The following is a 144,179-nucleotide window of genomic DNA, read 5'->3' as shown; positions in this document are numbered from 1 at the left end:
CAGTGGTTCCATTTTCACTCAGTCAGAAGGTCTGTGTCAGAACAGACTAAGAGGAAAAGGGGAGGTCTGTGTTAGATTGGGCTAGGATGTGGCAGTAGAGGAGATGGACAATGAGTTGGAAGGTGAAAGCAAAAGGGGTATTTGTTCCAGTGGGATAAAGGACTGCCTCTTTCTTCTGGATAGAAGAAAGAAAGATGTGGCACATAAGAAGATGGTTTATAAAGGTAAAGGGGAGAGACTTTTGTTACTATAAGATGTCTAATTTTAATTGGACATGTTAATTAGATGAACCAAAGGGGGCATTTGATTGATGGGCCTTGGTTGTCAGCATCAGGAGGATGAAGTATCCAAATAAGGGAATAGAGCTGAGTGGCTAGCGTTAGGTAATGTAATCTAATGGTTTTCAGCAAGGCAGAGGGAACAGGGAGTTATGCAAGTTATGCAAGAACCACATGCTTGAGTGGGCAAGTATCTCATAGGGATGGAGGTGGCAAAGAATTCCAGGGTGGCCTGGGATTGGTGAGCTTTATCTGGACAGACCTTAGGAAAACTCAGGGATTGGAATGATTTTGTGGTGTGATCTTAGAGCAACTTCAGAGATTGGTGGGATTCTGTACTTGGTCTTGGGCCTCTTTTTTCTGTAGTGTGGCCACCTATTTCTTGTGGGGCTGAAAATAGCAGTTATGGCAATTAGGGTAGTCTGGGATTGGAGCCTGAACACTTGGGCTTCAAGAGGCTAACATTCCCAATTTTTGTTTACTATTGATAAAAAATCAGGGGTCAGGACAGCAATGTTATCATTAGTCAACTTTTTGTTGACTAGGGCATTGAAATCCTTGGGGCATACTTGATCTTTGCCATTAGGATATCATCAGCAGTTGTAGAACTCTGGCTCCATACATAGGGGCTGGTAATCCTATAATAACAACTGATTAAAAGTCTTGTAAGAAATCTTTTAGAGGGAGCTGGAGAGATGGCTCAGCAGTTAGGAGAACTAACTGTTCTTCCAGAGGTCCTGAGTTCAATTCCCAGCAACCACATGGTGGCTCACACCATCTATAATGAGATCTGGTTCCCTCTTCAGGCCTGCAGGCATACATGCAGGCAGAATACTGTATACATAATAAATAAATCTTCACAAAAAGTTTTAAAGATTTAAAGTTTAAAATAAAAGAAATCTTTTGAATCTGTTGTTAAAGAAATCTACAAAACAAGAATATAAGGTTTATAAGTGAATACTTTGTAACTAGTAGGATTAAGAAAAGAAGTGTGCTTAAGAAGGATAGTATTCAGTTGCATATTGAACTGTCAGTCATTTACTGGCCAGATGAATAGAGCTGTTTCTTACATGTTTGGAGATCTATCTGGAGATAAAAGATTGTATTTTTAACTATAACTCACAGGTTGACATAAAAGCAACATTCCTCCCTGAGAAAGATACAAAGACTATCTCTCTTGCTGTTAATAAACCTAATCTTTGCCTATTTTGTAGTAGCATGGAGGCCAGCAAGTCTATTTGGCCCTGAAGGGTGAGAATGATCTGAACCACCTGTTAAAGATCTTGGATAAACTGAGAAGAAAACTGATAATAGATAGAGAAGTAGTCAGTCTTACTGTTCCAGTGACAATGCCAGCAATTATTTCCAGGGCTGCAAGAAGTGGTCTTGTAGCTGAAAGTTTTTCTGGTCCTGCCCAGCTCCTGTGGCCCTGCAGTTCACAGCCACTCAGACCCAAGTAAACACACAGATGCTTATATTAATTAAAACTACTTGGCCATTAGCTCAGGCCTACCATTGACTAGCTCTTACATTTAAACTCAACCCATTTCTGTTAATCTATATGTTGCCGTGTGTTGCGTGGCTTTACCTGTGTGTCATTACATGCTGCTTCCTGGATGGCAGGCTGGCATCTACTGACTCAGCCTTCTTCTTCCCAAAATTCTCTTTGTCTGCTTATCCTGCCTGTACCTCCTGCCTGGCTACTGGCCTATCAGCATTATATTTATCAACGTTTACAGCATACAAAGCACCATCACCCATCAGGGTCTTGTTGTTGGTTGTTTTCACCATTTTGGGTCTTTGAGGGTCCTTTGCTCTTGGGAGTCCACCACTCACCTCTCCCAAGGAAACAATACACACACAGAGGCTTATTCTTATAAATGCCTGGTTATCACTTGGCTTGTTTCTAGCCAGCTTTTCTTAACTTAAATGATCCCATTTACTTTTTGCCCCTGGGCTTTGACCTTTATTTTACTTCTTTAAATCTTATTTTCACTCTTATGCCATGATTGGCTGGGTGGCTGGCCCCTAGCATTCTTCTTTCCTTGTTCTCTTGCTCTTTTTTCTGTCCCTAGATTTCTTTTTCTATTTATTCTAAGTATATGCCAGCTCACCTATTCTTATCTTCTGTCACAATATTAGCCATTCAGCCCTTTATTAGATCATTGGGTATTTTAGACAGGCACAGTAACACAGCTTCATGGAGTTTAACAAATGCAACATAAAATAATGCAACACATCTTTGTATCATTAAACAAATGTTCCACAGCACAAACAAATGTAGTATACCTTGAAATAATATTCTACAAGAGGGACTTTTAGTGACTGTTTAAATGCTTAATTTTTCATTTGACTTCCTATACTGTGCCTTTGTCAGAATCCTGATTGATTTTTATTTGATTAATGATATCTGCATTTTTTTTGGCCTGGCACTGTGATGAATGTAGAGGCTTCTGAGTCTCCACCTTCAAGGAACTCATTATCAGTAGAGAAAAAATTAGTTTTAAAAGAAAATTAGATTTCAGCACTGTAATTGGAAAAAAAAATCCCACATGCTCAAGTCATGATTTAGAAAAACCTGTAGTAGTCCTTAGTTATCCAGAGTATTGTGTTCAAATAAGACATCCTGCAACTTGAACATGTAGGTCTTGAAATTAATACCATATGTGGACCTAGGTGAGCTGCACTCTTCTTCTGTCCCAGGGACTGACCGACTGCACAAATCAACCATTGTCTAATTACACAGAACCTGGTGCAGTTGTCATGTTCCCAAATGACTTAGTCATTCCCTGATAGTTGAAAAACCATCATACAGTCATTTAGTAACCTTTTCTTTCCTTATAACACTGTAGTTGGGACCAAAAGTCCCTTTACTTTTTGTTTTGTTTTGTTTTGTTTTGTTTTGTTTTGTTTTGTTTTTCAAGACAGGGTTTCTATGTGTAGCTTTGTGCCTTTCCTGGAACTCACTCTGTAGCCCAGGCTGGCCTCAAACTCACAGAGATGCACCTACCTCTGCCTCCAGAGTGCTGGGATTAAAGGTGTGTGCCACCATCGCTCGGCTTAGAAAGTCCCTTTAGAACACAAAAAATGGCTGATACTATAAATATACTTATAGGATGTGCCAAGCCCATGAGTAGCAATGATTTCATATTTGAAGAGCAAAGTAGATTATTTGCCACATACATTAAAGTGATGACAAATCTTAAACAGTTATAAGTTTGGCTTTACTACAAGCATGATTAAGGTATTTCATCATTGATATTGTGTTCTAGCTTTTTAAATTTATTCATCTAGATTTCATCAAAGAGGCAGTATAACTTCTTATGCACACATATAAATACTGAACAGGGTTCACCAAGCATCCCCCTGTGGCACCAGTGACCACTGAAGCCATGTTCCACTCCTGCATCAATTGGGAAAAGAAGTGAGGCCCTGACCTCCTGGCTGGAGAGCCCATTTCTCTAGCCCCTGGGCTCCAAAAGTACATTCCATGCCCCTCCTCACAGTAACCAGAGCCCCAGAGACTGGGCAGCAGTCTCCTCCCCTGACCCCTAACAACCATTACCTGAGGCACCCAAAATAACAGAAGGCACAGGCCCCATATGTACCAATTGGAAGAAGAGTTACCTGGAGCTCAAACTGTATGGGTTGAAGGAATTAATAGGTAGAAGGCAATGTAAGAACACATTTAACAACATAAAAAGCAATATGGCACCACCAGAACTAGTAATCCTTCATCAGTAAGATCTGAGCATCCCAACGCAGATGACCCAGAAGAAAATGACCTTAAAAATAACTTTATGAAGATGTTAGAGACCCTTAAGGAGGAAATGAAAATTTCCCATAAAGAAATGGAGAAAAAGACCAACAAAAAATTGGAATAAATCGATAAATCCCTTAAAGAAAGCTAAGGAAACCAAAATAAAATAATCAAATAGGTGAAAGAAATAGTTCAGAACTTGAAAATTGAAATAGAGGCAATAAAGAAAACACAAACTGAAGTAATTCTGGAAAAAGAAAATCTGAATAAAAAAACAAAAACTACAGATGCAAGCAAAACCAACAGAATGCAGGAGAAGAGAGACTCTCAGGCATTGAGAATACCATAGAGGAAATAGATTAATCAGTAAAAGAAAATGTTAAATCCAGCAAATATTTAACACAAAATATCCATAAAATCTGTGACACAATGTAAAGACTAAACCTAAGAATAATAGAGATAAAAGAAGGAGAAGAATTCCAGATAAAAATCACAGAAAATATATTCAACAAAATCATTGAAGAAAACATTCCCAACCTAAAGAAAGACATGCCTATGAAGGTACAAGAAGCTAAAAGAACCTTAGTAGACTAGACCAAAAAAAACTTCCCTTGCCACATAATAATCAAAACACAAAACATATAAAGGCAAATCTGTCAGAATTACACCTAACTTCTCAATAAAAAACTGTAAAAGCCAGAAGGTCTTAGATAGAACCTGTAGATACTAAGAAACCATGGATGCTAGTCCACACTTCACCCAAGGTTGTACCTGATAACCAGAATCCAGGTATATCATCCACTTCAGATAACCAGACACAATCCTAGTACCCCATGATGCCTACTGGATGGTACATAAGCAGAGTCCAAGAACAATGTTCTGCTCTGTAGATGTGTAAAGACAATACCTTAATCAGTCCTGTGGCTAGAGCATTGCTGCCAAGATCCTGACTCTTGAATCAGAGACTTCTGTTAGAGACTGGACCAGAACTTCAGCTAAGATACACTGCACAGGTGAGCAGAATTGGCAATGTAGGCTTAAGACCATAGTTGGGTGTAGCTTGAGTTTTCCTGCCTGGCCCACAGTCAGGACAAATCTCTCTCACCTGCCAGTCCCACAGCCTCTCAGACCCAACAAAGTAAACACAGAGACTTATATTGGTTTCAAACTGTATGGCCGTGGCAGGCTTCTTGCTAACTGTTCTTACAGCTTAAATTAATCCATTTCTATTAATCTATACCTTGCCACATGGCTCGTGGCTTACCGGCATCTTCACATGCTGCTTGTCATCCTGGCGGCTGGCAGTGTCTCTCTCCCTCAGCCTTCCACTTCCCAGCTTTATTCTCCTCCTTGTCCCGCCTACACTTCCTGCCTAGCCAATGGCCAATCAGTGTTTTATTTATTGACTAATCAGCAACACATTTGCCAAACAGAACATCCCACAACACTTCCCCCTTTTTTTTTCCAAAAAGGAAGGTTTTAACCTTAACAAAGTAAAATTACATATAATTTGGGAATTTGGGCGTAGCTTCTCTTACTACTTCCTGCTGGAGGGGGGTGCTGTATCTTATGGGGATACAAAGAAAATTTTAGAATTATAGAATAGTCCATGAGGGTGTATCATCTGAGCCAGTTGCCTTCAAATCATTCTGGATGTTGGATCATCTGGGCCATGGTGTCATCAGAGACCTTTCAGGGGGTCTTGGCTGGTCAAACCTGATGTATCTTAATCTTGAACAAATCCATAGCCTCTGGCTTTCTGTGGAAACAAAAGAGACTCTTTTCCAAAGCAACACATCCTTATATCCAAATTTTGAAGTCAAGGTATCTTTAAAATATACATTTTGGCATAACTCAACAGCTTTTACAATCAAATGTTTTTCTGCAGTTAAAAATCCCAAAGACAACACAATCCAGATTCTCTCTGTAATATTCATCTTTACGTGGCTTATTTTTTATATTTATTTTACTGTCTCTTTAAAGACTTTATTTTTTAAAACTACGTATTTGTTTATATAACTGTATATATCACCTTTTTTGTCTCTTTCAAGCCTACGTATTTTTTACATACATTGTAAACTATTACATCTGAATCTGTCTTATTGTGAATCTATTGATTAAACTGCAGTAGCTGTGGCTGCTGGCTCCGCCCACCTCAGCTTCCCAACATGGCTACGTTTACCACCAGCTCTGGGAGCTATCATGGGTCTTTGCTTTTATCCAAGCAGTGTGTAGTCCAGAAACTTTTTTTTTGTTTTATACTAGCAAAGTCTAAATCCACCATGCAGTTTAATGTGCCACTTGCAGAGGCCTCATTCCTGCCATACTGCAGGTCGAGCGCACACGCTAGGAACCCACAAGTAGCTCAAACTGGCAGCTGCCACTCATTTGAGAGAGACAATTAGGAACTGTTTTTAGCTCCGTTTTAGAATCTTTTCTCAGGTTTTAGGTGGAAACTCTTGCCACCACGTTGGACGCCATTTGTTGCTTGAGTTTTCCTGCCTGGCCCACAGTCAGGACAAATCTCTCTCACCTGCCAGTCCCACAGCCTCTCAGACCCAACCAAGTAAACACAGAGACTTATATTGGTTTCAAACTGTATGGCCGTGGCAGGCTTCTTGCTAACTGTTCTTACAGCTTAAATTAATCCATTTCTATTAATCTATACCTTGCCACATGGCTCGTGGCTTACCAGCAACTTCACATGCTGCTTGTCATCCTGGCGGCTGGCAGTGTCTCTCTCCCTCAGCCTTCCACTTCCCAGCTTTATTCTCCTCCTTGTCCCGCCTACACTTCCTGCCTAGCCAATGGCCAATCAGTGTTTTATTTATTGACTAATCAGCAACACATTTGCCAAACAGAACATCCCACAGCAGTTGGGAATTTAGAGTGGGAACCTTATGTGATGACCATCAGCATAATAAAATACAACTTTTCTATACTAACTCTGCTATTACATCTACCTCTTGTTCAAAAAAGTTAGGATCACTTTCTTATAATTGATGATCAGATGTAAGTCTATATCCAAGTACAGAAAGGAAAACTTTTCTAAACCAAACCCAAGATAACAGATTTTTTAAAGAAACAATGTATGATTTGTATTACACACTTAAAGCAACTTGTTTTGTTCTAATTGCTTTATAAGTCACAAGAACATATGAAAACAAATTTATCACCATTTTTATGAGTACATTTGTATGTTCAAGAGAATGTCTTCCAAGTGTGTATAGGTGACAAACAAGAAAAGAGGCTATCATATATGGTGATATTTTATTTGTATTAAAATGTTATTTGTATATAAATAAATAAAGTTGCCCGGGGGTCAGAGCTATTAGCAAGCCATAGGAAAGCAGGGCAGTGGTAGCATACGCTTGTAATTCCAGCACTTAGTAGGCAGAGCTGGGTAAGTCTCTGTGTGTTCAGGGATACAGCCATTATTGGATACACATGCCTTTAATCTTAATACCAATCATGGAAAACCTGGAGGCCTATACAGACAGGCTGTGAGGAGGCGGTCATGTGGTTGGGTTTACAACCAATGAGAAGGCAGGACAGGAACTCTATATAAAGACTTTAACACAGGGGTAGCTCTGGTTCGGAGAGGTAGGACCACTGCAGGAGGAAGGGTAAGGTTTTGGCTCTTGGCTCTGACCTCTTGGCTTTCTTCTTTGCATTGGTTCTGTGTTTATTGTTTGATGGGAAGGTTGGATACATCTACATTTGGCGCCCAACGTGACAAGAATTCATTAAAAACCGATTGGCTTGGCTTGGCGGCAGGTCTGGTTTCCAGCCTGGGCGGCCCGGCTGCCTAGCTTGGGCCCAGGCCTGACTGACCCGCAGCTGGAACTGCTACAAACAACTCAGACCTGCCCCACTGAACAGGGCCCCTGCCTGTAAAGCCAAGGCTTGACTCGGCTCAAGCGGCTACACTTTCTCTCTCTCTCTCTCTCTCTCTCTCTCTCTCTCTCTCTCTCTCTCGCTGGATTCACACCTTGAACACCAGGTGGCTGTGAAATTCCCTGGGATTCTACTGTTCTACCCAGACTTGGTAAGTCAATTAACATATCTATTTAAAAGAGAATTTTTTTCTACATTAAAAAAAAAAAAATGGGCTTTATGTGTACATTGGAAGAAAATTGGGCTTTGTTTGAAATTTTAGGCACTCTGACAATGGAACAACTATATGAAAAGATTAATATTGATCGAATTATTCAGTTTATTACTTTTCTTATCCTCATTTTACTATTTAAAAAGATTGTCAACTTAAGTGCCAGGATAACAGTCTTAGAAAAACTTGTTAAACCGGTAAAAATGAATTATAGAGAAATTCAAATTCAGACAGAAGAAATAAATAGTGAAGTTGTTTCAAAATTGGATCATAAGGTTACAGAAAGAAAGCCAGTTTTCACACAATCACCCTTAATTTATCCAGTAGCCGTACAGCAGCTACCTGATGAAGAGAATGAACAAAATACTTGGGTTCCAGTTGAAATGTTAGACTTACGAAGATTTAAGGAGGCAATAGCATCTTATGGCATGCACTCCCCATATGTAAAGCAAATGTTAAACACCTGGTCAACTTGTAATAGGATTATACCAAAGGACTGGCGGGAATTGGCACAGGCTGTTCTTGAACCCGGACAAAATCTCCAGTGGAAAATGTGGTTCAGTAATGAGGCTAAAAATATAGAAAGACAATGGAGGGATAGCGGAATACAAGTCTGCCAGGATCAGCTTATTGGAGAAGGCCAATATGCTTCAGTACAAACACAATGTTCATATGATGTCCAAACCCTACTTCTATGTAAAACGGCAGCTTTGAATGCATGGGACAGAGTTGAAGAACCAGGAAAAAAAACTGAGTCATTTACAAAGGTTATACAGGGCCCCAAAGAATCTTTCACAGACTTCTTACAAAGATTGACTTCAGCAGTACAAAAAATGGTCCCGAATTCAGAGGCTAGTCAGATAATAATTGAATCTTTAGCCTTTGAGAATGCAAATGCAGCGTGCAAAAGAATAATTAGGCCATTAAAGGCAAGATCTGCACCTTTGGAAGATTGGATTAGAGATACAGTTAATGTAGAGGCTTATGACCATGATGATATGTGGGTAGGAAAAGCAATTTCAAAAGGTTTGAGCAATGTTAGATGTTTTGGATGTGGAAAGCAAGGACATTTGAAAAGGGATTGTAAACAGGTCATTCCTAGAAATAATGTTTCTTCAAGGAACACTGGCAACAGAATGCCCCTTCCTTCTGGAGTATGCAGAAGGTGTGGTAAGGGAAAACACTGGACCAACGAATGTAGATCAACAAGGGACAGACAGGGTAACCCTCTGCCTCGAGCTTCGGGAAACTCCCAGAGGGGCCTCAGGCAGGCCCCCACAGTAAATCCAGTTCAAACATTTCCTGCAGTTGTAGAGGAAACCCCTACTCAAAGCAACTAAATAACCAAATGTCTATTGGAATAAATCATGTTAGTCGAGATGATGAAACAGAGAAAATAGGAAATACAGGAAAAAACATAAAGAAAATTTTTTGGCAAACTTCTATTAATGAACAAAGACCAAAACTAACAATAAAAATAAATGGTGTTTTGTTGTCTGGTCTGGTAGACACAGGTGCTGACATTACCATAATTGCACCAGAATTTTGGCATTCAACTTGGCCTCTTCAGGAGGTAAACATTCAACTCTTAGGAATTGGGACATTATCTAGAGTGAAACAAAGTGTAAGATGGCTTGAATGTATAGGTCCAGAAGGACAGAAAGGAAAATTAAAACCATATATGGCTAACATAGCTATGAACCTGTGGGGTTGAGACTTGTTACAACAGTGGAATACTCAGATTAATATCCCTCCAATCTCAGAAACAAATCATAAATTAGTACATGTTTCTGAGAGAAATATTAAAAGATATTATTCTAATGAGTGCTCACCAGCCATCCATGTCATACAAGAACAGGGCACAACAACTGATAATCTTCCAAAAACATTAACAGCTCTACCTTTAAAATGGTCAACAGACAAGCCTGTATGGGTTCAGCAATGGCCTTTAACAACAGAGAAACTCCAGGCTTTACAAGAGCTGGTGGAAGAACAGTTAAATGCTCATCATATTGAAGAATCAACCAGCCCTTGGAATTCTCCTGTATTTGTTATAAAAAAAAAATCTGGTAAATGGAGAATGGTAACAGACCTTAGAGCAATTAACAAAGTAATTCAGCCAATGGGCTCTTTACAATCTGGAATTCCTTTACCTACTCTGTTACCAAAAGGCTGGCCTCTCATAGTTATTGATTTAAAAGACTGTTTCTTTTCAATACCCTTACAAGAAAAAGACAGAGAAAGATTTGCTTTCACAGTGCCTACTTATAATAATTCTCAACCGGTTAAAAGATTTCAATGGAGGGTTCTCCCACAGGGAATGTTGAATAGCCCAACTTTGTGCCAATATTTTGTAAAACAGCCATTAGAAGTGGTACGTAAAAAATTTCCTAAATCTATAATTTATCATTATATGGATGACATTTTATTAGCTGATTCAAATGCAGATACTTTAGAAAGAATGTTTGAAAAAGTAAAGAAAATTTTGCCTTGCTGGGGATTACAAATTGCTTTAGAAAAGGTACAAAGAGGAGATTCTATTAATTATTTAGGATATAAAATAGAACTTCAAAAAATTAGACCTCAAAAAGTGCAAATTAGGAGAGATCGACTACAGACTCTTAATGACTTTCAAAGATTATTTGGAGACATTTCTCATCTAAGAACTATTGTTGGGGTAAAAAATGATGAACTGAATAATTTGTTTAAAACCTTAGAAGGTGACAAGGACTTAAATAGTCCAAGAGAATTATCACCTGAAGCTGAGAAAGAATTGGCCTTGGTAGAAAAGAAAGTACATGAAGGGCACGTAGATCGTATTGATCCAAAGCTGGATTGCATTTTGGTTATTTTACCTTCTAGGCATTCCCCAACAGGAATATTAATGCAAAGGGAAGATATTATATTGGAATGGATATTTTTACCAAATAAACCAAATAAAAAATTAAAAACTTATGTGGAAAAAATCTCTGACTTGATTTGGAAAGGAAAATTGAGACTTCGTCAATTAGCAGGAATAGACCCAGCAGAAATTGTCATACCTTTAACTAAGGAGGACATTGAAAAATTATGGATAGAAAATGAAGCTTGGCAAAAAGCTTGTAGTAATTTTTTGGGAGAAATTAACAGCAAATATCCCAAAAGCAATAGAATTGATCTTATAAAGAGAGCTGATTGGATCTTGCCTCGAATTGTCAGTAAAAAACCCATATCTGGAGTTCGTACATTTTATACAGATGCCAACAAACAAGGAAAGGCAGGTTACAAATCAGAAGATTTAAGTAAAGTGGTTCAAAGTCCTTATAATTCAGTTCAAAAATCAGAATTGTATGCTATTCTGTTGGTATTAATGGATTTTTCAGAACCTCTCAATATAGTAACTGACTCTCAGTATGCTGAAAGAGTAGTATTACATATTGAGACTGCAGAATTTATCCACGATGCTTCAGAATTAACTTCATTATTTATTCAATTACAAGATACAATCAGAAAAAGGAGTCATCCTTTATATATAACTCACATCCGATCCCATACTGGTCTGCCAGGCCCTCTAGCACAAGGCAATGATGAGATTGATAAATTATTGATAGGAAATGTGCTGGAGGCCTCAGAATTTCATAAAAAACATCATGTAAATAGTAAAGGTTTAAAAAAGGATTTTTCCATAACCTGGCAACAAGCCAAAGAAATAGTAAAGAAATGTCCTACTTGTTCCTTCTACAATCAAACACCATTACCAGCAGGATGTAACCCAAAGGGTACTCAGAGGAATGAAATCTGGCAGATGGACGTGTTTCACTTTGCAGAATTTGGAAAACTGAAATATGTACACCACACTCTTGATACTTATTCAGGATTTCAATGGGCAACTGCTTTGAGTTCTGAAAAAGCTGATTCTGTAATCACTCATTTGCTAGAAGTTATGGCCATTATGGGTATACCTGCACAAATCAAAACTGATAATGCTCCATCATATGTCTCTGTTAAAATGAAACAGTTTTTTGCTTATTATAATATAAACCATGTTACAGGTATACCACATAATCCTACAGGTCAAGCAGTTATAGAAAGATCAAACAGAACTCTAAAGGATATGCTAAATAAACAAAAAGGAGTAACAAAAACCCCCAGAAATAGACTACATAATGCTCTATTAACTTTGAATTTTCTCAATGCCAATGAGAAAGGAACAACAGCTGCAGAGAGACATTGGATAATAGAAAAAACTACAGAATTAAATCAACCTATATACTTTAAGGATGTGCTGACCTCAGAATGGAAACCAGGGTATGTGTTACGTTGGGGACGAGGTTTTGCTTTTATTTCTACAGGAGAAGATAAGCTGTGGGTACCATCAAAATTGATAAAGGTTCGATTTGAACAAGAGAGACCTCTTAATTAGAGGAGGTGATAGTTCATCAACTATCGTAAACATCCAATTTAAACTAACTTACACCAGTAACACATGCCTTTTCATTTAATCAGATAACTTGTCAAAAAGGAACATCCCCAAAAAACCTTGGGGAAAGGTTTTTGTTTTTGTCTTTTAGGAGAATGAAGGTTAAGGAATTTGAAGAACACTGGACAAATGAGACAACTGAAGAAAAGGAACAAATCATCTATCCTAAGAAACAGAGTGAAATGGCGTATGGGTATGTTATCTAAAAAAAATTTTATGTCTTCCTAAATGTTTGTTTCTGCTTTTCTTTAAAGATTTAACACTATTTAACTTCTAATAGTCCCAGTTCAATTAAAATTTAAAGCTGACTTTGGAGTTGGAGAATGGCTCTCTCCTTCTTTAAACTCAAGCATGTTGTTAAAAGGAAAATGCAAACTCCCTGTATCATGCCAGAAGAAAAGAGCCATCTTCTGCTATGGGACAGGAGAAAAGCCAAATTAATTAAGGGACTATTCTATTACGAATCTCAACTTTTTTATTCTATTCTGATTCTTTAAACTTTTCTTAAAGTATGAATTTTATATCAAAATTTACAAGATCAATATATATAAATATATATACATTTTAAACTTTGTTAAGATATAAATGGTCATATAGAGTACTAACTAATTCTAAAAAGTTGCATATATAGTCTTTGTGTTCGAGTCTCTTATCAGTTTTTTGCAGGAAATCACGGTTTGGCCTAACATCAACTGAAGTCTCCAGGAAGAAGATGGGGCCCCACAACAACAACAATTCCACGTGGACAATAATAACATCACTAAGCTGACAAACATCATCTACAGATCAGCTTTGAACTACAAAGTGCTCAGAGCAATTTTGAGAAGAGCTAGCTGAGATGATCCAGTCTCAAAGACTACTTGAATAAGGATTTGAGATAAACCCTGAATTTTGGCATTATACACAGACTGGATAACGAAGGATATATTTACCTTTCCTAGAATTTGACAATTAACCTAAAATTTTTCTTTCAGGATAAAGATACCTTCGCCCATACCCAGCAGGAAGCAATTTCAAGAATACGACGCCCACATTCCCAAAGAGGTGGTGTGGGGCTGTTGGTTTTTTTGGTCTTTTAATGGGTTTTGGGTCTGGGATAATTTTCATTGATTAGGGGGGTTGGTTACAAGTTGTTGTCAAGGGTTAGGAAAAAGGCTAAGCAAAGGAGATTAGATTTAAGGTTCTTATTAATAAAAAAAAGAAAGAAAGAAAGAAAAGAAAAATGTAAATACTTTACATTGGATTGGATTGTTTTATATTGTATACAAAATATATATATTGAAATGATATTGTTAGAAAATGTTATATATATTTTTCTAATTGTACCGTTCATCTAACAATGTAATGCAATTTTCTGATCCTTGAATGTTATTACCAACAATTAGGATATAAAGAAATGAAAGTTAGTAGTTAGATATTATAATAGAACTTGTAGTTATATTAGGTATGTTTTCAAGATTGAGTAGATATATTTTAGATAGACAGGTTATCTTCAAACCCTTCAGAGATCTACAGAATATGGCATTTAAAATGTTTTAATAACTTAGAAAATTTTTCTTTTTTGTTATGACTATGAGACATGTCGGCTCCTGGCAGTACCAATCTACTTCAGAGAAAATATGGGCACTGAAGAAACTGCATATGGAGTTAATTTTCATTGTGGCAAAAGTTAGCCACTGGACAACAAAGTATCCTCGAATCAACAGGACAAAATGGACAGACAGGACATAAAACAAAGGATTACTGATTCTTGCCAAAACAAGTGTGGTTATGGCTTTATCAAAAGGCATCTTCAGAGGCCAGGACAATATGGCACCATCCCTGAAGTGGCCTTCGCAATTCGGAAAAGGTACAGTGCCCTTTTCTTCGAAGGCAGCTGAACAGGCAGTGGGCCGATGGCCTCTGATGTGCAATGGAACAGCAGCTGAAACAGTTATTCTTGAAGAGTAACTAAGCTCACGCCTCTCAATAGTAGACTGGCATTTGATAGAGGGATATGGAGAAGAATGGGATGCTTAGATGAAGCCATATATACACAGCCAAGAAGAATGGACAGCTGAATTAAAAAACCATCAACAATTTCCAGAATTTAAAATCCTGAATCATGACATGACACTAGTGGAATTCAGGTGTTTCTGGTACATGGACTACTCTCACTCAATGTGAGGTTGAACTGTTGACCTTGTGTACATCCTACTTCACAAATGAGTCTGTCAGATATGCTAAGCCTATAGGCTGAAGATGATGCCCCAGCACTTCGGAGAAACCTCAGGTGACTGTCCAGACAGCTGTCTGTTTCTGTCAACTCACAAATTTTTTGGAAGTTGCTTATGTGCACTTCCTGTTTTTATTTTTGTTAGCTAATATTATTTCCTTCTTGGGTCTCTGAGGGAGTTGAAGATTAGTTAGTTATAGTTGAAGGTTAGTTAGTTATAGTTGAAGATTAATTAGGATACATTTTGGACTTACCAAAATAGGATAGATAATGAAATTATTTTCTCTGAATTTGTCAAATACAAATGGACTAGACATTGTTTAGGTATTTATTACTTGTATATATTGTATATAGTTATTGTCCTTTTGTATATAGTTTTTCTTATATTAGTTATAAGCTTTTTCTTTTTTTTCCTTTTTATTAAAATAGAAAAGGGGAAATATGGTGATATTTTATTTGTATTAAAATGTTATTTGTATGTTAATAAATAAAGTTGCCCGGGGTCAGAGCTATTAGCAAGCCATAGGAAAGCAGGGCAGTGGTAGCGTACGCTTGTAATTCCAGCACTTAGTAGGCAGAGCTGGGTAAGTCTCTGTGTGTTCAGGGATACAGCCATTATTGGATACACATGCTTTTAATCTTAATACCAATCATGGAAAACCTGGAGGCCTATACAGACAGGCTGTGAGGAGGCGGTCATGTGGTTGGGTTTACAACCAATGAGAAGGCAGGACAGGAACTCTATATAAAGACTTTAACACAGGGGTAGCTCTGGTTCGGAGAGGTAGGACCACTGCAGGAGGAAGGGTAAGGTTTTGGCTCTTGGCTCTGACCTCTTGGCTTTCTTCTTTGCATTGGTTCTGTGTTTATTGTTTGATGGGAAGGTTGGATACATCTACAATCATATCCTCTGAACCTGAACCAGCAGGTACTTATGGGCCTACTAATTTGGGTGCTTCGATCTGAACTTAGGTGAGCCCCATGAAGGATATGTGTTGAGCAACCTGCCAAGCCTTCTTTATGATAGAGATCTCTGTAGCTTCCTGCCTTAAACTTCAGTCTGTGATCTAGGTATTGTCTAATCTGTTTCCCCCTGTAGTGTACAGTACACCATTCCTCCTCTTCTCTACTGAAGGGAGAAGACATGATCCACACATAAATCTTTTTTCCCTTACTGCAATGGACAGCACACTATGTGACTCCAACTGGTAACTGGAGAACTCTTTAGTGCTGCAGACCTGTAATCTGAGAATTTAGGGTGGTTAGTAAGGAGGATTGGAAGGCCAATGCCCTGCGGGGCTACAAACAGCCTTTCAAGTCCATGTCATTCAGTGTTGGAGACCTTGATTCAAAACTGCTTTTCAAAAAAATAGAGATGCAGTTCTTCTAGAATTAGTGTACCTTCATGGTACACCAGGACTTAATGTTGATTGTGACCCTTTAATGTTTCCTTGAGCAGCATTGAGAGGCTTATTTTTAATGGAGGAATGGTTCTTTCTGGTGGTTGTAAATCAAGGTGGTTGTAATCATTTGTTATGGGAATGTAGCTTTAAACCTGGTTAATCCTGAATAATGAACATTTCCATTTTATCATAAATTCTCTAACAGGCATGATTAGCATACTATTTACCTTGAAGTATTTGGGATGCAGCCCTCCCTTACCTAAATTTTACTCTGTGACTTAATGTCTCCTAAAAATGAGTAAATCCTTATCTGGTGAGTTCTATTATGATCAATTCTACTCTTCTACATCACAGTTTAATAGTGGAGTGCTATTTTAAACACAAAATATAATTTTCAAGCTCCACAAAATTAACTCTAGACAGATCCTAAATCTAAATGTTAAATGTTAGAACTGCAGAACTTCTGGGAGATACTAGAGAGAACAGGGCTCTCTGAGTTTGGCAAATCTGCCTTCCATATCGACAATCCAAGCACTACAGGCAACATCATTTCACAGTGATGTCAAAAACAAGGATATTTCTAAGCACAATCCTGATCCCATTGGTCTGCACAGACACAGCCAGCAAAATGAGGTTATTCAGAGGCTGCCACCCTGTCCCAGGGAGCTGCAAGGGCCACATAGGACCAGCAGGAACATGACAAACTCTTTGTCTAGCCACTAGCTCCCACTCAACCAGAGGAGGAACCACCATATCAGCTCCCTCAGCTCAGCTAGCCCACCTAGTTGGAAGACAGCAGCCCCTCACTCACCATGGCCAGCCACTCCTCCTGACATGGGGACAGTGATCCCTCACTCCCCAAGGCCAGTCCCACCTCCCTGTCTATGGAAAGCAGGTCTTCACTCACCATAGTGTAGCCAACAAGCTGACCTGCACTCTCCCCATAGTGGACGACAAGACACAACACACAAGACAATTTCTGACTTCCTCAGGAGATGAGCTGAGCCAGAAGCATGGCTCTTGGAAGTGCCCTCCCAGCTGACTGGTAGGTTTTCTGGAGGCTCTGATTGGGTAGTATGGCCTGAGTGGCAAGACCAGTGAGCTGAAGTCACAAATCAAAGTAGTTCCCAGCCCTGGTTTCTAATCTAAGGACAAACCTAGTACAGGTAGCTAGAGGTTTGTACCAAATTTAACAGCAAGTTACCTGTTAATGTAAACTAATGGGTTCAGTTTTCAAAGGAAGTATACAAATTCAGAAGGAGGCAAATCAGACAATGTTGTACAAGAGGAACACAGGATAACTCAAGGACATTATAAACAATGTCCACAATATCCTTGTGACAGATAATCAGCCCCATGTGTAGAAAGAGGTGGATTCTCATGTTCATAAGCCATCCCCCCACCCCAAAGATCCTGGCCTCAGACATTTACTAGCTCTACAAAGCATATTCCCTGTTTTAGAGAATGAGGCCTATTTCTTTTTCAATACATCAGGGTCTTTACAGAAATCTTCCAAGGCCTACACAGGTTGCCTAGCTCAAAGAGGCCTAGTATCTAGTGTTTTCTAGAAGTTCTGCACTTTGAATTTGCCATTTGCAGGATTCATTTGGAGTTAAATATTCATCTCATGTACTGGGTAACACTCTACTACTAAGTTGTGGTATATAAGGGTGGAAGTGGTGATAGAAAGGATTTAATAATGATTAGGAAATAGTCACACAATGTAGAATTTAGCTAAGGGCAGACTGCTACTAAAATAACTCAAATATAAGTAGTAGGTTAACCAGGGCTATAAAGATTAGGATGCTAATATGTAAATATTCATTCACCCTTTTTTGTATTCTGTTATCAATCACATGTCCATAACAAAACAGGTAACGGGATGCTCATCCATGGAGAAGATAGAGAGACCCTCTGTGGAAAGATCTTTCTGTCATAAGCTAGGGCATTATAGTTTAAAGAAGAATTTTTAGTTGTGTTGTACTGAAGGCTGTACACATTAATTCGATAATTTTTGGTTATGTATTTCTTTGTATTGCCAACATACACCCATTAAAAACCAAAAGCATGGTGATGCCATGTAGTATATGAAGACTGTCTTATGTTTTCTTTCAGGTTTAGTTTAACTGGTTGTACCTAGGTTATAGTAATTTATTTCATTATCTTAGACACAGTTTTTATTCAACTCTTTGATTTAATTCTTGATGCTCAGCACTATATTAAGACAAACAATATACACCTTCCTATGATCAGTTTTACCTGCTTAAGAGGATAGCCACCACCAGGTTTGCTGACCATTGATATTCCATCATAGAAGGAGCTCTTCTTTCCTTCAGGTATACAGCCTCTTTCCCAACCAACTGTGAGCAATTCAGCCATAATGACATGTGATCTTATAGTTTACAGGAGGAGCTAGAGTACATAGCCTGGGAAATACTAGAAAGAAGGTGGATTCTCTATTTGTATATATGACAAGGTCATCTTCAAAGTGGGTATTTACCTTGAGTGCTTTCAGGCTTATCTCCTTTCAACACTGAGAAATGTAATGTCATACTATAGTATATGGACAGTTGAACAGTAGAGAGAAGGTGGATAGCACATATTTAGCTATGGGAGAACCATTGTATATACTGAGTGAAGACATTCCAGTATGGTCACTTTTATTACTGTTAAGAAACACCATGACTACAGTAACTCTTATAAAGAAAAACATTTCATTGAGGATGCCTTACAGTTTTAGAAGGTTTAGTCCATTATCATCATGGCAGGAAGCATGGTAATGTGCAGGGAGACACGGTCCTGGAGAAAGAGCTGGGAGTTCTACATCCAGAACAGTAGGCAGTATGTAGTGAATGTGACACTCTTCCTCCAACAAGACCACACCTACTCAAACAAGGCCACATCTCCTAATATTGCCACTCTATATGGGACTATGGGGGCAATTTTTATTCAAACTACTTCAGTATTCAACTCCTTTAAGTATCTCTTCAACCATTGTTAAAGAACTCATTGATTTCCCAGGATGACATTCATGAAATTGCATTTGCATTGTCACTGGGACTTATGGAGATGATATAGACATTGCCTTGTCCCCCACCACTAGAGAGAAAATTCTCACAACAGATCATAAACATATTTGTTAATGTTCTTATGTCTCATGGGATTAGAAAAAGGAATTGGTACATTTAAAAAACATACATATTAGAAGAATGTAAACATAGAAATGGCCTCAGGAAAGGACTTACATATATTAAGATGATGGATGACTCCAGAATAAAGAAGACTAAAAAGGTTTTGCAAATTATGCAGATGTGAGAAAGTTGTTTAAGGCATATTCAAGATGATATTTGGAGGTCATATATTAAATTTGGCAAGGTCAAATATCAACTATTTCAGGGACTGGCTAAAAGCTATGTCAATCAAAAGTTTATTGAGTTGTATTTGGCTATTGAAATAATATACAGCAGTTAAATGTAGCAAAATGGTGTAATACTGATCTTTTGTGTCTTTCATAATCATTCTTGGAAGCTATTCTAATGTGGTTAGAGGGACTACAAGGGAAATATTTCTCCCCTTTCCTACAAGGTCAATCAGGTCCCTGGGAAAAAAGCCATTGATAACTTTTATTATTCCTAGAGATCATAGAGACATCATGTAATGAATTTGAAACATTGTCTAGTCTACAAAAAGAGGATCAATGTGGGAAAGATTTACTCAAGACTTCAAAGATGACACAGTACATAAAACAAAGCCTTTGACTTATCCTCACATTGATGGACAACTGATAAACGAAAGGCTAGAATAGTCTGAGATTCCTCTCAAACCCAAGTGACCCTTAAGACTACTTGTTCAACTGGTCTTGACAACACAGAAAGAAAAATTAATTTTGGCCATATGCATGGTCTTCAGTACTCAGCAGGAATGTTTAGTCAAAGACTAAGAGAATTGGCAACAACCCAAGGGATCTCACTCTACATGAGATATGATTTAGATAACCAATCTCACTGATATTATTTTCTTCATAAAAAGATGTTGCCCAGATGTGAGACATCAGATCTTGTCTCACTGAGCACCTGCACACAGCCTAGGAAGACAAGCCCATAATTGTTTTAACCCTCTAAATGATACTAAATACCTCTTCTCTCCCTATCCAGAAGCCACATGGAAAGGGCATCATGCTGACTTTTGGCAAATGAAACAGGAATGAAAGAGTGTGAAATATTATTGTGGTCTCATCATTCTGGAGACCAAGTATAGATGTCAAATTTAACATCTAATAGATGGGTGCTATTGTGAGCCCATCAAGAATGTCTTGTGGACTTTGAACATTTTAGGCCTTACCAGACACCAATAAAGGAATGTAAAGAATAGGAAATGGGTTGAGAATATAGAGATGCATATCATACCACCAGTGAGTAATTTCATCCAGAAAGGCTCCTCCTACTAGAAGTTTCACAAGCAATTGAAAGAAAGTCACCAAGGAGAAACACACATTTAAATACATCATCCTATTTGGTAGGTGTTCCATTCAATCAACTACATTCTGACCCTGGTAACTATAGACTCATGATCATCCAAGATTAAAATGCATTTAATCACTTCAATGATCCTTATAATCTGCAATAGCCCCTATACTGTTCAAATGTCCAAAGTCTCTTCTGACATTCTTGACAGTGACAGCTTTTAAAATCAGAAAATGAGTTACATCTTTCCAACATACAATGGCACAGAATACCATTCAAATTCCAATACAGAGAAATGGAGACCCAGTGAGGGAAGATTGAACTAAGGCAAGACTGAAGCACACCAGGACAAACATCCATTCATATATGCATGGTGCTTTAGTTTTAAAATGCTTAAATGGCCCTATCCCTGAAACTTCTCATACATCTCTTTCTTTGGTTACATCCACTCCCTATATGCAGCTAGCTTTCTTTGGAAGATGTCTCATAGCTTAGGTATCTCAACATTTTGTGGTCTTAAATTGAAACCCATGCTATTGTGGAATATCATTTTAAAATGTGTTATATTTGTCTATGCTGTGGAAGAATTATTTCAGTGATACAAAGAAATGTTGCATTCTTTCATGCTGCATTTGTTCAACTCTATGAAGCCTTGTTACTTTGCCTGTCTAAAACACCTGATCTGATGGTCTAATAAAAAGTAGACTAGCCAATATCTTGACAGGAAAGTACAGGCAGGGCTGGCAGGTAGAGAGAATAAATGGGAGGAGAAATCTGGGAGGAAAAAAGATAGAAGGAGCAAGAAAAGGAGAGGACACCAGAAACCAACCATCCAGCTGCACAGCAAGCCACAGAATAAGAAGTAAAGAAAGGTATGCAGTGTTAGTTATTTAGCAGCACTCTTACCCTGCGAGGAAATATCACGAAACACGACAGAATCCACTAACAAGAGTTTTATTAAGATGAAAGAGACAGACGAGTGCTCAGGCCTGAGGAGAGACATGTGTGTGGAGAAGAACAAGGAGAGATCCGGGAATATGGCGCTGACTTATAAAAGCTAGGTGGCACACGAGTACACAGATCAATGTAGCTACTCCACGCATGTGCAGATCACATGGTTGCGTTGCGCGCTCTTATGCAACCATGCAAAGCCATGGGGTCCTGGTCACGTGAGATGCCTTGACCCAGAAATGGCTATTTTGACCTGGAACTGGCTAGGCAGAAGTGTCTAGGTCCACCGGGCATGTGCAAACATGCCCAACCATGGGGGCGTGTTGTGAATCCATCATACAGAACAGAGAAAAATGAAAGCCCAGAGGCAAAAGGTAGATGGGATAATTTAAGAAAAACTGGCTAGAAATAAGCCAAGCTAATGCTGGGCATTTAAAATAAAAAATAAACCTTATTTATATTTGTATTTTATGTACATTGGTGTTTTGCCTGCATCTATGTCTGTGTGAGGGTGTTGGATCCCCTGGAACAGGAGTTACAGACAGTTGTGAGCTGCCATGTGGGTGCTGGGAATTGAACCTAGGTCTTCTGGAAGAGCAGCCAGTGCTCTTAACCACTAAGCCATCTCTCCAGCACACACATGGCAACTCACAACTGTCTGTGATTCCAGTTCCAGGAGACACAACACCCTCACACAGGCATGCATGAAGGTAAAAGCAATGCATATAAAAAAATTAATTTAGCTGGGCGGTAGTGGCACACGCCTTTAATCCCAACACTCAGGAAGCAGAGCCAGGTGGATTTCTGTGAGTTCAAGGCCAGCATGGGCTACCAAGTGAGTTCCAGGAAAGGCGCAATGCTACACAGAGAAACCCTGTCTCAAAAAATTGAAAAAAAATAATAAATAAGCCTCCGTGTGTAATTTTTGAGAGCTGGGTGACAGCCCCCCAAAAGAGCAAAGATTAAAAAAGAGAAACAACCAGCCGGGTGGTGGTGGCGCACGCCTTTAATCCCAGCACTCGGGAGGCAGAGCCAGGTGGATCTCTGTGAGTTCGAGGCCAGCCTGGACTACCAAGTGAGTCCCAGGAAAGGCGCAAAGCTACACAGAGAAACCCTGTCTCAAAAAACCAAAAAAAAAAAAAAAAAAAAAAAAAAAAAAAAAAGAGAAACAACCAACATCAGGCTTCAATCCTCACAGCTTCATGTAATAAACTCTCACAGTCTCCTCACTGGATTTCTGACTATGCCAAACACAGATAGATACCTGCAACAATGCTGAATTGTAACCACAAACTAAGAATTTATGACCTTAGATTTTGAATCTTTTTTGTTTGCAGGACCAGCACTTGATGGAGATGTGGAAGGCCATTTTCAGGTTCCTAGTGGCTTTATCCAGCAGGTCTGCATAGAGAGGACTGCTGTGGGATGTTCTGTATGGCAAATGTGTTGCTCTGATTGGTCAATAAATAAAACACTGATTGGCCATTGGCTAGGCAGGAAGTGTAGGCGGGACAAGGAGAGAACAGGAAGCTGGGTGAGAGAGACACTGCCAGCCGCCATGATGAGAAACAGCATGTGAAGATGCCGGTAAGCCACGAGCCATGTGGCAAGGTATAGATTAATAGAAATGGATTAATTTAAGCTGTAAGAACAGTTAGCAAGAAGCCTGCCATGGCCATACAGTTTGTAACCAATATAAGTCTCTGTGTTTACTTGGTCGGGTCTGAGCAGCTGTGGGACTGGCAGGTGAGAGATTTGTCCTGACTGTGGGCCAGGCAGGAAAACTCTAGCTATAGAGGATGATTGGACCATAGGCCTGAGTGAAGGTGTCTGAGATTGTCTGCACTTGGCTATGCTGGGGGAGGTCTTTTGCTCACCCCTTGGCATTTCTATAAATACCTTAGGTCAGAGACAAAGAGGGTTCATTGGAATAGGTTCCAGGCCCTCTTGAGGCTATCCTTTATTTTCTATCTGTTTATCTCCACAATCTAAATCCTTCTATCTAATATTTCCTGCTGCTCGCACTCAAGAAAACTCTGGGGAACTGTGCAGTTGGTGGGTAAACACCCTGCAGAATGGTGTCATGAACAGGGACTAAAGAAAAAAAAAGGTGTGTGTGGGGGGACTAAAGACAAGTGAACAGGGACTAAAGGCAAAGTAATAGGGACTAAAGATGAAGGAAAATAATAATTTTATTACAGAGTTTTTGGCTAAAGTGCATTGTCAGGCCCTGCTAGTGGAAAAAAAAGGGACATGTCTGGTGTTGTAATGGAATATGAATATTAATAAGGGGCAGGGGTTTTCATCCTCAAGAAAAAAGAAAAAAATGGACTGGAAGGATGTCCAATGCTGCAGTGCAAAAATCTCTTCTATCAAAATTTCTATCTTCTATCTCTTTCTGTAAGGAACACATGTAAGGCCTAGGGTGAACAAGCCTGGTCAGGAGTGATACCAATAGAATGATGTAAGTAAACCACAAATGGAGTAGTGATAAGCTATAAGCTATGTGTGGAAGTAGGGATAAGACTAGGAACCTAGCCAGGAAAGAATATAAAAGATGAAGCCTCACACCCGACCAACAGAGCTCGTCAAGCCCTCACAGGAGATGACTCTCCTCTGCCAGAGACGTGAGATCCTGTCCCCAGTGCAGACGTAGCTGACCTGAGGAAGGCTGACCCAAGATCCAGAGGAACAGACGTGGCGAGTCCGGACCTGTATACCCGGAGAGGTACTCCAGCTTCCATTTGGAAGACAGGATGAATATTGCTTGTAATCTTACTGTGTGAATAAATGAGTGTTATACCAAGTCCGAATCAAGAGTGATTATTCCTCCCCCGTAACTGGGGTATGTGCTCGCTACACTTTCTTAATTTCTATCTGTGAAAAATATGTTATAGTGTAGTAATATAGTGTAGGAAAACTTAGAAGTGAAAGATTGTGTAGAAAAAATTTAAGGCAACTAGACAGAAAAACTCTTCAATTTTCTAACTTTGGGGGCTATGAACGCAAACTGGGGAGAAAATTCTTTCTTTGAACTTTACAGGTAGTAAAAAAGGTCTTCTTTGAGCTTATCAGGAAGAAAAAAGTTTCCTATGAAAGCTTTTGGCCTGGGGACAGCTAAAATGCTAAAGCCAAGGGGCAGGGGAGAGTGATTTCTCCCTGAGGCAAAAGTGCGGGTGTAAGAAGCCAAAAAGTTTAAGTTCAAAAGTTTTGAGAAAAGTTGGTCTTTCTCTCTTGGGAAAAAAAAATCTTTCTCTTAAACTAAAAAGCTTTTCTTGGAAAATTTGTTGGGGGGGATCTCTCTAAAAAGCCTTAATCTTTCTCTCTCAAACTAAAAGCTCTCTTAATGAACTTAAAAACTAAAACCTTTCAGAACTCTCTCAGAAGGACAAAAATTAGAATCACCTGAAGATATCAGTATGGGGACCACCTGTGATTAGCTCTAAAAAAGAAAACAACAAACCTTAAGACAGCAAAACCTCCCTAAATTCTGTCTTTCAAGCCAGAAAAATCCTCCCTGCAATGCAGGAAATGGGGACAAGTTTCTTAAAAACCTTTCCTCTAAGTTCTGTCTCTTCAACCTACTAAAAGACAGTGGGTGGGAGTTCCCTGAGGGAAACACTTGGGAGAGTATGGGTAAACAGCTACAGAGAGCCCAATAGGGCAGGAAACTATTTACGTGTGTAAAACAAAAAAGCCAACCTTTTCAGTTACAGCTGAGCTGAGACATCAAGGGTTTTGTTTCTGAGTGAGCATTTCAGAATAAAAAGGAGCTTCTAATTGCCCTAAAGCAAAGATCCCCTGAAGCAATGCAAACTCATTTAATCACTGTATTTTAGCTTAACCAAAAACTGAGAAGCAACTAGGCAGTACCTCCGAGTTTGAGTGCATTCTGGGGATACTAGAGTTCCTGCAGTTGTGAACTTCCTCGTGCATAGAGATGAGGTAGGAAGGTGCAGGACCCCTGGGGAAAACTGCTAATGAACAAACAAAGCTAAAACCAGTGGGAACATCACAATTGTCTGTTTTCCTGCAAGTCCCGGGTTGTTAGGTGGGACTACACAGTGTCCACAGCTTTAAAAAGAAATCTCTGAGAAAAGCTTTCCTTATCAGAGAAAAGACCTTTTTGGGAAAACAATAAACCTGAACTGCATCTGTAGTTGGTCAGCCTAGTCAGGAATGCTCTCTGGGGAAAGAGCCCAGCTAGGGCAGAACTATCCAGGAGTAAAGTGTTTTTTCAATCAGAAAGCATCTTTATAAGAAAAGCTTTGTTTCACCTCACTCCTGGTGAGATGAGAGAATCTAGCCCTAAAGTGTGATTGCCTCTGGCATAAACTCTGTTCTTGAGTGCACAAACAAACAAATGCAAAACAAACAAATTCCCCACTGGAGAATTGGGTCAGGTTAAGGCCTGATTTGAGTTTAGAGATGGCAAAAACCTCCTTGTTAGAAAAGCAGAAGCTTGATTTTCAATCTGTATGCAAACCACACAGACCCTGAAAACAGAGACAGACAAAAAGCCCCTACCTTCAGTAGCAGGAAAAGCTGCCACTGTGGCATTGGGAAACTGTTTCTAGGGCAGAGGAACTAAACTGAGACCAAACTAGGTACTGTTGGAAAGAAAGAATCTCTGAAGAAGAAACAGAGAAGGGACATATTCCTCCCCTGAAATTTCATGACCTGAGAAAGCTGCTAGACTTTGAAACAGATTGGGGGTGGGGGAGGGAGCCCCATCTCCAAAGGCAGCTAACAGAGGAGCAGAGCAGCAGCCTGAGATCTCTGAAGCTCTGCATCTGGGGGAGGGGGAGGAAAAAGCAAAATGAGATAAAGATCAGTGGGAGAAAATCTCACTGAAGGAGCTATGGGAAAGCTCTGTTGTAAATGCTTTTGTTTTTCCCTGACTGGCTAAGGCAAACACAAGCCCCGAGGAAAGCTGCTATCAGAAGTGCCAGCCTCAAATGCATGCTAATGAGGCAGGTGCAGTTCTGATTTGAGGCCAGTGTCAAATGAAGGAGAAACACCTGTTGAATCCAGCTGAGAAGAGAACAGAAATCTCCCAATCTCCCATAACTGAAAATTCGAAATGCTTGGTTCAAATCTTCTGTTGCAAAAGCAAAAAATTGTGAAAGTAAGCCCAGTAAAAAAGAACCGGAAGTTGACTCCTGGACCCGAAAAGAACTATAGGAAATGAAGTCCATAAGCTAGCTCATAACAGTGAACTGACAAAGAGAAATGAATTCTGGGAAATGTAGTTTTTCTGCTAAAGATGACGCTATTGCCTGTAAAAACTTTTCAGCTCGAAAAGACATCCATGGTAAACTTAAAGTACAGCTTTTAAAAGAAAAATGAAAATCATCTCAGAGTTTGAATGTCAGTTCCAATGAAAAATTGAAAGGAGATTTTGCCGGTTTTGGGGACCGTTGCGGAAAATACCTTATTTTCCCTAATAGCTGTGCAATTTTTTTTTGCTAAGAGCAGTACAGTAGTTCAATGGAAATTTCACCCTCATCCTGAAGTGATAAATTTGGGTAAAGGGAGAGCCTCTAACTAGAAACCATTTATCAACAAGCCACTTTAAAATCCTTAAAACAAGGGAAAGCAGCTTATACCCTGAACATTGTTCAAGATATGAAGAAACATGCAAAATTTAAAAAAGATTTTTGCCTTTTGAACAAACAGCCTGCAATTAGTAATTCCTTTGCAAATCTAATAAGGAGAAAAGGAAACAGGCATTCAAAAAGAAATGGCTGCTCTATAGATGGAATCAAACTTCAGAAACTATAGTTGTCTTACAAAAAAGAGTTTCTCCACACTTGAAAGTTCCTTATAAGAAATGCTAAATATCACAGCTGATAACATCAGGAGTTAAAGCTATTGAAGTGAAAATACTAAATCCCAAAAATGCTTTTCCTCTGAGTAAGTTAATGATATGTTTCATGAAAGAACTACTATGTTCTTGACTTCTTTGAATAGTAGAAGTTTTGGTGAAAATATTGGGCTAATAAAAATCTATCAGAAATATCAGCATTGTTAGAGAACTCAAGGCAAATACAGCTTTCAAAATTTAAGAAGGGGAAAAATTGTACCAGAGTTTGAGTATAAAAAGCAGCTAAAACAAAGTTCTTGATATTAAGGTTCCATCTTGCAGTCTGGGGATAGTAGGAGAATAAAGAGGCTTCCAGACTGCTTAGGAGTGTGAGACAATTGTAATTAAGTTTTTTGATAATTGTTTTGTTGTATGTAATTTTTTTTTTTTTTTTTTTTTGGTTTTTCGAGACAGGGTTTCTCTGTGTAGCTTTGCGCCTTTTCCTGGAACTCACTTGGTAGTCCAGGCTGGCCTCGAACTCACAGAGATCCGCCTGGCTCTGCCTCCCCCGAGTGCTGGGATTAAAGGCGTGCGCCACCACCGCCCGGCGTTGTTGTATGTAATTTTACTATGTTAAAGTTAAAACCTTTCTTTAAAAAAAAAAGACAAAAAGGGGAAGTGCTATAAATGATTAACTGATAAGTAAAGTGCTGATTGGCCAGTAGCCAGACAGGAAATATTGGTGAGACAAAGGAAAAAGAAAAGGGAAAAGTAAAAGAGAGAGAAGCTGCCAGCTGCCACCATAAAAAGATGTTAAGATACTGGTAAGCCACAAGCCACGTGGCAACTTATAGATTAATAAAAATGGCTTAATTTAAGATATAAAACAGCTAACAAGAAGCCTGAGCCATTAGGCCAAACAGTTTAAGTAATATAAGCATCTGTGTGTTTATTTTATAGGTGGGCTGTCAGACTGCTGGGGCTTGGCTGGACTCGGAGAGAAAACTCCAACTACAGGAAAGTAAGAAGAATTGCTCTAGGGGTGATGCTTGGATATCCCTGGGATGAGAAAATAGAGCAGATATTATGGATGCATTGGAAGCAGTTGGGGATATAAACAGAAAAGTTCAGGTGAGTAAGGAAAGGACAGAGAGTGAGAAGGCAGTGTGGGAACAGATGACTAAAATAAGGGAGATTTTAACAGGGGATGTGGAACAGACTTCCTGGAATCTATAAGGATGACCCCATTGAGGACCAAGCCAGACACAAAACATTCAGCTGACACTTGACCTGCCTGCAAGATAGGCTGGGGCAATCGTGGCTCAGAGATTGTGTGGTCACCAACCAATGACTGGTCTAATGAATCCCAAACTGTGAGAGCCTAAAGGTCTTCTTGGATAATCAGAAGCTTACACACAGCCCCTTGCTTGCTCATGAGTGGCTACTTAGATATATTTCATGAGAGTTGCCAAGATGTTTCTGTTTTTAGTCAGGTCTTTATCTATGAGTGAAACTTTTTGATGATTTTTATCTTTTCTGAAAGAGTTTGCTAGAATATATAAACTGTAAAAAGGCATGATAGGACAGAGCAATGAGAGAGAACAGCATGAGGGAGAACAGCATGATGAGAACAACATGAGAGAATAAAGAAAAGAAACCATCAAGAGAGTAAATGAATGTTCTTACTTTCCTTAATTACACTCAGATAGAAAAGGCATAGCTTTACCATGCTGTAGATTTCTCTTTCAGCCTTGAGTGCTGTTCTGAAGGCTGTACCTCTAGGGTAGTTCCAGGAAACTGCAGTTAGGATGTAATTTATGAGAGAATAGATTTTTTAAAAAAGAAAGAAAGGGCTGTGAGCACAGTGAGAAAAAATTGGAACAAGGCAAGACTAAAACTCAACAGTGCAAACAACAAATCCTATAGCTCTGTCTAAGATAGGTGGGGCTTCATTCTCAAAGGGCTTAGATAACTCTATCCTTAAAATTTTCATACATGTCTCTCCTTTTGCTAATTCCACTCCCTGTATGCAACTCTTCATTAGCAGATGTCTCATAGCTTGGGTATCACAAAATCCTATCATGTCAAAATACAAAACTGGCTATATCTTTACAGCTTCATGCTGAAGAACTAAAGCACCTCCATTTTAAGCAAGCCCCTAACCCAAATTTGAAACAGGCCTGAGTTTCGAATTCTCAGAACTGCTGATATCAAGTTAACCATCTGGTAGTGACTGTTTAACCATGGAATGTCCCAACCCGAGGGCAGTCAATGAGAAATGCTGACAAACAACTACCACCTAGTAGTAAGATGAAGATAAGGTTTCTGGAAAGTTCCTAGAAGTGAGCCAATCAGAATTCTACCCATACTAGCACCCCTACCTGATGTAACCTTGTGGGTTTTGCCTTTAAAAACTGAGCTTGCAGAGGACCGGGCACCTCTTCCAGCCTCCACTGTATTAGATGGCTTGTTGTGGTCCCTGCCTAGGCATGTATTGCTCCCCAATAAAGCCTTGCTTTTGCATTATGGTAAGTTTGTCTTCAGTGGTCTCTCTGGGGATCACAATCTGGGCACAACAATGCAATGAACTCTCACAGTCTGCTCATTGGATTTCTGACTCTCTCAAAAATATATTGGTTCAACAGTGCTGAACTTAAACCACAGAGGAAGAATCTATGACCTATAAGTTTTGCATCTTTCTTGTTTCCAGAACCAGTACAACATGAGTGACCCTCAAAATTGGCTTCTAAGTTGTGATGGATTCTACCACACTGTGCTCTATGAAGTTGCTTCTTCAGTTTAGGAATCAAGTTGCCTATTCCTTCCATAAATTAAGGCTTAGATGGATAGAGTCTTACCCTAGAGTACCTTCCTAGGCTTCACATGCTGAGAACAGCCATCTTTTTATAGCACTAAACTTCTTGAAATTTCCTGCCTCTGCTTCACCACAGGACCACCATTTGAAACTACCTCATTCTGTTTTTCTCTATGTATTGTATGTATCCAGGAGAGAGCCTACTCTCTATGAGGAGGAGGGGTGGCTGGATGGGGGTAGGTGGTGGCAGCAGGAGAAGAGGAGGGAGAGAGAACAAGGGTTGATATATAAAAGGAAAGAAAATTTTTTAAATAAAAAATTATTAAAAAAAGAATAGATTTTAAAAAAAGAGAAAGGGATGTGGGCACTGACTTTTCATTTGTTTCTGTAGCACTTGTGTCTTTTCCAATGTAGACCTGAATGAGTCATCAGTAATAAACACCAAACAGAATCAATACTTTGTCCAAAAAATCAGCCAATTACTTTCTAATTCTGCCTTACTCAATTTATCAGGGTATTGAGAAAATAGCAATGATTTGGGGATAAAATATACAAATGACCTCTATCTAAATTTTCCAGGGAGTCTATTTCCCCCTTAAATCCTATGACCCCAAGCTCCACTGTCTGCATTACTTTCAAACTCCCATATTCCTATTCCCACAATAATTGCCAATTAAGCTCTGTGTGAAGTTTTCTATGGCTTTTGACATCTAAAGTCCCAATATCTTCCACATTCCTCCAAAAGACAACGTTCCCACATTCTACCCAGCATCAAAATCACTTTTGGTGTACCTTATTTTGATCCAACTTATTTGTTTCTTGCTGAAATTAAATTATCTAACCAAAAGCATTTCAGGTTATGATCATGTTTATTTGGCTGATATTGCCAGATCACAATCAACAATTGTTGCAGATTAGGATAGAAACTCAAGCTTGTAACTGAAGACAAAAACCATGGAGAAACTTTGTTTACTTCCATTCTCTCTTGCTGGGTCACTGTCTTATCCTAAGCTAGATATCACAACATTCTCAGACCCTCTTGCTTAGCGTATTGTAACCTCAGTGGAAGAGCCTTCCTACACCAATCAACACAGTTTCTCAAAACCATAGTAACTAGCAATTCTGATCTGGGCAGAGCCTCAACTGATGCTCCCTCAGATGACTCTAGGCAACCTCATGTTGACAGCTGAAGCTAATTAAGACAGAGAATAGTACTAGAAGATTTTAAAAACACAAACACAATATATTAACCATGTCAATCACTTAAGCAGCAGAAACCCAAACATGAAGTTAGCAACAACTGGAAAACACAGATGTGTTAAGAAATGAGGTTGAAGTGAGTCTCTGAGATCAAGAAGAGAAAACTAAAACTGTATCTCCACAGAAACTTCTGAAACCAACAAAACCTCAAGTAACTCATATCATCATATAGCAAATTTTCTGGAAAAAAAATGGTGAAGATCCATTATTTTCCAGAGAAACAACAAATTTAGATGACAATAATCAACTTCATAGATGGCACCACTGATCAAACATGACAAAAAGACAGAATTACAAATATATATCATGGTCCCTTAAACAAGAACAAGATTCTAATCAAAATTAAATGACAAAAATTCAATGGCCAACACTCATCCTGTGCACTCTATTTCTGTCTTTTGCCGATAATAGAAAATGCATAGAATGATGTGAGCTGTTCCACCAAAGTTGTAAAGATTTCCTTGAAGCTTTCTGATGTTTCAACTTTGTAGAAAATAGTTTGGATTATTAAAAGGATCTCACTATCTTATTAAAAAAAAAGAAAATAATATTTGTTAGGATTACTTAGACACCATTTTGTTTCCTATGACTGATGATTGCCGGTAAGTCTGCATCAGAGTGAAGGAACTAAAACTTTTTCAAACCAAATGCAAGATAACAGATTTTTAAAGAAATTGTGTGTGATTTGTATTGTTCATGTAAAGCAACTTGTTTTGCTCTAATTGCTTTATGAGTCAGAAGAACTTTTGAAAACAAGATCATCCCCACATTTTGTATATGTTCATGTGTGAAAGACAATGCCTCCCATGTGCATACATGTGACATACAAGAAGAGAAGGTGTCAGATCCCCTGGATCTGGAGTAGCAGGTGGTTATGAGCCTCTAACTTGGATATTGGAATATGAAATCAGGTTATCCCCAAGAAGAATATATGTTTTGTCACCTACTCAGCCTTATACTACTTTTTATCCAATACAATAAGTCTTCCACAGATTAACAACAACAAAACATAAATAAACAAAGGAAATAAATGATCCATATGATGCATCATGCATCAATATTAAGAGGTTGTGTATGGTAAATTTGCAGCATGAATTGAATATAATCAAAAGAAATGCCTCAACAATTTATGACAGGATTTCTGTTTCGAATGCTATATGCAAAGTGGAAACACACAGAATGCTCACCAGGATTATGAAAAAAAAAAGTACACATATTGACACCATGTGGCTTCTATATTTACATCAAAGCTGCAACAATCAAGAACTTGTACAATATTTTTGAAGGAATAAAAGAGATAGAAAGAGCCAACAACAAAAGCAGGAAAATATAGTCAACTTTTAATCAAAAGAACAAAGGAAACACAGCCAGGAAAAGTTTTGTCTTGACCAATGTTACCCAGCTACCTGTGATTCTATGTGCATAGAAATTCACAACTTCCACAAAATTAACTCAGAGTGACCTTCAATATTATATTACTGACCCTCCAGCTACTAATACTTTTTTTCCAAACAGAGAGGCCCCAAGCTCTAGAGCTCTCCTGGCAAATGAAGGTACTCTCTTGCTATGGTTCTGAAAAATTCTCATGTCTCCCTGTAGTTTCAGGCAAACCCAGCCCCACTGATGCCCAATCACAAAATGATATAAAAGAATAATTTAATGTCTATCGCTTGCCACATAGATTATGGCACATGATTTGGAATCTGCCCTATCCACCTTCCCAACAACAGGCAAGCCTGAAATATATCTGCAGCTTAGTAACTTCTTCCATGGAAATGAACTTCCAAGAATCAGGTCAATACTGGTATCAGAAATGTTAAAACATTCTAAGCATGTGTTTCTGAAAGATGATTCCCCAGCACTTCCTTCTATGAGTTTCTAAACTATTTGTAGCATTTATAAAACAAACCTTAATGTGGAGACTCAATGCTCAGAAATTCTAGAAACCAGACTTTCAGTTTTCAAATTTGTCTTCCCATTGCACATCAAAAGCAGTACTCATGTGTGTCCACTGGACAGTGATTCAGAAACATCATATCCTCCCATAACAGGGCTGCAGAGTCTTTCCTTCCTCAGGAAATTCATACACAAGGAGGCTCAGTGGAAAACAGCCACTTCCAAGGTCACCACATAGACCAACAGAACCACAGTCTGGTTCATGGTCCCTCCAAATTCCAGCAGAAATGAAAGCTCAGCAGACCTGTTCTTAACACCCTACACCCACCATGGCATGGCTTGTGGTCTTCCTTACAATTCACTACAGCAGAAACAAAGGAGAATCATGATAAAAACCCACAAACTACCTGTAACTAGTACTCCTGATTGCTAACTCTTCCTAGAATCCCACATTGGCTAGGGCCACCCAGCTGGGCCTCAGAATTAGCAGTTCCCCTATTAGGTGACAGAGATCAAATGATGGGACAGCACATTCCTTCCAGCTCTGCTTTTCCAGCCCAGCAGCAAGGGTCATAGTCTCTCCTAGAACACATCCTGTTCCTCAGCCAAAGCACAGGGTTCTTTGTGTGCACATTCTATTACACACCCAATATCCAGTGCAGATAATTACCTCATAGCTGGGAAATCCTGCAGACAAACACAGGGGACATTCACACAGTAACTTTTGCTGCTGTGTAACTGTTATTAAAGAAACACAAGGCATGAATGAGGGGTCATTGTAGAACTTTGACACAGAAAAGAGAATGTGAATATGATGTAGCTATAATCTCACAAATTATTTTAAAAAGTTGAAGCAGCCTTTATGGCCATGTGCTTCAGAGAATAGGGATTTGTATTAGAGCACATTAAAGATTTCTTATATGTTTTCTCTAAGGATGAATATCTTAAACCAGAAAAATAATGGTGATGTTAGGCAGGGCCACATCATTTATCCAGATCTTCTATTTTTTTAGCTGAACTATTATAAAAAAAGCAATTTGGTTTCCCAATAAGGTTTGTTCTTTACCAAGATTCTTGATTGCCCTCATCTGTGGATTGCAAGAAAAGGTCAACCAGGACATTCATGGAGCATCTAAAATTGATTACCCAATTCCACATTGCTAATATCAACTACTATTGAAGCAAGAAAGCTCTCATACACCATCCTGACTCCAATGTTCTGAACTGTGACCAGCGTCAAAGTTGGTCAGTGAATTTAATTCTTGCAGAGGTTCCCTTATAAGTCCCCACTAAAAGCCACAGAGATTGGAGTTCACTCATTAACTGGTTTATTTTTCCTTTTCACTGAGCTGTCAAGGCCCAGCCTGGAAGAAGTTACAGGACCACCTTCCCAGCACTGGGCAGTAGAGGCAGGATTAAGTGTTCAATGCATTTCTTAGTCACGTAGCATGAGGCAAGCCTAAGCAATAGGAGACATTGCTCTACACAGAAATCAATGATCAACATCACTTGAGAGAAAAATGAATGAAATTAATAACATAAAAACATTAGAGAATAGAAACAAATAGAGATAGGATAAGTAATGTACTTAAAGAAAATATTTAAAAATGATATCAATAAGTGATTTTTAAAATGATAAAAATAATGTTGTTTTAAGATTAAAAAAACTTAGCTATATTGACTTTGAAAAAGAGTAGGCCCTTATCTAGTTCAAGGAATACAATTAATAAAAGGTAGATTGATGTTGTTCATATGTACATGTTGGCTGCTGATATCTGAACCTGATAAGTAGAGTTACAATCAATGGCCTCTTTCTCAAACCTCTGAGCTTATGTAACTGTGTTGAGCAGGAATGAACATACCTGCATTGGACCATTGCTTAATTGTAGATTCAGTATTCATTGGCTCAAGATAACCTATCCGCCGGGCGGTGGTGGCGCACGCCTTTAATCCCAGCACTCGGGAGGCAGAGCCAGGCGGATCTCTGTGAGTTCGAGGCCAGTCTGGGCTACCAAGTGAGTTCCAGGAAAGGCGCAAAGCTACACAGAGAAACCCTGTCTCGAATAAACCAAAAAAAAAAAAAAAAGATAACCTATCCAAACAATACAACACAATCTGGTCTTTGTTCATTCAGGACATGAATTAACACATGCTGGGAAACTACAAAATCACTCCCAGTACCACAGTCAGGTCTTTTTTCATAATGGTGGCTCCAGCAGCTAATTGCCTACCTTGTTTCTGCCAGCAGTGTACACAATAAAATATTCCTTCTATTTTGCATAACCACACAGCTGCCATGATATGCTTACTGGTAGGAAACACCTAGATCCATAAAATGACACTACCTAGGCATCCACCCAAGAATGGGCCAGCAACTAAGGGAAAGTACCTGACATTCCAAACTTTCCAACCATTACATAAGAATAGATAAGAGCTGGGCGGTGGTGGCGCATGCCTTTAATCCCAGCACTCAGGAGGCAGAGCCAGGCGGATCTCTGAGTTCGAGGCCAACCTGGGCTACCAAGTGAGTTCCAGGAAAGGTGCAAAGCTACACAGAGAAACCCTGTCTCGAAAAACCAAAAAAAAAAAAAAAAAAAGAATAGATAAGATCAATATCACCAGATATCTGTTTGAGGGTGTCAGATCACCTAGAACTGGAGTTGCAGACTCCTGATCTGGAGTTACAGATAGTAGTGAGCTTCTATATATTCTAGGAATGGAAGCTGGATGCTCTGAAAGAAACTGCAGTGCTTTTAACTGGTAAGGTATTTTCTACTTTAAGTTTTCTATTCTTCATTATGTTTTCTGTCCAAGGCAGCCTCATCAGGGTAAGACACCTGGTATTGATTAAAAAGTAGAATTCTCTTTCATCTGAGAGAATAAGGCAGGGAAAATCTCCCTAATTATTTGTCCAATACAACATGGTCGGCCAATTATTCATATATGTACAACCAACAAAAATGGATGCAGCAGGTTGTTTTCATGTATTTCAGCATGCTTATTCATCCACACATAACAAGGAAAAATTTAGAAGGGATTTGGGAAGGAATTAAATGAAGAGATAAAAGGGAAAAGGAATGTAATATCTTTTAAATAGCAATTTATGAAAATAAACTTTAAATAAAAAGAGGGGCTAAGAACACTGGATGTTGTTACAGAGGAACCAGGTTCCATTTCTAGAATCCACATGGTAGTTAACCATTTACTGTAACTCCAGTTCTAGGCATCTCCTGCCTTTTTCCGACCTCTGTAAGTACCGTGCACTGATGCATGCATGGAAAACACTCATCTAATTTATGTTTTTTAAGTTAGAAAAAGGGAAGAATGAAATTTTCTTTTTTTCACAATTAAGACTTTTATTTGTCACTATTAAACATCTGGATTTCAAACAGATTCTTGGGCTGGTGGTTCATATCCATCAGCTTGTTTAACTTTAGCACCTGTCTCATCACCAGTAGCTTTTCCAGAACTACCACCTTCACCATGGAGCTCCATGAGTTTTCCCAATTCAAACTTGGGTTTGTTCAGCATTTTCACTTTTCTAACGAAGACATCATGAAGAGGATAAATGGACTGGCAAGCCTTTTCTGTCTTTCCCAATGCTGTCTGGAATCAATTTATTAACCACTTCCTTCAAGTCATTTGTCTGCACTTCTCGGGTCATGATTTCCATCATCTTCTTCCGGATCTGGTGGACCTGCCGGTGCTGTGCATAAGAGGTCTTGCGTATCTGGTTGTTGTGTTTTTTAGTGAAACCAACACAGAACAGATGGAGCAAATAACCATCAGTTGTCTTGACATCCACATGAGCTTCAATCACGGTCTGCCACTTTTTGACCATGGAACACATTTTGTCCCAGGTAAGATCCATGCCATGGAAGTTAGTCAGACAGTTTTTGCCCAAAACATCCTCGGTAATTAGCTTGAATTTTCTAAATGCAGCTTCGTCATTCTGTAGATCAGCAAGGCTCACTTCAAACACATGACCCTTGAGGCCATCAGAGGCGATTTTGGTTCCTTGAGTCCTCGTGACTAGTGTCTTTCCAATATTTCTAATATTGAACATGGCCGTAGCTTTCACATCATACCAATCTTTCTTCAAAAATGGATCAACCACTTCTTCTTGGCTCCCTTCTTGCCGCCTTTTGTCAGGCGCTTGTTCTTGCTGACCGCCATTGTGCTGCGGAGAGAGCCCAGAATGAAATTTTCTACACTGATGTCACAGATCTGAAACAGACAGTGGCTAGGCTTAGTTAAAACAACATCCCTATGGTCTTGCATGTTAGGAGCTGTGGCCTTCCACTGAGCCAGCCTGCTCAGAGTCAAAAGCAGCTTCATTCTGAGGTTAATACAGTTCATCATAATCACTCATGTAATAGCATAGTATACAGTGTTGTTAAGTGACTTTTCCTTGAAGTTTTCTGTATTTGTCTTCTCTATCTTGCCTATCTGAGAACAGCATTGGTACAGTTATCTTTTAGATAGAACATCAAGATTGACAGGTTGCATAGGCTCCAAAGCAATGTTTTTTCACTGTGACATTTATTGATTTTCATCTAAGACCTTGTGATATAAGATGAACTTGCCAAGGTATTTATTTCCACCATTTTTATAATTTACATAAGTTTCTTCATGACAATGCAGTAAGAATACCCCTAAATGTCTCTGCTTTTACATTGTGATCATGTTCAGAAATGGATTTGTTTACTCACATGTTTAGGAATAGATAGAATTATACATGAACATGTTCAGACTTCCTAAGTAAAATCCACATACTTTCTTTGTTTAGGAAAAGCATGCTTTCACTGCCTCCTGCAGGTAAGAAATTTTTCTCCTTTCTTCTTTCATGTCTGTGTGATGGCTATTTTTGGTAGTCAAACTGACTACATCTGGAATTAACTAAAATGCAAACAGTTGGGTGTACCTGTGAAGGATTTTTTTAAATGTTTTGAAATTAAAGACCCATTTTTAATTTGGATCATTTGAAGTGAAATCCAATTTTATCTGCTTGGTGGCTATGTACACCTTTAACCCAAGAACTCAAAAGGAAGAAACAGTTGGATTTTCCTGAGTTTGAGGCTCTCCTGGTCTACAGAATGAGTTCCAGGGCTACACAGATAAACCCTGTCTCAAAAACACCAAAAAAAAAAAAAAAACAAATGAAGTTTAAGATCCACCTTTAATCTGGATTACACCTCTTATGGAAACCTGCACATATAAAGTATATTGAAGGAGGGAGCTCTGTCTCTCTCTTTAACTCCTTGACCTAACACTGCCTACAAAGTTCATTCCTTTACCAGTATTATAGCCTACTTTCTTTATATTTTGGTGTATACTTAAGACCAGCTAAAATATTTAGCCTCATGAACTGAACAACAACTTTATTATTCAAATTTCCATTGGTAGCAGCCATTGTTTGACTACACAGCTTGTAAGACATTTTATTAAATCAACTTTCTACATACATAGAAAGATTCACTCTGCCACTCCTGTTCATGTATAGAACCTTGAATAATACAGTTGCATTTTTTTTCACCTGCCCCCTGAGGAAGATGTGCTAGCTAGCATTGATGCACAAAACCACATTCTTCTTAGCTCCATTATTCTGTAAGTATTCAACTTTCCATGAAATCTACTCTTTATTATTATTTAATTTGCTAACAGTTTGTTCTGAATTTCAGAAATAAAATTCCTGAAGCAATGGAGCCATCATCCAGCTTTCTGATGGGAGAAAGATCTATTATCTTGTTTGTGATCTGGTTCCTGCTCTTTTTCCTGGTTGTCCCAAGTCCCTCTGAAAAGCAGGCAAAAGTACATTCAAGTCACCTGATCTCATTGTGATGCCACCTAACCAACATCTCCTTTTGTGTGCTTAAGTCTCTCTTTAGTTGTTAATATTCTGGGCACTCTTCCACCTGTGTAACAGGGAATCACTCCACCCCACATAGTATAGTGGTCTGCACAAGCTAGCTAGCCACATTGTGTCCAGTAGGTAGAAAGGAAAGTGACAATGGAGGGAAGGAAGAGAGCAGGGTGTGCTATTAGAGCCAAGGGCAGGTGCTATTGAAAAGCAAATTTCTGCTAATTCAGAAAAGTTCCGGGTCTGTGTTGATGACAGATCAGCAACCATTGTGCTGTGACTTTAAGCACAGTGTAACACTATGGGAGGTGCTCTTGTCACTCAGGCCTCACTAGCCAATCAGGCCCTCCCGGCGACCTGCCAGTCAGAAGTAGTGCAGGGTCCTTCCGGTCACCATCTTCGGCTCGGCTTTGAAGAAAAACTGGCGTCATTGGTTTTGTATGCTGTTCTGTGAGTGCTGCTGCAGGAAGCTGAGCAGAGAGCTTGGGCAAGTTGGAAACCCACAACATGGTGAGTGAAGAGCTGCTGTCCCCAGACTGGGAGGAGTGGTCATTTCAGTCATGGGAGCCAGTTTGGCGTGTTCTCCCTTGGTTGGGTGGGAGCCAGTGGCCAGAAGTAGAGTTCTGCGTGTTTTTGTATGGTACTTCATGGTCCAGCGTGGTTTTGCTCGTCCTGCATGCTCCATTGTGTTTCTGCATGGTCCTGCACTGTCTTTGCAATTTCTGGGCTGGCTGGCAGGCTTTGTGTAACTTCACTCCGAAGGCTGCATCTATGGGGAGCATTGGGACTATGACTGTGCTTTGAAATTACCTTCTTGTTAACATCACTGCGAAATGCTGCCATCCTTAGTGATTATGTTGTTGCTATGCAACAAATATTTGCCAAATTCAGATAGCCATGGTTTCGTATCTTTTGCATTTTCCAGAAGTATTGCACTTTGAACTTTTCATGTTTAAATTTAGGATACATGTGACATTAATTCTGTGGAGCTCATAAACAGTATCTCCTATGTAAAGTAGCCCTCCAAAGCTAAAATGAGATGTAGAAAAGTAGAATTAATGGTAATAGAATTTATGGTACAAGGTGTTACCAGTTATTTGGACATATTAATTCACAAAGTAGCATTTAAATAAGTGAGGGTTCCATCCCAAATTCCCCAAAGATAAGTAGTATGCTGTTAGAGATAAATCTGATAAGATATAAATGTTTGTTCCTCAGGATTAACCAGCTACATTCCCATAACAAAGGAGACAACCCTGATTTATAATCAGCAGAAAGGCCCATCTCTCCATTTATAAACAGGCCTCAAATGGTGCTCAGGGGACCATTACAGGGTCACAAACAACATTAAATCCTGATATGCCATAAAGGTATATTAATTATAGAACAGGGGCATCTCCAGTCTTTTTGAAAACCAGTTTTTAGTCATGGTCTCTGATGTTACTTGAGGTGAACTAGAACCCTGTCTGTGGCCCTACAGGGCATTGCCCTTGTTATCCTCCTGACTAACAACCCTAAATCTTGGATTATATAGCTGCAGCACCACAAAGTTCTAAAATTACCAGTTTGTGTCATATAGTGGGCTGTCCAATGCGGAACAGGAAAAGGATTTGTGTGTGGAGCATGGCTTCTCCCTTCAGACCAGCAGAAGAGGAAAAACAGTGTGTACTGTGTACACTGCAGGGGGAAACAGACTAGATAATAGCTTGATAATGACTGAACTTGAAGGCTGTGAGCTGCAGGGGTCTCCATTACAAGGAAGGACTGATGGGGCATGGTGAGTGACTCTCTCTGTAATTTTTCTGCATGTATTAATTTTTAACATATGAATGAAGACAGACAGTATTGGTGGGTGTACAGTTTATTTAGAGAGGATAGCTTGAACTGCTAAGTATTCAGTTTCCAATTAGCGAACTCTCCTATGCAGATATGTGCAATCCTGGTTGACACAGTTAAGTCAGCTCAGAGGCTTGAGACATAAGCCAATGGCTGTAAGTCTATGTGTCATCTTACAACACTCAGTGACTAATATTTTACATGGGACAATGTCATACAATCTCTCATTAATCGTATTCACTTTACTATGGAGGTGCCTACTCCATTTCAAAGTCAGTATAGATAAATTTTCTTCCAAGTATTTTTTTTTATCATTTTAAAACATCAATTATTGATATTATTTTAAAAATTCATTTTCTTACATGCATTGCTGCTTTTTTTTCAATTTTTCCATGTTTCTCAGTTTAAGAATTTCATTCCATTTTTTTTCTGAAGTGCTGTTTATCTTTTTATTTATATCAGTTTAGAGCAGTGGTTATCAACCTTGATCATGCCTCCATTTGGGGGATCAAATGACTGTATCACAGGACTGGCCTAAGATGATTAGGTACCACAGATATTTATATGATAATTCATAACAGTAGCAAAAATATAGTTATAAAGAGGCAGTGAAAATACTTTTATAGTTAGGGGCATCACTGCATCATGAGGATCTATATTAAAAGTCACAACATTCAAAGGTTGAAAATCACTTGTTTAGATCAATGTCTCTTGTAGCTCAGGGTTGTCTCACACCATAAAATTGAGAATTGCTTTGAACACCTAATCCTGCCTCTGCTGCTCACTACTAGGAAGACAGTTCTGAAACTCCTTCCAAACTAGGCCTTGTCTAGTCTGTAGGAAGGAAAAATAGATTAGTAAATGAGTATCCTTCAACTTCTCAAGATTTTATTGTAAATCTAAAAATGAAATGGGACCTTTGTAAGAATTGTGTTCACTCACCAATTGGAAAACAGGTGTAGTCACAGGATAGAAAGAGATGGGCAAGAAGAAGGGTGAAAGCATTCCTGCTGTGACAGTAGATGATGTTAGTGAGGTAATCAATTTTAGATGATCAATAAATGTTACCACTGGCCAGCTCTTGGGTCCCCAGACCAATCAATCAAGAATGTGGATAAAGAACTGAATGTTTGTGAAACCAAATTGCTACAGTTACACCAGTTCAACCTAAATAGCAGAAGTGGATAAAATGATGTGACCCTGTCTAATACATGACTGTGTTTTCCAGGTTTAAGATGTATACCCCGAGAGAAATGATGTGAGTAGTACTTGGTGTGCTTGAATACAAATCCCTAGCCTCTGGAGCACATGGCCATAAAGCCTGTTTCAACTTTTTAACAGAATTATTGGGGACTATGTTTACATTATTTTCAATACCTCTTTCCTGCCTCCAACCCCTCCCATAAGCCCTTCCTCGTGTTCTAACCCATGGCCTCTTCTTGTTCAACAACATTTACTGTTTTAATGTGACCTGTGTTTGGTTGCAGGACCTCCCAGGTATGAAGTAAAAAATTGGCTACACTGAACATTGAGTGTGTAATGGAATGTGAACACATAAGACCCTGTGCCTTGCCAAAGGAAGAGGAAATGCTCTGGGAGATTGGAGAATTTTACTAAACTACCAAATCCCCAGATTAGGATCATGTCTGACCATACTGTGGAAAGAAAAACCTGAGGTTTTTGCTCTCTGAGTCATTTGATCATTGCTCACCCAGTAGAATAACTTCTAATATTCTGAAATGCAACTGGGTAGTCCTAGCTAATGAGGGACTTTGGGAATCCTTACCAATCAGGAACACCAATAAGAGGTAGCTTACAGGTTCTTTCCAGGATTCTCTTCTTGTTCTGCTGTAGGGAGCTGTAAGAAATTCCACAAGCCATGCCATGCTGAGTGTAGGGACCTCTGTCACCAGACCAGGAAGAACAGGTTGACTGAGCTGTCAGAGCTGCTTGGTCTGGGATGATCCATGAGCCAGAATGACCTTCTGTTGCTTTTGTGGTAACTTGAGTAGAGGCCCTTGTCCTCTGAGCTTTGCTGAGTGGATTCCCTGGGGAGGAGGAGGCTCTGCCATCTTGGCATGGGGGACTATGAGCTTATAATATCACTGCATCATGCTATGTAATTGAGAATTGCTTTGAACACCTAATCCTGCCTCTGCTGCTCGTTGTTAGGTACACAGCCCGGCAAATCCTACCAGTCCAGATAATAGAATGTGTAAAAAAAATTCTCTGTGCTTTGGACAAGGAATAGGATGTGATCTAGGAGAGTGGAAGAATGTCTACTATAATACAAACTTTCATGACTAGGGCCCTGTTTGCTGGGCTGGAAGAGCAGAGCTAAAAGAACTGTGCTTTCTGAATCATTTGTTCTCTGATCACCCAGTAGGGTGGCTGTTAATATTCTGAGACCCAACTGGATAGCCCTAGCCAATGAGGGACTCTGGGAAGGCTTAGCAGTCAGAAGTCCTAGTGGCAGGTAGCTTGAAGGTTCTTTCTAGGTTTCTCCTTTGCTTCTGCTGTAGGGAGTTGTAAGGAAGACCACATGTCATGCCATGGTGGGTGTAGGGGGTTCAGGGGTCTGTAGGGGGTTCAGAGGTCTGTTGAGCTGTCATTTCTACTGAAATTTGGATGGAGTACAAGCCAGACTATGGTTCTGTTGGTCCATATGGTGCCCTCAGCAGTTGTCTTTGTCTTCTGAGCCTCCCTGTGGATGAATTTCCTGGGGAGGAGGAAACTCTGCAGCCCTGGCATGGGAGGATATGATGCTAAATAGTATCACTGTTCAGTGTGCACACATGGGCATGCTTTTGGTGTGGAGTGAGAAGAAATATTAGAAAACTGAATGTATGGTTTCTACAAGTTGTGAACATTGAACTGCTCTTTTACATTTGTATTATAAATGCTACAAATAATTTAGAAACTGGCCAGGCAGTGGTGGCACACACCTTTAATCCCAGCACTCGGGAGGCAGAGGCAGGCAGATCTCTGTTAGCTCAAGGCCAGCCTAGACTACAGAGGGAGTTCTAGGAAAGGTGCAAAGCTACACAGTAAAACTCTGTCTCGAAAAACCAAAGGGAAAAAAAAACCCAAAACATAGAAACTGGTAGAAAGATGGTGATGTGGATCATCTTTCAGCAATATATGATTAGAATGCTTCCAACTTTCTGCTACCAGCAGCCACAATGGTGTTTTGCAGTGAAATTTCATTCCAAGGGACAAAAGGAGTTTCTGAGCTGTGGAGGTTTATCAGGTGTGCATGGTGTTGTGTGGATGAATGGTGCAGAATCTACGTCTTGGGCCATAATCCATGTGACAGGAAGCATTCATAACTAATAAGAAGTCTTTGTTTCATGATTTGGGAGCTGATTAGTGGCCCAAAAGAAAGCATGCTACATGCCCTCACTTACTCTGTCTCAAACTGGTTGTTTCACTTTTCTTATTTTTTTTTTTTTTCGAGACAGGGTTTCTCTGTGTAGCCACTTTTCTTATTTATATGTCTATGCACATAAATATGAGCTTCTGAGTACATTTGGTATTTCTTCTAATTATATGATTTTAGTGCAGGCCACTTTGTTTTAGATAATCAACTAGGAGGCTCATTCCTGGGAAAAACAATTTTCCCTCTTAATAGTCACTAGTTTCCTGTAGTACTTTTTCTAGGGAGAGGGTCTCATTAGGTCCTTCCCCTGAACCTTGTATGTTAGTATGTGTACTGACCTTATTTTCTCCTTCATCTGAGATCTTCTTGCAGGGCTTGGGGTCTATCCACATTTGCAGATGTAACTTTGGGTTCCCAGCTCCTGTATGATTCCAGATCTGGAGGTCAGGGTCTCCTATTCCAGGGGCCTGTGAGTGCACTGGATGGGCCGCCTTGCTGTCTCTTTCCTTAAAATTGTGGTTATCACAGGATTCCCAGGTTCTCTGAATCTGGCTAAATATAATGTCTGGAAGGGCATTGCCAGGGAGGGGGAATGACTGAACATGTTGTGTGGGTGTGTCTGTGAGGGTCTTGTCTGGGGGTGCATTGGTAAATTGCTGTGCTTGTGAGGAGAAGACTGGGAGAAATTCCTGCCTGGTTTCTCTCAGGGAGAGGTTGTGTTTAGTAAGTGTTTTGCAGGATTGGCCCAAGGAGGCAGGTAGGCAGGGCTGCACAAGCTCACGGGCCCTGTGCATTAACCCAGCTCTTGTCCTGCTTATCTCAAATGTCTGTGGAGCTGAAGGAGGTATTCATGGAGTGTCACCTGCCCTGATGATTTGCAGTCATGGAACTATTCCCTGGAAACCCCCCGTACTTGAATCAAGCTGGACAAGGAGTTAACAAAGGCTGGTGATGAAACCCAGAGAGGTGGAGTTCATGCTGTCGATGTTAGGAATGGCAGGATCAAGGGAATAATCCAGGAACAGCTTGCCAAGGTCATTTAGGTGAGAATTGGATGCAGGAAATGTTACAAGATAACTAACTCATAACTGTTGTTTTGAGGTATTTGCTTTTTTGTATTTAAAAATCTAGTTATATTGGCTATTATCAGAATTATGGAGTTTGTTGATATTATAAATTGTTGCTGTTCCTATAGATTGTAGTTAGAAAAGTCAGGGTTAGGACAATTGTTTGGAAGCTCCCTCTTGTATAGAAAACATGTTTTGAATACTGAGCCAATGGTATAGAATGAAATGTTTACTAGAATTTGTTTTATATGTTCAATATATATTAGTTTATATTTGTTTTATATATTCCATATGTTCAATATATGTTATTTATTAAACTATTCAGTGTGAGTTTAAGGTTAGCTGGAGCTTTCTAATGAAATCTTGTCTCAAACAACATAGCAAAATTATATTCAACTATATTTGTGATTGTGTGTGTGTGTGTGTGTGTGTGTGTGTGTGTGTGTGTGTGTGTGTGTTTGTGTGTGTATTATTGAGAATGGTCTTTGTATCATATTCATTATGAAGACAAAATTCAAGGAGATCTAACTGGCTATATTACCACCCTTCTCTATATTCATTTCCATTAATGATTTGACAGGGACCAGTGGCTGACACCAGAAATGACTTTTAGAGTTATTGTCCTTAACCTCAGGACCTCTACAGATTAAGCTGGAATACTTCAGTGCATTTTGAAAACAATTTCAGGATGAGTCAATACAAATCAGAGTTGGGATTTTATTTTGAGACAGGGTTTCTCTCTGTATTTCTAGCTTGCTTTGAACTCAGAATATATATGAGGTTGGACCCAAACTCCCAGAACTCTGCCTGCCTCTGTTATCTAAATATTGGAATAAAAGTTGTGTGCCATATTATCAAATTGCAATTTTATTATTTATTTACTTCTCTCTGTTTGTATGTATGTCCTCACTTATGTATAGAAAAATGTGCATGTGTGTCATGGTTTAGGTGTAGAAGTCAAAGAATAATTTTTGGATGTCCACTGTAAGCAGTGACCTCTCAGGCCTTCTTTGCAGGTGTTTCAAATCTGTTATAGGTCATCAGTTCTCCATGAGCCCTTCAATCTTGGATTGGCAATCAAGACACTGAGGCAGAAGAATCCCAGCAAACTACAAAATAGTCTTGGCTCTAGTCAGATAGCAAGCAAGGGTAGTTTCTATTTCTTCAACCTACTGTATGTGGATTCTAATATCAACCTGATCATACTGTATGAAAAGTCAAGAGCCAGAGAATGATAAGTGTTGGTTCTTATTACATAATCCAGTACCAAAACCACATCTCATTTTAGCTTTGGAGGGCTACTTTACATAGGAGATACTGTTTATGAGCTCCACAGAATTAATGTCACATGTATCCTAAATTTAAACATGAAAAGTTCAAAGTGCAATACTTCTGGAAAATGCAAAAGATACGAAACCATGGCTATCTGAATTTGGTAAATATTTGTTGCATAGCAACAACATAATCACTAAGGATGGCAGCATTTCGCAGTGATGTTAACAAGAAGGTAATTTCAAAGCACAGTCATAGTCCCAATGCTCCCCATAGATGCAGCCTTCGGAGTGAAGTTACACAAAGCCTGCCAACCAGCCCAGAAATTGCAAAGACAGTGCAGGACCATGCAGAAACACAATGGAGCATGCAGGACGAGCAAAACCACGCTGGACCATGAAGTACCATACAAAAACACGCAGAACTTTACGTCTGGCCACTGGCTACCACCCAGCCAAGGGAGAACACGCCAAACTGGCTCTTCCTCACTTGACCACACCTGGGTAAAAATAGATGTTTATCATGGATTTAGCATAGATATTAGCAAAAAGAAAGTTGGGAAAGTGTGATCTTCTGAGGGAGAGCAACACTGAATTGATAGAAAGCCATGTTACAGTTTTGGTGACTTTGTAAGATCTATTTCAAGTTCTTAGGGACTCTCTCTCTTTGTCTCCCTCTTCTCAGTGTCTATCTGTCTCTCTCTCCTTCTCTTTGGTAACAAGATCATAGGTCAGTTTCTGAGGAGGCTTGATGGGATTCTGATTTAATAAGGTAAAATTATGAGTCAGAAGAGTTCTGCACTGTGTCTTACTCTCCATAAGGTTCACAATTCTGCCCTGGCAGTCCTCAGAAAATTGCTGCTTAAATCTACAAAAGGAATAAGTCCATACTCAAAAGGTTTTACAAACTTTGGCCTCAAACATGGCTCATTGGTATTTGAAATATCACTACAAATAGGAAGTTTTTTTTCCTACAAAGCAAATTTTGTTAATTTTGTGTGATGGTTAATAATGATTTTCAACTTGGTAAGATCTAGAGTCAGCCAAGAGACACTCCTCCAGGCACACCTGTGAGAGCTTCTGTAGATCATGTTATTCTGTGGGGCATGCTTATGAGTGATTACTTTGTATATTAAGTTCATTGAGATGAGCAGACTCTTCTTTTTTCCAGGAGGGATAGCAAAATTCCATTATATAGTCTTAGTCCTGGATTATGTAATAAGGACCAACAGTTATCATTCTCTGGCTCTTGACTTTTCATACAGTATGATCAGGTTGATATTAGAATCCACATACAGTAGGTTGAAGAAATAGAAACTACCCTTGCTTGCTATCTGACTAGAGCCAAGACTATTTTGTAGTTTGCTGGGATTCTTCTGCCTCAGTGTCTTGATTGCCAATCCAAGACTGAAGGGCTCATGGAGAACTGATGACCTATAACAGATTTGAAACACCTGCAAAGAAGGCCTGAAAGGTCACTGCTTACAGTGGACATCTGAAGGTTTGGCAGATTCAATAACCATAAGATAACCAAGGACAGCTCCAGGTCTGAAATAGAACTGGCATGGTAGAAAAGCTGTGTATGCTAGGGATGGAAAAGTCTGAAACATGGAGCCTCCTTGGCAATGATAGCCCAGAATATCATTAATGGTCTCAGAATTTGCACAATGTGATATAGAAAGCCATTAAAAAAAGGGAAGAACAGGAGCATTGCTTCCTGTTTTTGTTTCCTTAAATGTGAGTGATTATTTGCTGTGCTCCTGTTCTTCCCTTTTTGAAAACAGTGGACTTGGCTGTTACTCATTTTTTCACAGAATATACATTTAGGAGACTATAGACTTTTTAAATGTTGGGATTTTTAAAGACTACAGGACTTAAGAATTTGAAAGTGTTTTATGTTATCATTAAATGAGACTTTGGGGACTGTACATGGAAACATCTTGTTTGAAAAGGATATACCATAAATTATCAGTCAAATGAATATTTTTTTCTCAAAGTTGTTCTTGAGTCAGGTTATTTTATTCATTTAATAGAAATGAGACTACTCCTCTGCCCTATTTGCTGTTCAAAATGAACACAACCTGGTTATGAATTCATGGACATCTGCAAGGTCTCCTACTGAAACACACTTTTAATAGTGATCTTTAACATACAAGTTTGAGTCCTTTTCAGTGTCACTAATGCATAATTTCTTACTCCTCTCTATTACATAGTCAGCCCTGCAACCATATACATACAACCAGCAAAAACAGACTCAGAAGTTTGTCTTCATATATTTCAGCATACTTATTCATACATATTTTACAAGGAAGAAGTTGGAAGCAAAGTATTTGAGAAGGGATGGAGTGAAGAGAAGAAAGAGTAAAGTAGTGTAATATATTTTAAATAAAATGTATAGAAATAAATTTTAAATAAAAAGAGGGGCTAGAGAGATTGCTCAGCAATTAATAGTACTGGGTGTTGAAACAGAGGATCTGGGTTCCATTCCCAGTACCCACAATGTAGCTATCCATTTGTTGTAAATTCATTGTCAGGCATCTCTTGCTTTCTTCTGGCCACTGTTGGTACTGTGCACAGGCACATGCAGACAAAACACTTGCATGACCAAAGTAAAAAGAGATTTAAAACAGAAAAAAGGGAAAAAATAAAATTGTCTACCATGATGTCTCAGAACTGAGACATACAGCAGCCAAGGATAGTTAAAATGAACTTTTTGTCCTGTATGGAAAGAGCTGTGGCCTTCATCTGAGCCAACCTGCACAGAGGCAAAAGCAGCCTTGTTCTGAGCTCAAAATAGGTCAGCAAAGCCATCCATCTAAGAGCAGTGACCACAATGCTGATAGGTGACTTTTCCTTTACATTTTATGTATTTGTGTTCTCTGTCCTTGTTTTTCATGAGAATTATGACATCGATACATCTATCTATTAGATGAAACATCATGATTGACATATATCATAGGCTCCAAAGCAATTTACTTTAACAGTGTTATTTCCTTGATTTTAAGCTAAGACTTTGAGGTACAAAATGAACAGACCAGAGGCATTTCTTTCCATGATTTACATAATTCATATATGTCCCTGCATGATTTTGAGGTGAGAATATTCCCAAATGTCTCTTTCTTTACATTGTGATCATGTTCAGAAGTGAATGTGTTAACTGAGAATGCTTAAGAAGTTGGAGAACACTACATGAACATGTTCAGACTCATAAAAATAGGTCTTTCTCCCATCAGAAGGCTGAATGAAGGCTCCATTGCTTTAGGAGTTTTCTTCTTAAATTCATTTCAATCTCTTGACAGTTTAACAAAAATAAAAAGTGTAGTGTTCACAATAGGTGGATTAGAGGGAAGTTAAGGAAGGATGAATGACCTTATGAGCACTATTGTTAGCTAGCACATCTTACTCAGTGGGCAGCTGAATAGAAAACACAGCAATATATTAGTCAAGGTTCTCTGATTGAACAGAACTGATTGAATAAATCTCTGTATGTATTTAGAAAGTAGATTTACTAAAATGTCTCACAGGCTGTGGTCCAGTCCAACATTTGCTGTCTACCAATGGAAAGTTGAAGAATTCAGTACTTCTTCAATCCATGAGGCTGGATGTCTGGGATGATCTTCAGTATTCATCAGAATTACTAAGAACTGGGCTATAAAGATGATAAAGGAATGACCATCCCCACCACAATCAGGGCAATCAATCAAATAGAAAGAGATTTTTTTCTTCAATATCTTTTATATATGTAGTCTGCCACCAGAAGGTCTGACCCAGATTAAACATGGATCTTATTACCTCAAAACATCCAGATTAATGAAGGGTTTTCCCATGTCAAAAATATTAAATAGAGTAAAATCCCTCACAGGTATACCCAATTCCTTGTGTATTGGTTAATTCCAGAGGTAGTCAGTTGGACTGCCAAGAATAGCCATTACAAAAGACAAGAGGGAAGAAATGAGAAGAATTTCTTGCCTGCAGGAGGCAAGGAGAGCATGAGAGTTACTCTAAACAAGTGTTTTCCTAAACAAAGTAAGCATATGGATTTTACTTAGGGAGTCTGGACATGTTTTTGAAGAGTTCTTCCTCTTCCTAAGCAGGTTCAGTTAACAAATCCACTTCTGAACACAATCACAATGTAAAAGCAGGGAAATTTAGGGACATTCTCACCTCAAAGTCATGCAGGAAAATATATGAATTATAAAGATGATGGAAAGAAATGCCTCTGGTTTGTCATCTGGTTCTTTTTTTCTTCTGGTTGTCTGAAGACCCTGTGACAACCAGGTAAAAGGTACCTTCAGTTCATCTGACCTCAGCATGAAGCAACAGAACAAACATCTCCTTTTTTGTTCTAAAATCTCTCTTAATTACTAATATTCTGGAAATTTTTCCTCTTGGGGGAGAGGTGAACCATTCTATTCCACAATGTGTAATGGGATGTGTAAGCTAGTCACATTGTGTCCAGAAGGAAGAGTGGGAAGAGCCTATGGTGTTCAGGAGGATAGCAAGATCAGCTATTGCAGCCAGTGCAAGTAGTATTGAAATGCATATCTCTGCTGACTTAGTAAATGTCTTTGTCTGGAGTGGAAAATAGGGTCAGGAACCATGTTTTGTTTTTAGGCATAGTGTAACCCTATGGGAGGTGCTCTTGTCACTCAGGTATCACTAGCCAATCAGGCTCTCCAGATGACTTGCCAGTCAGAAGTGGTGCAGGGTCCCGGTAGCCACCTTAAGGCTTGACTTTGAAGAGAATCTGGCACCAGTGGTTTTTTGTCCTGTGCTGTGAGTGTTGCTGCAGGGAGCTGAGCAGAGAGCATGACGAAGCTGGGAAACTACAACATGGTGAGTGAGGTGCAGCTGTCCCCAGATGGGGTGGGGCAGATGATGAGGTGCAGCCGCCAGTGTGGTAGGGCCTCCCCAGATCTGGATGGGAACCGTCAGCCAGAATCCTTGTCTTGTGTGGTCTCATATGGTCCTTGAAACTTCCTAGTCCCAGGGCAGGCTTCTGAATAACTTTGCTCTGTGGGCTGATCTGCTCATAGAATGGGAAGCAGGGAGTTGTGTGTAGAAATACCTTTGTAGTCAACTTCATCATTCTTTTGGTGCATCCATCAAAAGAAGGTTGTTAAATTTGGAGAGGCCTAGTTTCTCCACTACCTTCTAGAGGTTCAGCACTTTGTATTTAACTTTTTTTGGGGGTTTCTCTCTGAAACAGTCCTGGCTGTGCTGGAACTCACTTTGTAGACCAGGGTGGCCTTGAACTCAGAGATCTGCCTACCTCTGCCTCCTGAGTGCTGGAATTTAAGGCATGTACCACAACCACCTCCACATTTAACTTTCATGAGTAAGATTCATTTATACTTAATTTTGTGAAGGTTGTAGAAAGCATCTCATATATTGGGTAGCATTCCACTACTAAGGTGCAATGTAGAAGAGGAGAAATGGTGATATAAAGGATTTACTAATTCTTAGGTAATAGCAAGTCTCACAAAATTGAATTTAGCTAAGGGTGGACTGCATCAAAAAATCCCCAAAGTATATTCTAGCCAAGCCTGTTAGAGATTAAGACAGTAGGATACTCATTTGTTCATCAAGATTGTTCAGACATTTGACTACAAGCCATTACAAAGGAGCCACCCCTGATTAACAACCAGCCACTAGGCCTAACACTGTATCAAAGTATGGGACTCTAACAAGCTGTTCATTGAAGTATTGCAGGATCACAATCAACCTTAAGTCCTGGTGTGCCATAAAGTTCCAGTTTTCTTCTTCAGAAAAGCATAGTTCTGCGAGATGGGCATTATGACACCAGATGACAACTATTTTAAAAGTAAAACACTACCTGGGTGGTGGTGGCACATGCCTTTAATCCCAGCACTCACTTGCAAGGCAAAGGCAGTCAGATCTCTGTGAGTTTGAGGTCAGCCTGGTCTATAGCACCATTTTCAGGATTTCACTGTGTAGCTCTCAAAAAACCAAAAAAAAAAAAAAAAAAAAAAAAAAAGGAAAACATCATTGTGTTACAGAATTGCCTGATCAAGCAAGGCTTTCATTTAGGCCCTCAGGCAGGGAGGAGGAAAATTCTTGGGAGAGCTAGTAACAGCCTGGGGCCTAGGCCTTGAAAGCTTTCCCTAAGGGCACAATGTATTGACAATAAAAGAGAGCTCCTTCTGTAAAATCAGGAATATGCTTTGGAGAGCTACCAGTGGTCTGGAATCAGGGCCTTAGTGGTGAGGTTGAATCAGATCCTGAAAACCCAGTACTTCTCATCACATGAGTCTATGGTTATCCGGCCCAATGTCATTTAGTAATGGGGCTTAGTAATGTTCTTGAGAAACCCTGTGCTCCCCTATGCAGCACTGTTTGATTAGCCTATTACTGGGTGTCTAACTGTATGATATTTTCTGCTGACTTCCTAGAAGTTTCCCATTTTCTTCCATTCCCCGCCCCCACAAGTAGTATACAAGATATTATTCTTCTTAAGAAGCTTAGTTGATAGGAGACATAGCTTGTGCAAAACCTCCCCAACCCAGCTTTGATCTTTTCTACCTTCTACTTTTCTTCCCTTTCTCATCTTCTCTGACCTTCACCTCAGGACTGTGTCACTGAAGAAGTTCCTGCTGTTTCAGTTCTGGTGTACTTAAATTATTCTGGGAATATCTTTTCTGTGTAACTCTCCCATCTGCCTAGGTGACTAGACTGGCAAGTTGCTTGTCTCTATTTCAGTTGTTCAAAGTGTAATCTGGAGCCTGAGCCTAAATTAAGACACAAGGATGACAGCATATGTGGAATGCAAACAAGAGATGGATACATGTGGTGATATATTGTGTGCCCCAATATATTTTGCATCCTAATAAACTTATCTGGCATCAGAGGACAGAACAGCCACTAGATAGACATAGAGGCCAGAAAATGATGGCAGACACACCTTTAATCCTAGCATTCTGGAGGCAGAGATCCATCCGGATCTCTGTGAGTTCAAAGCCACACTGGAAACAGCCAGGGATGGTGACACATGCCTTTAATTCCAGAAAGTGATGGCAAGAAGCAGAAAGGTATATAAGGCATGAAGACCAGGAGCCAGAGCCTGGTTAAACTTTTAGGCTTTTAGCAGCAGTTCAGCTGAGATTCATTCCAGATGAGGACTCAGAGGCTTCCAGTTTGAGGAAACAGGATCAGATGGGAAGTTGTAGAGGTAAGGTTAGCTGTGGCTTGTGTTCTGTCTCTCTGATCTTCCAGCATTCACCCGAATATCTGGCTCCTGGGTTTGTTTTCATTTATAAGACCTTCTAACAATTTGTGCTACAGATGCCTGCTATCATTAAAGAAATTTTACTTTATTAATCTTTAAAGTGTGTGGGGTGATTTTTTTTTCTGAGAAGGCATATTAATTCTAAAATAGCTACATTTCCAGCCTTTTAGAAAAATGTTTCTGACACAAGCTCTCTTATGTTGACACAAGTTGCCTTGGTCCCAATCTGTTGCTCTCCAGGACAGTGACCTTACTATGCTTTTGATTACACCTGCAAAATCTTAAGTTGAATGATTGTACCAACTTAGAATTTCAAAATTATCCATTTGAGTAATGCAATTGAAGATCCATTGCAGTAAAAGGAAAGAAATTTGCATTTGGAGCATGGTTTCTACCTTCAGACCAGAATAGAAGGGATAGTTTTCTTGTGTACATTGCTGGGGGAAACAGGGTAGGCAATCAGCCGCTGGAGTCATCCTTATTAAAAAGGACCTGATTGAAGCAGGGGGAGTGATGTTGTAATTTCCCAGCATGTACTAACTGATGACTTAAGAATGAAGACAGACCAGACTGTTTGGTGTTCAATTTGAGAAGTTCAACTTTCACCAAGGGATATGAATTTTCTATTAAGCAACTGTCTTATGCAGCTATATATAAGTTCAGTCCTGCTTGACACAGTTATGTCAGCTCAGAGGTTTCAGAAAAAGGCCATTGACTATAACTCTGTGTGTCAGCTTACAGAAATCAGCAGCTAACAAGTGCATTTGTGCAAAATCTATCTCTTATAAATGACATTCCCTCTACTAGAGAAGGTCTTATTCTTTTTCAAAGTCAATGTAGCTAAATATTTTAACCTTAAAAATACATTATTTTTTATCATTTTAAAATATCATTTATTGGTATTATTTTTAACACTTTCTTTAAGTACATTACTGCTTTTATCTCTGCTTGTTTCTGTTCTCTAATGTGTTTAGGTTATTAATAGTGTCATTCCTTTTCTCTCAAAAGGTGTTGATTATTAATTTCTCTTTAGAACAATGTCTTCTGTAGCCCAGGCTTGCCTCATGCTATGTAATTGAGAATTGCATTGAACACCTAATCCTGCCTCTGCTGTCCAGTACTGTCCTTCAATGCTGGGCCCAGTGAGAAGGAAACATGAATCAATTAGTGAATGTCCCCCAGTCCATCTGGTGTTTTTAGGGACATACAAATGAAGAGGGACCTGTGTAAGAATTGAGTTCACTGAGCATCTTTGAAGCTGATGTAGTGAAAGTACAGAAAGAGAGGGGCAGGACAGAGAGGAAAAGTTTCCTGTTTCAACAATATTTGAAATTAGCAATATGGAGTCATGTAATCAATTTTAGATCATCCACAAATGTCCTGACTGGCATTTTTTGAGGTCCACAGACCAGTACATCCAGCAGTCTGGTTAAAGGACTGACCTTATTGTGAAACAAATTTGCTGTAGTTACACTGGTTCAACCAGTATAGAAGATCTGAGTAAAATGGTGTGGCCCTGCCTTGTTTAAGATGTATAGCCTAAGAAAAAAATGCATGTGAGTAATCCTCAGTTTGGTCTCATACAAATCCCTAGTATCTGGAACACATGGCCATGAATTCTATTCCAACTTTTCAGATAATTTTTTGAGATTATGACTATGTCATGCCCACAGTCGCTTTCCTGCCTAAAACCTCTACCATTGACCACTCATTGTTTTCTAATTCATGGCCTATTTTTCTTTAACAGTTACATAGTAACAACAGTAATTGTCTGAATGCGACCTGTGTTTGGCTGCAAGACTTCCCAGCTATGAAGCAAAGGGTTGGCTGTATTAGACAATCAATCAGTGTGTATTTGTACACAAAGGACTGTGTGTCTTGGAAAGGGAACAGGAATTGCTCTGGGAGGCAGGAAGTATTTCTACTAAAATACAAATTTCCCAAATTAGGGCCTTGTTTGCCACTAGGGTGGAAGGGCAGAGCTGAGAAGGCCTCTGCTCTCTATGTCATTTGATCTCTGATCAACCAGGAGGGGAGCTGCTACTTTCCTGAATCCTGACTGGGTGGCCTTAGCTAATGTGAGACCCTAGGAAGGCTTAGTAATTAGGTGTACTAGTGGGACTCAGCTTGCAAGTTCTTTCCAGGATTCTCTTCTGGGTCTGTTGTAGCTGTGAGGGAAACCACAAGCCATGCTATGGTGAGTGTGGGAACCACTGACACCAGACTAAGAGGAGCAGTTCTGTTGAGCTGTCAGAGCTTCTGTGACTGGGAGATACCATGAGCCAGACTGCATTCTCTTGGTCCATGTGGTGACCTAGGCAGTGGTCCTTCTTCTCTAAGACTCCCTGAATGTGGATTCTGTGGGGAGGGGGAGCCTCTGCCACCCTAGCTATGGGAGGCTGTAATACTTGTAATATGTAATATGCATGTTGTTAGGCAGATGAATAGAGCAGATTCTAGATCATGTGCCATAACCCATGTGGCAGGAAATAGTCATTAAATTATTCTACCCTGTTTAGTGATTTGGCATCAGTGGAGCTGGGATTGCCTGGAACCACAAGGGGACATGAGAGTTTGCAGAGCCATAGCAGGAGATTACCTCCATTTGCCAAGAGAGCTCTAAAGCTTGGGGCTTCTCTGTTTGGAAGAAATATCAGTAGCTGGAGGGTCAGTAAAATAACATTTAAGGGTCACTTTGAGTTAATTTTCTGGGAGTTCTGAAGTCTGTGTTAATTTCTGTACAGATAGAATCATAAGCAGTTGGGTAACATTGGTCAAGATCACACTTTTTGTGGCTGAGTTTCCTTTGGTCTTTTGATTAATAGTTTACTATATTTTCCTGCTTTTGTTCTTGGCTTTTTCTATCTCCTTTATTCTTTCACAAATATTGTACATATTCTTGATTGTTGTAGCTTTGGTGTCAATATGTGTATTATTTTTTCATAATCCTGTTGAGCATTTTGAGTGTTTCCACTTTGCATGTACCATTGGAATCAGGAATCCTACCATAAATTGTTGGGAATTTTCTTTGGATTATATTCAATTCATGATGCAAATTTCCCATACTCAACATCTTAATATTGATGCTTCATGTTCCCATGGATGATTTATTTACTTTTTTATTTATTTAGGTTTTGTTCTTGTGAATCTCGGAAGACTTTTATATTATTGGATAAGAAGTAATAGAGGAATCAGAGCTATTTTCTACAAAGTTAAAACCAGAAAATTTCAAGCAAATCTCTCCAACTTTGGTGGAACAGCTCCCCTAAGCCAGTCAATTTTCTATTATTAGCAAAGGACAGAACTGGAATGCACAGGAAGAGTACTGCCCAGTGACTTCTTGTGATTTTGTTACAATTTAGAATCTTGTTCTTGTTTAAGTGACCATGATACATATTTGTAGGTATGTCTATTTGTCTTGGTTGGTCAGTGGTGCCATCTATGTTTTGGATTTATTAATTGTCATCTAAATTTATTGTTTCTATGGAAAATGATGGATCTTCTCCAATAATTTTTCCAGAAAAATTACTATATTATGTTATGAGTTACTTGTGTTTTTGTTGGTTTGGAAAGTTCCTAAGGAGAGACAATTTTACTTTTCTCTTCTTAATCTTTAAGGCTCACTTCTCATTTCTTGACAAATTTGTGTTTTCCAGTTGTTGCTACTTTCATGTTTGGGTTTTTACTGCTTAAATGATAGATATGGTTGAGATATTGGGTTTGTGTTTTTAAAGTCTTCTAATAATATTTTCTCTGTCTTAATTAGCTTCAGCTGTCAATATGATGCAGCCTAAAGTCACCTGAGGAAACATCAGTCCAGGCTCTACCCAGATCAGAGTCACTAGTTACTCTGTTTATGAGAAATTGTATTTATTGGTGTGGGAATGTTCTTCCACTGAGGTTTCAATACCCTAAGCAACTGGGCCTCAGATGGTTGAGAGATCTAGCTTATGACATGACAGTGACCAAGCAAGAAAGAATTCTGATAAATAAAACTTTCCTGTGATATTTGCCTTCAGTTCCTAGCTTAAGTTCTATCCTAAGCTCCCATAATTGTTGATTGTGATCTGGCAATATCAGCCAAATAAACATGTTCATTATCTGAGATTCTTTTGGTTAGAGAATTTAATCACAGCAAGAAACAAGTAAGTTGGATCAAAATGTAGTACAGCAAAAGTGATTTTGTTACTGGGTAGCATGTAGGAATGTTTCCTTTTGGAGTAATGTAGAAGATATTGTGACATTAGATTGCAAAAGCCATAGAAAGCTGCACACAGAGCTCAATTGTCTATTCTTGTGGGACTAAGAATATGTGAGTGTTGAAAGTAATGCAGACAGTGGAGCTTAAGGTTATAGGATTTCAGAGGGAAATAGACACCATGAAAATTTAGATAGAGGTCATTTGTATAATATTTTTGTCCCCAAATCATTCCTATTTTCTTAATTCTCTGAGAAATTTAGTAAGGCAGAATTAAAAAGGAATTGGCTGATTTCTTGGACTCAGTATTGATTCTGTTTGGTGTTTATTACTGATGACTCATTCAGATTTACAGTGGAAAATAAACAAGTGGTCCAGAAACAAGTGAAAAGTCAGTGCCCACATCCCTTTCTTTCTTTTTTCAAAAATGTATTCTTCTCTCATACACTACATAGAGAAAAACAGCATGAGGTAGTTTCAAATGGCAGTTGTATGGTGAAGCAGGGGCAGGAAATTTCAAGAGGTTTAGCACTATTAAAGAGAAGGCCCATCTCATCATTAGAAGGTTAGGAATGTACCCTAAGGGTAAGAGTCCATCCATTTATGCCTTCAATTTATGGATGGAAGAGGCAACTTGATTCAAATCTGAAGAAACAACTTCACACAGAACCAGTTGTACTCTGGTCCAAGCATGGTAGCATCCATCACAACTTAGATGCCAAATTTGGGGTATAACCCATGTTGTACTGGTTCTGGAAACAAGAAAGATGCAAAATTTAAGCTTTACAAGCTCCCTAGCCAGATTGTGTCCAGGAGGAAGAAGGGGAAGTGCCTGTGGAGAGCAGGAAGAGAACAAAGTCTGCTTTTGTAGCCAAGAGCAAGTGCTATTAAAATGTAAATCTCTGCTGGTTTAGAGATGGTCTGGTTCTGTTGTGGAGGGCAGGGTTTGGAACCATTGTACTATGACTTTAAGCACAGTGCCACCCTATGGGACGTGCTCTTGTCACTCAAGCCTCTCTAGCAAATCAAGCATTCCAGGTGATCTGCCAGTCAGAAGTTGTGCAAGGGCTTTCTGGCCACTAGCTTCAGGCTTGGCTTTGAAGAGAATCTGACAAGAGTGGTTTCGTGGGCTGTGTGAATGCTGCTGAAAGGAGCTGAGCAGAGAGCAGGGGCAAGCTAGAAAACCACAACATGGTGACTGAGGGCCTGCTGTCCCAGACTGGGAGATATGGTCTGTTGAGTCATGGGAGCCAGTGTGGTGGGTACTCTCCTGGCTGAGTGGGTGCAAGTGGCCAGATGCAGAGTTTGGCATGTTCCTGCCTGGTCCTGAATAGTCCAGCATAGTCCTCCTCATCCTGTATGCTCCAGTGTGGTTCTTCATGGTCCTGCATTGTCTCTGCAATTATTGGGGATGGTTGGTAGCCTCTGTGTAACTTCACTCTACTGGATGCATTTGTTCAGAGTATTGGGAGTGGGACTGTGCTTTGAAATAACCTTGTTGACACCACTGTGAAATGCCAGCACCCTTAGTGCTTTTGTTGCTGCTATGGAACACAGATTTGTTGAATTCAGAGAGCACTGGTTCCTCCAGTACCTTCCAGAAGTTCTGCACTTTGAACATTTCACATTAAGGTTTAGGATCCATCTGGAATTAATTCTGTGGAGATTGTAAACAGTATCTCCTGGGTAGAGTTGATGTAAGAAAGTAGAATTCATGGTAATAGAATTGATAGTATAAGGGCTTGCCAGTTCTTAGGAGACATCAAGTCACAAAGTAGAAATTACGAGAGGGGTGCACTGCAAAATATTCCAAAGATAAATAGTATGCTAACCATGCCTGTTAAAGATTAGTAGGATAAAATGTAAATGTTTATTCACCAGGATTAACCAGCTATATTCCCATAACAAAGGAGACAACATTGATTTATAACCAGCAGAAAGGCCTATCACTCAATTGTAAAACCAGCCTCTAAATGTTGCTCAAGGGACCATTACAGGATCACAACCAACATTAAGTCCTAGTGTGTCATGAAGGTAAATTAATTCTAGGGGTGTCTCCTGTCATTTTGAAAATCAATTTTAAGTCAAGATCTTCTATGTTGATTGAGATGAACTTGAACGCTGTGTGTACTCCCATGCTACCCTTCTGACTAAACCATCTTAAATCTTGGATTACATGTCTGCAGTACCACAGAGCCCTAAAATTAGCAGATGGAGTCACATATTAGACTGTCCATTGCAGAACAGGCAAAGTTCTGTGTGTGGAGCATGGCTTCTCCCTTTAGACCAGAAGAGGAAGAATAGTGTACTCTGCACACTGCAGGGGGAATAAGACTAGACAATAGCTAGATCACAGACTGAATTTGAAGGCAGTGAGCTACAGGGGTCTCCATTAAAAAGGAGGATTGATGGGACATGGTGAGTGACTTTTTCTGTAATTTTCCTGTCTGTATTTATTCCTTCCATGTGAATGAAGACAGACAGAATTGGTGAGTGTACAGTTTTGGGAGGATAGTTTGAACTACTAAGTATTCAGTTTCCAATGAGCAAACTTTCCAATGCAGATATGTGCCATGCTGGCTGACAGTTAAGTTGGCTGAGAGGTTTGAGACACAGGCCATTTGCTGTAACTGCATGTGTCAGCTTACAGCACTCAGTAGTTAACATTTTACATGGAACAAAGTCATACAGCCTATTATTAATGTATTCACTTGACCATGATGGTGTTTACTCTGTTTCAAAGTCAGCATAGCTAAGTGTTCTTCCAATTACTTTTATCATTTTAAAACATCAATTATTGGTATAATTTTTAAAATTCATTTTCTTTAAATGCATACTGCTATTTTTCTATTTCTCAATGTTTCTCAGTTTAAAAGAATTTTATTCCATTTTTTTTTCTTAAGTACTGTTTATTTATATCAATTTAGAGCAGATTCTCAACCTTATGTGTCATGGTTCTCTTTGGGGGATCAAATGACTGTATCAAAGGACTGGCCTAAGACCATCAGAAAGCACAAATATTTATATTATATTTTATAACAGTAGCATACATATAGTTATGAATTAGCTGTCAGAATAATTTTATAGTTGGGGGGTCACCACATGATGAGGAACTGTATTAAAGGGTCACAGCATTAGGAAAGTTGAGAACTATTGGTTTAGATCAATGTCTCCTGTAGGTCAGGCTTGCCTCACACTATGTAATTAATAATTGCTTTGAAAACCTAATCTTGCCTCTGCTTCTCAGTGCTGGAAAGACAGTCTGAAACTCCTACTAGTCTGGACCTTGATTGGTCTTTAGGAAGGAAAAATAGACCAATGAATGAGTATCCTCCAACTTCTCTAGATTTTATTGTGAATTTGCAAATGAAGTGGGACTTGTGTAAGGATTGAGTTCACTGAGCAAGTATAAAGCAGGTGTAGTCACAGCAGACAAAGAGATGGGCAAGGAAGATCGTGAAAGATTTCCTGCTGTGACAGTAGTTGATATTAGAATGAATAATGACATCCAGGTGGTGGTGATGCATGTCTTTAATCCCAGCACTCTGGAGGCAGAGGCACGTGGATCTCTGTGAGTTCAAGGCCAGCCTGGTCTACAGAGTGAGATCCAGGACTGGTACCAAAACTACACAGAGAAACCATCTAAAAAAAATGAGTAATGAGGTAATCCATTTTAGATGATCAATAAATGTTTGACTGGCCATTTCTTGGGTCCACAGACCAGGCAATCAAGAATCTCGATAAAGAACTGAATGTTTGTGAAACCAAATTACTGTAGTTAATCCAGTTCAATCTAAATAGAACTGGATGAAATGGTATGGCCTTGTCTAATATATGACAGTGTTTTCCAGGTTTAAGATGCATACCCCAAGAGAAATGATGTGAGTAGTACTTGGTGTGCTCTAATACAAATCCCTAGTCTCTTGAACAGATGGTTATGAAGCCTGTTTCAACTTTTAAACAGAATTATTTGGGATTATATTGACATTATTTCCACCATCTCTTCCATGCCTCCATGTCATCCCATAGACCTTTCATTGTGCTCTAATTCATGACCTCTTTTTGTTTAACAACAATTACTCTGAATGTGACCTGTGCTTGATTGCTGGATCACCCACCTATGAAGTAAAGGGTTGGGTGCACTGTACATTGAGTGTTCAATGGTATGTGCACATATAGGACCCTATGCCTTGGAAGAGGAATAGGAAGGGTTCTGGAAGAAAGGAAGATTTTACTAATCTACAAATTTCCCAGAGTACATAAAAGGAGGGGCTAGAGAGATATCTGAGCAATTAAGAGCACTGACTATTGTTACAGAGGACTCAGTTTCCATTTCTAGAACCCACATGGTAGCTAACCATTTGCTGTAACTCCAGTCCCAGGCAACTCCGGTCTTCTTCTGACCTGTGTAAGTACTGTGCACTAAAACATGCATGGCAAAGACACATATAATTTAATTTTTTGGGAAGAATGCAATTTTCTACAGTGATGTCACAGCCCTGAGACAGACATCAGCCAGGGCTAGTTAAAACGACATCCCTGTGGTTTTGCATGGCAGAAGCTGTGGCCTTCCACTCAGTCAGCCTGCTCAGAGGCAAAAACAGTGTCATTCTTAGGTTAATATAGTTCATCATAACCATTCATCTAAGATCAGAGTATACATTGTTGTTAAGTGACTTTTCCTTGAAGTTTTCTGTATATGTGTTTTCCATCTTTCCTATCTGTGAGAATGACATTGGTACACTTATCTTTTAGACTGAACATAAAGACTGACAACTTACAAGTCTCCAAAGCAATATTTTTTTACTGTGTCACTTACTGATTTTCAGGTAAGACCTTGTGGTACAAGATGAACATGCCAGAGGCTTTTCTTTCCATCATTTTTATTATTTAAATATGTTTCTGCATGACATTGATGTAAGAATACTCCTAAATGTCTGTACTTTTACATTGTGATCATGTTCAGAAGTGGATTTGTTTACTTGCTTATTTAGGAATAGTGAGAATTTTACATGAACATGTTCAGATTTCTTAAGTAAAATCCACATATTCCTTTGTTTAGGAAAAGCATGCTTTCCCTGCCTCCTGAATGTAAGAAATTTTTTCTCATTTCTTCTTTCTTGGCTGTTGTGATGGCTATTCTATGTAGTCACACTGACTATTTCTGGAATTAACAAAAACCCAAAGAGTTGAGTATCCTTGTGAGGGATTATTTTATGTTTTGAAATTAAATGTCTATCTTTAATCTTGATCATTTGAGGTGAAATCCACCTTCAACTGCTGGCTGACTGTGTATACCTTTAACCCAAGCACTCAGGAAGCAGAAATAATTGGATTTTCCTGAGTTTGAGGCTCTCCTGGTCTACAGAATGAGTTCCAGGGCTGCATAGTTAAACCCTGTCTTGAAAACAGTAAATCAATCAATAAATAAATAAAAAAAAGTTTAAGATCCACCTTTATTCTGGATTGCACCTCTTGTGACTGTTAGGATCCTGTACATGTGCAGCTCAGGATTTTGCATCTTACATCATCAGTGGGTGCTGGTGACTACATACCCACTGCATGGTCGTGCAATTTGTGTCTTAAAAAGCTGGATGCGGACCCCCATACTGTCTCTCAGCTCTCTGCTCTCTGCCTCTGCTGCCCTGTGCTGGGTAGACAGTCCCACAACTCATTCCAGTGTGGGCCTTGACTGGCCAGTGAGAAGACAAAAATAGACCAATTAATGAGAAACCTCAAATCTCTCTGGATTTTAGTGGGGATTTATAAATGAGGAGGGACCTGTACAAGAATTGAGTTCACAGACCAATTTTGAAGCTGGTAGAGTTACAGTGCAGAAAGAGAGAGGCAGGAAGAGAGATGGATGGTGGTTGAGAGCTTTCCTATTTCAACAGTAGTTGATACTAGCATTGTAGAATTAGGTAATCAATTTCAGATGCTCCATAAATGTACTGATTGTTTATATCTTGGGGTCCACAGATCAGGGCAATCAAGAATTTGTATAAAGGATTGACATTGTCTTGAAACCAAGTTTCTATAGTTACAGTTGTTCAACCAAAATAGATCTGTGAAAATATTGTGGTCCTGTCTAACAGTATTGTTATTTTTCTGGTTTAAGATGTAAACCCCTATGGGCTGGAGAGATGGCTCAGCGGTTAAGAGCACTGACTACTCTTCCAGAGATCCTGAGTTCAATTCCCAACAACCAAATGGTGGCTCACAACCACCTGTAATGAGATCTGGCGCCATCTTCTGGACTGCAAGGACACATGCAGACAGAATACTGTATACATAATAAATAAATAAATCTTTTTTTAATAAAAGATGTAAACCCCAAGATAAAAGTTTTCAGAAATCTCTGATGTGTTCTAATATAAATCCCTGCTGTCTATAGTACATGGACATAAAGCCTTTTTCTACTTTTTAAAATAATTTTCTGAGATCTAGACTACATCATATCTACATTCTCTTTCCTGTCTCCAAGCCTTGCCATGACCCCTCATTGTTTTGTAACTTATGGCCTGTTTTTCTTTAACAACAGTTACAAAGTAAAAACAGTTACTATGTGTTATGTGAATGTGACCGATGTTTGACTGTAGGAATCCAAGCTACAAGGCAATGGGTCAGCTGCGATGAACATTGAGTGTATAATACAATGTGCAGACAAAAGACCTTGTGCTTTGAACAACAAATAGGAAGTGATTTAGGACAGTGGAAGCATGTCTACTATAATACAAACTTTCATGACTAAGGCCCTGTTTGCTGGGCTGGAAGAGTAGAGCTAGAAGGACTCTGCTTTCTGAATCATTTGTTCTCTGATCACCCAGTAGGGTGGCTGTTAATATTCTGAGGCCCAGCTGGATAGTCCTAGCCAATGAGGTACTCTGGGAAGGCTTAGCAATCAGAAGTCCTAGTGGCAGGTAGCTTGAAGGTTCTTTCTAGGATTCTCCTTTGCTTCTGCTGTAGGGAGTTGTAAGGAAGACCATATGTCATGCCATGGTGGGTGTAGGAGGTTCAGAGGTGTGTTGATCTGTCATTTCTACTGGAATTTGGATGGAATATAAGCCAGACTATGGTTCTGTTGGTCCATATGGTGCCCTCAGCAGTTATCTTTGTCCTCTGAGCCTCTCTGTAGATGGATTTCCTTGGGAGGGGGAGACTCTGCACCTCTGGCACAGGAGGATATGATGCTAATAGTGTCACTGTTCAGTGTGCACACATGCACATGCTTTTGGTGTACAATGAGAAGATAGAATGGAAAACTGAAGGTCTGGATTCTAGAAGTTGTGAACATTGAACTCTTTCACATTTGTCTTATAAATGCTACAAATAATTTAGAAACTGGTAGAAAGATGGTGATATGGATCATCTTTCAGCAATACATGATTAGACTGCTTCTAACTTTCTGCTAGCATGAGCCAAAATGGTGTTTTGCAGTGAAATTTCATTCTAGGGGACAAAAGGAGTTTCTGAGCTGTAGAGGTTTATCGGGTGTACATGGTGTTGTCTGAGTAGATAGGGCAGAATCAACATCTTGGGCCATAATCCATGTGACAGGAAGCATTCATAACTAATAAGAAGTCTTTGCTTCATGATTTGGGAGCTGATTGGTGGCCCAAAAGAAAGCATGCTACATGCCCCCACTTACTCTGTCTCAAACTGGTTGTTTCACTTTTCTTATTTATATGTCTATGCACATAAATGTGAGCTGCTGAGTCTATTTGGCATCTCTTCTAATTATATGATTTCAGTGTAGGCCACTTTGTTTTATATAAACAACTAGGAGGCTCATCCCTGGGAAAAATAATTTTCTCTCTTAATAGTCATTAGTTTCATGTAGTACTTTTTCTAGGGAGAGGGTCTCATTAGATCTTTCTCCTGAACCTTGCATGTTAGTATGTGTACTTGCCATTTTTTCTCCTTCACCTGAGATCCTCTTGCAGAGCTCAGGGTCTGTCTACCTTGCCATCTGTGACTCTGGGTTCCCAGCTCCTGTATGATTCCAGATCTGGAGGTCTGGGTCCCCTCTTGCAGGGCTCTGTGGGTATACTGGATGGTCTGTTCTGTTGTCTCCACTGGCCTTGATCATAGAGCAGCTCTCCAATTTAGCTACCAAGCACTGCCCCATTCTGCATCTTTTCTCAAAAACTGAGGTCATCACAGGATTCCCAGGTCATCTAAGTCAGGCTAAAGGTAATGTCTTGAAGGGTATTTCCAGAGAGGGGGAATGTCTGTGAGCAAGTTATGTTGGTGTGTCTCTGTGGGTCTTGCTTGGGAGTGCATCTGGAGATTGCTGGGCATGTGAGGAGAGGACTGGAGGAATTTCTGTTGAGTTTGCCATAGGGAGATGGTGTGTTTAGTAAGTGATTTACAGGCTTGGCCCAGGTAGACAGGAAGGCAGGGCTGCAAAAGCTCACAGGCCTTGTGCACCAGCCTAGCTCTTATCTTGCCTGTCTCAAATGTCTGTGGAGCTGAAGGGGGCATTGAGTGTTACCTGCCCTGATCATGTGCACTCCTGGAACTATTTCTTACAAATGTCCAGGACTAGAATTGAGCTGGACAAGGAATTACCAAAGGCTGGTGATGAAACCCATGGAATTGTAGGTCTTAGTGCTGCTGCTGTAGATGTTAGGAGTAGCACAATGCAGATAATAACCCAGGAACAGCTTGCCATGGTCATATAGGTGAGAACCTGATGCAGGAAAAGTGAGGTAGGTGTCTACCTACCATTTTAAAGGACCTTTCTGCTACCAGGTTACCTTCTAATTCTTTAGCCTCTAATCCACTTTCCAGACATTTCTTTGAGTCCAAATTCCTTCTAAATACTTCTTGGTACCCAGCTGTTTTACAGAGCTTTCCATGTGTCCCCAGTTGTCTCTGAGATTTCAGGTATTGATAGAATCTTGTAATGTTCCCAGCACAGCATGGGTGATCTTCATAGGTGAGCTCCTTGGTAAAACTGGAAGTGTTATAAGGTAAATAAAATCATAACTGTTGTTTTGAAGCATTTGCTCTTTTGTATTTAAAACTCTTGTTTTATTGTCTACTGTCAGAATAATGGAGCTTGTTGATATTATAAATTATTGCTGCTTCTATAAATTGTGGTTTTGGTCTGTTAGAAAGAGTTGTGGTAATTGCAGTCAGAATGGTAAAGACCTGCCAAAGAGCTGACAACAAATGCTGGAGTGGAAGTGGGGAAAAGAGTAATGTCATGAGCAAGAAGGTAGGTATGTGTAGTTAGTGTGACAAAAGTTATATTTTATGATGCTGATGGTCATCACACCAAGTTCACACTCCTGGTTCCTAACTAAGGTCCTAAGACTCCTTCATCAAGGCTGCTCACCTGTTCTAAGTATGTTTGCTGAAGGTCAGGTCCAGTCTCTAACAGACATCTGTTTTGAGGATTAGGATCCTGGGGAAGAATTTCCAGATGTTGAGTAGATCAATGTGGTGTCTCTCCAGATGCACAGAGCAGGGCATTGTTCATGATTTCTGCTTATATACTGTCCAGTGTGTGTCATGGGGTTCTAAGATGGTATTTATAACTATCTTCCTCTACTACCCATTCTATATTTCTTCCACCCTCTGCAAGCACTTCAGCAGATCTTGTTTTTTTTTTCCTGGAGGAGTGACCCATACCTTCATTCCTGATGGGTCTGTGCCCTTTGTCATCCTTTCTGGATTAGATTGTTGTAGTTTTCCATGAACTCTAATCACAGGGCACAATGGCATCAAGAGATGGCCTAAAGGATCTCCTGCACTACAGGTATAATTCCTCTTTTTTCTATTATGGAAAGACAGTACAATTTCCCCATGGTAATCTGGATATATCTCCCCTCCTAAAGGTGTTATTCCTTTCTTATCTCTTGGTTTAAGGACATTTAAAGCCCAAAATGACTGGGAGAAGTCTGAGTTTCCAGATCAATGGAATGTTGGTTGTGGTTTCTGACAGGAGCACTCCCCACTCTGGAACCAAAACTTGTAGGCCATCAAAACTTAGAGTTTCGAGAACAGGAAGCAAAAATTTTCCTAGTTGGTCACTAGGGGTGATGTGAATGGAGCTGTTTCCTTTTCCACTCCTTGATTTCTGGAACCATGGATCCTGGCTCTAGGAGAAGCGATATTAAATATTGAGTGTTGATTCAGAGCATATACTGCCTTCTGGAGAACCTTGCCCTAGCCATCCAGGTACTGCCACCTTGTTGGTATTGTAACAGATTCTTCAAAAGACCAAAAGCTATTCCATCCTTCTATCAGGCCAGATTCTTCAGGATGCTGGCAAACATGGTAAGACCAGTAGATTCCATGATTGTGGGCCCACTGTCATGCTTCTCTGATTGTGAAGTGAGTTCCCTGGTCAGTAGAAATACTGTGTGGAATACCATGTTGGTGGATAAAACAGTTTGTAAGTCCATTGATGGTAGTTTTGGCAGAAGCATTACATGTTGGAAAGGCAAATTCATAATCAGAATAAGTATCTACTCCAGTAAGGACAGAGTTGTCCTTTCCACAGAGAAAGTGATCTAATGTAGTCAACCTGCCACTAGGTTGCTGGCTGGTCACCCCTGGGAATGGTGCCATATATGAGGTTCAGTTTTGGTCTGTGCTATTTGCTGATCAGGCACTCAGCAGATGCAGTAGCCAGGTTAGCTGTGTCGTGTGCAAGTTCATGTTGTTGAGCTCCTGCATAGCCCCCATCTCTGCCACCATGGTCACTGTGTTCATGGCTGGGAAAAGAGGCTGACTGTCCACAGAAAGAGTCATCCTATCTATCTGATTATTAAACTCCTGCTCAGTTGAAGTCAGCTTTTGCTCAACATTAACATGGGATATAAGTATCTTTACACTCTTTCTCTATGTGGAGAGATGCATTCACTTACTTTCTTCCTGAGATGTCTTTATTACGAATGTTGGTTGTGGTTTCTGACAGGAGCACTTTACGAGTCAACTTTTGGCTACAGCCCATCAATTAGTGAGTAGTTGCACATTTGGCCATTTCTCCTTCCAATCAAACTTGATGACCATATGTGCTGCCCGAACTTCTGCCCACTCTGAACATTTCCCTTCACTGGTATCTTTCATGGTTGTCCCAGAACTGGGTTGTAATGCTTGCAGATGTCCACTTCCGTGTAGTGCCTGCATAATGTACAGAACCATCAGTAAACCAGGCCCTAGTCTTCTCATCCTCAGTCAACTGATCATAGGGAACCCTCCCCACATGGAGCTCTAGATGCATGCTTGGAAGCAGAAGGCATTGCAACAGGAGTAGAGACCATAGACATTTGGGCAACTTCTTCCCATAGGTTGCTTGTGCCTTCAGGATCTGCTTGGGACTAATCACTTGAATACCACTTCCATTTGAAAGCAGATTGCTGCTGTGCATGTCCTACTATATGACTTGGTGTGCTGATAATGTTGAGCTCATGATGGGCATTTCAGATAACATGGTAAGGTGATGGCCCACTGTCAAATGTTCAGTTTCTCTCAGTGACTAGAATTGATGGCATGTAACTTGTATGATTGGCCATACTTATTTTCTGAAAACGGTTCTATGGGCACCAGTGGCAGACACTTGAAATGACTTTAATAGGTATTGTATGGTTGCAAATCTCCATTAAGGTTTGTTCTTTTACTATGTGTGTGTGTTTGTGTGTGTGTGTGTGTGTGTGTGTGTGTGTGTGTGTGTGTGTGTCTAGACTGTGTACCACAGGCTGTAAAACTCACAATGATCTTCCTGCCTCTGTGTTCAGATTGCTGGTACTAAAAGAATGTACTACCACCCACAGCTTGAAAAATAATATTTATGATTTAAGTCTTCTCTTCTTATGGTAGCCAGGGAGGCCAGGAGATGGAATCAGAACCCCTGATACTGGAGTTGCAGATAGTAGTGCATTTCTATATGTTCTAGGAATGGAAGCTGGATGCTCTGAAAGAAACTTCAGTGCTTTTAACTGGTAAGGTATTTTCTACCCTAAATTTTCTATTCTTGATTATGTTTCCTGTCCAAGGCAGTCTAGTCATGGTCAGACACTTGGTGCTGGTTAAAAAGTAGAATTCTCCTCCATGTGAGAGAATAAGGCAGGGAAGAGTTCCTTAATTATTTGTCCAATACAACATGGTCAGCCAATTATTCAAATGTGTACAACCAATATAAATGGATGCAGCAGGTGGTATTCATGTATTTCAGCATACTTATTCACCCACACTTAACAAGGAAAATATTGGAAGGAACTTGGGAAGGGACTTAATGAAGAGATAAAAGGGAAAAAGTGGGCTGTAACATCTTTTAATTAGCAATTTATAAAAATAAATTTTAAATAAAAAGAGGGGCTGGAGAGATGGCTCAGCAATTAAGAGCACTGGGTGGACCCAGTTTCCATTTCTAAAACCCACGTGGTAGTTAACCATTTACTCTAACTCCAGTTCCAGGCATCTCATGCCTTTTTCTGACCTCTGTAAGCACTATGCACTGACGCATGCATGGAAAACACTCACATAATTTAATTTTTTTAAGTTAGAAAAAGGGAAGAATGGAATTTTCTACAGTGATGTTACAGTCCTGAGACAGATATCAGCTAGGCCTAGTTAAAACGACATCCCTGTGCTGTGGATATCTCTCTATATAAATAAACACGGATTGGCCAATAGCCAGACAGGAAATATAGGTGAGACTAACAGAGAGGAAAATTGAGGGAACAGGAAGGTAGAGGGAGAGACTGCCTGGAGTTGCCACCAGGAAAAGGAAGATTTAAGGTAACGATAAGCCACGAGACAAAGTATAGATTAATACAAATGGGCTAAATATAAGAGTAAGAGCTAGATAATGATAGGCCTGAGCTGATGGCCAAACAGTTTAAATAATGTAAGAGTCTGTATGTTTATTTTATAAGTGGGCTCTGGGACTGGTGGGACTTGGCGGGAGCTGGAGAGAAATTCTCCAGCTACATCCCTACGGTCTTGCATGTTAGGAGCTGCGGCCTTTCACTGAGCCAGCTGGCTCAGAGGCAAAAGCAGCTTCATTCTGAGGTTAATATAATTCATTGCAACCATTCATCTAAGATAAGAGTGTACAATGCTGTTAAGTGACATTTCCTTGAAGTTTTCTGTATTTGTGTTCTCTATCATTTCCAACTGTGAGAATGGCATTGGTACAGTTATCTTTTAGATTCAACATTAAGATTTAGAGGTGGCATAGACTCCAAAGCAGAACTTTTTCAATGTATCTTTTATTGATTTTTAGCTATGATCTTGTGGTAAAAGATGAACATGACAGAGGCTTTTCTTTACATCATTATTATAATTTATGTACATTTTTTCATGACACTACAGTAAGAATACCACTAAATGTCTCTGCTTTTACATTGTGACCATGTTCAGAATTGGATTTATTTACTCTCCTGCTTAGGAATAGAGAGAATTCTACATGAACATGTTTAGATTGAAAGGATGAATGGTGCTGGTTGGTCAGCGGAAGAGTCACAGGCCATGACTACCAGAGTTAGAATTGGCCTTATTAGAAAGAAGAGGGGAAAGGAGCGGGAAGGCAAGCCTAGTGGGGGAAGAAAGTGGGGCAGAGCAGACAGCAGAGAGGAAAAAGAAAGTGAGAGGTAGGGGTCCGCATCTAACTTTTTAAGGCAGAGATTGCATGACCATGCAGTGGTATGCAGTTGCCCTGATGACATGATAGCAGGATCCTAAACAGACTTCCTGAGTAAAATCCACATACTTCCTTTGTTTAGAAAAAGCATGCTTTCCCTGCCTCCTGCGGGTAAGAAAATTTTTTCTCATTTCTTCCTTCCTGGCTGTTGGGATGGCTATTCTTGGTAGGCAAACTGATTACTTCTGGGATTAACTAAAACCCAAAGAGTTGGGTATATATGTAATTGATTTATTTTTAATGTTTTAAAATTAATGACCCATCTTTAATCTGGATCATTTGAAGTAAAATCCACCTTTAGCTGCTTGGTGTCTGTGTACACCTTTAACCTGACCACTTTGGAGGAAGAAACAGTTGTATTTTCCTGAGTTTGAGGCTGGCCTGGTGTAGCTAGAGTTTTCCTGCCTGGCCCACAGTCAAGACAAATCTCTCTCACCTGCCAGTCCCACAGTGGCTCAGACCCAACCAAGTAAACACAGAGACTTATATTGGTTACAAACTGTATGGTCATGGCAGGTTTCTTGCTAACTAATCCATTTCCATAAAGCTATACCTTGCCACATGGCTCATGGCTTACCGGCATCTTCACATGCTGTTTCTCATCATGGTGGCTGGCAGTGTCTCTCTGACTCAGCCTTCCACTTCCCAGCTTTATTCTCCTTGTCCCGCCTATACTTCCTGCCTAGCCACTGGCCAATCAGTGATTTATTTATTGACCAATCAGCAACACATTTGACATACAGACCATCCCACAGCACTTCCCCCCCCTTTTTTTTTTCAAAAAGGAAGGTTTTAACCTTAACAAAGTAAAATTACATATAATTTGGGAATTTGGGCGTAGCTTCTCTTACTACTTCCTGCTGGAGGGGGGCGCTGTATCTTATGGGGACACAAAGAAAATTTTAGGATTATGGAATAGTCCATGAGGTTGTATTGTCTGAGCCAGTTCAAACCATTCTGGATGTTGGATCATCTGGGCCATGGTGTTATCAGAGACCTTTCAGGGGGTCTTGGCTGGTCAAACCTGATGTATCTTAATCTGGAACAAATCCATAGCCTCTGGCTTTCTGTGGAAACAAAAGCAGAGCCTCCTTTCCAAAGCAACATATCCTTACATCCAAATTTTGAAGTCAAGGTACCTTTAAAATATATATTTTGGCATAACTCAACAGCTTTTGTAATCAAATGTTTTTTTTGTAGTTAAAAATCCCAAAGACAGCCGGGCGGTGGTGGCGCATGCCTTTAATCCCAGCACTCGGGAGGCAGAGCCAGGTGGATCTCTGTGAGTTCGAGGCCAGCCTGGACTACCAAGTGAGTTCCAGGAAAGGCGCAAAGCTACACAGAGAAACCCTGTCTCGAAAAACCAAAAAAAAAAAAAAAAAAAAAATCCCAAAGACAACACAATCCAGATTCTCTGTGTAATATTCATCTTTACGTGGCTTATTTTTTATATTAATTTTACTGTCTCTTTAAAGACTTTATTTTTTAAAACTATGTATTTGTTTCTATACTGTATATATCACCTTTTTTGTCTCTTTCAAGTCTACGTATATTTTACATACATTGTAAACTATTACATCTGAATCTGTCTTATTGTGAATCTATTGTTTTAAGCTGCAGCAGCTGTGGCTGCTGGCTCTGCCCACCTCAGCTTCCCAACATGGCGTGGTACTTTACCACCAGCTCTGGGAGCTATTGTGGGTCTATGCTTTTATCCAAGCAGCATGTAGCCCAGAAACCTCTTTTTTTGTTTTGTACTAGCAAAGGCTAAATCCACAATGTAGCTTAATGTGCTACTTGCAGAGGCCTCATTCCCGCCATACGGCAGCAGGTCGAGCGCACACGCTAGGAACCCGCCAGTAGCTGAAACCGGCAGCTGCCACTCATTTGAGAGAGACAATTAGGAACTGTTTTTAGCTCCGTTTTAGACTCTTTTGTCAGTTTCTAGGTGGAAACTTTTGCCACCACGTTGGACGCCATTTGTAGCTTGAGTTTTCCTGCCTGGCCCACAGTCAGGACAAATCTCTGACACCCGCCAGTCCCACAGCCATCCAGACCCAACCAAATAAACACAGAGACTTATATTGGTTACAAACTGTATGGCCATGGCAGGCTTCTTGCTAACTGTTCTTACAGCTTAAATTAATCCATTTCTATTAATCTATACCTTGCCACGTGGCTTGTGGCTTGCAGTACTTTACATCTTCCTTGTCCTGATGGCAGCTGGCAGTGTCTCCTTCACCCAGCTTCCTGTTCTCTCAATTCTCCTCTCTCTTAGTCCCGCCTATACTTCCTGCCTGGCCACTGACCAATCAGTGATTTATTCATTGACCAATCAGCAACACATTTGACATACAGACCATCCCACAGCACTTTCCCTTTTCTTTTCTTAAAAAGGAAGGTTTTAACCTTTACGTATCTCCAAAGTCAGCTTGGTATATTTGGGAATTTGGGTGTAGTTTCTCTTACAGCGTAAACTAATCCATTTCCATAAAGCTATACCTTGCCACATGGCTCGTGGCTTACCGGCATCTTCACATGCTGTTTCTCATCATGGTGGCTGGCAGTGTCTCTCTGACTCACCCTTCCACTTCCCAGCTTTATTCTCCTTGTCCCGCCTATACTTCCTGCCTAGCCACTGGCCAATCAGTGATTTATTTATTGACCAATCAGCAACACATTTGACATACAGACCATCCCACAGCATCCTGGTCTACAGAATGAGTTTTTGGGCTACACAGATGAACCCTATCTCAAAAACACCAAAAAAAGAAAAAGAAAAAATCAAAATCAAATGAAGTTTAAGATCCATCTTTAATCTGGATTGCATCTCTGGTCACAGCCTACGTATTTAAACTATATTGAAGGAGGGAGCTTTGTCTCTCTCTTTGCCTCCTTGCCCAAACACTGGCTACCAAGTTCATTCCTTTACCAGCGTTAGAGCCTACTTCCTTGGTATTTCAGTGTATTCTGAAGACCAGGTCAAATAACTAGCCTCATGAACTGAAAAACTACTAGACTCTTCAAATTTCCATTGGTAGGCAGCTTTTGTTGGACTACCTGGACCACAGTTTGTAAGACATTCTATTTAATTCACTTTTTATATACATGGCGAGATCATTCTACCAGTCCTGTTTATGCATAGAACTTTGAATAATATAGTTGTCTTTTCTTTTCACCTACTCACTGAGGAGGATGTGCTGGCTAACAATAGTGCTCATAAAAACATTCTTCCTAGCTCCCTTATTCTCTTAAGTATTCAACTTTCCTTGAAGACTACTCTGTATTATTATTCATTTGCTAAAACTTTGCTCTAAATGACAGGAATGAAACTCCTTAAGCAATGGAGCCATCATCTAGTTTTCTGATGGGAGAAAGGGCTATTATCTTGTTTGTGATCTAGTTCATGATTTTCTTTCCTGGTTGTCTTCATGAAGTCCCTGTGTCAAGCAAGCAAATGGTTCATTCAGTTCACCTCACCTCAATGTGAAGTCACAGGTCTAACATCTCCTTTTGTCTCCTTAAATCTCCCTTTAGTGGTTAATATTCTGTGTGACAGGGAATCATTCCACTCCACAGAGTATAGTGGGCTCTACAAGTTAGCTAACCACATGTGTTCAGGAGGAAGAAGGTGAAGTGCCTATGGAGAGCCAGAAGAGAGCAGAGTCTGCTGTTAGAGCCATGGGCAATTGCTATTGAAATGCAAATCTATGTTGGTTCAGAAAAGGTCTGGGTCTTGGGTAGAAGCCAGGATCAGGAATCATGTGCTGTATCTTTAAGCACAGTTTAACCCTAACAGGGAGGTGCTGTTGTCACTCAGGCCTCACTAGCCAATCAGGCTGTCCAGGAGACCTGCCAGTCAGAAGTAGTTTCTAGCTTCAGGATTAGCTTTGAAGAGAATCTGTTGCCAGTAGTTTTGTTTGCTGTGCTTTGCGAGTGTTGCTGCAAAGAGCTGAATGAAGAATGTGGTCGAGCTGGAAAACCACAATATGATATGGGACGGGCTGCCATCCCCAGACTGGGAGGAGGGGTCATTTGAGTCATGGGAGTTAGTGTGTTGGGTCCTATCCTTTCTGGGTGGGAGCAATTGGTAACATGCATAGTTACACATGTTCCTACCTGGTCCTGAATTGTCCAACATGGTCCTACTCATCCTGCATGCTCCAGTGTGGATCTTTGTGGTCTGGTATGGTCCTGCATTGTCTTTCCAATTCATGGGACTGGTTGGCAGCCTCTGAATAACTTCACTCTGCTGGCTGCATTTGTGCAGAGCATTGGGAGCAGGGCTGCACTTTGAAATGGCCTTGTTGACATCACTGTGAAATACTGGCAACCTTAGTCCATGGGTTGTCTCTATGGAACACAGACTTCTAAACTCAAAGAGGCCTGGTTCCTCGAGTATGTTGCAGAAGTTCTACACTTTGAACATTTAACATTAATGTCTAGGATCCAACTGAAATTAATTCTAGGAGCTTGTAAATAGTATTTCCTGTGAAGACTTGAGTTTATCTCCAATGCCAAAAATAGAGGAGCAATATAAGCCTATAGGGACAATTGTCAGGTGTACCTGTGCTGGAGTTTATACCTCCTATAAGGAGAGAAGAAGAAATAGCAGGCATGAAGATTGACTTGTCTGAATGGGATGATATTCTACTTTCTTGATGCATGTAAAACTTTCAGTTAGGAGCCCTGAATGGTGGTGACTCCAGATCATTCTGGATTGTCAGGAGATGCTGAGACTTAAACAGACATCACTAGAAGATAGGGCAATCAGGCTTTTACAAAGAGCTGTAGAATATGGAGGAAGTGTTTGGGAGGGAGCTTCGATCATGAAATCCCATGATCAGATGACCAGAGAGGAATGCTTGGGGTGGTCCTGAGGACAAGCTGGCTACTATTGTGCTCTCTGTATCTACTAAGCTGTGGTAAATCAGTGCACTCCAGGTCTTCCACACTATCCTGTTTTTGGCAACTACATGTAGCTGTAAGTGATAATTTCTTCAAGGGCCCAACTTTGTGGTCCTCACTTGGGCCTTAAAGCTCCTCAGTCCCCCACCCTGTCAATCCATGTAATCTACATTCTGGGTAGGAATAAGGATATTCTAAAGAGACATTTACATCTCTCCCTTTGGGTAACAACTAGTGAAACCATAGACCCCATGAAATTGTAATTTCACTGGGCATCTCATTGTGGGAAAAGACTTGAATTCTCCAGATGAAAATATGGGAGTGTTTTAGAGATGGGAAAAATTAATTACATAGCTTCATTAGATTTCTTAGTTTGAATATATTTTACCTTCTATCTAAACCACTTAGGACACCAAAGATGAATTATTTATCTTATATTTTCTTTATTGTTCCAAATTAGTCAATTTGAATAATTATCATGTTATGTAGATGTAATTCAGTGGTCTTATTAAACAAGAAACACAGAGCCGATTCAGAGAAGAAAGCCAAGAGGTCAGAGCCAAGAGCCTCACCCTTCCTGATTCAGGAATCCTCCTCAGCCAAGAGAGCTCTCCGAAAGAGGAGCCCTCCTTCCTGTGTGTCTGTCTCTCAAGTCTCTCTGTTCTGGCTTCTGATTGATTGTAAACCCAATCATGTGACTGCCTCGTCACTGCCTGTATGTACCACCCTCCAGGTCCTTAAAGGCGTACGCCACCACTGCTACGCACTTGCTATGGCTCTAATAGCTCTGACCCCAGGCAACTTTATTTATACCACCACAATGTTTTAAATTTTCATTAATTGTGGGAGCCCATTTTCAGGTTCCTGGTGACTTTATCCAGCAGGTCTGCATAGAGAGGCTGATTGGACCATGGGCCTGAGTGCAGGTGTCTGGGATGGTCTGCACTTGGCTCTGCTGGGGGGAGGTCTTTTGCTCCACCCCTTGGAGTTTCTATCAATACCTTAAGGCAGAGATGGTCAGAGCCCGTTGGAATAGGATCCAGGCCCTCTGGAGTCTATCCTGTATTTTCTATCTGTTTATTTCCAAACTCTAAATCTTTCTATCTAATATTGCCTGCTACTCTCACTCAAGAAAACTCTGGGGAACTGTGGGGTTGGTGGGTAAATGCCCCACAATTAATAATTTGCTTTTTTCCCTTTTCTCTTTTCTTTTTTGTAAAGAATGGTATTATTATGACTCCCTGGCTGACCAGGAGCTCACACTATAGACTAGGCTGTCCTAGGATATCAGAGAGATATGTTCACCTTGCCTCCAGAGTACCTGCATTATAGGTGGGCATGTCACTCACTGGATAACTTGGTTCATTTAACTGGCTTACTGAGGATGAATGGCTGATCTTGCCTAGTTAGAGTAGCCAGGGCACAGGTTCTGGTCTTATCTCCAGTAACAGAAGAATGTTCCCATCAAATGTAGCCTTCCTGTCTTAATGTCCACTGTGTTCCAACTATGAGAAATTTTATTTTTCTTTATTATTGAGTCTGTTATAATTCATCAATGACCTAGGAAGAATTCTTTCCTTATTTTGCTGATGGTAAAACTCAGGCTCACAGAAAGAAGTAGTGTTTGAATATAGTTAAGTATAACTGCTCTTGTTACTCATCCATCATTCTAGTTCCTAACTAAATGTAGTTGAAGCCACCTAACTCAGGCACAGTGGCACAGGCCTGTAATCTTTGTACTTAGAATGTGGAGGTATGAATTTCTGGATTTCAATGTCATGCAAATAAGAATGGTTATTGGGGTATGGGGAGAGGATTACAGAACCAAGGGAGACTGTAATTGCCTCAGGATAATGTCCATAATCTTCCCTAAAGCTCCAGAAGTTTAGGGCCATGGCACCAGCAATTGTTAACTGAGGTATTTGCCACCTGAAGTTTACTATTCTTGATAATATTTTCTGTTCTTGATAATGTTTCCTGTCCAAGGCACCTATATCACTTGGGGATAAGACTCTTGTTGCTCATTAAATACTGGAATTCTCCTGCAGGTGGGAGAATTAGCCTCAGGCAGGGATGAACTCCCTAATTGCATATTCATTACAATGAGTACATCTTTGAATCCCTATAAACACAACCCACAGCAATGGAGTCATCAGGTTTTATTCATATATTTGTGCATATTCTCACATACTTAACAAGGAAGAAATTGGAAGGGAAGAATTTGAGAAGGGATGGAGAGAGGACAATGGAGGGGGAAATTGATTTAATACATATTAATTAAAATGTTTGAAAATAAATTTCAAATAAAGAAGTGGCCTAGGAAGATAGCTTAACAGGTAAAAGCAGCACCAGGTGTTGTTACATAGGACACAGGTTCCATTATACCTGACCATCTCCTGTAACTCTCTCCTGGCCTCTGCAAGTACTCTACACAGACTCCTGGAGGCAAATTCCTACATACATAAAATAAAATAAAGCTTAAAAATGAAATTCTCTGCAATGATGTCCTAGCCCTGAGACAGACAGCAGGCAGGACTAGTTAAAATGATCTCCTTTCCATCCCGCATGCTTGTAAGACATTCTATAAAATCAACTTTCTGCATACATGGAGAGATTCATTTTACTAGTCCTGATCATGTAGAGAAGCTTGAATAAAACATTTGTGTGTGTTTTTTTTTAACTGCCTATGGAGGAAGATGTGCTGGCTGGATTTATGGTGCTCATAAATGCATTCTTCCTAGCTCCATTATTCTTTAAGTGTTCAACTTTCCATGAGGACTACTCTTTATTATTATTTAATTTGCCAGGAGTTTGCTCTGAATTAAGAATAAGGTTCCTTAAGCAATGGAGCCATCATCCAGCTTTCTGATGGGAGAAAGGCCTATTATCTTTGTAGTGATATAGTCCCTGCTTTTCTTTCCTGATTGACTGAAGTCCCTTTGACAACCAGGTAAAAAATACCTTCATTTCACCTGATGTCAATATTAAGTCACAAAACAAACACTCTCCTTGTGTGTCTTTAAATATCTCTTTGGTTGTTATTATTCCAGGCACCCTTCTACCTGTGTGACAGAGAATCACTCCACCCCATGTAGTATAGTGGTCTGTACAATCTAGATAGCCACATGGTGTCCAGGAGGAAGAAGGGGAAGTGCCTATGGAGAGCAGGAAGAGAGCAATGTCTGCTTTTGCAGCCAGGGTCAAGTGCTATTAATATGCATATTTCTGCTGATCTAGAAAAAGTCTTTGTGTGGGGTAGAAGGGACAGGAATCATTATGCTGTGTTTTTAAGCACATTGTGACCCTATGGGATGTGCTCTTGTCACTCAGGTTTCACTAGCCAATCAGGTCCTCCAGGTGACCTGCCAGTCAAAAGTGGTGCAGGGTCCTATCTGCTGCCACTGGCTTCTGACTTATCTTTGAAGAGGAGCTGGTGCTATTGGTTTTGTGTGCTGTGAGTGCTCCTGCAAGGAGCTGAGCAGAGAACATGGCTGAGCTAGGAAACCATGACATGGTGAGTGAGGGTCTGCTTTCTCCAGATGGGTTGGAGCAGAATGTGAGATGTAGAATCCAGTGAGGTAGGTCCTCCCCAGATCTGGGTAGGAACCTGCCTGCAGAATCACTGTCCTCTGAGGTCCCATGTGATGCTTGAAACTCCCTGGACACAAGGGCAGGCCTCTGAATAACTGCTGTATGGGCTAAATCTGCTCACAGAATTGGAAGAAGGGAATTGTGCTTAAAAACATCTTTGAAGCTGGTGTGTCAGTGGTGACACATATCTTTAATCCTAGCACTTGGGAGGCAGAGCCAGGTGGATATCTGTGAGTTCCAGGCCAGCCTGGTCTACAGAGCAATATCCATGACAGGCACCGAAACTACGCAGAAAAACCCTGTCTCAAAAAACAAAACAAAACAAAAATCTTTGAACTTCAACATGCTTTTGGTGCACCCGTGGAAAGCAGGTTGCCAAACTTGGAGAGTACCTTCTAGTACCATATAGAGGTTCAGTATTTTGCATTTAATGTTTACATGTAAGATCCATTTAGAATTAATTTTGTGGGGTGTTTTAAAAGGCATCTCATGCATTGGGTTGCACTTCACTACTAATGTGTGATGTAGATGGGTAGAATTGTTGATTTAAAGGATTTACTAATGCTTAAGAGACAGTAAGTCTTAGCTAAGGGAGGACTGCCTCTAATTCATCCTAAAGATATTCATTTGAATCATGTAGTTGACTATCCAATGCAGTCACCAAGGCCTGTTAGAGATTTGGACAGTAGGATATACATTTGTTCACCAAAATTTTACAGACATTTATCTCACACCACTACAAAGGAGACACTGCTGATTTACAACAAGAAACTACGCTCAAACTTTCAAAGGATGAGATTCTAACAAGCTGCTTATTGAGGCATTACAGGGTTGTAACCAACCTTATGGCCTGGTGTGCCATAAAGTTCCAGTTTTCTTCTTTAGAAAAGCATAGTTCTGCTAGATAGACAATATGACACCAAGTGACAACTGTTTGAAAAGAAAAATACTGTTGTGATAAGGACTGGCCTGATCAAGCAAGGCTTTCATTTAGGCCTTCAGTCAAGGATGAGGAGCATTCTTGGGAGAGTTAGTAACAGTCTGGGGCCTAGGCCTAGGGAGCTTTCCCTATGGGTCTTATTTATTGACAATAAAACAGAGCTCCTGCCCTAAAATCAGGAATATGTTTGGGTGAAATGGTAATGGTGTAGAACCAGGGTTTTTAAGGTGGGATTGCTTCAGATCCCACATAGAGCTATGGTTATCAGTCTCAAGACCACTGGTAGGCTTACTCAGCAGTGTTCTTGAGATGCACTGTGTTACCCTTTATGGCATTGTTTGATTAGCTTCCTTCTGAGTCTGTCCTATTATACAATAGTTTCTTCTGATTTCATAGAAGTCATCCATTCCTTTCCATTTTCTCCTTTAGAAGTAGTATATGAGATGCTATTCTTCGTAAGAAGCTTACATGACATGCAACATAGCTTGTGAAAGACCTCCCCAACCCAGCTTTTACCTTTTCTACCTTCTATTTTCCTATCATTCTCATTCCCTGTCAGCTTCACCCCAACCCACTGTCTAACTTACACATCTGCCTAAATGGCTAGACCTACAAGTTGCCTGTCTCTATTTAAATTGTTCAAAGTACAACCTGGAGCAAGAAGCTAAAAGACACAAGGATTGCAGCATATGTTGAATGCAAAATATGTCTAGGCTGTATCCTCTTTGAACATTTGCCAGAGATAAATGAATACTACTTTTAAAGGTACTTTTCTTTCTTAATATCCTAAGTGTGATTTCTCCCTTGGAAGTCATATTAATTCTAGGACAGTTGCATTTCCATCCTGTTACAAAAATGTTTCTGAGACAAGCTCTTTTTTCTTGACTCTGGTGTCCTTGATTCCATTCTCTTGCTCTCCAAGCCAATGATCTCACTCTTTTCTATACTATACCTTCAAAACTCTTAGATGACTGTACTAACTCAGATTTTTAAAATTATTCATTTGAATCATGTAGTTGACTATCCAATGCAGTCACCAAAAAAGGTTTTGCATGTGGAGCATTGCTTCTGATTCAAGACCAAATAACAGAAATAGTTTATTGTGCACACTGCAGGGGGAAGCAGGGTAGGCAATCAGCTGCTGGGGTCACTATTATAAAAACAACCTGATTATGGTAGCAGGAGTTGTTTTGTAATTTCCCATCATATTTTAATTTATGTCACATGAATGATCACAGACCATATTGTGTGAGTGTACAGTTTGGGAAGGTTATCTTGGGTCAATGAATATTGAATTTGCATTTAGGCAATTCACCTATGCAGATATGTCCTACCCTGGTTGACACAGTTATGTCAGCTCAGAGGTTTGAGAAACAGACCATTGACTGTAACTCGATGTGTCATTATAGATCTCAGCAGCCAACATATGCATATGGTCAAGATCAATCTATCTCATATTAATGACATTCCCTCTACTAGGGAAGTGCCTATTCTTTTTCAAAATCAATATAACTATTTTTTAATCTTAAAAATACATTATTTATATCATTTTAAAGATCACTTATTGCTATCATTTTAATACATATTTTAGTGCATTACTGGTCTCATCTCTATTTGTTTCTCTTCTCCAATTAATAGTTTTATTCCTTTTCTCTCATGTTATGTTGATTATAGATTTTTGTGTAGAGCAATGTGTCCTTTAGTTTAGGCTTGCCTCATTCTATGTAATTGAGAATTGTATTGAACACCTAATTCTGCCTCTGCTGCCCAGTGCTCAGGAAAAAGTCCTGTAACCCTTTCCATTTTGGGCATTGACTGGTCAGTGATAAGGAAAAATAAACCAGTTAATGAGTGACCTCCAATCTCTCTGGCTTTTAACAGAAACTTATGAATGTGGAGGGACCTGTGCAAGAATTGAGTTCATTGATCAACTTTGCTGTTTTTTTTTTCATTTTTTAAGAAATTTTCTACTCACCCTACATACCACTCGCAGATCCCACCTCCTCCCTCCTCCTCCCTCCTCCCTCCCAAGCCACCTCCATCCCTACATCCTCCAAATCAAAGTCTCCCCCAGGGAGTCAGCAGAGCCCCACATACCAAGCTGGGGCAGGTCCAAGCCCCTCCCTGCCACACAAAGGCTTCACAAGGTACCTCCTAAAAGCCTACCCATGCACCAGGGATGGATCACAATCACCCTGCCTGGGCTTACCCCAAACAGTTTGAGGTAAACTATTGTTTCCTGTATCCAGAGGGCCTAGTCCAGTCCCATGGGGGCTCCACAGCCACTAGTCCAAATTTCATGGGTTTCCACCAGTGGGCCGGTCATCTCTGCATGTCTTCCCATCATGATCTCCAATCGCAGAATCCCTCATTGACTGGATTCCTGGAGCTCAGCCTGGTGCTCAGTCAAGGATCCCTGCATCTGCCTTCATCAGTCACTGTATAAAGTCTCTATGATGACAATTAGGGTATTCACTAGATCAGTCAACAGAGTAGACCAGTCTAGGCACCCCCTCGATCACTGCCAGCAGTCAAAGATGGGGTCATCCTTGTGGATTCCTGAGAGGTCCCCCTGCACCCTGCCTCTTCCCACTCCCATGATATATTCATCTATCATGGTATTGCCTTCCCTGCTCTCCCACTCCATCCCCGCTCCAGCTTGACCCTCCCATTTTCCTATGTTCTCACCCCCCAATTCCTTGCCCTCTGCCACCCCCAGCCCCAGCCCACTCATGTAGATCCCATCCACTTCTACTTTTCTGGGCTATCCATGTGTCCCTCCCAGGGTTTCTCCCTGTCAGCGGCCTCTCTGGAGCTGTGGGCTGAAGTCTGGCCATCTCTTGCCCTACATCTAGTATCTACTCATGAGTGAGTATATACCATGTTTGTTCTGAGTCTGGGTTACCTCATTCAGGATATTTTCTAGTTCCATCAATTTCCCTGCAAATTTTATGATATCACTTTTTAAATTTTTTTAATGCTGAGTAGTAGTACATTGTGTATATGTTCCACATTTTCTTTATCCATTCTTCAGTTGAGGGGCATCTGGGTTGTTTCCAGGTTCTTGCTACTACAAATAATGCTGATATGAACATAGTTGAGCATGTGTCCTTATGGTAAGATTGATCATTCCTTGGGTATATGCCCAAGAGTGGTATAGCTCGGTCTTGAGGAAGATTGATTCCCACTTTTCTGAGAAACCACCATGCTGAATTCCAGAGTGGTTGTACAAGTGTGCATTTTCACCAACAGTGGAGGAATGTTCCCCTTGCTCAATAACCTCTCCAATATAAGCTGTATTGACCAACTTTGAAGCTGGTGGAGTCACAGTGCAGAAAGGAAGAGGCAGGTTCAGGGTTGACAAATTTCCTACTTCAACAGTACTTGAGAATAGCAATGTGGAATTGGGTAATCAATTTTAGATGTTCCATAAATGTCCTGATTGGCCATTTCTTGGGGTCCACAGACAAGGGCAATAAAGAATCTGGATAAGAGACTGATCTTATCTTGAAAACAAATTGCTATAGTTACAGTAGTTCAACCAAAATAGATGTGGGTAGAATGTTGTGGACATGCCTAATGGGACTGTTATTTTTCAGGGTTTAGATGTACACCTAGAGATAAAAGATTTAAGAAATGTTTAATGTGCTCTAATATAAATCCCTAGTCTGTGGAGCACATGGCCATAAAGTCTGTTTCAATTTTTCAAAATAATTTTTTGAGATCATAACTGCATCCTGTCTACATTCTTTTTCCTGCCTCCTAGCCATACCATGACCACTCATTGTTTTCTAATTCATGGCCTCTTTTTTTTTTGGCTTGCTTTTCTTTAACAGCAGTTATGCAGGAACAGCAGTTACTGTGTGAATGTGATCTTTGTTTGGCTACAGGATTTCCCAGCTATGAAGCAATGGGTTGGCTACACTGCACATTGAGTGAGTAATGAAATGTGCACACAAAGGAACCTGTGCTTTGGATGAGGAACAGGATATGTTCTAGAAGAGTAGAAGAATGTCTACAAAAATAGAAAATTTCTAGAATAGATTCCTGTCTGCTGGGCAAGAAAGGCAGAGTTGTTGAATTTTTTGGTTAGAAAAACCCCAATTTGCCTATCCTCCTGGCTATTCTCTCAACTTGTGTATAGGGAGAAAAACCTATTGTTGCAGAAATTAAAGGTTACATAATTTGACTAAAAAAAAAGAAAAGAAAAAAAAAGAAAGGCAGAGATGGAATGACTGTGCCTTTTGTGTCCTTTGATCTCTGATCACCTTGTAGGTGAGCTGCTAATATTCTTAAGCACACCTGTGTGGCTCTAGCCACTGAAGGACTCTAAGAATGCTTTGCAATCCGTAGTAAGTGTGGCAGGTAGTTTGCGGATTCTTTCCTGTATTATCCTCTGCTTCTCCTGTAATGAGTTGTAAGGAAGACCACAAGTTATGCCATGGTGAGTATAGGGTATTCAGATAAGGTGTTTTGAGCTGGACCATGATCCAGACAGGTTCTGTTGGTCCATGTGGTGACCTGGTCAGTGGTCCTTGTATTTTGCATCTCACTGTGAATGGATTTCATGGGTAGAGAGGGACTACAGCTCTGGCATGGGAAGATATGCTTTTAATATCACAGTCAAGTGTACACAAACAGGCAAGATTTTGGTGTGCAGTTGAAAGACAGTTCAAAAAACTGAATGTTTGGTTTGTAGAAGTTCTGAATATTTCATTCCTGCTTTCAGGTTTGTCTTATAAATGTTTTCAGTAGTTTAGAAACTGGTAGAAAGATGGTGATGTAAATTGTGTTTCAGCAGTATGTGATTAGAATGCTTCTCACTTTCTGCTACCACTATCTGCAATGGTGTGATTCAGCAAAGTTTAGTTCTAGGATACAAAAGGAGTTTCTGAGCTGCAGAGGATTCTCCACTGTGCATGGTGTTGGGAAGGCAGATAGGACAGATTTCACATCTTGTGTCATAACCCATGTGACATAACGCAGCTTTTAAGTTATTATTCTATGTTGCTTTGGGATTGGGCATCATGGGGCTTGTGTTACCTGAAACCACAAGGAGGCATAAGGGGTTACAGAGCCACAGAAAGAGATCGCCTCCTTTTTCAACAAGAGGTCTAGAGCATGGGGCTTTTGTCTTTGGAAGAAATATCAGTAGCTTGAGGGTTAGAATTGTTCAAGGGTCACTTTGAGTTAATTTTGTGGTAGTTGTGAAGTCTGTGCTTATTTAATTTCTATACACATAGACTCATAGGTAGTTGGGTAACATTGGTAAAGATCACACTTTTCATGGTTAAGTTTCATTTGATCTCTGATTTATTGTTGGCTATGTTTTTCTGCCTATGTGATTGATATAATTAATATATTGGTTGACCCAAGGGAAGCACCCTAAGACACAGAATCTGCCTCCTCCAATTAGACCAAGAGCTAAGATAGGACCCAGATGGATCCCCTGAGACACAGACACAACAAGCACAGAGTGGGCCAACAGCAACTTGCTCAGACACAGGTACCTCTTATACTCATTAGAGGAGGAGATGGGCAGAAGTACATACAACAACATAAAGAGCAATACAACATCACTTGAACCTAGCCCTCCTTCAATAGCAAGACCTGAACATCACAAGTTAGATGAAGAAGAAGAAAGCAACCTTAAGAATAGCATCATGAAGATGCTAGAGGCCTTTCTAGAAAAAATGAAAAATAAAATTGAGGAAAAGACAAACAAAAAAGTGGAAGAAATCTATAAAAAAAAATAGAGGAAAAGACAAGAAAATTGGAAAAAATCAATAAATCCCTTAAAGAAAATCATGAAAAAGCAATTTAACAGGTGAGGGAAATAGTTCAAGACCTTAAAAGGGAAATAGAAGCAATGAAGAAGGCACAAACAGAGGGAATGCTGAAAATAAAAAAAAAATCTGAATAAATGAACAGGAAACACAGATGCAAGTATAACCAACAGAATATAAGAGATGGAAAAGAGGATCGCTGGTGTAGAGGACATAATAGAGGAAATAGATTCGTCAAAGAAAATACCAAAGCCAAAAAAGTCATAACACAAAATGTTCAGGAAATCTGTGACACCATGAAAAGACCAAACCTAAGAAAAATAGGGATAGAGGAAGGAGAAGAATACCAACTCAAAGGCACAGAAAATATATTCAACAAGATCATTGAAGAAAACTTTCCCAACTTAAGGAAGGAAATACCTATGAAGATACAAGAAGCCTATAGAACACCAAACAGACTAGACCCCCCAAAAAAGTCTCCTCACTAAACAACTAAACCTACAGAATAAAGAAAGAATATTAAGAGCAGCAAAGGAAAATGGCCAAGTGACTTATAAAGGCAAACCCATCAGAATAACACTCGATTTCTCAGTTTATGTGTTTTTTTATGTTCATAGCCACACCATATGTAACCACTCTTGTCCCACTTTTTTTCTAAGCTCATTTCTTACTAGAAGATAGTAGCTTTAATTTAAAGTTACCTGTTTGTACTTTGCCTACATTTATGTCTGTATTCCTAGCGCATGTCTGGTGCCTATAGATTTCAGAAGTGGGTGTAAGATCCCCTGCAACTGGAATTAAAGATGAGTGTGAGCTTCCCTATGAATGCTAAAAATTAAACTCTGGTCCCCAAGAAAAGTAATCACTGCTGTTATTTGCTAAGTTGTTGCTACATCCCCTCAGTTTTTGCCCCCATTGTGTGAAATCTGATCTTGTCCCTGTTTGACATTATTGCTATTATTTATTTAGTTTTTTGGTTTTTTGGTGGTTTTGTTTTGTTTTTTGGGTTTTTTTTTTGCAACAGGCTCTCAGGTAGCCCAAACTGACTTTGACCTCATTTGAATCCTTGATCTTCTGATTCTTCTATGTTTCAAGAAGTGCTGGGATTACAAGTGTGCACTACTACCACAGCTGTTATGAGTCACAGCATCTCCTCTGACTCTGCCTTTCATCTTGCTCAGTCTCTCTTAGATTACCCACTTCATTCTGTTCTGCCTTGCTATAGGGTATGGCAGCTTCTCTATTAACCAATGGAAGTAATACATATTCACAGAATACAGAAAGACAAGCCCACAGCAGCTGTGCATGTCCAACTTTATGACTTGGTGGGTTGGATCACACTAACTGACAGTGGACAGTTCAGGTCATGAGGTAAGGTAGTGGCCCACTGTTAAATGTTCAGTTTCTCCCAGTGACTGGGATTAATGGAATGTGCTCTCATGCTTGGCCACATTTATTTTTGAAAATGATTCTATGGGCACCAGTGGCAGACACTTGAAATGATTTTAAGAGATATTGTATTGTTCCAATTCTTCAATGCTTCTTTTCTTGTAGGTAATTCAGTTGTGTGTGTGTGTGTGTGTGTGTGTGTGTGTGTGTGTGTGTGTGTGTGTGTGTGTGTGTGTGTATGTGTTTGTGTAAATTGTGGCACAGGCCTTAAAACTCACAATGATCTTTCTGCCTCTGTGTCCAGTTTGCTGGCACTAAAAGAATGGACTACCACTCACAGCTTGAAAAATAATTTTTATGGTCAAGTCTCCTCTATTTATGGTGGATAGGGAGGCAAGGAGATGGCATCAGGACCCCTGATATTGGAGTTACAGATACTAGTGACCCTCTATATGTACTGGGAATGGAAGCCAGATGCTCTAAAAGATTCTAAAAGAATCTTCAGTGCTCTTAACTGGTAAGGCTTTTTCCAACCTAAGTTTTCTATTCTTGATTATGTTTCTCATTCAAGGTTGCTCAGTCAGCGTCAGACACCAGACGCTGATTAAAAAGTGAAATTCTCCTGAGAGAATTAACCTTAGGCAAAGATGAGCTCCCCAATACTTTATTGAATAAAACCAACAACAATGGATGCAGCAGATTGTATTAATATATTTCAGCATACTTATTCACCCACACTTAACAAGGAACACATTGAAAAGGATTTGGGAAGGGATTCAGTAAAGAGATAAAAGGAGAAAGTGATATAATATCTTTTATATAACAATTTATGCAAATAAATTTTAAATAAAGTAGGGGGCTAGATTAACAGCTCAGCAATTAAGAGCACTGGGTGTTTTTATAGATGACCCAGGTTCCATTCCCAGAACCCACATAGTAACTAACCTTTTGATGTAAGTTTAGTCCCAGTCATCTCCTGCCTTCTTCTGGCCTTGGTAGGCACTACACACAGACATATTCAGGCAAAATATTATATAAATAAAAAAGAAAAATGAAAGAATGAAATTATTTATAGTGATATCATAGACCTGAGCCAGGAAACAAGCCTGGGCTACTTCAAATGAATTGCTGCTGGTCTTACATGGAAGCAGTTGTGACCCTCTGCTAAGCCAGCCCACTGAGGTTAATAGAGATCATTATAACTGTCCATTTAGGAGCAGAGTAGATGTTATTTGACTTCTCCTTGAAGATTTCTATATTTAGTTCTCTTACCTTTTGTATCTGTGAGAATTGTGGCATTGGTACAGTTATCTTTTAGATCAAACATCAAGATTTACAGGTCACATAGGCCCCAAAGCAATCTACTTTTTACAGGGTCATTTCCTTGGTTTTCAGTTAAGACCTTGTGGTACAAGATGAATAGGCCAGAGGAATTTAGTTCCATCAATTTTTAAAAAAAATTTATATATGTTCCTGCATAACTTTTAGGTAAGAATATCCCTAGATGTCTCTGCTTTTACATTGTGATCATGATCAGAAGTACATTTTACTGAGCATGCTTAAGAATATGCAGACTACTACGTGAATGTGTCCCGACTCCCTAGGTAAACTCCACATGCTTCCTTTGTTTAGAAAAAGCATTGTTTGGGAAATAACTCCCATTCTATCCTTGCATCCTGCAGGTAAATCTTTTTCATTTCTTCTGTCTTGGCTATTGTGATGGCTATTCTTGGTAATCAAACTGATTACCTCTGGAATTAACTAAAACCCAAAGAGTTGGGTACAACTGTGAGAGATTCTTTTTAAATGTTATGAAATTAAAGACCCATCTTAACCTGGATCATTTGAGGTGAGGAGATCTACCTTTAGCAGCTTGTTGTCAGTGCACACCTTTATCCCCAGGACCCAGGAGGCAGAAGCTGTCAGATTTTCTGAGCTTGAGGCCAGCCTGGTCTACAGAGTGAGTTCCAGGGCTACATAGATAAACCTTGTCTTTAAAACACCAAAAAACCCAATCCAATGAAGAATAAGATCCATCTTTAATTTGGATTTTACCTTCTGGTAGCAGTTGACATATATGAAGGATATTGAAGAAGGAAGCTCTCTGTTTTTGCCCACTTGCCCTAGCTCTGGCTTTCAACTTTATTTCTTTGCTAGCACTAGAACCTACTTCCTTAAAATTGTGGTGTATAGTGAAGACCAGCTGAGACATGCAGCCTCATGGACTGAACTACTACTGGATGCTTCAAATTTCCATTGGTAGGCAGCCATTGTTGGACTACATGGACCACAGCTTGTGAGACATTCTAATAAATCCACTTTCTACATGCATGGAGAGATTAATTCTCCCAGTCTGGTTCATGTAGAGAACTCTGAATAAGGCAACTGTGTGTGTGTGTGTGTGTGTGTGTGTTTCCACCTGCCTATCAAGGACAATATGATGGCTAACAATAATGTTTATAAAGATATTATCTCTTGCTCCATTATTCTCTAAGTATTCAATTTTCTATGAAGCCTACTCTTTTTAATATTATTCATTTGCCAAGATTTTGTCCTGAATTTTAAGAATAAAACACTTAAATCACTAGAGCCATCATCCAGCCTTCTGATGTGATGAAAGACCTATTTATTATCTTGTTTGAGATTTGGTTCCTGCTTTTCTTTCCTGGTTGTCTGAAGTTCCTGTGACAACCAGGTAAAAAGTACCTTAAGTTCACCTTACCTCAGTGTGAAACCACAGCACACACTTCTTGTGTGTCCTTAAGTCTTTCTTTAATTTTTAACATTCTAGGCACTATTCTACAGGTGGGACAATGAATCACTCCACCCATATGGAAACCTGGGTGGTAGAAGCTAGCTAGGATCATTATGTCCAGGATGAAGAAGGGGAAGTGCCTATGGAATGCAGGAAGATAGCAGGGTCAGCTATTGGAGCCAGGGGCAAGGGATGTTGAAATGCATATCTTTGCAGATCTAGAAAAGGTCTTTGTCTGGGGTGGAAGACCTGGCCAGAAACCACTATGCTGTGCCTTTAAGCTTAGTGAAAACCTATTGGAGGTACTCTTGACACTCAGGCCCCACTTGCCAATCAGGTCCTCCAGGTGATCTGCTGGTCAGAAGTTGTGCATTGTCTTTCCGGTTGCCAGCTTCAAGCTTGGCTTTGAAGAGGAGCTGGAGCCAGTTCTTTTGTGTGGTGTGCTATGATTGTTGTTGTAGGGAGCTGAGCAGAAAGTTTGGGCAAGCAGGGAAACCACAACATGGTGAGCAAGGGCCTGCTATTCCCAGATGGGTTGGAGCAGATTGTGAGGTACAGGAGCTAGTGTCGTTCGGCCTCCCCAGATCTGGGTGAGAACCTGCCTCAGGATCTCTGTCCTGTGAGTTGCAATGTGGTATTTGAATCTCTCTCTACCTAGGGGCAGGCCTCTTAATAACTTTGCTCTGTGCGATCAATCTGCTCAGAGCATTGAGAGCAGGGAGTTGTGTATAAAAATATCTTTCTCGTCAACTTCACCATGCTTTCGGTGTTCCTATGGGAAGCAGGTTTCCAAACTTTGAGAGGCCTAGTTTCTTTAGCATTTTATACATATTCAGCACTTTCATTTAAGCTTTATATGTAAGACCCATTTATAGTGAATTTTGTAGAGGTTCTGAAAGGCATCACATGTGTTGGGTAGCATTCCACTACAACACTGTGATATAGAAGACTAAAATTTGTGATTTAAAGGATTTTCCAATGCTTAAGAAACAGTAAGTCTCACAAAGTAGAATTTAGCTGAATGAGGACTGCCTCTAAAACACCCAAAAGATAAGTATATACTAACCAGGCCAGTTAGAGATTAGGAGGCTAGAATACATATTTGCTCAGTAGAATTTTTCAGATATTTGGCTCCAAACCATTACAGAGAAGCCACCCCTGATTTATAACCATTCACTAGGCCTATCCCCATATTAAAGAACAGGCCTCTACCAAACTGCTCAAGAAGGCATTACAGGGTCACAACCAACCTTAAGGCCTGGTGTGCCATAATGTTTCAGTTTTCTTCTTGAGAAAGGCGTAGTTCTGCTAGATAGGCAATATGACACCAGATGACAACTATTTAAAAAGAAAAACACTGTTGTGTTAAGGACTTGACTGATCAAGCAAGGCTTTCATTTAGGCCCTCAGGCAGGGAAGAGGATTATGCTTGGGAGACTTAGTAACAACCTGGGCCCTAAATATTAGGAGCTTTCCCTGAGGGCCTGATGTATTGACAATAAGACAGAGCTCCTTTAAAACCAAGAAAATGCTTGGGAGAGTTGTTATGGTCTTCATCCAGTACCTTTGTGGAGAGGGGTTGCCTCTCTGAGTAGAATGGTATGGCCCTGCCTTATAGGACTGCCATTTACCTTGTTTAAGATGTATAACCTCAGGAAAAAATAGATGTGAGTAGTCATTGGTTTGCTCTCATGCAAATCCCTAGTATAAGGAACACGTGGCCATGAATTCTGTTTCAACTTTTCAAAATAATTATGTAAGATTATAATTACATTATGCCCACAATCTCTTTTCTGCCTAAAAGCCCTACCATTGACCACTCATTGTTTTCTAATTCATGGCCTGTTTTTCTTTAACAGAATCACAGTAACAACAGTTACTGTTTGAATGTGACCTTTTTTTGGTTGAAGGACTTCCCAGCTATGAAGCAAAGGGTTGACTGCACTGGACAATCAGTGTGCATTTTTACAAAAAGGCGTGTGTTCTTTGGAAGGGGAATAAGAAGTGCTCTGGGAGATTGGAAGATTTTCTACTAAATTACTGATTTTACGGATTAGATCCTGTCTGTCCCTAGGGTGGAAGGGCAGAGCTGAGAGGGCCTTTGCTGTCCATGTCATTTGATCTCTGATCATCCAGTAGGGGAGCTTCTACTGTCCTGAATTCCATAAGGGTGGCCTTAACTAATGTGAGACCCTGGGAGCACCAGTGGGAGGTAGTTTGCATGTTCCTTGCAGGATTCTTATTTGACTCTGCTGTTCGCAGCTGTGAGGGAAACTACAATCCATGCCATGGTGAGTGTGGGGACCACTGACCCCAGACCAAGAGGAGCAGTTCTGCTGAGTTGTCAGAGCTTCTGTGACTGGGATGGACCATGAGCCAGACTGTGTTTCTTTTGGTCCATGTGGTGACCTGGGTTGTGGTCCTTCTCTGAGCCTCCCTTAATGTGGATTCTGTGGAGAGGGGGACCTCTGCTTCCCTGCCTATGGGTGGCTCTTTTACTTATATTTGCATGTTTTTAGGTGGGTGGATAGAGCAGATTCCAGATCATGTGCCATAATCCATGTGAGTGGAAATAGAAATTAAATTTTTCTTCTATGTTGTTTTGTAATTGGACATCATTGGGCTGGGTTTGCCTGAAACAATGAGGGAATATGAGACTTTGTGGAACCACAGCAGATTACCACCATTTGTCAGAGATTTCTAAAAATTGGGGCCTCTCTGTTTGGAAGAAATATCAGTAGCTGAAGTGTCAGAAACATAACATTTAATGGTCACTTTGATTTAATTTTGTGGGAGTTGTGAAGCCTTTGTTAATTTCTGTACACATAGAATGGTAGTTGGGTAATGTTGGTCAAGATCACACTTTTCCTGGTTGAGTTTCCTTTGACCTTCTGATTAAAAGTTAACTATATTTTCTGCTTTTGTTCTTGGCTCTTTCTATCTCCTTTATTCTTTCACAAATATTGTCAATATTTTTTATTGTTAATTTTGTGGTAAATATGGAAGTCACATGGTGTCAATATGTATGTTATATTTTCATAATCCTATTGCTGATTATTCTGAGTGTTTGCTCTGTGCCTTTAGCATTCAAATCAGAAATCCTATCATAAATTGTCTCAAATTTCTTGGGATTACATTAAATTCATGCTGCAAATTTCCCATACAAAACATCTTAATAGTGATGGATCATATTTCCATGAATCATTTATTTTCTTCTTTGTTTATTTAGTTTTTGTTGTTGTTAATCTGTGGAAAACTTTTATATTATTGAATAAAAAGCAATATAGTGATACACAGGTGATGCAGCATATATTCTACTTGGGGATGACCTGAGTTCATATCCCAGTATTCAAGTAGGGAGGCTCATAACCACCTGCTATTTCAGACCCAGCAGATCTGACACCTTCTTTTCTTGTATGTCACCTGTGTACACATGGAAGACATTCTCCCCCATAAAAACATAACACAAAATGGGGAGATAAACTTGTTTTCAAAAGTTCTTGTGACTAATAATGTAATTAGAACAAAACAAATTGCTTTAAGTGTACAATACAAATCATACCCCATTTCCTTAAAAATCTGTTATCTGGCATTATTTTTGGAAAAGTTTTCATTTCCTCACTCTCATGCAGACTTACAGCAATCATCGGTCATAGGAAACAAAAGGGTGCCTAAGTGATCCTAACAATTATCCTGTTTTTTATTATAAGATAATGCGAGCCTTAGTAATCAAAACTATTTTCCACGAAGTTAAAGCATCAGAGGGATTCAAGCAAATCTCTCCAATGTTAGTGGTACAGCTTTCCTCATCCTATTAATTTTCTATTATTGCCAAAGACAGAAATGGAGTGCATAAGATGAGTGCTGGCCAGTGACTTCCTGTGGGCTAATTTTGATTAGAATCTGTTCCTGTTTAAGCAACCATGATATATATTTTTAGATATTTCTTTTTGTCTTGTTTGGTCAGAGGTGCCATCTATTGTTGATTTTATTAATTGTCATCTAAAGTTATTGTTTCTCTAGAAAATGATGGATCTTTACCAATATTTTTTCAGAAAATGTGTTATATGATGTTATAAGTTCCTTGAGTTTAAGTCTGTGAGGGAAATTTCTGTAGAGACAGTTTTACTTTTTTGTTCTTGATCTTTAATGCTCATTTCTCCTTATTACTTGACATATCTGTGTTTTCCAGTTGTTGCCAACTTCATGTTTGGGATCTTGCTGCTTAAGTGATTGACATGGTTAATATTTTGGGTTTGTGTTTTTAAAATCTTCTAATATCATCTCTGTCTTAATTAGCTTCAGCTGTCAACGTAATGTAGCCTAGAATCACAAACATCAATTGAGGATCTGCTCAGATCAGAATCACTAGTTACTATGTTTATGAGAAATTGTATTTATTGGTGTGGGAATGCCCTTCCACTGAGGTTTCAATACCCTAAGCAACTGGGCCTCAGATGGTTAAGAGATCTAGCTCAGGACACAACAGTGACCAAGCAAGAAAGGATTCTGATAAATAAAATTTCCCTGTGATTTTTGCCTTCAGTTCCTAGCTTGATTTTCTATCCTAAACCCCTACAATTGTTGATTGTGATCTGGCAATATCAGCCAAATAAGCATGTTCATTACCTGAAATGGTATTGGTTAAAAAATTTAATTACAGCAAGATTTAAGCAAATTGGATCAAAAAGTGGTACACCAAAAGCGATTTTGTTGCTGAGTAGAATGTGGGAATGTGTTCTTTTGGAGAAATGTGGAAGATATTAGGACTTTAGAGGGCAAAAGCCATAGAAAGCTACATACAGAGTTTAATTGTCTATTCTTGTGGGACTAGGAATATGAGAGTGTTGAAAGTAATGCAGACAGTTTAGCTTAAGATCATAGGATTTCAGAGGGAAATAGACACCATAAGAATTTTAGATACAGGTCATTTGTATAATATTTTGTCCTCAAATCATTCCTATTTTCCCTATTCTCTGAAAAAGTGAGGAAAGCAGAATTATGAAGTAATTGCCTGATTTCTTGGACAAAGTATTGATTTTGTTGGGTGTTTATTACTGATGACACATTCAGGTGTACAGTGGAAAAGAAGCAAGTGGTGTAAAAACAAATGAAAAGTCAATCTCAGAGAGAAAAACAGTCCTAAATAATTTCAAATGGCAGTCCTATAGTGAAGCAGAGGCAGGAAATTTCAAGAAGCTTATCACCATTAAAGAGAAGACCCTTCTTGGCATTTGAAACCTAGGAATGTCTCCAGCCACCTAAGCCTTCAATATATGGAAGGAATAGGCAGCTTGTTTCCTAATCCAAAGAAGCAACTTCATACAGAACTTTCTGTAACTGTGGTCCAATCATGATAGCATCTATCAAAACTTAGAAGTCAAATTTGGGGGGAATAACCCATGTTGTACTTGTTCTGAAAACAAGAAAGATGCAAAACTGATAGGTCATAGATTTTTCCTCTGTGGTTTCAGTCCAGCACTGTTACACTCATCTATGTTTAGCAGAGTCAGAAACCCAGTGAAGAGACTGTGAGAGTTAATTGAATGAAGCTGTGAAGTTGAAGTCAATTGGTATTTTGAGATGATAAGATGTTTCGATTCCCATGCTATAGTACAACTGCCATGCTGTGCTGCATACAGGGAGTGTAGTTGCAAAGGATAGATATGTATGAAAATTTTCAGGGCTAGAGCTACTTATGCCCTTTGAAATGAAGCCCCACCTGAGACAGAGCTCCAGGGTTTCTTGTTTGCCCTGCTGAGTTTTAATCTTGCCTTGTTCCAATATTCCCTCACTGTGACCACGTCCCTTTCTTTCTTTTATGGTGATATTTTAATTGTACTGAAATGTGATTTTATTTGAATGTTAATAAATAAAGTTGCCTGGGGGTCACAGCTAATAGCAAGCCATCGCAGAAGCTAGGCAGTGGTGGTACATGCCTTTATTCCCAGCTCTTGGGAGGCAGAGCTAGGCGGATCTCTGTGTGTTCAAGGATACAGCCAGCATGGAGACACACGCCTTTAATCTCAATACCAACCATAGAAGACCTGGAGGTCTGTACAGAAAGGCAGTGATGAGGCAGTCATGTGGTTGGGTTTACAACCAATGAGAAGGCAGAACAGAAAGTCTATATAAAGACAAACACACAGGAAGTAGCTCTCTTGGCTGAAGAGGATAGCTGCAGAGTGAAGGGTAAGGCTCTTAGCTCTGACCTCTTGGGCTTTCATCTTTGCACTGGTTCTGTGTTTCTTATTGAATAAGACGGTTACTTCTACACTCAAAGAATAGGTGGCCATCAAATACAGGAAGAAATATTTTTAAGCCAGCTGCCGTCTGGACTGGTTGGAGCTGGTTAGCAGTGGTCTTGGAGCTAACCCTAACCCTAACTCCAGTTATGGAGACAGGATTTCATCCCAGAGAAATAAAGTAGATGGATATAGAGCTTGTTATGTCTAGAGTTATTCCTGCCTTGAATGTCTGCTGGAACTATAGCTGAACTGATATAATTTTGTCTCAGAGGAATAAAATTAACAGACATAAGAACACAGTGTATGTAGTTTTTTCCCTGATATCCCACGACGGACATAGCAAATCCCCCTTGGAACCTGAGAGTTCTGTCCAGCTGCCCAGCTCATAGTCATGCTAATGACTAACTTCTATGCTTTCAGCCTCATCTTCATGCTCTGTACCCTCTTTCTCTATCTCTGCTACTCTCTACTCCTGGCACTCAGAAAACTCTACTGGAGATCTGCTTACTTTCTAAGGAACCTCTGTTGTCCTTTCTTGCCATGCTGTTCTGTCCTTGTCTACAGAAAATTCCTGCCCTTTCTTTCCCTGGGCACGTGATTCTCTGCCTCCTCAGGAATGTTGTTTTATCTTTCACCTTGATATGTAAAACCCTCTTTTGTTTTTAGTCAAAATGCTCTGGAGATCCACTAGGCCTCCTCAAGATGAGAGGATGGTCTGAGCTTCATTAGCACAGGAAACAAAGCTAGGCATCTCCCGCCAGCTTGTCTCCTAAGCTCAGCAGGGCAGTTAGTAACTTAGTATGTACAGCAGGTCTGGGGAACTGAATTGTTTACCAATTGGTCTGGGCATGCAAGGATTTCATAGCAGAAGACAGCTGGAATATTAAAGGCTGGGTAACACCAAATATTCATAATAAATGGCTTTGCCTTTGGACAGACCTTTGGCCGGTCAAAGTTCAGCTTTAATATACAGCTAAATCTCTATGATATATTTTTGTAGCCCACAAGATTTTCCTGTTCCTGCCTGGCCCACAGTCAGGACAAATCTTTCTCCCCCACCAATCCCGCAGCCACTCAGACCCAATCAAACACACAGAGACTTATATTACTTATAAATTGTATGGCTGTGGCAGGCTTCTTGCTATCTAGTTTTTATATTTTAAATTAACCCATTTCTGTTAATCTATACATTGCCACATGTTCTGTGGCTTTACCTGTTGCCTTTACATGTTGCTCCCTGGACAGCAGGCTGGTGTCTTCTGACTCAGTCTTCCACTTCCTAGAATTCTCTTCTCTGGTTGTCCCGCCTATCCTATATTTCCTGCCTGGCTACTGGCCAATCAGCATTTTATTTATCAATCAATCAGAGCAACACATCCACAGCATCCACAGCAGTGGACCACTAAAGAAGTTCTGAGCCACCATTGCTCCAGCATGTATTGCAGATAGGACGGTGTGATTCTAATGTTTTGTGGCTGGCTTGGTGTGCCAGTTCCACTACTGGGAGCCTTATGTGGTTACAGAAGATGGTTGAGTCTGCCTCTGTATTCTTGATTACTAAGAGTCCTCACTAGGGCCACCCTTATAGATTTCAGGAGTTTGCACTGCACTGTTTCCATGTGTCTGCTAAAATTTCCCCCATTTTAGTCATTTCTCCCTGTTTTTCTCCACTCTGTCCCTTCCTTACTCATCTAACCAGTCTTGTTCCCATCACCACCTACCTCCATTATATTCATAAAATCTATTCTATATCCTCTTTTCGGGGAGAACTATGCATCTCTCCTAGAGCCATTCTTGTTATTTAGCCCTACTGCATGTGTGCATTATATTGTGATTAATTGTGTTTTCTGTGATTGTACTTTATTTATTTGCTAATATACACTTATACATGAGTAAACCATGTTTGTCTATGTCCTTCTGGGTTGCCTTACTGAGGATAGTAAAGAACTCAAGAAACTAGACAACAATAAACCAAAGAGTCCAATTATAATGGGGTACACTTCTAAACTGAATTCTCAATAGAGGAATCTAAAGTGGCTGAGAAACATTTGAAGAAATGTTCAGCATCTTTAGCCATCAGGGAAATGGATATGAAAACTACTTTGAGATTTCATCTTACACCTGTCGTAATGGTTAAGAACAATAACACATGTGACTGCTAATGCTGACAAGGACATGGAGCAAGGGGATTTATTCCTTTCACTTGTATAGCCACTGTGGAAATCAATATGCAATTTTCAGAAAATTGGGAATCAATCTACCTCAAGACACAGCTATACCAGTCTTGAGCATATACACCAAAGATGCTACTCCATTTTACCACAATGACACTTGTTCAACTATCTTCATAGCTGCTTTATTCATAATAGCCAGAAACTGCTATGTCTGTAATAGTTTGTGTTGATTGATAATTGATGTGGGAAGGCTCCTCCACTGAAGGGTCAATGTCCCTAAGAAAGTGGGCCTTGGCTGGAAAAGAGAGCTATCTGAGCACGAGACAGTGAGTTGGCAAGAGAGAAACCAGGAAACAATCTTTGCCCTCAAAACTCCCAAAATGATGGAGTGTCATCTGACACAAACTGTCAAATAAACCCATTCATTGCCTGACATACTTTCGTTTGGAGGATTTAAACACACCACCATAAAAGCAAGTTTAAAAACAAGGAACACCTAAGGCAATTTTATGACTAGCTAGAACCTGAGAATGTTGTCTTTTGGAACAATATGGAAGATATCAGGACTTTAGGTGCCACAAACCATAGAAAGTTGTACACAGATCTTAACTGGCTGTTCTTATAGGACCAGAAAGATGAGAATGTTAAGAGTAATAGTAGAAAGTGGAGATTGAAATCATAGGATTTCAGCTGAAAATAGAATCTATAAAAATTAAGGTAGATGTCATTTGTGTAACATTTGTTTCCAAAATCCTATTTTGCCCATATTCTGGAAATGTAGTAATGCAGAAATAAAAAATAGTAATGGGCTAGTTCCTTAAATGTAATATTGAATCTGTTGGATGGTTACTACTGATGACTCATTTAGGTCTACAGTGGAAAAAAAGCAAGTGGGGCAGAAATAAATGAAAATGAAATGGTAGTTTCAGAGGGCAGTCAAATACTGAAACAGACAGGAATTTTCAAGTTTATCACCATTATAGAGAAGGCCCTTGCTATGGAAGTTAGCCTAGCAAGGTGCTCTAAAGGTAAGACTACATTCAGCTTCAATTTATGGAAGGAATGAGCAAAGGAATTTATAGTCCCAGGAAGCAATTTTATAGAAAACCTGAAGTGTCTGTGGTCTAAGCATGTTTGTGTTCATCCCAATTATGAAGTAAAATTTGCAGGATTCCACATCATGTGCTTGTCCTGGAAACAAGAAAGAATCAAAATTCCTAGTTTGTGGTTACAGTTTAGCATCTATGTTTGGGCATATTGTTATGGGCATCTATGGTTGGCAGTGTCAGAAACCTAGTGAGGAGACTGTGAGAGTCCATTGCATGAAGCTGTAGGATTGGAGCCTACTGCTGTTGGTTATTTTTTTCAGTCCTTACTCTTTGGGGGGCCTGCCACCCAGTTCTCAAATAAATAACACACACTGAGGCTTATTCTTTCTTACAAATGCTTGGCCTTAACTTGGCTTATTTCTAGCCAGCTTTTCTCAACTTAATTTATCCCATCTACATTTTGGCTCTGGTCTTTTATTTTACTCTATTCTGTGTTCCTTTATTTCTAACTCCTTGCTGTACCGTGTACCTGGGTGGCTGGTCCCTGGTGTCCTCTACTTTTCTTTCCCCTTCTTCCTCTTTTCCTACCATATTTCTCCTTTCATTTATTCTTTCTGCCTGCCAGCCCTTCCTATCATTTACTGCGCAGTTATTGGTCATTAACTCTTAATTAGACCAATAAAATATTTTAGACAGACAAGGTAACATAGCTTCATAGAGGTAAACAGTTGCAACATAAAAGAATGCAACACATATTTTCATCATTCAAACAATTCTTCCATAGCACAGACAACTATAACACATCTTAAAATAATATTCCATAACAACCTGGGTTTCAATTTGAGACCACAAGATTTTGAGATACCTTAGCTATGAGACATCTTCTCAGGAGAGCTCACAGCATATAAGGAGTGAAAGTAACCAAAGAGAGAATTGCAGGGATAGGACCATCAAAGCACTTTGAAACTGAAGCCCCATGCATCTGAGATAGAGATATAGGATGTGATATTTATCCTGCTGTGCTTCGGGCTTGCCTTGGTCCAATCTTCCCTCACTATGTCCACATTTCTTTATTTTGGAATGTGAATGACATTCTGGCCTGTTGTATATTGTAAAGATGTAACTCATTTTCTGATTTTACAAGATGTCACTGTCAAAAGATCATCTTGACTGTCAGAAGAGACTTTGACATTTGAACAGTGTAGGGACTGTTGCAGACTATGAGGGTCATTGAAGTAACTAAATGCATTTTCTTCTTGGATGACCATGAGCATATCATTTCCTGGGGGTCAGAATGTAGTTGAGTGAATGAAAAACCACCCAGATAGGATGATTTACTTAATCACATGTCTGTCCTTGGTGACGTTCTTTCAATTGCTTGTGAAACATTTAGTAGGAAGAGATATACTATATGAAATTCCTAATTTGGAGTGTAATATCCATTTCTACAGCCTTAATACATTTCCTGTTCTTTGTCTACTGTGTTGTTGAAATTAATCTAATCCAGTTTCCTCGTATTTCCATGCTGTCACCACCATTACAGAATCTAACTCTATGTCAAATAAGATTCAGTAGAAGCAATTGCTATTCAGTGTTAAGGCACTTTGGTAGCTTACTCTTTTAATTTTTTGTTGTTTTTTAAGACAAGTTTTGTCTGTGTAGCCCTGGCTGTTCTGAAAGGAGGTCTGTACACCAGGCTGGCCTTGAACTCAGAGATCCTCTTGACTCTGGGTCTCAAGTCCTGGGATCAAAGGTGGGCCAACATTTATGGCTTTTTAGTTTTTATATTATTTGGTAATGGAATGGGCCTGGGATGTAGGTTTTTGCACATATCAAGCATATGCTGTTGTATTGAGCTTCACCCATATTTTGAATTTTAAAATTTTTCAGAGGGTATCATTCTGTTTCTCAGCATGGCATGTATGTGTGATGTTAATATTGACTGAGCAGATGGGTGATGGTGCTGTGCATGCTGTGAATGTGTTGTTCTCATTGGTTGGTAAATAAAATGCTGATTGGCAGCAGCTGCAGGCAGGAGCCAAGTGAGCATGAGGCAGGAGGCAGGGTAGGCAGTTTACAGGGTCTGGGAGAGGTGAAATGAAGTCCAGTGATGCTCTCTGGAGAACTCTGCTCTGTCTGCCTCCAGCATTCAGGATCCAGGAACCCAGAGAGCCAGCACATCTGGATCTCAGGTCTTAAGAGCTCCTATCTTGGCCCTGCCTCATAGGTGTGATAGTTACCAGAAGCCTCAATGGGAGGGGTAGTACTTCCAGGTCAAAGCTGAAACAGCTACACACTACACTGAGCCTTCTGAGTCATTGGATTGCAGGTGCATGACCTTCCTGCCTGTTTTGTTTTGAATTTTTAAATGAAAATGAGTACTTTACTTGTATGCATGGATATGTACCACAAGCGTGCATCACACTGATCAAAGGATGGTTTCAGAAGCCCTGAACTTGGAATAATGGATAGTTGTAATCCCCCATATAAGTACTGACAATTGAACCCACCTCTTTGCAAGAACAACAAAAGCTCTTTACTACTTAGCCATTTCCCCTACCCTATGTTGATTATTTATGATCAACATTTACATTGCTAATGTTTTCATTTGTCCATTTGTAACTATTACAACATGCAATTCTATTTAGTAAAATTTTACCAATGTTACAGTTTGAATTAGGGCACTTCAGGTTTCTGGAAGATGAATACAGAAGTGGAGGGAATGCATAACTCTTTGTAGGATTCTCAGTAAAAAATCTATGTGTTCCTTCTATCTTTTTTGTTGGGTTAACTAATTTTTGCAAGGGAGACAGGATCTTACTATGTACTTCTGGCCATCCTGGACCTGATTGCATAGACTAGGCTGGCATTCAACTCAGAGGCATATACCTAGCTCTGTCTTTTGAGTGTTAAGGTTAAAATTAAGAGCCAATACACCCAGCTTGTCCATCTTATTCATCTTCTTTGTAGTTTGTAATTGTTCATACAATTTCTCTCATGTGTACTCTGTACTGTGGATTTGTTTATTTGTCTCTTCATGTTTGTTAATAGGCATTTCTCTTGCAAGGTGATATGTCATTCAAAGGGTACATAAATGACAGAGGTGACCCTTTTATTCAATTTCCTTCTAAAGTGACTTGGTAATTACATTATAATGTCTGTCATGGAGTGAGAGTAGAGAGCACCAGAAGTATATGACTGTACTGTCAAAGAAGCATACATTTACAATATTGTCAGTATAATGTTTTCTGTTCTATATATGTATGGGATGTTTTAGAATACAGTGACCTATGATGATGTGCATATTGACTTCACTTGGGAAGAGTGGACTTTGCTGGATCCTTCCCAGAAGAATCTCTACAAAGATGTCATGCTGGAGACCTACAGAAACCTCACTATTATAGGTAAGACTGTACTTTTTCTCATGTTTTATAGTAAGGGTACAACTATTCCTTGGCTTTGGATCCTCCTCTGTAATTTGATTGAGAAAGAATGAGTTGAGTAAATAAGTCATTGTTCTAAGATTCACTGAAGATAATAACTTAAATTTTACAAAGTGTTTAATAATATACATTTTTCTGGTGCTATATTTTAGGATACAGTTGGGAAGACCATAATACTGAAGAACATTGTCAAAATTCTAGAAGACATGAAAGGTAATTGTCTTGTGCAAGCAGATACAAATGTGCATCTGAAGAAATTGTAATATGTCCTGGATGTTTTAAACAAAAGCAGCAGTATTAATAAGCACCACTTAAAGTGCATTGATGATTACTAAATTCTCACAAAACCATATACCTCAATTTTATATAGGTGGATTACATATGCAAGGCATTTTTTTTAAAGAAAGGAGACAATGCCTTAACGGATATCACCATTTGAATCATAGCACTATGAGAGCTCTGCTGTAGAACTACCAATCCATTTATTTCATCCTACTCATATTACAAAAAGTATACACATTGAAGAAGTGATAAGTATATCTCCAAAACATTCTAGTAAGCAAAGAGTTCATAGTAAAACTCATATTGCTCATATACTTGTTGTGGTTATGCTATATAGTGAGAGGGATAGAGTCAAGAGCCAAGGGGCAGTTGTTGTGGAGAAACTAATCCCTATACCACAAGTCTATGAGGACAAAAAGTAAAATAAACAGAAAGTTTTCCTGTGCCCCACCTAGTCTGCAGCCACTCAGACCCAAGTAAGCACACAGAAGCTTGCTTATTTTAATTAAAATTGTTTGGTCATTAGCTCAGGCCTATCACCAACTAGCTCTTACACTTAAACTAACTCATTTCTGTTTAATCTATATGTTGCCATGTGTTCCAGGGCCTTACCTGTGTGCCATTACATGCTGTCCCTGGACAGCAGGCAGGAGTCTCCTCACTCATCCTTCCTCTTCCCAGAATTCTCTTTTTCTGTTTATCTCACTTATACTTCCTGCCTGGCTACTGCCCAGTCAGCATTTTATTTATCAGCCAATCAGAGAAACACATCCATAGTATAGTATACAGAGTGATATCACCCATTATTTCCCCTTTTCTTTCTATTTAAAAGGAAGTTTTTAACTTCAACATAGTAAAGTTACATATAATAGAACAGTTATCAAGCAAGAATTACACTTACAATATCTAATCTATTTGTATTTTGTAAAATTAAAAAACATATTCTATTCTAAATTTGTGAGTCTAAATTTTGATATCTAATTTATTTTTTATTATAACCAAGGAAAATTTTCACTATATCTATCTAGTCTTCAACTACATCAAAGACCTCGGAAGGATATAATATTACCTAAGTAAACAGGAAGTGCACTTTAAGCAACTTCCAAAAATCTAGAATGAAAGAGACAGCTGGCTGCCTGGACAGTCACCCAAAGTTCTTCTGAAATGTTGGGGCATCCATTTTCAACCCATAGGCCCAGAGTCTCTCAGTCACTTCTCTCTGTGTCCTGTAGAATGTCTGGCTGTTTCTTCTGCAAAGCAGGAACCTGAAGAACCATTTTATCTTGCAAAGTTCAGTGGTCACCTTCCTATGGGTCCTGCAAGTCCAGTCGATAAAACATTCTTTCACACAGTGCAGGCAAGAATAATTTCTTGCCCAAATGACTATTTTTGCCAAGAAGAAGATAAACTCCATATGGAGTGTCTTTGACGTTCATCCTCCTCTCTGAAGTAAATTGGTGCTGCTGGGAGCATATGTGTCTCATTGTCCAGGAAAGTCTAAGTTTTTAAAACATTTTAAATCCCATATTCTGTAGGTCTTTGAAGTGTTTGAAGACTATCTACTTAATTGAATTATATCTATGCATACCTAGAAAACTTAACATGACTATAAGTTTGACTGTAATAGAAGACTAATTGTTAATCTGTATTTCTTAATTATCCATTACAACTTAAATGAGTTACATAAACATAATACCTTAAACAATAGTGGAAATAAATATATAGTATAACAAAATCTACTCTAAATTTATATCAATAAACTAAAATCTATAGCAATGTAACACATTTTAAACAAATTGCTCTTTAAAAGTAGGTTCAATAATCCTTTTATCTTATCATATCTATATCCTATATTTCCATATCATATCCCCCTTTCTTCTTTTAGAAATATATTGACTATGACCAATAACAATTTGTAACCAACAACCTAAACACAGACAAACATCCATAATCTATTTTTTTGGGAATGTGGGTGTAGTTTTCTAGGTGACTTCCTGCTGATAAAGGGTGTTATATTCTTATGGGGATACAAAGAAAATTTTAGGATTATGGTCAAGTTCTGACTGGAGTATTCTCTGGGGCTGTATTCTCTGAGCCAGTTGCCTTGAAGTTGATTTTGGATGTTAGATGATTTATGCCATGGTGTCATTGGAGATCTTTCAGGGGGTCTTGGCTGGTCAAACCATATTAGCCTGGAAGCAATCCACAAGTTCTCATCTACTGTGGAAATAAAAGCAAAACCTCTTTTCCAAATCAGTGTATCCATAAACATAAATTTTGAAATCGAGATAACTTTAAAGTATATATATTGATTAACTCAGCAGTTTTTACAATCAAATGTCTCTCTGCAATTAAAACCCCAAACATAATATAATCCAGATTTTCTGTGTAATATCCATCCTTATGTGGCTTATATTTATACTACCTTTACTGTTTCTTCAAAGAGTTTTTTAAAAAAACCTCTTTCTTTATATAACTGTGTATATTCCTTTTCTTCTCTCTTCCACATCTATGTACATTTTTACACACAATGTAAACTGTTTAGGGTTTATCCCATCTACGTTTGCCTTATTTTGAATCTATAATCCTTATCTGGACAGGAGAGACATTAAACTGCTAAACTGCATGGCTAGGACAAAAAGTGGCAGGCTTGGCTGCTGACTCCACCCATTTCAGGTTTTCAGCATGGCGGAGGTAATTCACCTCCAGCTCTGGTTCATGTGTACCACCAGCTCTTGGAAAAACTGGATCTATGCCTCCATTAAGGCAGTGTGTGGCCCAGAAACCTTTTTTTCTTTCTTTCTATTTTTCTCCTCTATATTAGCAAGAGCTATATCTGCCATGCAGCATACTGCACAGCTTGGAGATTCCTTTCTTGTAGTGTGGTGGAAATCCGCCATGCTGCAGGTCAACAACACACTCTGTTGTGAACCCATCGTATTGTAGCTCATGGCTTGTCTAAGATACACAATTATGAAGCTGTTTTTAGCTCTATTTTAGAATCTTATTTTTTAAAACTTTCACACGTCTTAGGTGGAAATTCTCACCCTATGACTTGGCTCCATTTGTAGCTGAAAGTTTTCCTGTGTCCTTCCCAGTCTGTAGCTGTTCAGACCACAGTAAACACACAGAGCCTTATATTAATTTATACTGCTCACCCATTAGTTCAGGTCTACCTCTGACTAGCTCTTACACTTAAGCTACCCCATGGCTGATAATCTATATGTTGCCACATGTTCTGTGACTTTACCTGTGTGCCATAACATGCTTCTTCCTGGATGGCAGGATGGTGTCTCCTCACTCAGCCTTCCTCTTCCCAGAATTCTCTTTGTCTGCTTATCCTGCTTATACTACTGTTATTTACCAACCTATCAGAGCAACGCATTCACAGCATACAAAGTGACATCACCCATCTGTCAAACTGAGTTCAATGTGGAAATCTTTTATTTGTTTTTCTTCTTTTACTAGGGATATCACATGTCACTTTGGATACAAGCCATTTGAGCATAGGGATACAGAAAGACATAACAATCTCTTTCTCAAAACAATTAAAAGATGTGTAGCAGTTTCCACATTGAATACACTTGGTGAATTTGATTCAAGTATACAAGTAATTGGTCTCTAGCTTCATTGTTAAGACATCAACAAACTCACATTACAGAAAAGGCATATGAGTACTAGGACTGTGTAAATGCAAATGAATGTAAACACTGCGGTGAAATCATAAAATCTGATTCCTCTTTACATTTGGAACAAATTGTAAACTTAAGTCAACAGAATGTTGAATGTGGTAAAGTTTTTACTTGTACCAATTATCCTTGCAGGCATGAAAGAAGCCAAACTGGAATGAAAACTTCTGTATATACTCAATGTGGTAAAGCCTTTGCATATGATAGTCAGCTTCAAAAGCATGAAAGAAGACATACTGGAGAGAAACCCCAAGAACGTAATCAGTGTAATAAATCCTCTGCATGTCACAATAATCTTCAAAGGCATCAAAGAACATATACTGGAGAGAAATGTTGTGAAGGTAATCAGTGTGTTAAAGCCTTGGCACAACACAGCCATCTTCAAATTCATAAAAGAACACATACTGGAAAGAAACCACATGAATTTAATCAGTGTGGTAAAGCCCTTGAACATCATGGTACTGTTCAACTGCAGAAAAGAACACATACTAGAGAGAAACTCTATGAATGCAATCAGTGTGGTAAAGCCTTTGCTCATTCCATTACTCTTCAAAGGCATAAAAGAACACATACTGGAGAGAAACTCTATGAATGTAATCAGTGTGGTAAAACTTTTGCACTTCACAGTAATCTTCAAATGCATAAAAGAACACATACTGGAGAGAAACCCTTTGAATGTAATCAATGTGGTAAGACATTTACACAGCATGGTCATCTACAAGTACATAAAAGAACACATACTGGAGAGAAACCCTATGAATGTAATCATTGTGGTAAAGCCTTTGGTCATAACAGTACTCTTCAAAGGCATGAAAGAACACATACTGGAGAGAAACCCTATGAATGTAATCAATGTGGTAAAGCCTTTGCACGTCAGAGTCATCTTCAAATTCATAAAAGTACACATACTGGAGAGAAACCCTTTGAATGTAATCAGTGTGGTAAAGCCTTTGCACAACACAGTCGTCTTCAAGAACATAAAAGAACACATACTGGGGAGAGACTCTATGAATGTAATCAATGTGGTAAAGCCTTTGTACAACACAGTCATCTTCAAGGACATAAAAGAACACATACTGGTGAGAAACCGTATAAATGTAATCAATGTGATAAAGCTTTTGCATGTCAGAGTAGCCTGCAAAGCCACAAAAGTACACATACTGGAGAGAAACCCTATGAATGTAAGCAATGTGGTAAAGCCTTTGGACGTTATAGTGATCTTCACAGGCATAAAAGAACACATACTGGAGAGAAACCTTATGAATGTAATCAGTGTGGTAAAGCCTTTACACGCCCGAGTACTCTTCAAATGCATAAAAGAATACATACTGGAGAGAAACCCTATGAATGTATTCAGTGTGGTAAAGCTTTTGCACTTCACAGTAATCTTCAAATTCATAAAAGAACACATACTGGAGAGAAACCCTATGAATGTAATCAATGTGGTAAAGCCTTTGCACAACATAGTGATCTACAAGAACATAAAAGAATACATACTGGAGAGAAACCCTATGAATGTATTCAATGTGGTAAAGCCTTTGGTCATCGCAGTACTCTTCAAAAGCATAAAAGAACACATACTGGAGAGAAACCCTATGAATGTGATCAATGTGGTAAAGGTTTTGCACGTCAGAGTCATCTTCAAGTTCATAGAAGAACACATTACTCAAGAGAAAACCTTTGAATGTAATCAACATAAAGCCTTTGCACAACAGTCATCTTCAAGAACATAAAAAGAACACATACTGGGGAGAAACTATGAATGTAATCAATGTGGTAAAGGCTTTGCACAACACAGTCATCTACAGGGACATGAAAGAACATATTCTGGAGAGAAACCATATAAATGTAATCAATGTGATAAAGTCTTTGCATGTCAAAGTAGCCTGCAAAAGCATAAAAGTACACATACTGGAGAGAAACCCTATGAATATAATCAGTGTGGTAAAGCCTTTGCTTATCAGAATATTCTTTAATTGCATAAAAGAACACATAGTGGAGACAAACTCTATGAATGTAATCAGTGTGGTAAAACTTTGCATTTCCAAGTAACATTCAAGTACATAAAGAACACATGCTGTATAGAAACCCTATGAATGTACTCAATGTGATAAATCCTAGTGACAACACAGAGTAACCCTATAACTGTAAAACTTTTAGTGTGTAATTGATCTCTTAAAGCCTTTGAATATAACATAAGACTTTGATGATCTGACAAAACTCATACCAAAGGGAATCTGTATATTTATAAGAATTGGTATGATCTTCAGTCAACATATTTACATTCAATTATAAAAGATGATTCATTCTGGAGAAAAATTTGACACATGTAAATAATCTAAGAATTATGATGTCCCTCTTTATTTTTATAGCTGCAATCTTATATGGACAAAAGGCCTATGAACTTAAATGATAAAATAACCCTCTTAGATTTCATACTTTTCTTCAGTCACATGAGACAATGAATCCATGTGTAAAAGTTCATAGATTTGTATTATTGCTTTTTCTGTTGCTTTGATAAAATGTCATGTCTCAGTGAACTTACAAAGAGATTTTATTTGGCCCTTTCCAGAGCAATATATGAACCCTGTGAAAGTGGCATGGATACAAGTGTCAGACATGGCAGCTAAAGCAGGAGCCTAATAATTCATATTCTTTACTTGCACCATGAAGCAGAAAGTATAAATTGGAAATGGTATGCATATAAAATCTCTCATGCCAACCCCCAGTGACATATTTCATCCAGCAGGGCACCATTTTCTAAATCTTCCCAAATGATATCACAGACTAAAAATGACTGATTTCTATGACTTCAAGCCTGCATGCTTGCTTTCTGTTACATAAACCAATTCATAATGGAGGAAAACTCTGTAACCCTTTAGATGCCTCAAAACCCATGATACTGAAATTGCAGTAGAAAAACATTCATGATTGAAAAATAGTTTAAAGATTTGTTTTTACTTTAATTGTGCATATCTGTATGTCTTTGTGTTGGTAGGTATATGTGCATTCTGATTCTCAAAAAGGTTAGGTCCTTGGAGCTTCTTGCAGCAGGAATTATTGGAAGTCATCAAAAATTAGACTTTGGTCCAGGGAATGAACTTGTGTTAAAGGCTTGGCTATGTTTACATTCTTGTCAATATTTTAAATTTTTTATGGCATCCTGATGTCGGGAAATAGGTAGGTACTCATACAAAAGAAAATCCCTATTCATGTAAACAATTTGGTTAAAACATTAGACAGTACAATTTTCAGTTTCAAGAAAAAAATTCTTTCAAGTCTTTTTCATTGTAGCCTTGAAGTAAATAAATCATTAAACAAGTTTACTAAAGACTGATGTGAAGACCACATTGTGGATTCTATTTTGCAACATTTGAGGTACATATTGAAGTGTGTTATATGTGTAGCAAATTCTATTAGTGACATTTATTTTGTGGTATTTATATTCCTTCTGTGGCCCTTGTTATTCTTTTGTGCTTTGAATTAGAAAGACATATTTATCTGCTGCAATGTGTAGAATAAGATGGCTATCGTCTAAGTGGTCCATTTTCATGTAACTCTCAGGCAGCATGTGATTATACTTTTCAAGTAAGTGTGTCTGTGAAAGGGTGGTGGATTTTTGTTCCTCATTTTATTTTTTATATTTTTTTCACAAATTCCCTTGAAATGATGTTTATTATGCAGCCTGGCTTGAATGTCAGTAATTAGTCATTGATACATTAGAATTCAAGATCCTTGTGTGTCAATCTCCTGAGACAAGACTAAGGGAAGATGATGTATTTTCAATGATTTTTATTTTGTCAAAACATTTTAATGATGTTAATTTTAAAATACTTAACAGAGACTATACAAATCCTTAAATACTTCATATGTGTATCCAAAGAAACATTTTCATCTTTCTGGAAGAGGTGTAATAATTTATGTTAATCAGCAATCAACTGTATATTTCATAATATACAATTTTAGCAGGTTATCTTGAGCCAAGGAATACTGAATTTCCAACTAGTGGGCTCTCCTTTACACATATGTTCAATCCCTTCTTTCACTGTTAAGTCAGCTCAAATAGTTGAGGCACAGGTCATTGACTGTACATGAGTGTGTCAGGTTACAAAGCTCACCAGCTAACATACCCTATAGTGTCAAGTCAAACAGTTGTTTATTTAATGCCAGTCTTCTACCAGAAATGGTCTGCTCTTTCTCAAAGTCAGGATAGCTGTGTGCTTTTCAATTACATTTATATTTTAAAAATATCTACTATTAGTTTACATTTTTTGAGACATGGTTTCTCTGTGTAGCTTTGAAGCCTTTCCTGGAACTTGGTCTGTAGAAGAGGTTGGCCTTGAGCTCACAGAGATCCACCTGCCTTTTTCTCCCAAGTGCTGGGATTAAAAGTGTGCACTACCACTGCCTGGCTTAGTTTCACTTTTTTTTTTTTTTTGGTTTTTTGAGACAGGGTTTCTCTGTGTAGCTTTGCGCCTTTCCTGGAACTCACTCTGTAGACCAGGCTGGCCTCAAACTCACAGAGATCTGCCTGCCTCTGCCTCCCGAGTGCTGGGATTAAAGGCCTGCACCACCACCGTCTGGCTTAATTTCACTTTTTAAATTTGATTTTTTTTAATTATAGCATTGCTCTAGTGTATTGTTTCTTTTATTCTACATATTTCCCAATCATTAAGGATTTCTTTGCATTTTTCTCTGGTGCTATTTTGTTTTGTTTTTGTTTTTTGTTGTTTTGTTTTGTTTGTTTGTTTTCTATTTAGAGTACTTTCTTCTGTAGCTCCGGCATTCATCACACAATGTAATTGGGAATTGCTTTGATCATTTAATCCTGACTATGCTGTCAAGAACTGGGAAGACAGTCCTACCACTCCTTCTTTTCTGGGTTTTAACTGGTCAGTGAGAAAGAAAATTGACCAGTGAATGAATAGCCTCCCAACTCTTTGCCATTTATTTGGAACTTACAAGTCAGGAAACTTGGTGGTGGCCAGCCTTTTAAGCAAGGAAAACTGATCATAGGAAGGTTCCAATTGTTTGTTTTAAGATAGTGCTAAGCAACGAGAATTAAATAAAAGACATTTGAATAAAAACTGTGTAAAGATAATGAAATAAATTACTATTTCCTATGTATAATTGGTTAAACTAAACCTTAGAGAAAACAAAAGACATTTTTCATGTAATACATGGCCTCACTACTGTAACATTGCTTTTGGTTTTTAATGGGTGTATGTTGGTATTACAAAGAAACAGCAAATATATAACCAAGCAGCATTAAATTGATATATACAGCCTCCAGTACAACACAATAATCCTTTAAAATATAAAACTCTAGCTTATGATAGATCTTTACCCTGAGGGTCTCTCTACTCCGTGGATGAGCATCCCATTAACTTTTTTTCATTACAAACATGTGATCATTAACAGTATACAAAAAATGTGAATGAATATTTACATCCTAGCATTCTAATCTCTAACAGCCCTGGATAACATACGACTTACCTTTGGGTTATTTTAGATGCAGCCCACCCTTAGCTAAATTCTATTTTCTGTGATTATTTCCTAATCATTGGTAAATCCTTTATATCAACAATTTCACCCTTATATATCACAGCTTAGTAGTAAAATGCTACCCAGTATATAAGATGAGTATTTAACTTCAAATAAATCTTACATTTAAACATCAAATTCAATATGCTGACATTCTAGAAAACACTAGAAACTAGGCCCCTTTGAGTCTTGCAACCTGTCTAGGCCTTGGAAGGTTTTTCTAAGTCCCTGATATATTGAGAAAGAAGCAGAGCTCCTTCTCTAAAACATAGAATATGCTTTGTAGAGCTGATAAATATCTGGGGCCAGTTTCTTTGGGGCAGGGGTTTGCTTCTGATCATGAGAACCCACCTCTTTGTACACATGGGGCTGTGGTTATCAGTCCCGAGGCTACAGTGGACTTTGTTTATAATGTCCTTGAGTTACCCTGTGTTTCTCTTGTGTAACACTGTCTGATTTGCCTCCTTCTGAATTTGTATACTTCCTCTTGAAACTGAACCCATTGGTTTACATAACAAGTAACTTGCTGTTGAATTTGCCACAAACCTTAAGCCAGCCTGGGATAGGTATGTCCTAAGATTGGAAGCCAGGGCTGGGAACTATTGTGCTTTGTGATTTCAGCTCACTAGTCCTATCACTCAGGCCCTATTATCCATTCAGAGCCTCCAGCATACCCACCAATCAGATGGGAGGGCACTTCCAGGAGTCACAATTTTGACTCAGTTCATTTCCTGAGGAAGTCAGAAGTTGTCTTGTGTGCTGTGCCTTGGCCTCCATCATAGGGACAGTTCAGGTCACCTTGGCAGGTGCACCTTGGTGATTGAGGGACCAATGTGCTCATGTCAGGAGGAGTGACTGGCCATAATGAGTGAGGAGCTGCTGAGTGGGCTAGCTGCACTGAGGGAGCTGGTATGTTGGGTCCTTCCATTGTTGGATGGAAGGCAGTGCCTAGACAAAAGTTTGGCATGTTCCTGCTGGTCCTGCATGGTCCTTGTAACTCCCTGGGACAGGGTGGCAGCCTCAGAATAATGTCACTGTGCTGGCTGTGTCTGTGCAAAGCAATGGGAGCTGGACTGTGCTTAGAAATATCCTTGATTTTGACATAACTGTGAAATGATGTTGCCTGTAGTGCTTGTATTGTCACTATGGAAGGTAGATTTGCCAAACTTGGAGAGCCCTGGTCTCTGTAGTATCTTCCAGAAGTCCTGCAATTTTAACATGTAACATTCAGGTTTAGGATCCATCTGGAGTTAATTTTGAGCAGCTTGTAAATGGTATCTCAGGTTTAGAGTAGCACACCACTATTAAACTGTGATATAGAAGAGTAGAACTGATGATAATAGAATCCATAAGATAAGGATTTACTCATTCTTAGGAGACATTAAGTCGCAAAATAAAATTTAGGTATGGGAAGGCTTCATCCCAAATACCCCAAAAATAAGTATCATGCTAATCATTCCTATTAGAAAATAGTATGTTAAAATGGAAGTGTTTATTAACCAGGATTAACCAGGTTTAAAGCTACATTTCCATAACAAATGAGACAACCCTGATTTACAACCTGCAAGAGAGGACCATCCCTCCATTAAAAAACAGGCCTCTCGGCCGGGCGGTGGTGGCGCACGCCTTTAATCCCAGCACTTGGGAGGCAGAGCCAGGCGGATCTCTGTGAGTTCGAGGCCAGCCTGGTCTCCAAAGCGAGTTCCAGGAAAGGCGCAAAGCTACACAGAGAAACCCTGTCTCGAAAAAACCAAAAAAAAAAAAAAAAAAAAAAAAAAAAAAAAAAAAAAAAAAACCAGGCCTCTCAATGCTGCTCAAGTGAACAATAAAGGGTCACAATCAACATTAAGTCCTGGTGTATCATGAAGGTATATTTATTCTAGAAGAGCTACATCTCTACTCTTTTTGAAAAGCAGTTTTGAGTCAAGGTCTCCAGGATTGATTGAGTGGCATTGCCCTTCATTTCCTCCTTACTAACCAACCTAATTCTCAGATTACAAGTCTGCAGCACCAAAGAGTTCTCCATTTACCAGTGTGAGTCACATTGTGACTGTCCATTGCAGTAAGGGGGAAAAGATTTGTGAGTGGAGCATTGCATCTCTCTTCAGATTAGAAGAGGAGGAACAGTAGGGGAAACAGACTAGACAATAGCTAGATCACAGACTGAAGTTTAATGTAGTGATCTGCAGGAATCTCCATTATAAAGAAGGACCTCATGGGGTTGGGTAAATGACTTTCTGTGTATTTTCCCAGCATGTATTCATTCAAGGTGAATGACAACAGATAGAATTGGTGGGTGTGAAATTATGGGGTCAGATTCCAATTGGGAAACTCTCCTTTGCAGATATGTGCTGTAACATGAATCTTTTTTGTTTTTTTTTTTGGTTTTTCGAGACAGGGTTTCTCTGTGTAGCTTTGTGCCTTTCCTGGAACTCACTTGGTAGTCCAGGCTGGCCTCGAACTCACATAGATCCACCTGGCTCTGCCTCCCAAGTGCTGGGATTAAAGGTGTGCGCCACCACCGCCCGGCTTGTAACATGAATCTTAAAAGATCTTATTAATAAAAACAAACCTGGATCCAAGTATTGGCATGAATACTAAACGATCAGAGAAACTCAATAAGCCACATCCAACCTCACCTTGCCAACTTCTCAGCTGATCTTGTTTCCTCAAACTGAAAGCCTCTGAGTCCTCATCAGAATGGATCTCAGCTGAACTGCTGCTAAAAAGTCTCAAAGTTTAAAAGCCTAAAAGCCTCTAGTTCCTGGCCCTCATGACTTATATACCTTTCTGCTTCCTGCCATTAATTCCTAGGAGTAAAGGCATGTGTCTTTCCCAAGTAAGACATGAGATCTCAAGTCCTGGGATTAAAGGTGTGTGCCACCATGCCTGGCTCTGTCTTCTGTGTGGCCTTAAACTCACAGAGATCCAGATGGATTTCTGCCTCCAGAATGCTATGATTAAAGACATGTGCTAACACTGCTTAGCCTGTATGTTTAATATAGTGACTGTTCTGTTCTCTGACCCTGAATAAATTTATTGGGGTGTGCAATATATCAACCACAATGTGCAATCCTGGATGACACAGTTAGGTCCTCTCAGATGTTTAAGATGCAGGCCATTGCCTGTAAATCTGTGTCAGTTTTCAGCACTCAGTAGTTAATACCTTACATGGAACAAAATCATACAGTCTCTAATTAATGGTCTTCTCCCTACCAGGGAAGTGCCTACTCTGCTTCAAAGTCAGTATAGTTAAGTGTTTTTCCCTTTATGTTTATTATTTTAAAATATCAATTATTGGTATAATTTTTTAAATTTTATTTTCTTTGAATGCATTACTGCTCTAATCTCCATTTCTATTTTCCAATGTTTCCTGGTTCAAGAATTTCATTCACTTTTTTTCTTAAGTGCTATTAATTTGTTTATGTATACCAGTTTAGAGCAGTGGTTCACAACCTGGGGAATCACAACTCCATTTTGGAGATCAAATGACCACATAACAGGACTGGCTTAAGACCATCAGAAAACACAGATATTTATATTCATATCTGTAAAAAAATTATACTTATGAAGTAGCAGTGATAAGAATTTTATAGTTGAGGGGTCACCACATCATGGGAAACTGTGTTAAAGAGTCACAGCAATAGTAAGTTTGAGAACTGATTTTGATCAATGTCTCCTGTGGCTCAGGATTGCCTCACAATATGTTATTAAGAATTCCTTTGAACACCTAATCTTGCCTCTGCTACCCAGTGCTGGGAAAACAGTCCTGCAAATGCTTCCATGCAGGGCCTTGACTGGTCTTTGGGAAGAAAAATAGACCAGTGAATGAGTGTTGTCCAAGTTCTCCAGATTTTATTGTAAATTTACAGATTAAATGGGACCTTGTAAGAATTGAGTTCACTGACCAACTATAAAGCACATGTAGTCACAGCAGAGAATGTGATGAGAAAGAAGGAGGGTGAAAGCCTTCCAACTTTGACAGTAGTTGACATTAGCAATAAGTAGTGAGGAAATTAATTTTAGATGTTCCTTAAATATCCTGACTGGCCATTTCTCTGTAGCTAGAATTTTCCTTCCTGGCCCACAGTCAGGACAAATCTCTCTCACCCGCCAGTCCCACAGCCACTCAGACCCAACCAAGCTGACTTTGGAGATGTGTAAAAGTTAAAACCTTCCTTTTTGGAAAAAAAGAAAAGGGGAAGTGCTGTGGGATGTTCTGTATGGCAAATGTGTTGCTGATTAGTCAATAAATAAATCCCTGATTGGCCCATGGCCAGGCAGGAAGTATAGGCGGGACAAGGAGGAGAAGAGAGCTGGGAAGGAAGGCTGAGAGAGACACTGCCAGCCGCCATGATGAGAAACAGCATGTGAAGACGCCGGTAAGCCACGGGCCATGTGGCAAGGTATAGATTTATAGAAATGGATTAATTTAAGCTGTAAGAACAGTTAGCAAGAAGCCTGCCACGGCCATACAGTTTGTAAGCAATATAAGTCTCTGTGTTTACTTGGTTGGGTTTGAGTGGCTGTGGAACTGGCAGGTGACAAAGATTTGTCCTGACTGTGGGCCAGGCAGGAAAACTCTAGCTACATTTCTCGGTTTCACAGACCAGGCAATCAAGACTCTGAATAAAGAAGTGAATTTTCATGAAATCAAATTACTCTAGTTACACTAGGTCAAACTTAATAGAAGAACTGGATAAAATGGTGTGGCTCTATCTAATATGATTGTGTTTTCCACGTTTAAGATGCATACCCTGAGGGAAATAGCATAAGTAATACTTTGTGTGCTCTAATACAAATCCCTATTGTCTGAAGTACATGGCCATAAAACCTGTTTAAACATTTTAACAGAATTATTTGGGATTATATTTACATTATTTCCACTATGTCTTTTCTGCCTTCATCCCTTCCCATAGACCCTTCATTGTGCTCTAACCCATGAGCTCTTTTGTTTAACAACAGTCACTGTTTGCATGTGACCTTTGTTTGGCTGCCACACTCCCAGCTATGAAGCAAAGGGTTGGCTGCACTGGTCATTGAGAGTGTAATAGAATGTGCACACATACAATCCTCTGCCTTAGAAGACAAACAGGAAGTGCTAATGGAGAATGGAAGATTTTACTAAGGTAAAATTTCCCAGATTAGGGCACTGTCTCACCTTAGTGTAGAAGGGCAGAGCTGGGTCGACTTGGGTTGTCTGAGTTATTTGATCTTTGCTCATGCATTAGGGTTACTTCTTATGTCTGGAAGACCAGCTGAGTATTCTAAGCTCTTGAGGCACTCTGGAAAGACTTAGCAAACAGGAGTACCAGTGGGAGGTAGCTTATAGGTACTTTACAGGATTCTCCTCTTGTTTTGCTATAGGGAGCTGTAAGAAAGACCACAAATCTATACTATGGTGACTGTGGAGGTGACTGTCACAGATCAGGTAGAGCAGGTTGGCTGAGCTATCCAAGTCTGAGCTTTTTGGACTGGCATGGACCATGAGCCAGATTGAGGTTCTGTTGGTCCCTGGGATGACCTGGACAGTAGCCTTTGGCCTCTGAGCTTTGTTGAGTGTGGATTCCCTGGGGAATGTTGGTTCTGTGGAATAGAAAATGATGAGCATTTTATATCCCTGTCCAGTGTTCACACACAGACATTGATTTTGATGTGCAGTGGGAAAACATGTTGAAAAACTGAAAGTCTGCTTTCTAGAAGTTCTGAATGTTACATTCCATCTTTTATGTGTCTAAAAAATGTTACAGAGAGTTTGGAAACTGGTAGAAAGGAGCTGATGGGCATTATCCTTCAGCAATACATGACTAGAATGTTTTCAACTTTCTGCTACTGTCATCCACCATGTTGTGATTCAGTAAAGTTCAGTTCTGGGACAGAAAAGGAGTTTCTGAGTTGTAGAGGTGTCTAAAGTTTGCATGATGTTGGGCAGCTGAAAAGGGTAGATGCCACAGCTTGTGACATAATCCATGTGGGAGAAAGCAGGCATCATAGTACTTTCAACATTGTTTTTTAATTAGGCATCATGGAGCTGGGTTTGTCTGAAACAACAAGGGGTCATGAGGGCTCTAAAGCCAGCATAGTCTCTGCAGGAAATCATCTCCATTGGCAGGGAGAGCTGTAGGGAATGATGCCTTTCTGGAAGACATACCAATAGTTGGAAAGTCAGAAAGTTAACAGTTTAAAGATCACTTTGAGTTAATTTTGAGGGAGTTTAAAAACCTGTGTTTATTTCATTTCTGTACACATAGGATAAAAGGTAGCTGGATAACTTTGGTCAAGATAACAGTTTTCCTGCCTGAGTTTCTTTTGTTCTTTTGTTTCAAATTTAGTTATATTTTCCTGCTTTTGTTCTTGGCTTTTTCTCTTCTTCCTGTATATTCTTTTACAAATATTGTACACATTCTTCATTGTTGTTTCTTTTGTAATAAATATAGAAGTCACACTGTGTCAATGTGTGTACTGTTTTTTCATAATCCCATTGGGCATTCTGAGTGTTTCCACTATGCATGTAGCCTTGTAATCAGGTTTCTGTTGTAAATTGTTGGGCATTGGCTTTGAATTGTTTTCAATTTGTGATTGAAATTGCCCATTAAAAACATCTTAAGATTGATTCATCATGTTCCTAAGGATAATTTATATACTATATTTATTTAGATTTTGTTATTGTTAATCTTTGAAAGACTTATAGATAATTAGATAAAATATTATAGGGATTGGCAGGTGGCTCAGCACATATTTTTCTTGGGGATGATCTGAATTCAGATGTGATCCCAGCATCCAAATCAGGAGGCTCATAACTACTTGCTACTCTAGGAGCAGGGGATCTAATAGCCTCTTTTCTGGTGTGTCACCTCTATACATTTGGAAGACATTCTGTTGAACATACAAACATACACATAAAATTTAGGATGATTTTTTTTCAAATGTTCTTATGGCTTATAAATCAACTAGAGCAAAACAAGTTGCTTTAGGTGTATAATACAAATCATACATTGTTTTGTCTAAAAATCTGTTATCTTGCATTTGGTTTGTAGAATTTTTCCTTTCTTCACTGTGATGCAGACTTACATCTAATCATCAATCATAGGAAAGTGATCCTAATTTTGTGAGCCAGAAGGTAGATCTAGTATCATAGTTAATATAGCAAAAGTTATATTTTATTATGCTAATGGTCATCACATAAGGTTCACATTGTAAATGCCCAACTATTGTCCTAAGTCTGCTCACAAGTACAATGCATATTAGCTGAAGTTCAAGTCCAGTCACTAACAGAAGTCTCTAATTCAAGGGTCAGGATCCTGGGGGATTTGCTGTAGATACAGGGCTGGTCAAGGTGGTATCATTCCACATGGGCAGAGCAGAGCATTACTAATGGTCTTTGCTTATATACTGTCCAGTGGGCATCATGGGGTTCTAGGACTGTGTCTGGTTATCGGAAATGAGTGATATAACTGTATTCTGGTATCAGATACAACCTTGAGTGTAATGGGGTTCATGACTAAGATGTTTCTACATGTCTAAAAGGCTTTTTTTCAGCATCTGAGATGATAACTTTTTTTCTTTCAGTTTGTTTCTATGGGGGATTACATTGACAGATTGTCATATGTTGAAACACTACTGCATCTCAGGGATGAATTCATGGTGGATGATTTTTTTTCTTATGTTCTTGGATTTGGTTTGCCAGTATTTTATTAAGTATTGTTGCATCAATGATTATAAGGGAGATTTGTCTGTAATTCTCTCTTTTTTTTTAAAGATTTATTTATTATGTATGCACTGTTCTGCCTGCATGCCAGAAGAGGGTGCCAAATCTCATTACAGATGGTTGTAAGCCACCATGTGGTTGTTGGGAATTGAACTCAGGACCTTTGGAACAACAGCCAGTGCTATTAACCTCTGAGACATCTCTCCAGCCCTGTAATTCTCTTTTCTGTTGTTGCGTCCTTGTGCGGTTTTGTGTACCAGGGTAACCAAAGCCTCATAAAAGAAATTTGGCAATGTTCCTCTTGTTTCTACTGTGTGGAACAATTTGAGGAGTAATGGCATGAGCTTTTCTTTGAAATTCTGGTAGAATTCTGCAATGAAAACTATCTGGCCCTGGGCTTTTTGGGTTGGGAGACTTTTAAAGACTGTTTCTATTTCCTTAGAGGTTACAGATCTATTTAAATTGTTTATCTAATCTTGATTTAATTGTAATATGTGATACCTATCAGGAAAATTGCCCATTTCTTTTAGATTATCCAATTTTGTGGGGTACATGTTTTTGAAGTATGACATGATGATTCTCTAGATTTCCTCAGTGCCTGCTGTTATATCTTCTTTTTCATTTCTAATTTTATTAATTTGGATATTTTCTCTCTGCCTTCCAGTTAGTGTGAATAAGGGTTTGTCTCTTTTTTTTTTTACTTTTTTTAAATCTAAATATCAAAAACAGAGAATTTTTAAGCCTGCTCACTTTCAGGGTAGAGCCAATAGTGTCTGTTTTGAGAACAGCTGTTAATGTTGTACTCCATCTATCTGTCCTCCTAGGGTCTCAATATCCCTATTAATGTCATAATCCATTGCATGTAATTGTGGCATGTTAAAGGAAATAACAGTGGAAATGTCATCAATAGCTTCCTAATCTTTCCTAGCAAGTCATCTTCAGGTTCACTATTATATACAGTACCTGAGTCAAAAATCTTCTCTCTGTTTGAGGTTTAGGCTGGAGATCCTGGATATGTTTCCCTGCACTGAGAAAAAAGTTTATTTTATTTTATTTTTTTTTAATTTTTTTTTTTTTTGGTTTTTTGAGACAGGGTCTCTCTGTGTAGCTTTGCACCTTTCTTGGATCTCACTCTGTAGACCAGGCTGGCCTCGAACTCACAAAGATCCACCTGCCTCTGCCTCCCGAGTGCTGGGATTAAAGGAATGCGCCACCACCACCCAGAGAAAAAAGTTTTAACATAAAATTTTTGACTGGACACTTGGGCTTAGTAATGGTTTAATTTCTTATGTTTTTGTAATTTTTCATAATTTTTATTTTTTCTTCATAAATCAACTAACTCATAACTACTTCTTGGCCTTGTTTCCTTTTCATGTGTATCCTTGCTGATTACTTCCATTTGCAAGCAGTTTGCTATACATTTTCAACCATAGTCGTTTGCTAAATTATACCTCAATTTGTAATTAATTTCCACTATATTTGTCTTTTCCAGGACTATAACAGAAACCAAAATTCCATTCTTTCAAAGTCCTTTATAACAGGAATGAAACATACCATAAAACATTATATTTTATTCAGAATTTGGTTCTTAGTATAGAACTGGCTGGAATGGGTCTTGATAGTGTAGAATAGTCTGGCCCAAACCCACAGAGAACCACCTGCTTCTCATGGAATTACTCTTTATTCTAGAATTCAGTATATCTTTGAATATTAGTATATATTTATATGTAATGTACACTTTTTTGTCTTTCTTTGAGATAGGATTTCATTATGTGATTACCCCACTGCTTCAGCCTACTAAGTTATGGGATTAGAGGAACAGTTCATGGTTTCTGCATCTGTTTTTATTTTCATTGTGTTCAAAAGCAAAAGAAAAGAAAATCTTTAGAGTATCCTTACAATTTTCCAAAATTTAAACAACTCAAGAATGGTCCAAATATAGGAGAGAAGTCTGTGGTGTCTTTGTATGGATTTCATGAAACTATTGACAGAACATCAGTATTGGAACACTCATTCATATTCTCCAGGAGTTAGTGTGAAAATTGTATTTAGAGTTTGTGGTAGATGCCTTTTTTTATGTTGAACAATGTCACCATTAATTATCTAGATTTCCCGAATTTGTGGGAATTCAGTAAATTAATTGATTAGTTAAATTTAAAATTGTTTTAATAGATAGGGAACTTGCATGTTTTAGAGAGTAAGTATTGCTTTTAAGATTGTGAAGTTTCTAGGTATATGTTTTTTATCCCTTTTTTTGTGGAATTGTTTTCTCATCCTCTATTATATTAAATTGGTATGTTGAGCATGCCTCATCAGAAAATCTGAAATTCTGTTAAAATATCTAAAAGCCTTATAGATGATAGAAGTTTAGCTGGTAAAGTCTGAAGACACCCCAAATGTCAAAAAGTACTTAAAACTTCCATGATACACACTAACATCTTGGAAAATTATTCATTCCTGATCATTGTAAGTATTTTAAGTTTTATAGATATAATTGAATAGTATCTGAGTCTTTTTATTATAGTATTCTGCTGTGGGATGTCCTATATGCTGTAAATATATCATTATGTGATATATATATAGCATTATTGCTATGATTAATTGATAAATAAAATGCTGATTGGCTAGTAGCCAGGCAGAAAGGATAATATAGGCGGGACAAGGAGAGAGGAGAATTCTGGGAAGTGGAAGGCTGAGGCAGAGAGATGCTGCCAGCTGCCACCATGGGGAGCAGGATGTAAAGTACTGGTAAGCCATGAGCCACATGGCAGGGTATAGATTTATAGAAATGGGTTAATTTAAGATATAAGAACAGCTAGCAAGAAGCCTGAGCCATTAGGCCAAACAGTTTAAATAATGTAAGCGTCTCTGTGTGTTTACTTGGTTGTGGGACTGGTGGGTGAGAGAGATTTGTTCTGACTGTGGGCCAGGCAGAACCAGAGGATAACCCCAGCTACAGTATTCAGTGTGGCCTTATGCTCATTGAGGTGCATTTAATCATGGTTTTAAATGAACAATATAAAAACCACTGACATACTTTTAAGGCTCATGTTGACATTTGAAGTAGCCTAAATAGTATATTATTATAGTTTTACAAAGAAGGAAATAAAATGGAAAGTATTGATGGGGGGATCTAAAAATTCTCTCTATGCTGGTAAGTTCTAAACTCAGACATGAGATAAACTGAACACATATTTGGTAGTGTTTACTATAGAATGAATTAGATTAAATCATTTTGATCTTTATAATACGTTCATTAATCTTCCCTCAGTGTTTAGTTTTTATATATCTAATTTGAAATATCAAATTTAGGACTGTAGGCATTATAGTACAATATACATGTATAACTAAGAAACCTAACTCCCTCCATTATAATAGTCTTTCCCTTTTATTAAGTGGGAAAAAACTTTCTCTTTTAACTAATTGCTCCCTTTAAGAATTCCCAATTGTTTCAACAAATCTACCAATGATGATGATGATTCAGATGAAGACAGGAAAACCTAGTTGGTGGGGGTAATGACTCTGGTTGCAGATAGCTATGGCCTGGACTGGAAGCTGCAGAGCCACAGGCAAATAGCATTTTTGTGAATTGGGAATTAGGTCTCTCGGCCAAGTTGTTACATGCTTGTAGGTGGTAATATTTTGTTTGTGCTCTAACAAATAAAACTTGCTTGAAGATCAGAGATTGAATCTAGGCACTAGTTAACTATAGAAGTCTGGAGGTCTGTATAGACAGGAGAGTGGAAGTGATATAGCTGGACAGAGAGAGGAAGTAATACGGCAGAGTGGAGACAGGAGTTCCCTCCTTTTTGACTGAGGTATTGGTGAGGTGAGAGGTGTCTGTAGCTTGCTCCTTTGTCTCTCTGATCTTTCAGTATTTACCTCAATATCTGGCTCTGAGTTTTTACTATTAAGACCAATTAGAATTCGTGCTACATCTGGCATCCAACAGATAGATTCATCTGCCCATATGTAATTGCTGGCTACTGAGATCTGTAACCTGCCACACAAAATTACAGTCAACAGCCTTTTTCTCAAACCTCTGAGCTAAAATAACTGTGTCAAGCAGGAATGAAAATGTATGCATAGGAGAGTTGCCTAATTAAAAATTCAATATCCTTGACCTACCCAAAGTGTACACCAATCAGTCTGGTTTATCTTCATTCATAAGATGTCAATTAGGGGGCTTGAGAGATGGCTCAGAGGTTAAGAGCACTGACTGCTCTTCCAGAGGTTCTGAGTTCAGTTCCCAGCAACCACATGGTGGCTCACAACCATCTGTAATGAGAGATCTGGTACCCTCTTCTGGTCTGCAGGGATACATGCTGTATACATAATAAATAAATAAATCTTAAAAAAAAGTTAAAAAAAAGTCAATTAGTACATCCTGGGAAATTACAAAATCACTCACCCTGATACTATCAGATCCTTTGTAATAATGGTGACTGCAGAAGCTGATTGCCTACCTTGTTTCCCCCAGCAGTCTACACAATAAACTATTCCTTCTATTCTGGTCTTAAGGTAGAAACTATGCTCCACATGCAAATCCTTTTCTTTCACTGCAATAGATATTCAATTGCATGACTCAAATGGATAATTTTGAAACTCTGAGTTGGTCGTCATTCAATTTAAGATTTTTCATGTTTAATATAAATGACAGTAATGTCACTGCCCTGGAGAGCAACAGATTGGAACCAATGCCACTCATGTCAATATAAGATAGCTTGTGTCAGAAACATTTTTCTAACAGGATCAAAATTCAGGTGTTCTAGAATTAATATGCCTTCTCCTAGGAAGAAATCACTGAACACACTTAAAAAGTTAATAAAAAATATCTCTAATGATAGCATGCATCCATCTCTAGCTAATGCTTGAGGAGGAGCCAGCCTAGAAGAGATCTTGCATTTTACATATGCTATCATCCTTGTGATGTTTGGGTTCAGGCTCCAGGTTACACTTATAACAATTTAAATGGTGACAAAAGTGCAAATCTACCCACTTAGACAGATGGGAGACTTACACAGCAAAGACATTTCCAAAATTATTTCTTAAGTATCCCAGTACTGTGAAACAGCAGGATCTTCTTCAATGACAGGGTCCTGATGGGAAGGTCGCAGAGGATGAGAAAGTGTGTAAAAGTATAAGGAAAAACAGATAAAAGCTGGGGTGGGAAAGTCTTGCACAATCTATGTCTCATGTCAACTAAACTTTTTAAGAAGAATAGCACCTTGTACACTACCTCCAGGAGGGTCATGGAAGGAAATAGGGCACTTCTGGAAAGTCAACAGAAAGTATAATACAATGGGACAGACTCAGAGAGGAGGATAATAAAAATGCTGTACAAGGGGAAAAGGGGTATCTCAAGAACATTACTGAATAAGCCCATAGTGATCTGTGGACTGATAACCATAGTCCTATGCAGTGGAAAGAGTTGGGTTCTCAGGATCTGAAGCAACCCAACCACAAAGGCCCTGGTTCAAGACCATTGCCAGCTCTTCAAATTATATTCCTGGATTTAGAAGGAGCTCTGTTTTGCTGTCAATACATCAGGCCCTTGGGGAAATCTCCCAAGGACTGAGTCCCAGGCTGTTACTAGCTCTCCCGAGAATTTTCCTCCTCCTAGCCAGAGCACCTAAATGAAAGCCTTGCTTGATCAGGCAACTCCTTAACACAATAGTATTTTTCTTTTCTGATTTCATTTTTTTAATTAATTTATTAATTTATTTATTTTGGCTTTTGGGGACAGGGTTTCACTGTGTAGCTTTGGAGCCTGTCCTAGAACTCACTATGTATACCAGGCTGGCCTCAAACTCACAGAGATTTTCCTGCCTCTGCCTCCCAAGTGAGTTCTGGGACTAAAGGCATGTACCACCATTGCTAGGCTAGTGTATTACTTTTCCAATAGTTGTCACCTGGTGTCATATTGGTTTTCTGGAAGAACTATGCTTTTCTTGATAAGAAAACTGGAACTTTATGGCATGCTAGGACTTAAGGTTGATGGTGACCCTGTAATGCCTCAATGAGTAACTTTTGAGTGTCCCATTGTTTGATATAGGGTTAGGCTTCATGCCTGGTTGTAAATCAGGGATGGCTCCTTTGTATGGCTTGGAGCAAAACATCTGGACAATCCTGGTGAAGAAATATATATCCTACTGTCCTAATCTCTAACAGGCCTGGCTATAATACACTTGTCTTTGGGTTTTTTTGTATGTTTGTTTGTTTGTTTGAAGCAGTCCTCTGCTGTGGGATGGTCTGTATGTCACTGATTGGCCAGTGGCCAGGCAGGAAGTATAGGCGGGGCAAGGAGGAGAATAAAGCTGGGAAGTGGAAGGCTGAATGAGAGGCACTGCCAGCTGCCACGATGACAAATAGCATGTGAGATGCCGGTAAGCCACGAGCCATGTGGCAAGGTATAGATTTATAGAAATGGATTAATTTAAGCTGTAAGTACAGTTAGCAAGAAGCCTGCCACGGCCATACAGTTTGTAAGCAATATAAGTCTCTGTGTTTACTTGGTCGGGTGTGAGTGGCTGTGGGACTGGCAGGTGAGAGAGATTTGTCCTGACTGTGGGCCAGGCAGGAAAACTCTAGCTACAGTCCTCCCTCAACTAAATTCCATTTTGTGATACTATCTCCTAAGAATTAGTAAATCCTTTATGATAGGAATTCCAACCATGTCCCTATGGTCATGCATGCCCAGAGGGACAGTTAGTCATCTCCACCTAGTCATTTCTGGGTCATACGTCCTGCATGCCCCTTGCCCCACGGTTATGTGGTCATGTAGCCACACAGACATGACTACGTGTTCTATGCGCATGCATGGAATAGCCACGTGGGCCTGAGTGTGCAGGTAAATCCTGGCCTTTGTAAGGTGGGCCCCATGTTCCCCTGGCCTATTTCTCAAATGTGCCCTTCCACAGGCCTGATCATGGCTATCCCTTTTTCTTTGTCTTGATAAAACTCATCTTAGTGGATTCTGTCATATGTCATGACTTTTCCTTGGGGGCAAGAGCGCTGCAAAAAAACATCACTTTATATCACCAATTCTACTCTTCTACCTCACACTTTAGTAGTGGAGTGCTACCTAACACATGAGATGCCTTTTACAACCTCCACAAAGTTAACTATAACTGGATCATACACATTAAAGTTAAGTGCAAAGTGCTGATCCTCTAGAAGGCACTGGAGAAACTAAGCCTCTCCAAGTTTGACAACATGCTTTCAAAGGGTACACCAAACAAATGTTGAAGTTCATACAAAGATCTTTCTACACACAGCTCCCTGTGAGAGGATGACAGGGTTGCAGTCATCTTAGAGAAGGGTCAGACTGGGGGCAGTTGGCCCTGGGAAACCCACAAGAGAATGTGTTGCCCCTCTACCTAAGCTCTGGGAAACCCACCAGAGGATTTGATGACCCTCCACACTAAGCCCTGGGGAACCCACCAAAGGATTTGCTGACCCTAGAACCAGACAATTATGAACTAAATAAAAAAATAGTTCCAGACATTTCCTGCCATAACTTAAAGGATATGATAGATTATATACCATAGCTGTAAGAGGGAATGAGTTTTCTACAGATAAGAAATGGGATGTCTGTCAGTGACAATGTGTCTGTGATGACATAAAGTACAAGAGGATATAGCAATTTGCTTGCAGCTGAAACTCTGCAATCAGTTCAAAAAAAGCATCTCTAACCTAAAATAAGTACCAATCCTGAGCTTGTAATTATATAGAATTGGAATTCCCCCAGATTTCCTACCCTAACTATTATAAAAATCCTGCTTGATTGCTACTCAGGGTCTTTCCTACTTAGCTGCTGTTTCAGATGAATGGAGACACCCAACCATAAATCATAAAAAAAGACTCTTTGCTTTCATATTCATATCAGTCTCTTGGTGGTCTTCTAGGGACTGTGGGTACAACATCTGCTCCCTTTCTGTAAGAAGATTCAACCCACAGAGCAAAGTTATACAGAGGGCTGCCCTGTGACTAGGAAGTTTCAAGGACCATATGGGCCTTCACAGGACAGAGATTCTGCAAGCAGGTCCCACTCAGCTCAGGGAGGACCCACCACACTGACTGTTACACTTCACCATCTGCTCCATCCCATCTGGGGACAGCAGCCTCTCACTCACCATGCTATGATTTTTTGACTTGCCCATGCACTCTGCTCATCTTTCTCCTGGGAACAATAAGGCTAGCTAATGTGCACAGCCCACTCTGCTGTGTGGGGTGGAGTGACTCCCTGTCACACAGGAGGAGGGCTGCCAAGAATATTAACAATTGAAGAGACATTTAAAGACACAACCAGACATGTTTCTTTTGTGACTTCACATTGAGGTCAGGTGAACTGAACATACTTTTTATCTGCTTGTCACAGGGACTTCAGACAACCAGGAAGAAAAAGCAGGAAGTAGAGTAAAAAATGAGACAATAGGTCTTTCTCTCACCAGAAAGCTTGGTGATGTCTCCATTGTATTAGGGGTTTTATTCCTGAAATTCAGAGCAAACTATTGGCAAATGAATAATAATAAAGAATAGTCTTTATTATTTATTTAAGGTATAATGGAGCAAGGAAGAATGTGTTTATGCCAGGCAGTGTGGTGGTATTGTGTTCCTCAAAATATTGTGCACCCTAATAAACTTATCTGGGGTCAGAGGACAGAACAGCCACTAGATAGACATAGAGACTGGAAAAAAGTGGCACACGCGCCTTTAATCCTATCACTTGGGAGGCAGAGATCCATCTGGATCTCTGTGAGTTTAAGGCCACACTGGAAACAGCCAAGCATGGTGACTCATGCCTTTAATCCCAGGAAGTGAGCCTTTAATCCCAGGAAGTGATGTCAGAAAGCAGAAAGGTATATAAGGCATAAAAACCGGGAACTAGAAGCTTTTGGTCTTTGGCTGGTTAAGCTTTTAGGCTTTTGAGCTACAGTTCAGGTGAGACTCATTCTGGATGAGGACTCAGAGGCTTCCAGTCTGAGGAAACAGGATCAGCTGAGGAACTGGCAAGGTGAGGTAGCTGTGGCTTGTTCGGCTTCTCTGATCTTCCAGCATTCACTCCAATACCTGGCTTTAGGTTTGATTTTATTAATAAGAACTTTTAAGATTCCTGCTACAAGGTGGTGGTGGTGCATGCCTTTAATTCCCAGCACTTGGAAGGCAGAGCCAGGCTAATATCTGTGAGTTTGAGGCCAGCCTGGTCTACAGAGAAAGCAAGATCCAGGACAGGCACCAAAACTACACAGAGAAATCCTGTCTCAAAAAATGTGTTTATAAGCACTATTTATTATTGGCCAGCATATCTTCCACTGTGGACAGGTGTAAAAACACAACAAAACACTGCATTATTCAAGATTCTGTACATGCACAGGACTGGTAGAATGAATCTCTCCATTTATAATGAAAATAGATTTATAAGAATGTCTCACAAACTGTGGTTTAGGTAGCCCAGCAATGGCTGCCTACCAATGGAAATTCCAAGAGTCCAGTAGTTGTTCAGGCCATGAGGCTGGAAATCTCAGCTGGTCTTCACTATACACCACATTTACAAGGAAGTAGACTCTAATGCTAGTAAAGGAATAAGCTTAGTAGCCAGAGCTAGGGAAAGCAGACAAAGAGAGAAGTTCTTTCTTCAGTGTCCTTTTTATATATATGCTGCCACTAGAATATATGATCAAGATTAATGATGGATCTTGTACTTCATTTGGTTTTTCTGGTATTTTTGAGACTGAATTTATCTCTGTAGCCCTGAAACTAATTCTATAGAACAGGCTGGCCTCAAACTCAAAAAATCCAATTGACTCTGCATTCTGAATGCTGGGATTAAAAGCGTGCATAGACACCAAGCAGCTAAAGGTGGTATCACCTCAAAAGGTCCAGATTAAAAATTGGTCTTTAATTTCAAAATCATTTCAAAGTCCATCACAGGTGTATCCAACTCTTTGGGTGTTAGTTAATTCCAGAGGTAGTCAGCTTGACTACCAAAAATAACAATCACAATATCCAAGACAGAAGAAAAGAGAAAAATTTCTTACCTGCAGGAGGCTGGTAGAGTAATGGATGCTATCCAATGCTTTTCCTAAACAAAGGAAGCATGTTAATTTTATTTAGGAAATCAGGACATGTTCATGTAGAGTTTTCCCTATTCCTAAGCAGGCTAGGTTAACAAATCCATTTCTTAAATTAATTTAAGATGTAAGCCTCTTTCTTATTGTGGACGGGGAGGCCAGGATATGGTGTGAGAATACCAGATACTGGAGTTACACATAATAGGGAGCTTCAATATGAACTGGAAATGGAACCTGGATGTTCTGAAAAAATCTTCAGTGCTCTTAACTGCTAAGATATTTTCCGTTCTTGATTATGTTTCCTGTCTAAGGAAGTCTAGTAAGGCTGATTCTGATCAAAAAGTGAAATTCTTCTCCACTTGAAAGAATTAGCCTCAGGCAGGGATGAGCTCCCTGATTGTTTATCCAGTACAATGTGGTCAGCCAATTATATATATATATATACAACTAATAAAAATGGACACAGCAGGTTGTATTCAGCATACCAATTTGCCCATACCTAACAAGGAAGAAGTTGGAAGGGATTTGGGTAGGCATGGAATGATGAGATAAAAGGGGAATATGATATAATATCTTTTAATTAACAATTTATACAAATAAATTTTAAATGAAAAGAGGGACTAGAGAGATGGCTCAGCAATTAAGAGTATTAGGTATTTTTATAGAGGACCCATGTTTCATTCCCAGGACCCATGTGGCAGCTAACTCTTGCTATAACTCTGATCCCAGACATCTCCTGCAATCTTCTGGATTCTGTATGTGCTGGACACAGACATATACAAGAAAAATACTATATAACTGAATTTTTTGTTTGTTTTTTTTTTTTTTTTTTTTTTTGGTTTTTCGAGACAGGGTTTCTCTGTGTAGCTTTGCGCCTCTCCTGGAACTCACTTGGTAGCCCAGACTGGCCTCGAACTCACAGAGATCCGCCTGGCTCTGCCTCCCGAGTGCTGGGATTAAAGGCGTGCGCCACCACCCCCCGGCTTTGTTTGGTTTTTTAAGACAGGGTTTCTTTGTTTAGCTTTGGAGACTTCCCTGGAACTCACTCTGTAGCCCAGACTGGCCTTGAACTCACAGAGATCTGCCTGCCTCTGCCTCCCAAGTGCTGGGATTAAAGGCATGTGCCAGCCAGTGCCTGGCTATTTTTTTTAAAGTTAGAGAAAGGAAAGTATGGAATTCTCTACAGTGATATTACAGCCCTGAGACAGACAGCAGCCAGAGTTAGTTAAAATGAAATCTTCTGATCTTGCATGGAAGTAGCTGTGACCTTGTACAGAACCAGACTGCTTAGAGGCAAAAGCTCTGAGGTTAATAGAGATAATCATAACTGTTCATCTAAGAGAAGAGTATACAGTGCTGTTAGGTGACTTTTCCTTGAAGTTTTCTGTGTATGTGTTCTCTATCTTTTCACCAGTGAGGATAATTGCTTTGGTACAGTTATCTTTTAGATCAAACATTAAGATTGACAGGTAGCATACTGTCCAAAGCAATCTACTTTCACAGTGCCATTTCCTTGATTTTTAGGTAAGAACTTGTGGTACAAGATGAACATGTTAGAGGCATTTCTTTCCATCATTTTTATAATTTATTTATGTTCCTGCTTGACTTTGAGGTAAGAATGCCCCTTAATTTCTCTGCTTTTACATTGTGATCATGTTTAGAAATGGATTTGTTAGTTAAGCATGCTTAAGAAGAGGGAGAACTCTACATGAACATGTACAGATTCCCAAACTAAATTCCACATGCTTCCTTTGTCTAGGAATAGCATTGCTTTGGAAATACCTCCCATGCTCATCATGCCTTCTGCAGTTAAGAAGTCTTTCTCATTTCATCTGTCTTTGCTGTCGTGGTGGCTATTCTTTTTTTTTTAATAATAATTTATTAAGACTTATTTATCTTATGTAAATGGTACTCTATCTGCATGTACACCTGTACACCAGAAGAGGGCATCAGATCCCATTATAGGTGGCTGTGAGCCACCATGTGAATTGAACTCAGGACTTTTAGAAGAGCTGCCAATGCTCTTAACCACTGAGCCATCTCTCCAGGCCATGGTGGCTATTCTTGGTAGTCAAACTGACTACCTCTGGAATTAACTAAAACTCAGAGTTGGGTACACCTTTGAGGGATTTTTCTTAAAGGTTTTGAAGTTAAAGACCCATCTTAATCTGCATCATTTGAGGTGATGAGATCCTTTACCTGATTGGTGTCAGTGCACCTTTAACCCCAGCACTCAGGAAGTAGAGGTAGCCAGATTATCTGAGTTTGAGGCCAGCGTGGTCTATAGAATGAGTTCCAGGGCTACATTGATAAACTCTGTCTTGAAAATACACAAAAAAATCAACCAAAGAATAAGATCCGACTTTAATCTGGATTGTACCTTCTGGTAGCAGTTGACATACATAAAGGATACTGAATGAGGAAGTTCTCTCTTTGTCTGCTTCTCCTAGCTCTGGCTACTAAATTCATTCCTTTACTAACACCATAACCTACTTCTTTGGAATTTTGGTGAATACTAAAAACTAGCTGAGACATCCAGCCTCATGGACTGAACAACTGCTGGATGCTTCAAATTTCCATTGGTAGACAGCCATTGTTGGACTCCCTGCACCACAGCTTGTGAGACATTCTAATAAATCCATTTTCTACATTCATGAAGAGATTCATTCTACCAGTCTTGATCACGTAGAGAAGCTTGAATAAAGCAGTTGTGTGTTTTTGCTTCTGCCCATGGAGGAAGATGTGCTGGCTAACAATAGTGCTCATGAAGACATTTTTATAAGTTCCATTATTCTCTTAGTATTCAACTTCCATGAAGACAACATCTTATTATTATTCATTTGCCAACAGTTTGCTTTGAATTTTGGGAATAAAACTCCTAAAACAACGGAGCTGCCCTGGCCAGCGGGGTCTGCAACAGGAACCTTAAAGGGAGGGCTGGTGAATGAGAGGGACAAGAGACACAAAGAATGAGAGCATCCAGGACATCTGATCAAGCTCAAAACTTTTATTTTTCTCTCAAGGCATATATAGGTAGGCAAAGGGGGTTGTGAGCAGGAAGGGACTTAATTATGGGGGTTGCAAGCATGAAGGAACTTAGTAATGGGGGTTGCAAGCAGGAAGGGACTTAATTATGGGCTGTTTGGCCAGCCGGAAATGTTGCTCTGAGGGTTATCTATCTACTCTTGTCTAACTGCCTAATTGCTTAACTGCAGCTCATTCACCTGATATCTGAGAAGAGGTTCTGGTATCTGTGAGAAGAGGTTCTGGTGCTATGGATGCTTAAGCAGGGCCTAGATCTAAGAAAAGAGGAGAGAAACCCATATATGGCAGCATGTGTGTCAAGGGTCATTTAGGTTTATGGCTCCAGTCAGGAGCCATCATTCAGGCTTCTGGTAGGAGGATGACTTATCATCTTGTTTGTGATCTAGTTCCAGCTTTTCTTTCCTGGTGTTTGAAGTCCCTGTGACAACCAGGTAAAAAGTATGTTTAGTTAACCTGACCACAGTGTGAATCCAAAAAGCAAACATCTTCTTTTGTGTCCTTAAATCTTCCTTTAGTTTTTATTAATCTGGGCACCCTTCCACCTGTGTGACAGGGAATCACTCCACCCCACAAAGTATAGTGGCTAGCCACATTGTGTCGAGGAGGAAGAAGGGGAAGTGCCTATGGAGATCAGGAAGATAGCAGGATCTGCTATTAGAGCCAGGAGCAAGTGATATTAAAATGCAAATCTCTGCTGATCTAGAAAGGTCATTGTCTGGGGTGGAAGGCAGTGTCAAGAAATCATTGTGCTATGTCTTTAAGCACAGTTTAACCCTATGGGAGGAGCTCTTGTCACTCAAGCCCCACTAGCCAATCAGGCCCTACAGGTGACCTGCCAGTCAGAAGTTGTTCTGGGTCCTTCCAGTCACAAGCTTTAGGCTTGGCTTTGAAGAGAATCTGGCACCAGTGTTTTTGTGTGGTGTGCTGCGAGTGTTGCTGTAGGGAGTTGAGCAGAGAGCAGGGGCATGGTGAGTGAGGGACTGCCATCCCCAGACTAGAAGGAATGGTCATTTGAGTCATGGGAGCCAGTGTGGTGGGTCCTCCCCTGGTTGAGTAGGATCCAGTGGCCAGATGCAGATTTTGGCATGGTCTTGCCTAGTCCTCCATGGTCTAGTGTGGTCCTGCTGGTCCTGCAGGCTCAGGTGTGGTTCTGATGGGCCTGGGTGGTCTCTACAATTTCTGGGCTGGCTGGCAGCCTCTCTGTAACTTCAGTCCACAGGCTGCATCTGTGCAGAGCATTGATAGTGGGGCTGTTCTTTGCAATAACTTTGTTGTTGACATCACTGTGAAATGCTGGCGACTTTAGTGCTTATGTTATAGCTATTGAACAAAGACTTTCCAAACTCAGAGAGCTGTGGTCTTGTGTCTTCCATATCTTCCAGAAGCACTACATTTTTCACATTTAGGTTTAAGATCCATCTAGAGTTAATTCTGTGGAGCTTGTAAACAGTATCTCCTGTGTAAATTAGCACTCCACTGCTTAACTATGGTGTAGAAAAGTAGAATTGATTGTCAAAGGTCTTACCAGTTGTTAGGAGACATTAATTCACAAAGTAGAATTTAGATAAGGGAGGGATGCATCACAAATGCCCCAAAGATAAGTAGTATGCTAACTATGCCAGTTAGAAATTAGTATGATAAGATGTAATTGTTTGTTCCCCAGGATTAACCAGCTATATTCCCATAACAAAGGAGACAACCCTGATTTACAACAAGCAGAAAGGCCCACCCATCCATTAAAAAACAGTCTCTAATTGCTGTTCAAGGGACCATTACAGGGTTACAACCAACATTAAACCCTGGTGTGCCATAAAGTTATATTAATTCTAGAACAGGGGCATCACCAGTCTTTTTGAAAAGCAGTTTTGAGTCAAGGTCTTCTATTTTGATTGAGTAGGACTTGAACCTTGTCTGTAGCCCCACAGGGCATTGCCCTGTTGTCCTCCTGACTAACAACCCTAAATCTTGGATAATACATCTGCAACACCACAGAGTTCTAAAATTTTCAAATAGAGTCACATAGTGCACTGTCCATTGCAGAACAGAGGGAAAGGATTTGTGTGTGGAGCATGGCTTCTCCCTTCAGACCAGAAGAAGAGGAGCAGTGTACTATGTACATTACAGGGGTAAGCAGACTAGATATTTGCTTGAACACAGACTGAAGTTGAAGGCAGTGAGCTGCAGGGGTCTCCATAACAAAGAAGGACTGATGGGGCATGTTAGATGACTTTCTCTGTAATTTTCCTGCATGTATTAATTCCTTCTGTGTGAATGAAGACAGAGAGAATTGGTAGGTATACAGTTTTGGGAAGATAGCTTTAACTACTAAGTATTTACTTTCAAATTAGAGAACTCTCCAATGTAGATATATACAATCCTGGTTGACACAGTTAAGTTAACTCAGATGTTTGAGACATTGGCCATTCTCTGTAATTCCATGTGTTAGCTTACAACACTCAGTGGCTAACATTTTACATGGGACAAAGTCATACAGTCTCTCATTAATGATATTCTCTCTACCAGGGTATTACCTACTCCATTATATCATCAGTATACCTAAGTGTCTTTCTAATTATTTTTATCTTTATAAAATATCAATTATTGGTATCATTTAAAAAATTCAGTTTCTTTAAATGCATTACTGTAATTTTTACTATTTATCAATGTTTCCCAGTTTAAGAATGTCATTACATTTTTTTTCTTAATGCTATTTATTTGTTTATCTATGTATTCATATCAGTTTAGAGCAGTGGTTCTCAACATTGGGGATCACTGCTCCCTTTGGGAGATCAAATGACCCTATCACAGGACTGGACAAAGACCACTGGAAAGCACAGATAGATATTTATACTATAATCCCTAACAGTAGCAAAAATATAATTATGAACTAGCAGTGAAAATAATTTTATAGCTGGGGGGAACACCACATCCTGAGGAACTGTATTAAAGTGTCACAATATTATGTAGGTTGGGAACCACAAGTTTAAATCAGTGTCTCTTGTAGCTCAGGCTTGCCTCACACTATAGAACTGACAATTGCTTTGAACACCTACTCTTGTCTCTACTGCCCAGTGGTGGAAAGACAGTCCTGCAACTCGTTTCAGGCTGGGCCTTGACTGGTTTGTGGGAAGGCAAAAATAGACCAGTGAATGGGTATTCTTCAAGTTCTCTAGATTTTATTGTGAATTTACAAATAAAGTGGGACCTGTTTAAGAATTGAGTTCACTAGGCAAGTGTAAAACAAGTGTAGTCACAGCAGAGAAAGGGATGGGCAAGGTAGATCATGAAAGCTTTCCTGCTGTGATAGTAGCTGACATTAGCAATGAGTAGGTAATCTGTAGTGGGTAGCCATTCCAGCTTTGATCTGGAAGTTCCAACCCCCATTGAGGCTTCAGCAACTGTCACGCCTACAAGGTGGGACCAAGGGAGGCACTGGGATACCTGAGATCTGGATGAGCAGCTCTCTCTGTTCCTGGACCCTGCATGGTGGAGGTGGACCGAGCAGAGCTCCAGAGATCACTGCTGGACTGCGATACACCTTCCCCAGACCCTGCAACCTACCTATCCCTTCATTTGTAAGTTACCCACTAAATAAATCTTCCTTTTAACTATGTGGAGTGGCCTTAATAATTTCACCAATAGTAATCCATTTTTAGATCATCAATAAAAGTTCTTATTGACCATTTCTTGAGTCCACAGACAAGGCTATCTAGAATCTGGATAAAGAACTGAATTTTTATGAAACCACATTATTGTAATTATACCAGTTCAACCTAAGTAGTAGAACTGGATAAAGTGGTGTGGCCTTGCCTAATATGACTGTGTTTTCCAGGTTTTTGATGTATACTCAGAGAGAAATAATGTGAGTAGTACCTGATGTGCTCTAATATAAATCCCTAGTCTCTGGAGCACATGGCCATAAAGCCTGTTTCAACTTTTTAACAGATTTTTTTTGGATTATAATTACATTATTTCCACTGTATTATTTCCTACCTTCAAACTTCCCATAAACCCTTGTATTTTAATCCATGGCCTCTTTTTGTTTAATAACAGATATGGTTTGAATGTTACCTGTGTTTGGTTGCAGGTCCTCCCAGCAATGCTTTACAGGGCTGGCTACACTGCACATTGACTGTGTAATGGAATGTGCACATATAGAACCCTGTGCCTTGGAAGGGGAAGAGAAAATGTTCTGGAACAGTGGAAGATTTTACTAAACTACAAATTTCCCAGATTAGGCTCCTGTCCAGCCATCCACAGTGTGGAAGGTCCAACCTGGGGGGGCGGGGTTGCTCTCTGAGTCATTTGATCTCTGCTTACCCAGTAGGATAACTACTAATGCCCTAAAGCCCAGCTGGGTGGTCCTGCCTAATGAGGGACTCTGGGAAGGCTTATCAATCTGGAACACCAGTAGGAGGTAGCTTACAGGTTCTTTCCAGGAGTCTCCTCTTGTTCTGCTATAGGGAGCTGTAAGGAAGACCACAAGCCATGTCATGCTGAATGTGGGGGGCCACTGTCCCCAGACCCAGAAGAGCATGTTGGCTGACCTATCAGAGTTGCTTGGTCTGGGATAAACCATGAGACAGACTGAGGTTGTTTGCCCCTGTGGTGACCTGGTTAGTGGCTCTTGGCCTCTGAGTTTGTTGAGTGTGGATTCTCTGGGGAGAGGTAGGCTTTGTCATCCTAACATGGGAGACTATGATCTTGTAATATTACTGCTCCATGCTACATAATTGAGAATTTCTTTGAACATCTAATCCTGCCTCTGCTATCCAGTACTGGGTAGAAAGTCCCACAAGAATGCAAACTTGTACAACCACTGAGAAAATCAGTATGGCAGTTTCTCAGAAAATTGGGAATCAATCTACCTCAAGATCCAGCCATACCACTCTTGGGCATATACCCAAGGAATACTCAATCATACCAGAAAGATACATGTAGCTAGAGTTTTCCTGCCTGGCCCACAGTCAGGACAAATCTCTCTCACCTGCCAGTCCCACAGCCTCAGACCCAACCAAGTAAACACAGAGACTTATATTGGTTACAAACTATACGGCCATGGCAGGCTTCTTGCTAACTGTTCTTACAGCTTAAATTAATCCATTTCTATTAATCTATACCTTGCCACATGGCTCGTGGCTTACCGGCATCTTCACATGCTGTTTGTCATCATGGCAGCTGGCAGTGTCTTTCTGACTCAGCCTTCCACTTCCCAGCTTTATTCTCCTCCTTGTCCCGCCTACACTTCCTGCCTAGCCAATGGCCAATCAGTGTTTTATTTATTGACTAATCAGCAACACATTTGCCATACAGAACATCCCACAGCAGATACATGCTCAACTATGTTCATAGCAGCACTATTCATAATAGCCAGGACCTGGAAACAACCTAAATGCCCGTCATCTGAAAAATGGATTAAGAAAATGTGGTACATATACACAATGGAGTACTACTCAGCAGAGAAAAACAATGACAGCATGAAATTTGCAGGCAAAAGGATTGAACTAGAAAATATCATCCTGAGTGAGGTAACCCAAACCCAGAAGGACAAACATGGTATGTACTCACTCATAGTGGATACTAGGTATAAAGCAAAGAACAATCAGACTGCAACCCACAGAACCAGGGAGGCTATATAGCAGGGGGGACCCTAGGATGACTGTGGCTTATAATAAGTTTTGGTTTTATTCAATTACTGGGCAAGCTTCAATGAAACATTTCACTATTAGGATAAGAATTTATACTGTATCAAGCTGATAATAGAAAAAAATAAATAAAACTGGAAAATAAAAGAAAAAAATCACATCATTTTCTTTATTGAGGACCATTTATTTGAATAAAAAAGACTGAAAAATGAAAAAAGAAAGAAAGTCCCACAACATCTTCTATCTTGGCCTTGACTGGCCAGTGAGAAGGAAATCTAAATCAGTTAATGAGTGATCTCCAATCCCTCTGACTTTTAGTGGAGACTTATAAATGAAGAGGGACCTGTACAAGAAGTGAGTTCTTATACCAACTTTGAAGCTGGAAGAGTCACAGTGCAGAAAGGGAGAGGCAGGATGGTAGTTGAGAGCTTTCCTACTTTAACAGTAGTTGAGACTAGCAATGTGGAATTAGGTAATCAATTTTAGATGCTCCATATATGTCCTGATTGGCCATTTCTTGGGTTCCACAGAAAAGGGCAATCAAGAATCTGGATAAAGGACTGACTTTGTCCTGAAACCAAATCGCTATAGTTACAGTAGTTCAACTAACATAGATCTGGGTAAAATGTGGCTCTGCCTAACAGGACTGTTGTTTTTCTGGTTTTAGATGTAGTCCCTTAAATAAAAGGTTTGAGAAATCTTTTATGTGCTCTAATATAAATTGCTAGACTTTGGAGTACATGGCCATAAAGCTTGTTTCAATTTTTCAAAATAAATTTTGAGATTATAACTACATCATATCCATGTTCTCTTTCCTGTCTCCATTTCCAACCATGATCCCTCATCTTTTTCTAATTCATGCCCTGTTTTTCTGTAACAACAGTTACACAGTAACAAGAGTTCCTATGTGAATGTGACCTGTGTTTGGTTATAGGACTCCCAGCTAGGAGGCAATGGGTTGGCTGCACTCCACATTGAGTGTTTAATGGAATGTGCACACAAAGGATACTTTGCTTTGAATAAGAAACAGGATGCATGCTAGGAGAATTGAAGAATGTCTACTAAAATATATTCTTTCTAGACTAGGGTCCTGTCTATTGCCCTCTGGAAGGGCAGACCTGGGAGGACAGTGCTGTCTTAATCATTTGATCTTTGATCAACCATCGGAGTACCTACTAATATTCTGAGGCCCACATGGGTGACCCTAGTCTTTGATAGTCTCTGGGAAGGTTTAGCAATGAGGAGTACTAGTGTCGAGTAGCTTGCAGTTTCTTTCTGGACTTCTCTGTTTCTGCTGTAGTGAGGTGTAAGGAAGAAGACAGGTTATACCATGGTGAGAGTAGGGTGTTCAGAGATGGTCTGCTGAGCTGTCATTTATGCTGATCTTTGGATGGACCCTAAGCCATAGTGTGGTTCTGTTCATCCATGTGGTAACCTTGGTAGTAGTCCTTGTCCTCTGAGCCTCCCTGTGTGTGGATTTCCCAGGAAGGGAGAGACTCTGCAGTCACAGCATGTTAGAATATGATGCTTGTAATATCACTGTCCAGTGTGCACATACCATCATGCTTTTGGTGTGTAGTGGGAAGATAGATTGGATAACTGATGGTCTGGTTTCTAGAAGTTCTGAATACTGCATTCCACTTTCAGGTTTGTCTTATAAATGTTTCAAATAGTTTAGAAGCTGGTAGGAAGATGGTGATGTGGATTTTCATTCAGGGATACATGTTTAGAATGCTTCTAACTTTCTGCTACTATTACTATTTTCAGCTGCAATGGTGTGTTTCAGTGACATTTACTTCCAGGGGACAAAAGCAGTTCCCAAGCTGCAGAGGTTTCTCAGGTGTGCATCTTATTGGGCAGGTAGATAGGGCAGAATCCACATCTTTTACCATAGTCCATGTGACAGGAAGCTGATTCTAAATTATTCTACTACATCATTTTAGGTTTGGGTATCATTGGTGCTGTGTTTACCTGAAGCCACAAGAAGGCATTAGGGCTGCAGAGCCACAGCAGTTGATCACCTCCATTTGCAGAGAGAGCTCTCTCTAGAGCACGGGGCCTCACTGTGTAGAAGAAATGTCAATAGCTGGAGGGTCAGAAACAACAGTTTAAGAGGGTCACTTTGTGTTAATTTTGTGGAAGTTGTGAACTCTGTGTCTGTATAATTTCTGTACACATAGACTCATAGGTAGCTGGGTAACATTGGTCAAGATCACACAAATGACTATACTTTCTGTTCTTTGTTCTTGGATTGTTCTATCACCATTATTCTTTCACAAATATTGTTCATATTCTTCACTGTTCTAGTTTTGTGGTAAGTATAGAAGTCATATTACATCAATCTGTGTACTATTTTTCATAATCCCATTGATCATTATGAGTGTTTCCACTGTGAATGTAGCTTAGTAATCAACATTCCTCTTATAAATCATTGGGCATTGTTGTTAAATTGTATTCATTTTATGCTGCAAATTTACAACACACAACATTTTAATTTTGATGCTGCGTGTTTACAAGGATTTTTTATTTGCTTCTTTGTTTAGGTTTTGTTGTTGTTAATCTGTGATAGATTTTTGGTTTATTGGGTAATGTAGGGATAACGCCCGCGCTATCACCACCCGTTCACCATGTCCGAGCGAGGGGCTGTGGATTAAAAAATAAGGGACAAGAGACAGCGAGTCATTCGCCACGGCTGAATGCCAAGTGCCAGCCGAATGCCGTTTATTGAAAGAGGGAGGAAACCTTAAATACAGACTTACAGCACAATGGCGGATCCCCGGAGGGCAGAAGTTTGCTACCCAATGTTCTACATTCTTGCATCTAAGCTGTTTACACCAAATGCAGGATACAGGAACAAAGAACCTCCGGTAGAATGTTAGGTGAGAAGGAAACCGGCAGGGAATCTGAATAGGGAGGACATCTGGTCAAGGTCGGCAAGCAAGGCGGCTGCCACTCACAATGGGTGGTCAGGGCCCACAGGTCCCCCCTTTTTACTAAAAATGAGCTTCTGACATAGGTTGCGTGGGACGTCAGCAGGTCACCTTACCCGTCATAGAGACACCTGCCCAGGCCACACAAGTGCTCTGTCTTAGGTTGATGACTGCCCCCCAAGCATTACCCGTCTCTGAATACTCATTATCATACAGACTCAACCACGTGAGCTGTAGAGTGACTGCTGCCAAAGATCTCAAAGTGGCGCTGGGCTTGCAATCTGTGCGACACAGAAAAGACCAACAGAAGTCCTAACCCACCCATAGCCAGGAGGCTAAAGGCAACTGAGCCATTCCCTTCCTTAACAAGCCTTACTGCAAATTGGAGTCCTTGTAAGGTGGTATCCCATAAGCAAATGGAACTTGAGTTTTAATAATTTTTACAACTTTCAAAGCCAATTCAAATGTATAAATGCAGAATTAAATTTATCATGCCCAATAAAATAAAAGATTAACTAACTGTGGTAGCTACTTTTGCTGCCAGGGTCTCCATTGTGCTAGCTGTGGAACCCAATTATGAAATAACCATCCCAAAAGCAATAGCAGCAGTGGCCACCACTGCTATAACAGCAACAATGGCAACAGCGATGTCAGTCTCTTCTGGAGCGTGTGAGCATCATCTGTGTCGGATGACTCGCTGTCTCTTGTCCCTTATTTTTTAATCCACAGCCCCTCGCTCGGACATGGTGAATGGGTGGTGATAGCGCGGGCGTTATCCCTACAGGGTAAAACATCTTAGCAGGTACCTCACACATATTCTTTTTGAGGGTGACCTGAGTATAGATATCAAAACTCAAGTTGAAATGTTCATAAGTATCTACTATTCCAGCTTCTGTATACATATGGAAAGCATACTCTCTCATGTACAAACATATGCAAAAATAGCAATAAATTTGTTTTCAAAGTGCTTGTGACTTATAAAGCAATTAGAGGAAACCAAGTTGCTTTAGGTGTATGCTGATTCTTTAAATATCTGTTATCTTGCATTTTGT

General features: G+C 39.5%; 1 protein-coding gene and 1 pseudogene across 3 annotated transcripts; one reads left to right on the top strand and one right to left on the bottom strand.

Annotated features, from left to right (window-relative positions):
* Positions 1-36,798: 36,798 nt before the first annotated feature.
* Positions 36,799-37,590, bottom strand: LOC128120198 (40S ribosomal protein S3a-like; annotated as a pseudogene).
* A 2,063-nt stretch (positions 37,591-39,653) lies between these two features.
* On the top strand, positions 39,654-111,519 carry LOC128120191 (zinc finger protein 431-like). Of its 3 annotated transcripts, XM_052753888.1 has the most exons (5): positions 39,654-39,784; positions 63,027-63,100; positions 104,046-104,172; positions 104,364-104,424; positions 108,318-111,519. In XM_052753888.1, the coding sequence occupies exons 3-5, from the start codon at positions 104,139-104,141 to the stop codon at positions 109,864-109,866; spliced, it is 1,644 nt and encodes a 547-aa protein (XP_052609848.1). In that variant the 5' UTR covers positions 39,654-39,784; positions 63,027-63,100; positions 104,046-104,138; the 3' UTR covers positions 109,867-111,519. The 3 variants fall into 3 exon arrangements, with proteins under 3 accessions (XP_052609848.1, XP_052609846.1, XP_052609847.1); XM_052753886.1 differs by lacking the exon at positions 63,027-63,100; XM_052753887.1 differs by lacking the exons at positions 39,654-39,784; positions 63,027-63,100 and adding an exon at positions 41,031-41,051.
* Positions 111,520-144,179: the final 32,660 nt, after the last annotated feature.

The sequence above is a fragment of the Peromyscus californicus genome, unplaced genomic scaffold, assembly GCF_007827085.1.
Source record: "Peromyscus californicus insignis strain IS unplaced genomic scaffold, ASM782708v3 Scaffold_27__1_contigs__length_724164, whole genome shotgun sequence".
Lineage (NCBI taxonomy): Eukaryota > Metazoa > Chordata > Mammalia > Rodentia > Cricetidae > Peromyscus > Peromyscus californicus.
This window is presented reverse-complemented; position numbering and strand designations above follow the sequence as displayed.

What these genes read in the sequence shown, in the direction of transcription:
- LOC128120191 (XM_052753886.1), top strand. An exon ending in CAGAAACCTCACTATTATAG is followed by an intron (nt 104,173 to 104,363) that starts GTAAGACTGTAC and finishes GCTATATTTTAG; the next exon opens with GATACAGTTGGGAAGACCAT. An exon ending in AATTCTAGAAGACATGAAAG is followed by an intron (nt 104,425 to 108,317) that starts GTAATTGTCTTG and finishes TTATCCTTGCAG; the next exon opens with GCATGAAAGAAGCCAAACTG.